The following is a 144179-nucleotide window of genomic DNA, read 5'->3' on the forward strand; positions in this document are numbered from 1 at the left end:
TTGTGAAGCACTTTGTAGGTAAATGCTGAGTATTACCAGATAATTACTTGTTTGCAGGAGTGAGCCTAATTCAGTTAAATGTAACCTCCAAGAAATGAAACTTCAAGTCTTTTATGAAAGGCAATAAAATATATTTTAAAAACTCAGTGTTTATTGTGGCGGTAGGTAACTATTCCCCCATTGAAAAAAGGAAAATCTGACACTATTAATCTTAATACATAAATATATTCCTGTAAATGAAAAGCAGATTTTTTTAGTGGTACAGCTAGTTCAACATCTCTAGCTTTACAAGTTACGAAGCAATTAATGTTCTCATTAGTTACAGTAATAAATATCTGTGGTGGAAAATATTCCTGAATATCGAATCAGGAATATTTAACAAAAGGACACAAAACTTGAGAGCATAAGAACCCTTAGGGCGCTTGTGTACTTGTTGCATAGCGCCTGTCTATGTGAAACAAAGGGGACTAAGTGTACTGTGAGGTATTACTTTATGTGGGGAAGGGGAGCACAGTCTGGCCCTTAGTTGATGGACAGCCTTTTAGTCTCAATTCCTGACCCTGTCCGTTTAAAGTATTTCTCAAATACTGATGTTCTGAATGGTCAATGCTTAAAGGCATGACAGAGTCAGGCTGGACGGCGGTAAGAGAGTGGCCCTGTTGGGTTCTGGGAAGTGGGCGGAGTAGCCTGAGGGGAGGAGCTACTGCCCCCCCCGGACTCATAAATATGGGGGATGACAGAAGAAAACACAAGTGCAGGTGTGAGGGTCAAAGGGTCAAAAGTAGGAAGGCAGGTATGTTAGCCCTAGAGTGATAAAGGTATTTTTTCCTACAAGCTGAGAAGGGGTTACCTCAGATCAATTAGGGACACCTGAGTCCAGTTAAGGGCTGCCCGAGACCTTTTAAAACTCCTTTTGTGTGTGTATGTGGGGGGGGGGGGGGAAGAGAAGGAGAGAGACAAGCGGCTGCCAGGCTTCTCCCGGGTGAGAGGCTGCTCTTCGCTCCACACGGGAAACAACTGGAACTGAGTGCCTGCTTAGGGGACACCCGGGGCCAACAACAGGACGACGTCCCCTCAGCGAGGGGGCAGGGAAAGGTATCCCCCCCCCCCGGTTTTGTGTTTGTAGATTTGTTTCTTTTGGTTGGTGGAGGAGCAACCCTCGGGCCTGCCCCAGGCCTACCTTGAAAATATGGATAAGTAAACACAGAGGAGGGGAAGACAAAGCAGTCCCGAGTGGGGCTGATTTACCTCAGGCCACCACCAGAGGGGGAAGTGCTAAGTCTGCAGAGGCAGAGGAGATGCCTTGCCACAGCGGGCACTAAACTCCTCTAGGCACGTTGAAGCGTTACTGAGGGCACCGTGTTTTCGACTGTGGGGGCAGGAATGGTTGTTTGCTGTACACTTGTATAGTGCCTAGCACAACAGCATCTCCACTTCTAGGTGCTATTCTGCAATATAAATGTTAAATCATCATAGGGGGTGAGGTTTTCAGTATTGAGCGAGACAGATTCCATGGATGCCGAATGTAATTGCTTAAGTTACACACTGATTATAGAATCATAGGACTGGAAGGGACCGTGAGAGGTGGTCTAGTCCAGCCCCCCTGCACTCATGGCAGGACTAAGTATGATCTAGACCACACCTGGCAGGCGTTTGTCTAAACTGCTCTTAAAAATCTCCAGTGATAGAGATTCCACAAAAAGAAAAGGATTACTTGTGGCATCCGATGAAGTGAGCTGTAGCTCACAAAAGCTGATGCTCAAATAGATTTGTTAGTCTCTAAGGTGCCACAAGTCCTCCTTTTCTTTTTGCGGATACAGACTAACACGGCTGCTACTCTGAAACCAGAGATTCCACAGCCTCCCTAGGCAATTTATTCCAGTGCTTAATCACCCTGACAGGAAATTTTTGCTAATGTCCAACCTAAACTTCCCTTGCTGCAATTTAAGCCCCTTGCTTCTAATGTCCTATCCTCAGAGGTGAAAGAGAACAATTTTTCTTCTTCCTCCTTGTAACAACCTTTTATGTACTTTTATTTGCTCCATTATCTTTCCAGGTACTGAAGTTAAGATGACTGGACTGTCCTTATTTCCCTTTTTATAGATGGACACTATATTTGCCCTTTCCAGTCCTCTGGAATCTCACCCGTCTTCCATGACTTTTCAAAGATAATCGCTAATGGCTCAGATATCTCCTCAGTGAGCTCCCTGAGTATTCTAGGATGCATTTCATCAGGCCCTGGTGACTTGAAAACATCTAACTTGTCTAAGTAATTTTTAATTTTTTCTTTCCCTATGTTAGCCTCTGATCCTATTTCATTTTCACTGGCATTCGTTAAGTTAGATGTCCAATTGCTACTGAACTTTTTGGTGAAAAGTGAAACAAAAAAGTCATTTAGCACTTCTGCCATTTCCACATTTTCTATTACTGTTTCCCCCATCTCATTGAGTAATGGGCCTACCCTGTCCTTGGTCTTCCCCTTGCTTCTACTGTATTTGTAGAATGTTTTCTTGTTACCCTTTATGTCTCTAGCTAATTTACTCTGGTTTTGTGCCTTGGCCTTTCTAATTTTTTCACCACATGCTTGTGGTGTTTGTGTATATTCATCCTTTGTAATTTGACCGAGTTTCCACTTTCTGTGGGACCCTTTTTTTGAGTTGCAGATCACTGAAGATCTTCCGATGATGCGTAGATTTGTTTCACACTAGTCTCTGTGTTCTGCGTGAGAAGCTTGTGTGCCAATTGATTTCACTGTTCTTCCATTATTTCCTTTATCGTGTCAGGCAATTACCAAAACTGCGTGTTGCTTCCTCAGACTGTGGGGTTCTCCCTATCAATGTAGCTATTGAGAGAGTCACTTTCCAAAAGGCTTTTCCATCCAGTTAAGCTCTTACAGTTGCAATTGTAGCATAACAATGTCGTCTGGGAGCTAATGTTATTTCACACGGTAGTCAGCTGGTGTTTTCAGGGAAATGATCATTTGAAGTAGGAGTTTGTAAACAGCAAAGACTAGAGCTGGTCAGAATTTTGGTGAACAACGGATTCTTAAAAACCAGCACAAAAAAACCCTTTAACCAGCTTCCCTGAGCCAGGCTAGTTTGGTCATTCCAAAATAAGCGCGATATGAGCATTTTTTTTACTAAACTTCACTGAAAAATGTGATCCCTACCTCCCACTCAGATGGCTCTTGGAGGAGAGCCAAGAAGATGACCACCTTTGTAAAATTAGTTGTAGGCTGTGCCTTCTGCTGCACCAGTCATTCCGCACAGCATCACAGTGATTCTCGCAACAAGTGTATTGATGTACGATGTGAAATAATACTTTACAGGTAACGGTTAAAGCTGATTATTCTGAAATTTGCTTGTTGACGTATATTGAGAGCGCAACTTTCAGTGATATTTATAAAGTACTGATAGGTCTTGCATAAGAACCACTTGATGCAAGTATTAAAGCTTGACCCTTCTGTGTCTAGTATTGAACTGGAAGGTTCATGGTTACCATAATTAGCGGTGAAAGGTTTGCTGTGTTAATAATACAAACATTAATTGGATGGTAGTGAGCGGTATACCAACAAGTTGAGCTCCTGGTTTATAATTACCTGTATGGGAAGAAGACTTGTGATCAGACTTGTGATTTAATTTAGCAGAAAAGGCATAATGAGATCCAGTAGCTGGAAGCATAGCTAGACAAATTCAGACTAAAGAGGAGATGCTAATTATGAGCAGTGAGGGTAATTAATAGTTGGAACAACTTATCTAGGGATGTGGTAGATTCTCAGCCACTTGGAGTCTTTAAATCAAGACTGGATGTCTTTTTTTGTCGCTGAACCAGAAGTTAATGCAGGAACAACTTGGTTAAATTCTATGGCCCATGCTTTGCAGGAGGTCAGACTAGATGTTCATAATGGTCCCTTCTGGCTTTAAAATCTGTGCCAAATTGATCCAACGCGTGTTAAATTGACAGGCTCACACTGCTTTTGGATCAGATTTGGCAATTAGTTTCCTATTTAAAGATTTTTATTTCAGTAAATAAAAAGCTTTGCATATAAGAATGTAAGCATTGCAGTAATATGTGGTGTACTTTGAAAAGACTGTCAGCTTAATGGAAACTAGAATCAGACCTACCGATGTGGAGTTTTTTTCTAGGAAATCTCGCTGATTCAAAGAAAACAGAAGATTTTCGTGACCTCCTCTACTTCTGAGGAAAGGTTTGCCTCAGCCTTCTTAAAAGGAATTCACCCAGGGATGATCATTATCAATAAAGGTTCCAGTATACTGATAAATAATGACTGACAGCCAAAGGGCATGAGTAAAAAAGATCTGAGAGAATTAAAGATCTTTATAATCTTAGAAGATCAGTTGAATGTGTTGAACATGTTTGTGAAGGAAGGAACTTAACTCAAGGGCACTAGAAGAAAAATCACATTGTAAGACAAGAAAGATAATAGATCTGCATTGCAGCAAGTACCAAGTTATAAGTTATGGAGCAAAACGTTTTTTAAAACCTTAAGCGAACTGCAGCTTTGAGATATTTTTAAATTTTCAATTAAGTAACTGGTTTTCTTGGCAAAAACTTAATTCCCAGCAATTTCCCCCCTTCTCCCTGTGATACAGTAATATGTAAAGAGTCTTTTAATCTTCAAACTACTTTGCAAATATAAAGTCATCTTCAAGACACCCCTGTGACGTACCATAGGTGAATATCCCAGTTTTGCAGATGGGATATAGAGGCAGAAAAATACAGTGAGTTGCCCAAGGCTGCAAAGCAATTTGTTCTTGGAAGCTGGATTAAAACCCAGGAGTTCCAGCTCCCAGCTGTCTGCTGTATGTTGCTAGTCTCAACTATATTTAGTAATAAAACATGAGTAAATAAATTTTAAAAAACCCCTTTCAAATTCTCAAACTTTGACAAAGGGTATAAATGGATAATGCCTAGATAAACCCTAGAGATTTAAGCTCTATTCATGAGTCTGCCACTGACTCACAGGTTTCTTAAGCGCCATGTGCCGCAGTTTCCCCATCTGTAAAATATAGAGAGAACTACATATCTTTGTGAAAAGCTCTGTAAAGGGAGAAGCAGTGTAGCCAGTGGAGAGGGCTCTGGACTTGGATTCTCCTCCCAGTACTGCCACTGAACTGCATGACCTTGGTCAAGACGCTTCACCTCACTGTGTCTCAGTTTCTCCATTAATAAAATGGGAATGAGGATTGCTCACTTGTAAAGTGCTTTGAGATTTATACATGGAAAATGCTATATAATAATTGACTGCATTGGCTATATGTGGATGGGCTAATGCTATATATCATTACTTGCGATCTACCTAATATAAATGCTGAGTAGTTGTAATATGGTTACCTTTGCAGTCAAATGTACTTGCAAGATTTTCCAAACAAGACAGTCCTCCTTTAAAAGATAAAATTAAGCTAATTTTATTACTAGTGGTTGGTGCTTTGTTCCAGGACTGACCATTTTAACTTGAGAGAGGAGGTGGGTGAGATAATATCTTTTATTGGATCAACCTCAGTTAGTGAGAGAGACAAGCTTTTGAGCTTCCACAGAGCTCGTCTTCAGGTTTTAACTTGAAGCACAGATGGGCGGTGGTGTCTGATCATATTGGTAAGAGAACAGCATGGGGTTTCCTTGTTCCTTAACTCCCAAACTATCTTGATGTAAAATCGGCTCAAAACTTCAGACAGACACTGCCCCTTTTACTTTTTTAAATAGAAAGCTGGTTAAAGAAAAATCTGAAGAGATAAGTATCGACAGTTGTGGAAATAGGTTGAGGAAACGCTACGAAAAAAGTCCATCACTGAAGCTTTCAGCAAAAATGATTCTGTAGCTAGGAACGGAATGCCACAGTGAACCTCAGTGAGTTTAGGTACCTATCAAAGGTACTTATCTTGCCCTCAACACACAGTATCTCTGCACTTCACAGTCTTGAATGTATTTATCCTCACAACACCCCTGTGAGTGGGGAGCGCTAGAGACACAGCAAGATAAGTGACTTGCCAAGAGTCAACAACTGAGATCAGTCACAGGTATTGTGCCTTTCACTCCATACACAGTAACCAGGCATAATGTGGAGTTAATTTGCTGATAGCCAATGGTAGGCATGACTGAGTATTGTACTGAGATGTATATTAGGTGCAATGCATGCCTTGCAATTGCAAAAGATTCAGTCAAAGATATGGAGTTGCTTGTTACGGGTAAATTAGATGGTTTGCATGTAATAAAAGATTTGAACTTGAACTGAAGCTTAAACCAAACCAGGAAACTTCATGCTCTGAAAAGCGGATGCATAATAAAATCTGGAACCTACTGGTTGGTGGGAGCATGTGACAGTGACCCTGTCTGTGCCAGATCTGCAGAGAAAATGAGTCTGTCACAGCCCCCCTCCCCCAGCTGGGGAATCTTGGCTCTTTAGCTCAAACTGTCGAGACTTTGGCCCTGTGTGCACCTAAAAATTAGATTGACCTAGCTACATTGCTCAAGGCTATGAAAAATTTCACATCCTCTGCGACACAGTTAAATTGATCTAACCCCGCTGTAGGTGCAGCTAGAGCGACAGAATAATTCTTCTGTTGACCTAGCTGTCATCTCTCGGAGAGGTGGATTACCTACATGGATGGAAAAACCCCTTCCATTGATGTAGGAAGCATCAGCACTACAGTGGCATAGCTACTGCAGACCTCCAGAGTTGAAATCATACATAGCGTGTAGACATACTTATGCTTTAAGCTCTGCAGGTCTGCAGTTCAATCTCGACTGTACTAGTCAAGATGGCAGTCATCACACCTGCTTAATGAGACTGATTGAATAATGGTTTTTAACTAGAACGATGCAAAAAACTGATTTTTAGGTCTCTGCCCCAACCCCCACAAAAAAAAAAAAGGAAAAAAAAGAAAAAAAAAAGACGAAACAATCAATCCTTTCCAGGTGACCTGAAATGAAAAGTTTGTGTTTAACTGAAAAAGTAAAAGTTAAAAAAATATATATACACCTCTACCCCGATATAACGCGACCCGATATAACACGAATTCGGATATAACGTGGTAAAGCAGCACTCTGGGGGGCGGGCGGGGCTGCTCACTCGGGTGGATCAAAGCAAGTTCGATTTTACAGTTTCTCCTATAACGCGGTAAGATTTTTGGGCTCCCAAGGACAGCGTTATATTGGGTAGAGGTGTATATGCGGGACGAAATGTTTTGTTTGACCAAACTGAAATATTTTGTTTTGTTTTTGAAGGTCTTTTACCTTTAAAAAAATAAAATTACAGTGAAATTCAAAATAAAAAGTTATTTTGAATCAAAACATTTTGTTTCGAAAACATCAGAACAAAATATTTTGGTGTTTGGGATTTTTTTGTTTTTGTTTTCAACTGAAACAATTAGGTGAATTTTACACAAATTCACAAAATGTTTCTGTCAACACACATCTGCCTTTTTTGGCAGAAAAAAAGTGGGGTCTGAAAATGTTGGCCCAGCTGAATTCTTAATTTAACCCTGACTTCTTCACTCTTTGCCTCATTGCTGAACAGCTATTCTGTATTAAAACTCATTCTACAGACAGCATTCTTTCCTTTTGCTATCACACATTCAAGGTTTACTTTGCAAGTAAAACTGGATGGGATTTTTCGGTCAAATAGTAAATTTGCTGAAAAATGCTGTGTCAGAGTGAAAGTCCTAGGTTCAAACCACGGCAACCTTTGGCGAGGATCAATACATTATGCTAGCGGAGCCGAGCCAATGCAGCTACTGAAGAGAGAGCTGGATTGCATTCTGGCTTGGGGGAACATAAGAACAGCCACACTGGGTCAGACTAATAGTCCATCTAGCCCAGTATTCTCGTGGCTGGTGTCAGATGCTTCAGAGGGAATGAATAGAACAGGGCAATTAGTGAGTGATCCATCCCCTGTCATCCAGGAGACTCAGAGCATGGGGTTGCGTCTATGACCATCTTGGCTAATGACCAAGCTAGGAATAGAACCCATGTTTCCTTAGTCCCAGTTCACTGCTCTTCCCACTAGCTCACTTTGCCTCCCACAAAAGATTTTTTCAAAAAATAAGCCGTGGGACCTATCCTCTGTTAATATAGCTAATTCCTTTTTGAACCCAGTGATACTTTTGGCCTTCACATCATCCCCTGGCAATGAGTTCCACAGGTTGGCTGTGCATTTTGTGAAGAGCTTCCTTATGTTTGTTTTAAACCTGCCGCCTATTAAAATAACTACAAAAAATAGCAGCTACGTTCTAATTGCAGGCTCTTTGTTACTGGCGATGATGCTGGAGATGGAAAGAACACAGGCTGATTTTCACAGCCCAAAAGGAGCATGCAGCACTATGAATTAAGGGGGAACCTTATTGTGCAAGTCAGGCAAGTTTGATTTGGATTCCACCAACAGAAAATTGAAAGAGAGAGGGACAAGTTAAAGTACACTTTTAAAAATTGTTTGGATGGGGGATGACTATACACCACTATACAAGGGCTTAGTTACTTTAAAACCAACTCCCCAAGCTTTCCATTAATGGTGCATTTTCAAATGACAGCAGTTGACATGTTTGAGCTATTCCCTGGTCTCTCTCTCTCTCTGCTTTTGCTGGATTTCAGTGGATAAACTGAATTCAGTTGGTAGGACGTCTTGCTGGGAGAGGTACTGTTTGTTCTCGTCATGCTGGGGGAGCAGATTACAAGCTTGAACGGTTTTCAGTCTCTGGTTTTTCTTCAGATTGCATAAATCTTTTGCCTTTTACTAAGGATTTCTGTGGAGAGGAACATTTATGAGTTTCCAGCTGGGGCCCTTAGGAGAATCAAAAAACCCTACAGCTACCTCTGTAATTTTAAGCTTCTCTAACTACTGACATCAAGAACAGAGGGATAAACTCCTCCATCTTTTCCTGATTCAGTTATCCTTACTTTCTCCTGCTGAGGTCAAAAATATCAGTTTAATACTGGTCAAATTTGTTTAACAATGTACAGTGGCTATTTCAGAGCTTCCAGGCCATTCGTATTTGCAAGAGAGGTTTCAAGGACCATACCTGGTCCTCAGTAAACAAGGAATATAGAAATACAGCAATTGCCAGACTGGATCATGTCTCTGACTGCCTGGGATAGCTTGGTAACTGTCACTGTTAATATATCCTACAAAAGAAGAAGAAACCTTACAGAAGGCATTTAAGGGAGAACGTGCCTGCAAAGACCTCCAACGCCCCCTTAGTTAGAGGTTGAATCTGAAGCCAAAGGGTTTATATACTTTCCAAGACACTAGTGATTTTTGTTTGTTTTGTTTTGAAATGTAACAAGATAAAATCAGTGTAGAGGGGAAATATAACACCAATAAAATTTAATGGTCTAGGGAAAATTCCATAGCTTACAGTGCTGTTTAGAGATGGTTTCTTCCAAATTCTCCCTTGCTGCAGACATCAGGGATTTTGGTAGATCTCCCAGACTTGTGGAGTCTTCTACTTGGCTTTTATTCTATGGGGGGTTGTCAAAAGGTGTTACAGTTCCCAAGACTCAAGTCTTCTGTTTATCCATGGGGTGGGTACGGACAGGCAAGTCTGGCAACTTTTCCCTCTGCAGCCCTACAGCTATGCCTCAAATCTGATGAGGAAGGATGACCTTAGGAGGGAAAAGTTGGCCTGATCACGTCTGCATTATATGCATATCTACACAGCATTGACAACCCTCCCAGTCTTTGTCCTCTTAAGGAAAAAGATATGTTCTTAATGTGAGTTAGCCAAAATCTTTGTGAAGATGAGGCATAAATGCATGATGATTATCCCTTCTCCGTTGTGAGGTAAGATTTTAAAACAAACCTTTAGCAACTTGTAGTTTATAAATTGCTAAAAGGTTGCCTGAAAACTTATGTGACATTAATTCACACCTTTCCCAGGATGCTGGAACAACACTTCTTAATGCACTAACCTCCTAGATAACGAGGAGTCTGGTGACACCTTAAAATAAATGGATAACAAATAACAGATTTATTTATGAAGAGCTCTCTTCATGTGCCAATATATATGTATGCCTGTTTCTGTAATTTTCACTCCATGCATATGAAGAAGTGGGTTTTTTACCCACAAAAGCTTATGCCCAAATAAATCTGTTAGTCTTTAAGGTGCCACCGGACTCCTCGTTTTTTTTGTGGATACAGACTAACACGGCTACCCCTCCGATACTTAATCTCCTAGATGCGGCAAAGGATTGAAAGCAGCAAGGGTCTTTGGCTCCATCATAAATGTTTAAAGAGATGAGGCATACAAACAGCATGCGTTATCATGGCAGGAAACCTTTGCGGAGAACTAATAGATGTCCACTTGCAATTGACTTCAGTGGAAAGACTCCATGATAAGCAAAAAGCAGCTCTGCCCCATTATGAACATGGAGTGAATTCTCCTTTGAAAACAGGAGGGGAGGATTCATTAGTGGATTTAGTATTTATGCAAATTAAACTCCTTCAAGGGCTCTGTGTGAGGCCATGTCAGTCAATTCCCTGCTTCCTCATTCCCTGTTACCTACCTGTTCTGCTTTTATAAGATTAGTTAACGTAAGATGAGGAAAAGTTTATAGAAAAATATCATTGTATTGCTTGCTCTGCTGCTAGTTCTATCTAGTTGAGTGAAAGAATCACCATTGATTCTATGCATAAAACTGCAGGTGTTAAGAAGTCAATATCTTCATTGCTATTTTATAAGAAGTCTTTGGAGTCCCATAATCCCTAAGTCCTGTTCCTAGGACTGGTCTCAAAAAGCATGAAGCAGAAGAGGAATGACTTCTAAATTACTCTAGGGCCAGATGTAGAATCCAGGCGGTGTCATTTTCAGAACTTTGGAATAACCAGAGAAGAAGGCCTGTTCCAGAGAACCCATCCTAAATCTTCCGTGAGAATTCATCAAGTTGAATTTTTGCTCACTACTTCCCAAGACTGAATTTGAGCCATCAACCTAGATGTGAAGGATTCTAGAGTCCCCTTACCTAGCTGCTGAGCCAGGTAGCCCCTCCTTAACAATTTGTTCCTCCTTTGTTTTCAGCACAAACAAATCAATATAGCCCCCCGCCACCTTACTGAGGTGTTAAATGCTACACCAAACCTGCACTTAACTGTTTCTAGGAACGTACACATGGCACATTTTCTGCATTGCCTGTAACTGGAAAATTACCCAGCCGATGGTAAAATAAAGAGAAACAGGGCAAGAGACATTCCTGTAGACACAGGAAATTAACCACTTTTTATTACCCTACTTGCAGATGCTCAATTGAAACCTCCCCATCTGAGGATTCAGGCTTTGGGGTAAACAAGGCTTTTGGTGAGCAAGAAAGTAAAAACCAAAAACAATTGGGAATAGATTCTATTAAATGGCAACATAAAATACGAAGTGCATCTTAGGTAATAAGATGCAAGGCGCTGTGATGAGAGCTAGCTAGGCAAATATACCAGGGACAATGGGTCGATCCACTGTTCCTCTGCACAGATCCATTTCAGCCTGGTTCTTTCTTGCACTTCACCTTGTGTGATCACTTATGCCACTGCAAAGTTGCGGGGGAAGATGCTACCATACTCATCAGGTGGCACTTCACCCATTTGGCACTGGTGTAAACAAATGCACTAGCTTCAGGGCGGTGGAGATTGATGCCCGCTGGTTCCCGTTCCCCTCTGCTTTGTGCCTGGGATAGTCATTCACACTTGTGCAAAGGGGGTGTGCAACTCTCCCAAATCGCAATGAGAGGGCACCAATTGTGAGCTGTACCTGAACTGATCTTGGTGTCACTTGAGTGTGGGGGAGCAAATCTGGCTATATTTACCATCTTTGAGAAACCTAGACTCTGGAGCAGACCAGAGACCAGTCCAAGCCTCAGTGTAAGAAGAGTCCCAAAGGTAGGGCTAGGTATCTTCCCCACAACACATCCTTCCAGCCAAGCTTTCGGTAACATCCCCTCCTCTCCCACCTTTTCAAATGCTTACTTATTTTTTTTTTCTTTTCTTAAAAGGTCAGCGCCAGCAGCCCAACATTCCTGAGCAACCCTACAATAACACACCTGGGAGCACAGCAGAAAGGAGAACACCCTGCTTGGTAAGGGCAGATTTTTGGTTCCCATCTATTCTGAAACGTACCTTTTCCCTCTGTCCCTGTCCATTGGAGGGTCAACTTCCTGGTCAAAGCCCAGGATGCCAGGTAGCGTAGAGGGAGTCCCTGGGTTTCCAGAGCCACCATGGGAGGCTGTTTTCCCCCCAGCGTCCATCAAGTTTGTGATCAGAACAGCAGCTCATTCCACGGGGCAGAGGTCCCACAGAACCATTTAAGGGACACTCTTGCACCATTCTCCTTCCCTCAGGCCCTTTCTGGTGGGTTCCCCCATGGGGAGGGACCAACCCGGACCACAGCGATGATACAGAATACAGCACTCAACGAGCCAGACCACGTGGGTAGGTCTACACTGCCACTTGGAGCGAGTCTGGCTATGTGGGCGGACAGACACAACTGAAGCCCTGCTTGCGTAGCGTTCTGAAAATAGCAGTGTGGCTGTTGCTGCTCGGGCGGAAACACGGGCTCTCAAGCGGAGGAGGTCAGGGGGGCTTGAGAGCCCGAGCTGCAGCATCCATGCTGTTATTTTTAGTGTGCTGGCTCGAGCAACACTCATTTCCAACCGCAGCGCCAATATAGACATACCCTGTGTCATGAAATGGCCCCTCGACACTGCTGTTGTAGTATAAAGGGGCTGCAAAAGAGAGCTCACATTCTCTATGCAGAATAGTCCCCCCAGTAGGGGCAGGTAGAGAGCCGTGCAACTTTCCCTGTCCCGGTCCCTGGCTGCAGGGCGTGACTGGGAATAGCAGGACGGGGTGTGGTCAGGGTGTGCTAGCTGAGAATTTTTCAATGTTTTCGATCAAAAAAAAAAAAGCCAATTCGTCAAAAGGGATACTTTTCTTGGGAAAGGGTGGACGCTGATGAATTTTCCATTTTGGAAAATTGTTAGAAGCCATGGAAACATCGCATTTTGACGCTTTTGAAAGGAAACGTTCTGATTTGGGTTCAAAATGGCCTTTGGTTTAGAAACGGAAGTTTCTTTATAGTAAAAAGAAATGTAAAAGGTCCAAATCAAAATGAAGCCTTTCAAAATGACGGGAATGAAATATTTTGACAGATCTGAAAAAAAGACGACAGATTTTCACTTCACAGAATTTTGGTTTGAGGGGGTGGGGGAGAGTAGGAAACATTTTTGAAACCTTGAAAATGTTTCTGGGATGGGAAAACCATTTCCTGACTGGCTCTAGGGCTGTGCTCCCGAATTGTGCCTCTCAGGCAGTCACGCAAAACCCGTGTAGCTGAGAGCTGCTCTAGGGGCTGGGTACAGAAGTAGGGAGGCACAAAGGAGGCTTAAAAGGTACCAGTTTCCCACTCTTTCCCATGGCCCACATTGCATAAAAAGAATGCACCATCTGGCCTAGTGTCCTTAAAATGCAAAAAATCTCCTCGTAAGTAGGGTTACTAGATAGCAACTGTGAAAAAACGGGACAGGGAGTCGGGGGTAATAGGCACCTATATAAGCAAAAGTTCCAAAAAACAGGACTGTCCCTTTAAAAATGGGATGGATGGTTACCCTACTTGTAAGTCAAGCTGCTCCATTCCTGAATATTCATTTTATATACACAGAATGTGTTGTGGTGTCCTCAGAGCAGTGAAATAGACAAAAGCTACTGAAAAGGATCATAAGTCAGAGGTCCTAATGTGCTGTTGTGTTTTTAAGGCTGTCAAGATTCTGTGGCTTATTTTAGAGTCTCAAAAGGTCAATCTATTGTAGTAATGCTGGGAGAGGCTGCTATTGACAAAAAAGAATGGACGCGAAGCAGGTGGAAACTATTGACATAATGGAAGGAGAGAGTCCTTTCAGAAAGACTGGATCGCAGGGCATTCCACACGCCATTAAAACCATTAAATGAAAACAGCAGGGAGGGGAAAAAATTGTTGGAAATAATCATCCTGATTTTATCGTGTTATAGACAAACAGAAAAGTATCGTCATGCTGAATGGTGGGTCTCACTTCACTCGGCCAATGATACCTCGGTTACTAGGATTAATATCTGGTGTTGAAGATGGCCAATCATCCTATCTGATGTCCATAAAAAGAGGGATTTTGAATGGAAAGGACAGTGGCTACTGAGGAAAGTTCTTCTGCTAATCTTTGTGGGGTCAGGATTGCTCCCTCTACCGATGCAAAGGATTAATGCACACATGGGAACAGACTTAATCCTGCATTGGCAGGGGGATAGAGATGATGACACCCTATGATAGCGGGGTGCTCTCTTTCCCATGTCTGTGGATGCAGAATTTAAAAATACATCACCTTTAGGTTCTTGTTTTCCATGTTGCAAAAAGTCCTAACGGAAAGCCTGTTAACTGAGATCAGTGTAGCTTTACCCAGAAAAGGAACAGGTAGATCAGTTTATACAAATGCAGTATGAAAGGGTTCCTTTCTGACGTGTTTCTGTAGTGCCTCTCACTGTGCTTTGGTAATTGTGACCTGCATCTCATAGGGGCACCTGTGATGAAATTCACACCTGTGCCAGTACAAAGCCAACGCACCACTTAGGCCCAATTTTGAGGGCTTAAGTGGAATTTCATGGGCCTTGTGCTGGCTCTTTGCACAGGAGTGAATTCAACCCGAAGAGATTCTACTGTAACACAATAGGCAGCAATCTAAGCAAGAAATGGCAGCTCTCTCACTTGTGATGAAACCTGGAAAATCAGTGAAGAGTGAAGGACTGGGTTGGCTCAGTGTAAAAATGAGCTGGCTTTTGCAGACTCTTTGCTGAATACGGAAAAGAATTCACTCTGTGAGGGGACTGGTTGGCAGTGGAGAGCTGCAGGAGCTTGCTCATACTTTGGGTTTGCAGCAGGCAAAAGCAGGCACGAGGATTTAGTAGTTCTCTTCATTCCCCGGGAGGTATAGAGGGCATTCATTACCTGTACAAGCTGGCAGGCTGCACAATGGAAAGCTGACACGACAGCTGGCAGGGGGTCAAACTCGTATTCCTTCCAGTTGTAGTTTTCCTTACACAGAGAGAGCTAACTGGAGGAGTTGTCTCGCATCTAAAATTTTAAAAGCCAGCCCTGGTTCTCCTCTCCGTTAGACGTGGGTAACTCCATTGACTTCAATGGAGTTACTACTGATTTACACAGGTGTAAGTGAGAGGAGAATCTGGCCCTGTGTTGACGCCTTAATGCCATTAGGATGTCCGTTCAGCACCCAGTTCTGAAGATCAGCAGCACCAGAACCAGGAGATGAAAATTCTATTTTGGTGTGTTCCATCCTGACAGTTAGGGAATGGACGCGAACACGGGAGCTTGAGAACGTGGGAAGGTAACCAAAAACACAATGCCATCCCCCCCCCCAAAAGAAAACCCAACCAAAACAAACCACTCCACTGCACAAGCAATTCTGAGCAAAATGAGACAGAAAGAGAATGAACCTCACAGGACAGAGGTTAGTCACGTCGCTTAACCACTACTGGAAAGTGCTCTGATATTCTGGTAGTGAGGGCAGTCCAATCACTGATGTAGAATAGCCTTAGTGGCAGGTAATAGTCCAGAACTCTGAACTTGTGGAACAAAGCCAATGGGCTTTCTTCTCCTGTAGATACTGGACCCTGGTGCTGTTTACCACACTCACTAACATCACCCCAATTCTAAATTGTGTTCGTGCTCCCAGACGACAAAACCTCCATGTGTAGCATGTTCTAAGTACAGGACTCAGATTGTGCGCGGCCTCTGCAGAGTTATAGAGCAGCAGAGGGATAAAGCAAGAACTTTCCATCCTTGCTTTAATGCCAGCTTCCCTCGCAGTGGGAACAAAACAAGCATTTTTATAGGCAAACCAAATGGAAGGTGGGGCTTGTGACTAGGTCTCCTGGTCCCAGTCCAGCACCTCAGGATTCAATTCCCAGCTCTGCAGCAGGCTTCCTTGGCCAAGTCACTGTCTCCCTGTGCCTTGGTTCCCACATCTGTACAATGGGGCTATTAATACTCCCTTTCTTACTTAACATTTAATGCCTAAAGGTCACAGCCACCATTGTAGTAGGTGCTATATGAAGAGATAGTAAATGACAATCCCTGCCCCCAGGAGTCGATACATCTTTGTCTGTCTTGCCTACACTGTAAACTGTTTGGGACAGGGACTCTCTCTCGCTACGGGTATGTCTACACTGAAATCACTTGATAAGAGCTCACTTGGGCACTGGTGGAACAGTGAAGCTGTGGCAGTGTGGGTGGGGCTAGCAACCCATATAATTACCCAGGGATGGAGGTAGGCTTGTACAGCTCGTGCTGAAGCCCAAGATGCTGTGGCTTCACTCCAGGTCAAAGCTAGCTCGGGTGTGTCTGTCCAACATCCTGTGATTGCAGCGTAGACATACCCCCATGTGTCTGTGCAATGCCTGGCACAATGGGGTTCCAAGCTCATTTGAGATCTATAATTGCTATCATAATACAGATATTATGGGTGTGCATATTGATATGGGCATCTATATGAGACAATAGGGCTTTGCGCTGAATCAGGAACAGTTAATATTTTCCGGTACAGTCGTGATTTGTAACCACTGAGGATAGCTGCTAGTGTTCTGTTTTGCTGGGGCATCTAGGGGCTACTTAATATAGATAAGAAACAGATGATTCTTCTCAAACTTTTTGTTGCTTGAAAATGGTATGAATTCAGTGCTGCAGAAGAGCGCTGGCTTGGGAGACCTGGGGACAATGTGTTTACACTGCAATAAAAGACATGTGGCTGGTCTGGATCAGCTGTCTGGGGCTTGGGCTGTGGGGCTATAAAACTGCAGTGTAGATGTTTGAGCTCAGACTGGGGTTGGTCCTGCTTTGAGCCGGGGGTTGGACTAGATGAACCTCCGGAGGTCTCTTCCAACCCCAATCTTCTATGATTCTGTGGTGTCTGGACTCTGAGACACCATGACGGGGAAGGGTCCCAGAGCCTGGGATCCAACCCAAAGTCACTGCAATTGTCTCGTCCTGCAGCTGGAGCCCTGCAAGCTAGAGTCAGCTGCCCCAGGCCAAACGCAGCGGTGTTGCAGATCTTTTTGAGCAGTGTAGATGTACCCCATGTCTTCTTTTTATCCAGACAACAGGTAGCAGAAGTGCAAACTGCTGATGTGCCTGTAACTGTAAGTAGCTAGATTTCTAAGGCTGCCAACACAAGGACCAATTCGTGACGCTCGCAGCAGTGTAGCTGTTGCTACTTGTCTGCTGGGAAGCAGCTTGAGAGAGACAGGGCCAGTTGCAGGGGTCCTGGGCAATGGATATTTTGGCATCTTCCTTGCAAAAGCATGAGGAAAAAGAAGGCTCAGCAGTGCATGCATAATAAACTCTGTCCTGCCAGCCTGAGTGTTAGATCTCTCGGGAGCACCAGTAAACAGAGTACAAATACATATGACTAACCTTAGAAGTAGTGAGTGCTCTCTTATTTTCTCTATTCCTTTCCCTCACCTTCTCCTCCCCGCCACTTCTCTCTGTTCTATTCTCTCTTCTTCTACTTTCTTTTTAACTCCCTCCTTATTTTGTTCTGTCTCTGTTCTTTTTTCCCCATCCACCTCCGTCTTCCTTTGGATCTGCTGTGTTCATGGCATACAAAACAGAGGAGATAGATTTAAAAAATACTTCTGTTGGAAGCTTGCAGTGTAACACTACTTTATTTCTTATAATTCAGAGTGATGTTTGCAGTGTTGTTGTAGCTGTGTCAGTCCCAGGATATGAGAGAGACGAGCTCTGTGGAGCTTGAAAGCTTGTCTCTTTCTCCAACAGAAACTAGTCCACTAAAAGATATCACCTCACCCATATTGTCTCAGTTCAGAACGATTACACACAACCACCCAAAACAGAGAGAAACGAAGCAGGCTGCTCCTTAAAACAGAGAGGCAAAACTTACCCCACCCTACTGTAGGCTGCCTGTCTTCTGAATGCATTCTGATCACAGGCTTCCCTCCAGAGCCTCTGCCTGCAAGCAGGACCAGGAAGAAACCTTGAGAATTGTTTTCCTTCTCTTGAGTCTGAGTCTAGGCCCACTGTGGCCATGCAGTGGGTTTTTTATTGCAGTGTAGATGTATCCTAAATGGGAGATGAGCTCGTGAAAGTCTGGCCCAAAGGAGACAGCAGGAAAAGCAGCTACCAATATGGTGTAAGAAGATGGGAGTTAAAGTAGGGCATTTCCTACTTCGACATCCACCTTCTTCTGGCCCCTTGTGGTAGCAGCTCCCCACCCTAAAGTGGCCTAATCCACCTCTCGTTTTACACCTTACCTCTGAATATATATTTACTTACTGTAAGTTCTTTGCGGGAGGGACCACCTTTTTATTCTGTGTTTGTACAGCGCCTCGCACAGTGGGGTCCTGGTCCATGACTGGGATTCCTAGCTACTACCACAATACATATAATATTTATATTCAGAATCCATACTGGATTTTTTCTCTGATTTTTTTTTTTTTTAATGATTCTTTCCTAAGTGAAAGTTCCTTGTGAAGGGGTGAGGTAGCAAAGACCGTTCCTTGACATCCATCATTTTAAATGTCCCGTACACTCTGTGTTTCACTTCCTCCTTCCATAACCCCCACCCACCACCGTAAAATTGGGGAAATTACACTGATGCACCTCTGTAAAGTGCTTTGAGATCTACCCATGAAATAGTCTACATGGCTGGTGCTGGTGTTCTCAGTCAACGGTTTATTCTCCAAACGTATAACTGACGTAGAACCCAGAGTAGCAATCGACCTAACAACAACAACAACAACAAAAGCTTCAAAGATGTGTAGACTTTTGCTTCAGGGGCCAATGCCATGTAGATTTCAAAAGCAAATTTTTCTTATTGGAAAGAAAAGGCTTTACAACATGCTAGTGAATTTTCACAGTAAGGAAAATATCTCAATACACTTAACCCACCTCAAACCAGTAATTACTATGTAGCATTGCTAGGCAGGCACACTATTGACTGTAGAGTATGCAGGCAAGTGCAATGGCAATATACACTAGAACAGTAGCTTCTGGTATAAAACAGACATCAGCCTTTCCTCCCTGCACATGATGAATGTCTGTGCTGATGCGGCAAGCTGGTCATTCCCCGTTGTTTCACAACAGCCTCACGGGCATTCAGAATTAGTCTGCTTTCATCCAGGTGGCAATGAGGAATAACTTCACTGAAGTCAATGGGGCAACATCTGTACAGCTGGTCAGGAATTTTCAGCCAAAACCTTCTTTTTGTTTGAAAATGCTGATTCGTCAAAACTGAAGCAGTGCACAGGAAAGGGTCGCTGCTGAGGAATCTCCCGTTTCAAAACATTTGTGAATTGTATTTCCCAAACGGTTGGAAAAGAGGTCAAAACAGGACTTGCCAGCCATTTTGGAAACACATTTTCTGTTCAAAAAGGCTTTTTTTTTTGTGCATGTAAAATTTTAGTTAGATTTGGTATTAATTAAATCATGAAGTATTATTCTTGTTAGTAAAAAAGATCAAGACAAAATATTTCAACAGTTCCTGAATTTTAGATTTTTTTGATTCATGAAAATTTTGGAGATTTTGACTTTTTGGGATGGGAAAAAATTTTTGAAATCTCCAAAAACACTCGTGGGCTGGAGAAACCTTTTCCTTCCCAGCTCCTCACACAGATCTGACACCAGTGTATGAGCAGCAGCAGCAGGCTCCGTGGGATGCAACATTGTTTTGTCAGCTCAGGCAGCTGATAGCAGCATGGACTCTTGAGCAAAGTCCGTGAAAGAGGCCCTGTGCACAGAGCATGCTGTCTTATCCCCATCCCCATGTCTGAGAGTCAGGCAAGAGCAGACGGTTCCTAAAACTAGGTTTCCATGGTTCATGCATTTCCAGCTTCTAATTTATGGGGGTGCGCGTCTCATCCTGTAAGGTGCAAAGCACCTTCAACACCTACTGAAGACAAGGAGACAAGGAGGCTGTTGGTTCAGCCCCAATTAACCTGATTTGTTTGGGGTTGGATGGAACCATCAGCTCAAGAGGGAAGATGAATAAAATAGCAATAATTAAAAAAGGAACATTCTACCACCCTCTCTCCCCATCCCTTTGGAAAACTGGCAGCCTTTTATCCTCTGAAACTCATCCATACCTGGTCCCATATTCCATAGATTACATTTGAGATGGAGACTTGGGCAGCTGGAAATTAGAGTGAAATATAGAAACCAATGACGAAAGAGAACACTGGAAATATTAAAGCACTCAGTGTGGCTTGTTTTCATTAAAGTGGATACTGCTCCCTAAAGCAAAGTTATTTTGATCCATGAAGCACAGTGTGTACTTGAAGTCAGCAGCAATCATGCTGACTGTCCATTGGGCAGTATCTCCTTATGGGTGGTCACCATGGGGTAGGTAATGACCGCCACTGAAAGCACTGACTCCAGCTTTGCGGATGGCACCTGCTCACAGAGTCTCAGTTCCAGGTTCTCTGCACTCAGGTGGCTGTGCAAGCTTCTGCCCTCCTTCCTGATGCCACAGTTCGAGGGTCCCATTTTGGCCCTTTCCAGCTGCTGGCTCTCCTGCTTGTCGGCTGGCTCAGGGCTCCGCAAACTGCAGAAGAGAATAGCCACGAAGCTCTTCTTGAAGTTCTCATTCATAAAAGTGTAGACCACAGGGTTATTGAAAGAGTTAAAGAACCCGACGGCCTGGACGATGGCAAAGATTATCTTTACGGTGACATCATCGTAGCTTTCCTCCAGGTTATCTGGGGAGCAAGGGAATAGATTAGAAAGAACCAACCAGAGGGTCTTACCTATTAGACCCACATCTTTCTGTTTGCTACACTATGTGCTCCCTTGCCTTACCATTCACCAGCCTCCTCTCCAGTCCTTCAACATGCTCCCACTGCAACTATGTTGAAGCTCACCCCTGAGCATGAGGCCTATGCCGCTCTTACAGACAGGACTTAAGTAGTTGCAAAGGCCTCTTCACTGGGGTGAATTTCACCTGAAGTGAGGCAACCTGCTCTGCAGCACCTGCAATCTGGAATAGCCATTCGACCTCTCTCTAGTTTGTCCCTTTTCAAATCTTACCCCCCTGTGACTACCTCTCTCCCCAATTCATAGAATCATAGCAGATTAGGGCAGGAATAGAACTCAGGAGGTCATCTAGTCCAACCCCCTGCTCAAGGCAGGACCAATCCCCAACTAAATCATCCCAGCCAGGGCTTTGTCAAGATGGGCCTTAAAAACCTCTAAGGATGGAGATTCCACCACCTCCCAAGGTAACGCATTCCAGTACTTCACCACCCTCCTAGTGAAAGAGTTTTTCCTAATATCCAACCTAGACCTCCCCCACTGCAACTTGAGAACACTGCTTCTTGTTCTGCCATCTGCCACCACTGAGAACAGCCGAGCTCCATCCTCTTTGGATCCCCTTTCAGGTAGTTGAAGGCTGCTATCAAATCCCCCCTCACTCTTCTCTTCTGCAGACTAAACAATCCCAGTTCCCTCAGCCTCTCCTCATAAGTCATGTGCCCCAGCTCCCTAATCATTTTCATTGCCCTATGCTTGACTCTTTCCAATTTGTCCACATCCCTTCTGTAGTGGGGGGGACCAAAACCGGACACAGTACTCCAGGTGTGGCCTTACCAGTGCCGAATAGAAGGGAATAATCACTTCCCTCCATCTGCTGGCAATGCTCCTACTAATGCAGCCCAATATGCTGTTAGCCTTCTAGGCAACAAGGGCACACTGCTGACTCATATCCAGCTTCTCATCCACTGTAATCCCCAGATCCTTCTCTGCAGAACTGCTGCTTAACCAGTCGGTCCCCAGCCCGTAGCGGTGCATGGGATTCTTCTGTCCCAAGTGCAGGACTCTGCACTTGTCCTTGTTGAACCTCATCCGATTTCTTTTGGCCCAATCCTCCAATTTGTCTAGTTCACTCTGGACCCTATCCTTATGCTCCAGCATATCTACCTCTCCCCTCAGCTTAGTGTCATCCATGAACTTGCTGAGGGTGCAATCCATCCCATCCTCCAGATCATTAATGAAGAAGTTGAACAAAAACAGCCCCAGGACCGACCCTTGGGGCACTCCGCTTGATACTGGCTGCCAACTAGACATCGAGCCGTTGATCAGTACCCGACGATCTAGCCAAATTTCTATCCACCTTATAGTCCATTCATCTAATCCATACTTCTTTAATTTGCTGGCAAGAATACTGTCACGAATCCTCTTCCTCTCCCACATTGCTGCTCTTATTTGTGCCTGCAGCTGTGCTATAATTTCAGCATTTTGATTTGAGCTAGTTGGTAAATATCTTCCCTGCACCAGTGGAATTTTTTTTAAATAGTTCTTTGTCAACATTTTTCACAGAAAATTGACAGGTTTTTTTTTTTTTGGTGACCAATTGAAAACTGAAATATTTCAGCTCCGAATTTGAAATGTCACTGTGGTGCCTCCTGGGAGTTGTAGTTCAGGTGGCTCATGATCCCCTTCTCCTCTAGAGGCTGGCCTACATCGCCCATGATGCACCATGGTCTCCTCTTGGTGAGGGGAGGTGGGGAACCATGGGAAATGAAATCGAGCGGGAGCGCATGGCTCACGGAGGAAAATGCGAGCAGGGGGCACTGGAGTTGGGCTTTGGGAGAGCATTCTGTTTTCTGACAAAAAGTTGCAATTGCCACGGCGGAGCAGACACTTTTCATGAAACAACTTTGTTTAGTCAGAAACCCACTTGTCTGCTGAAAACTAGGTTTGTTGCCAAACTTTTGGCCAGCCCTAACTTTCATGTAGTTTTTAGGTGAGGTGGTATACAAAACAAGGACTAGAGCCCTTACAAGTATATGTTGTCCCATTGACACGGTCTGAGCTTCTCATCTGAGTAAAGGTTTACAGGATCAGGCCCTATGTTTGTACTGTGCTGAGGTGAGGAATGCTGGTATTTGGAGAGAACTGGGAAACTGACCATAGGCCCAGCCGAATACATTGAGGGCTAAATTGGGGAAATGTTGCTGTTCCCCCCCCCCCCCCCCGATCACACTACTTGCATCACCACTGGAGTTTCCAGGGAGTGTTTATGGCAGGGCTGTTAAGAGCCGGCCTATGCCCTACTGAAGTCCCACTGAATCCCTCAAAATAGGACTGTGCTGCCTGTCTGCATAGTGTTAATTTCACCCCAAATCATCTCCATAACACCCCACGTACAATGGGAAAATGGTATCACAATATTACGGCTGGAGAAAATGAGGCAGAGAAGTTGCAGAACTCAACTAGGGCTATGCAGTTAATCGGTGACAGAGCCAGTATTAGGCTGCAGGAGACTCCCTAGCTTCCATCTCTAAGTTCAGGCCACTTTTTCAAGTAACTTTAATAGCACAGCATGCATGGGTATTGTTACAAAACCACCCATCGCTGCCTTGCCACCACAGACTGACTAATGTGCCTGAATAAATTTTTTTACATATGGAGATAGGCTGCATTTATGAATTGGAATGGCTTTTGTGTAACAGAGGCTGTCAGTTGACATTCTGATCATTCATGTGTGGAGTGAGATCTTGTTGAGTTAGCAGGATTTTGAGGAGCTGTCTACGCTCACATTGCACTAATCAGTGAATTATATACTGTACTGAGGCAAGGATGCCTCTTTTGCCGGCTATTTGAGAATCTTCTCTTTTATAATCAACATCCCCAAGGGGATGGAAGGAGGACTCAGCTGGGCATGCAGGAAGACAAATTTTGCAAATACTAGGCTAGTTCCTCCTCTCATGGCATAGCTGCACTGTCTTCAATGAAGATACACTGATTTATACCATCTGGCTCATTGTCCTGTGATTTACTGCTTTCAATTACTTGTAAACCTGGGCTAGATTCAGATCTCATTCTTGTCAGCACAAAGCCAGAATAACGCCACTGATTGCAGGGGTGTGGGGGGAGGAAATTACTTTGGATTTAGGATGGTGGATCTGAGAGCAGAAATGGTCCATCATATTCATTCATCTGCTGCATTCATTTCTTATGTTGAATTCTGCTGAGAAGCTAGTGTGTGTGGGTGTAATTGGTGTATTTAGTCCTTAGCCATAGCGTTGTTGTTGTTGTTTTTTCAAGAGAGCAAAAAAGCCACTCTGGCTGGAGACCTCCCCTATAAAATAATTGGAGTTGGACCCAAGCTGTAAAATTTGGATCTGGTTTGATCTTGGCTTCAGTGTATGGGTCCTGCCCATTATAGAAACTGAAACATTTGCAAATGGATTTAGATTTCAGCCTGCCCAAAGAGTGTAAGAATATCTGGAATTAGGTTTTTGGTTCAAGCTCATGTCTAAATACAAGGAATAATGCAGGCAACTCCAAAACAGTGGGTGCTCTTGGCTGTCCTCAAGGTCATATGCCAGGCAAAAACAAATGGGTCAGGCATTCTACCCAATTTAGATAATAGTGTTTCCCCTCTGGCCCAAGCTGTTAGCTAAAGTTCAGGACTTTGAAGGATTGTTTCCATTAGGATGAGAAATTGCTACTGCAAGTCAGGTCTACTTTTGGTGTCATCTTGTTTATTTACAAAAAATGTACACAGTCTATCTCCCCGGACACATTAGAAACAAACAACAGTAGGCAGTTTTCTTGCTCAGAAATTCCCAAATCTGCCAACTTCATGAGCTCTCTGCCCAAGAAGCTCTGTCTCTCTGCTTCCTCTCAGAGCCACATTCACAACCCCATCCCCAGGCTTTCTACTCCAACACACAGAGTCTGCTGCCCATATCCTAGCCATGTGTTTGCAGCCAGGGAAACCCCACACTCTACACAACTTAGCACTAACCTGGCATGCAGCCTAGAGCCTTGGGCAGTAGCCTCCCAGCTGTCATTACTCAATAAAGGGACTTGATTGCTCCTTCTCTTGAGCCTAAAGGGATTTTATTCCAGAATAATTACTGCTCTTTGGAAATGCAGTAATTACACTGGAATAAAGTGAGTCTAGAACACAATGTCCTTATAGGGAGTTACTCAGGAATAGTTTTTGCAGAATAGTTTCCTTGTGTACATTAGCCTTTAGCTATCATCTCCAATGCTGCAATACTGCAGTCAGTTCTGGACAATGCGGTATCGGAAAGATATGGGCAAACGGACAAGAGTTCAGAGAAGACCATTAATGAAAAAAATCAAGGGGCTTAAGCAATGCAGTTTTGATGAATGAGTAGAAGAGCTAAGTATATATTGGTGCTAATAGACTATTCTGGAATTGCAGTGGAGCTACTGTCTCAAGGGAGGTTTCAGAGTAGCAGCCGTGTTAGTCCGTATTCACAAAAAGAAAAGGAGGACTTGTGGCACCTTAGAGACTGACCAATTTATTTGAGCATAAGCTTTCATGAGCTACGGCTCACTTCATCAGATGCATCTTTTTCCACTGAATGCATCTGAATGCACTGAATGTAGCTCACGAAAGCTTATGCTCAAATTAATTTGTTAGTCTCTAATGTGCCTCAAGTCTTCCTTTTCTTTTTTCTCTCAAGGGAATGTCTCTTGTTTTATTTTTATTGGTCATTTCAGGAATTTTAGGATCTCTCTCTCTCTCTCACACACACACACACGCACACAGAGTCTTTTATCAGTTCAATTTATATCTACTCACTGTATTCAAACAACATGTGGACAACGTGAAAAGGTGCCCAGCACGCAGCGAAGAACAGCACTACAATAACCATCATCATCACGGCTCGTTTCTTCTTCCTGGCGGAAGCCATTTGAGACAGAGAGCGAGAGCTGACAAGGAGACATTTATAGCAGGAGGCAAGCAGAAATTCAGCACCTGATCATTTGTACTGAGAGAAATAGGCTAGTTGCGTTCAGATGGTAGGAGAGTGAAAAGCATTCACTGTAAAGCATTCACATTCCTGATAAAAGGACACAAGGATGGTCAATGAAATTGAAAGGTGGCAAATACCACCCCCTCACCCCGCCCCCACCAATCTGATTAAAGGAAGCACTTTTTTTCTACACAATGCAAAATTAACCAGTGGAACTCATTGCCAAAAGGCCTCTGAAGCAGCTAATACCGGCCCCTGTCAGAGTCAGAATTCTGAAGTAGATTGACCACTGGTCTACTCCTAGTATGGGAATTCTTCTGACTGCATCACAACCACTTTATGACTGTTATACCAGCTGGCTTAACATTTTTTCATTTGCCAGGAAATTGCTATATTTTCTAGAGGGGTTGGATAATGCCCGAAAGGTTTGCAGCTTTGCTTCCAGTTGGATAAGCACCCAGAAAGCTCAGGGGCCCAATTCTGCTCTCACTGACTCTGATGTAAATCTGGAGGTATCCACGGAAGTGAATGGAGTTACACTGATGCAAAACGGGTGTCGGAGGAGAATCGGGACAATGTGTTTATTTGGGCCGTAACAGGATTGCAGAATCCAAAGAGGCTTCCCAGGTTCTGGGTATTTCCTTCTTGGGACACTCCAAATTTCCTCCCTCCCTCTGACAGCTCTTTGCTTCTCCCTGTGTTTCTTCAGGGTTAGCTGAATAGGCCTCTATGGTGCATCAGTGCCCACTAGTACTGCCCACGACTATATGCTCTCCATTTGATTGTGCTGCTTTCATGCCTCTCCCTTTGAGCATCACTCTGTAGGTCTCCTGGGAAAAGGGTGGGAGTGGAAATCTGACCTCCTGAAAGAATTTCACAAGTGTGGTACAAACGGCAGCCAAAATTCTGGGGAACGTTCTTTGGGCTGAGCTTCCTAACAGCCATGGGAGTTAAGTGGCAGGCCTATGCAACGGAGAGAGAAACTGAACCATAAAGCACCCAGCACAACAGGGTCCTGGCCCAGGACTGGGGCTTCTACATACTACAGGAATGAAAGTTCTGATTCCGCACTTACTGGAGTCAATGGAAAAGTTCTCATTGACTTCAGTGTGTGTTGGAACAGCCCTATAGGACTTGCCTAAGGTTCTACAGTAAGTCAGTGGCAGAACAATTAATAGAACCCAGGAGTCCAGACGACCAGTCCTCTCTTCTAACCACCTGCCAACATTGCCTACTAGTTCTCGCACGCACGCCTAAACTGTGATGCTTCTCCTCTGGTCTAGGGCTGCCAAGTCTCCAGGATTGTCCTATAATCTCCAGGTTTTAAGGATTCATCTTTAATTAAAGATAATGCCATGTGATGAAACCTCCAAGAATTCATCCAACCGAAGGTGGCAACCCTATCTCTGTGCCATTTAAAGCCAGTCAAACAGGCGGCTACCCACCTTGTTATTTTAGCCATTTCATGGCGACTCAGGGTGTTCAATACTGAAGAGTCTCCAATCCGTTTCTTGATCCACAGCTCGTATCCTATCCGGGAGTAGAGCATCAGCATGGCCGTGAGTGGCACCAGAAACAAGGCCACCAGGATAAAGATTGCATAAGCACGGCGCAGCTCAATGCTATGCCAGGACTCCAGACAGCAGACATGATGAATATTATAGAGAAAGTCATATTTCACCTAAGGGTGGGGGGGGGAGGGGCGTGGAGTGGAGAAAGATACAAGGTCAGAGACTTACAAGAGATGATCAGTGCATCAGAGAGGGAGCGTCAGAGAAAATAATATCAGTATGAACAAGAATGACACAACACTGACAATAAATAAGAAAAGGGGAAACGAATCAAATCTAAAAGCAACAAAAAGCCAAGAAGGGAGGAGTGCCAGAGACTCTGCGTAGTCCACTAGGGACTTTGCTATTGCTAGTGATTTTACGTCGAAGATGTTCAGATACCATGGTGATGGGCAGCGGTATAAAACCCCAAGCTAGGTAGGTAGGTAGATAGACCAACACCTTGAAATTTGAACCCAAACCAGAAACACCAAGAGTTAAGATTTTTTTTTTTGCTTATATATAAATTGTCACTTTACATAAGAATTGACATACAGGGTCAGACCAATGGTCCACTTAGCCTAGTATCTTGTCTCTGGCAGTGAAACTTCAGGAGAAGTGTACAGAGCAGGGCAGTTTGGAGAGATCCATACTTGTTTTCCCCTTCTGCCTTGTGGCAATCAGAGGTTTATGGTCTCCCCAAGCATGAGGTTACATCCTTGACCATCTTGGCTCATAGCCATTGATGGACCTATCATTCGTGAACTTATCTAGGTTTTTTTTTAACCCAGTTATGCTTTTGGCCATCATAACATCCCCACAGGCAGTGAGTTCCACAGGTGTTAATTGTGTGTTGTGAAAAAGTACTTCCTATTGTTTGTATTAAAGGTGCTGCCTATTCATTTCATCGGGTGACCGTAGTTCTTGTGTTTATGTGAAGGGTTAAATAACATTTCTCTATTCACTTTCTCCATACCAGTCATAATTTTATTGACCTTTATAATCTTCTCCTCTCTTTTCTGAACTGAACAGCCCCAATCTTTTTAGTCTCTCCTCGTATGGAAGCCATTCCATACCCTTGAGCATCTTTGTTGCCCTTTTTTGAACCTTGTCCATTTGTTTCAATGGTTAATCCCATGCACTGTTAAAAATATGTGCCTTATTTCTAATTTGAATTGGTCTGCCTTTGCCTTTCAGACATTGATTCTTGTTCTATCTATGCCATTCTCCACTAGATTAAAGAGCCCTATAGTGTCGGTATTTATACTCTGTGATCAAGTCAACTCTTAAGCTTGTTCATAAACTGAACAGACGGAGCTCCTTAAGTCTTTTGCTGGAAAGTATATTTTTTCCAGCCCTTAAATCGTTTTCAGGGCCAAGTGATTTGCTCAAAGTAACAAGAAGAATCAGGAAATAGACCCAGGAACCTTGGCTTCCCTGTCTCCCCTGCTCTAGATGTCATATCCCTTGTCTCCCCTTGATGAATACAGCAATAGCTTAGTTCTGCCGGCTCCATACTTAATTTGACTACGTACTGCATCTTGGAAGCTTCTGTTACAGACTTGAGTAGCTGTTTTACAGTTCTGTCTGCTGCAGAGTTATAGTGAGATAAAACTCAGACAGACCTGGCACTTGGCATATATTGATGACAATGTAAAGTGGAAAATGATTGACATGGTTTATCAGTGAGAATGCTGCTTTACAAATTGATGTTACTGCTGAAGAAGCCCCTAATTGCTAGGACACAATGCTTATAAAAAGGCAGAGGGAACAATGCAAAATGCAGCAGAGAAACTGGCTTTGCAGAGGGAATGGGAGTTAATCACTCACTTCATGCCCACCCTTGCTGTCTGTCAGCAAATAGAGTGTCTGGAAAATGTAAATACCTTCTTTTTTAAAGGCTTCTGGCAGGAAGGTATTTAAATAAGCACTCAGATCTGTAAAGTTAATTCTCCTAGCAGAGACGAGGTGGGCAAGATATTATCTTTTATTGGACCAACTTCTGTTGGTGAAAGAGACGTGCTTTCGAGCATACACAAAGCTCTTCTCCTAGCAGGACATTTAAATTGCTATGTAATTCATTTACATTTGTAGAGTGCTTTGAGGATGAAAAGTGTGATGTCAGTGCCAGGTAATATGAAAACACTCTGGGCCCGCTCATCAGCTGCTGTAAATTGGTATTGGTCCATTGGCATAAGTATGGAACGGAGCATGCCTTCTGTGAATCTGCACAGCTGAGATATAGTTCTCTGCGTCTGCAAATGGGATCTTTTTGCCATTATGTTTTATGCATGTAACTAATGTAACAGTGTCCATCTGACCCAAAGATCTGCTCACTGGTTCATCACCTCTATGAAAACTCTCTAGTTTGACACACTTGACGTTTGCAATAATGATTTAACTGCATTTGGACAGTTTCTGATTTCAGTTAGGCTGGGGTCAACCCGCTGGAGCTGCTCCTGATTCACACTAGAAGAACAGAGCTAAGGGACTGGTGGGAGTAGATTGGTGGAGCTCCATTTAAGACAACAAAGCTATACTGATATACGACTGCAGGGGACCTGGCCCGTCGTCTAAGCTGTGTTAAATGTGGCGCAGAACGAGATTTTAAGTGCCGATATCATAAAGCATGCTGCTTATCATATAGAACAGCAATGTGCAGTGCCACTGAGCATGGCTAATACCCACTTCTACAATGACGCACCGGGAAGGAGGGGAGTCCCCAGTTGTTTTTCATTCAGACACCCCAATTAACTGTGATTAAAGTCGCTGTCAGGGACAAACTGTGGGCACTGGTGGCTTGACTGACATCCAGTAGAAGCATCATTCTTTGAAACGACCTGCTGATTTCCCCCTGGAAAATTTTACTATTCATTCTGGGCCTGATTTGCCTCTCACACCAGTATAAATCGGGAGTAACTCCACCGAGGTCACTGGGATTACTCTGGTATAAAACTGGCAGGAGAGGAGAATCAGGCCTCTCTATCTGATAACAGTACTACATATACTGTCTGCCAATCCTATTGTCATAAGCTTCTTAGTGGCAAGATTTCAGGCAAAGAATTTTGTGTGTTAAGCCATCAGACTATTGCACAAGGATTCATAGGGCCTGTCTGCACTGCACTCAGAGGTGTGACTGCACAGACATATCTGAGCTGGCTTTGATCTAGCTAGCTCGAATAATATAGCAGTGGAACGAGGGCAGGACGGACTGCATAAGCTCACTAGGATGTGGTTTCGAGCAGCTAGCCCAGGCTGCTTTGGCTTTACTGCTATTGTTAAACCAGCTAGATCAAAGCTAGCTCGGTACGTCTACAGGTGCTGCAGTGTAGACATATCCAGCCCAAGCCTGAATGTCTACATTACAATTTCATAGCCCTACAGCCCGAGCCCCGCCAGCCCAAATCAGGTGACATAGGCCAGCCCTGGATGTTTTATTGCAGGTGGACATACCCTAACAATAACACTGAGTGGCAGTTTTCAGATAAGCATTCTCTTCTATGAATGGGTGACTGGCATTTACCTCCAGAGTCTGAACGTACAGCATGGGCGACCCAACAATGACTGCAATCGTCCATACGAATCCTGTTTAAAGAGAGAAGAAAGGAAGAAATTAATTCTTTCAATTATGACCGTTACTTTTCAACATTTATCTCAAGGCATTTGTCAGTGTTTACTTTTGCCAAGTGAATTGGCTAGAATGAAAGAGCTGAGGCTCTAGATTTCTAATAACTGAGAGTTTGCCAATCAAGAAGCATCTTGTTTTTTTCACTTTGTTAATTATGCATAACTGCAGGACTCGCTTGGCCTTTCTACCTCTCTCTGCAGAGAATTCTTTGCTCATTGTCAAGGTGAATCAGTTACAGATTAAGAATCTAATATCTAATCCTTTACACTTTTCCTGGTTTAAAATGAACAGTATTTCAGTCTCCAGATCCAGCCAACTCCAGATGTTGTTCACTTGAAATCAAATTTTCAGAGTAAGGAAATTGTTCCAAACGAATAATCACACTATACTTTCATTCTGCCTCCCTTGCTCATGCTTAGTAATATCGTGCTTTGCAAATAGTTCCATTGATTTAAATGGAGCTATTCTAAAGAAAACTACTACTCAGTGTGAGTCAAGGAGACTAATAAGTCCGCAGAATAAGACTGTAGGCTGAAATTCTACTGTGGGTTATGCACCATTTAAGTGCTCAAAGTATGGTTCAAATGGGATGTAGACCTTGGGTTAGCCCTCTGCACAGGGGCAAATTTCACGTGCAATGAATTTTGGTTATGGGGAAAGTCACTGTGTTTGTAAATATGAGTTTTTCCCTGATTTATACCATTGGAGCTACTATAGATCATGGCCCAGTTTGGCCCAATATATTGGATACCTTTTTAAAAAGGTGTCTCAGTGTGCTGTTTAACTTTGTATTGTTTCATCTGTGCAATATTCCATATGCTTATATTGGGAAATAACTGTCTGGGTGTGAGGAAATGTTCAATTCAGTCAACAAAAGCCTTTTCACTGGCCTCGTTGGGCATCGGCTCAAACCTTAGGTGTAACCACTGTGGGTGGTGAAGGGGCATTCTCTTGTTAATTGCACCCGCTGTACAACTGTTCAAGAAACGTCACCCCACTTGTAGGGTTTGACATAAGATGAATGGAGCCTGTGCAGTTCACCCAGGTCTCCCTGCAGCCTTTTGTGAGGGGGTGTGTTTCTGAGATCCAAAAGATGACTTTAGTGCCAGGAAACAGGATTATGTTTTCATTTCAGAGGGATTTAAGAGCTCACAAAGTTCCCCACCTCTTGATCTCTCTGTCTTATCCTGGGTCTAGTGCTAAATACTCTTCAATCTTTCAAAAAAAATTACCTGACGCCTGCACAAAGCCAGATGCGGGATGCAAACAAAGGAAGATACCCGGCTCCCTTTTATGTCCTCTGAAATCAATGGGGTCACACTAGCATGGTGTAACTCAGGCTGAAGGATTTTCTTTTCCTTTAACAAACACACAGGTAATGCAGATTCTTTTTCTCTTGGAAGATGAATTTTTCCTTGTGCAGAGAGCCAGCATGAGGACTATGTACCCTGAAGTCCCACTTAAGCCCAGTTTTGAGGATTGACGTAATGCTCAGAATTATGTACACTGGCCCTTTATGCAGGCAGGGGAAGGAAACGGAAAACCTCGTAAGCATGCAAGAAGTCCTGAACCTACAAGCTCTTCTTTACAGTGAGCCCGACCCTGCCCTGCTGAAGGGAGCTTTGTCATTGATTTCAGAGGAGGCAGGATCAAGCATTGTATAAGCCAAGCTGCCGAACACTGTAAAGCCAAAAATCACACTAGATAACTGCAGTGCTGCCGGGCTATCTTTTGCCTGCTGCTGAATGGTTGTTTGGGGACTGGGGAGCGGGCCAGGGAAGCCCTGCTCACACCTCCACAACACACACATTCACACACACACACACAATCTTTTTCACCTGGGCAGAAGGAACCATTGCATTCCCCCAGGAGAGCACCTGCCATCTTCCCCCAGCACAGACTCATCACTAGTACGAAGCATCCCAGAGCAGGATAGAGTGATGCTGAAGGAGTCCCCTATGAACGAATGGGGCAGTTGATGCTCCCAGTAGCCCCAGGGGTATTCTGCCGGACTCTTTCCTGCGTGAGGTCTCCTTCTGCAACATATCCCCTTTTAATGTGGCATTAGCTATGGATTCCTCTCGTCTAGTCCTACTACGTAGAGATCTGTAGGAAATGGAATTTGCATCCCACAAAAAAAAATTGATTTGTTTTCATTCTCAATTGGAACAAAACCGAACATCTTTTTTTGGAAATTTTCTGCCCACCTGAATTTTTGAAAAATGTTCACTTGGGGTCAATCAAAACATCCTCTTACCAGAAAGTCGAAAAGTTTCGGTCTGATTTTGATTTTAAAAATAAATGAACATTTCAAAATGAAAAGTCATTTAGAAATGAGAAATCAAAATGGAACAATCTGAGAGTGTCAAAACGTTCCATTCTGACACCACCAAAATGCTGCGTTCCAATTCTTTTTCCTTGATGAAATTTCATCTACAGCGGATACCTTCCTGCAGAAAATGTCTGTTTCAGTGAAAGAGCATTTTCCAATGGAGAAATGCTCTGTTGGGAATGTTTTGACCAGTTCTAAAATCAAGTCATCTAGTCCATCCCATCCATGCAGGTTTATCCAGGGATTGTGTCATCCCAGTGCTTTTTGTGCAATCTGGTTTGAAATCACCCAAGGCACAGGGACCTGTTCTGCCCAGACATAAGTTATTACTAAATTTAGGACAAAGTGTCATTTATCATTGAACCTGGGATTCAAATGTGATTTAAATGTATCCAATTAAAACAAAAAACACACGTCACTGACCTGAGACTTTTTTTGAAACCGATGGTTTTTAATAGCAAAAGTAAACCAGATCCTACAGCACTGGTTTCAGTGAGGCCACTCATGTAACAAGGTGCTATTCAGGGTGAGTAAGAGGATCAGAATCAGTCCCACTGTCTTTATAGTTCTGTAGAGCTTGAAAGCAGCAATGTAAAACTTGATTCTTCCCACACTTCCATGATGGAGCAGGCGGGGGATCAGGAATAGTTCCATTGAAATCATGCTGATGTAAAGATGGTGTAAATGAGAGCAGAATCAGACTGTCACAGTGGACTCAAGAAAATAGTGAGGGATTAAATTGTGTAATGCACTGGTGTGTTTGTGTGAGAGAACTCACCTCTGTTACAGGCCTGCCCAGTGTTGTGCTTAGCCAGACACAAAAAGAAACCATGTGCTTTCAGTCTGAATGACTTGTCTTTTTCATGAAAGAGAAAAACCAGCCAACCTAGAATGGCTCAAAGCCAATGCTCATGGAAGTTCCCTTATTAGCTTCCATGGGGGTTTCCCTATGTTTGTCCAACATGGGTTGGATTTGAACGTGTCCCAGAGACAGCATTGCCAACTCTCACAATTTTGTCATGAGTCTCATGATGATGATTGTTTTCCTTAAAGCCCCAGCTCCTGGAGTCAAGTGGATATGGGATGATTTCAGCTTTCATTCTTAAAAAGAAAAAGTAAGTTTCTAGCCCTTGTGGCTATGGAGAAAGCTTCAAAAATGTGACCTCAGTGCACCCTATAGGCTCAAAAAGCCTTAAATAGAAGGCAAATTAAAAAAAAAAACTTTGAATCTATTATTTGTACATAATCTCATGATCTGAAAGCTGATCTCATGTTTTTTGGTGAGCCTGACTCATGATCTTTGAACATTTGGAGTTTGCAATACTGTAGAGGTGCAAAACTCCATGCCCCATTACCAGTTACCCTACATATATACTCAGCCATACCTAGCATTTTGTAGGTTCTCTTGTTTGTGTACTGTCTCTTCATCTTCAGTGGGTGAACTATTCCTTGGTACCTCTCTACAGCAATGCATGTCATGGTAAGGGTGCTGGCCACAACTGCCGTGGTCTGAATGAAGGGGACCATCTTGCACACAAAGGGGCCTAGAAAAGAAAGACACATTTTAGTGTGCTGGCTCTCATGGCAGAAATAAATCCTAACCCTAAGGCCTGGGAGCAAATTTCAGCTGGTGGAAGGGGGGGGGGGGGGGCTCAATTCTAACTCAGATTGTCCTCTATGCATGGACTTCTTTGTAATCTTGGGGTTGTCAAATAACCTGAGCCAGATTCCTTCCTGTACAGAGATCTACTTAGCCCAGGAGAGGAGGGGACCATCAAAGAACTGGTGATAACTAGAGTTAGGTGAAATTTTTCAGACAAAACTTATTTTTGGTGAAAAAATGGAGATTCAGCACCACGGAAACATTTCACGAATTCCTGCAGGCTTCGCCAAATTGTTTTGACCGGGGGAAAAAAATTGGAACACATCAAGTGGTTTGGATTTTTTTTTTAAAGAAAAAATGTTTAAAAACTGTCAAAATGATATTGTCAAAATAAAATATTTAGTTTGACCCAAAACTTTTTTTTCTGACTTTTGGATTTGCTAAAACATTTAAAAAAATGTCATTTTGCATTCAACCCCAAACAACACTGCCCCCTCCGCCCCTCAGGTGGTGGTGGTTGGTTGTTGGTTTTTTGTTTCTATTTGCCAGCAAAAAGAAAAATCCATTATTTGCACATCTCTAGCTGTAACTTCCTGATTCCTTCTAGCTGCCTTGGCCTGGCCCTGCTCTAAGTCAGAGCAGCCTAAAGGCTTCTCTAAAATACACTAGGTAGGGATGGTCCCCAAGAGACCAGGCATCAGCTAAGAACTGGCCAAGCTCAGGTGTGCTCTACCCCTCCGCCCCCTAGACATGCTCCTACACTAGATTGTGGGGTCAGTTGGAGTATGTAGGCATTCCTATGCTGGGAAAATCTCAGCGAGCCAGTTAGAGACTCTGGGCACCACCTGAGCATTGCAAAGTGGCAGGAAAACAGGGGAGAGAATCTAGCCACGTGTCCAGCAGGCTTCCGCTTAATTGCAGTATGAATTCAATGCTTTTCTTTCCTGCATGCCGGTGTAGGATAATGTGCAATTACGTTACTTTCGACCGCTGGATGCCTTTCAGAGCTAAAACAAACAAGCAGCGAGGGGCTGAGTGTGATGACTTCTCAACAATCCTTCCAGCCCCCTGTGAAAGAAGGGAAATTTTAGCCAGCATGTCACAAGAGCCCTTAGGATGGGGACTACAGAGCGATCCAGTGGAGTCCATGGCACAATGCAGGAAGGTGGAGTTTCTTGCAGAGCCGTGCAGCACCATGTACCATTGGATCTTGGTTTACGACTGGGGCTCATAGGTACTATGGTAACCCCCCAAACCCAATAATAATTAACAGTATCACCTTTAAAACCCGTCCCACACACGCACCGCCTTCGATTTAGACACTGCTATAGTAAGCCTCTTTCATTTCAGACCAATATTCGGAAGCAGCCAAGACCTCACCAGTGTAATGGTAATAGGGAAGTATCACTCAGACATTAAATGGACTGCACCAAGCCAGAGCATATCTTGAGCTCAAATCCAGCCCTGGGCTCTGCAGATATGGATGCCGCCAAGCTGTGGAGTCAGTATGGTTCCATGGGCAAACAGCAGCAGGATGCTGCTTGGGTGGTACACAGAGCTCAGCCCCATGGAAAAGCCCCACCAGAGCTGCCCAAAGAGGTCTGGGCAGGCATGGGTCATAGAATCATAGACTATCACGGTTGGAAGGGACCTCAGGAGGTCATCTAGTCCAACCCCCTGCTCAAAGCAGGGCCAATCCCCAACTAAATCATCCCAGCCAGGGCTTTGTCAAGCCTGACCTTAAAAACCTCTAAGGATGGAGATTCCACCACCTCCCTAGGTAACCCATTCCAGTGCTTCACCATCCTCCTAGTGAAAAAGTTTTTCCTAATATCCAACCTAGACCTCCCCCACTGTAACTTGAGACCATTGGTCCTTGTTCTGTCATCTGCCACCACTGAGAACAGCTGAGCTCCATCCTCTTTGGAACCCCCCTTCAGGTAGTTGAAGGCTGCTATCAAATCCTCCCTCACTCTTCTCTTCTGCAGACTAAATAACCACAGTCCCCTCAGCCTCTCCTCATAAGTCATGTGCTCCAGCCTCCTAATAATCCTCCTAATAATTTTTGTTGCCCTCCGCTGGACTCTTTCCAATTTTTCCACAACCTTCTTGTAGTGTGGGGCCCAAAACTGAACACAGTACTCCAGATGAGGCCTCACCAATGCCGAATAGAGGGGAATGATCACATCCCCTGACCCTATCTCCAGCCGTTGGGGTCCACAGACTGGGAAGAGCAAGGCCTGCCTTGTGCTCGGGCCAGGGGCTGGACTGATCATTTTAGCCTTATGGTCTGATTCTCATTTACACTAAACTTTCAGCTCACTGTGGCCTAGTGGATAGAACACTGAACTGGGACTCAGGAAATCTGAGCTCTGCTGCTGGGGTGACCTTGGGCAGGTCATGCTCCCTCTTTGTGCCTCAGTTTCTGTGGAATGGGGATGATGATACTGAGCACCTCTGTAAAGTGCTTTGAGATTTATGGGCAAAAAGTGCTATATAAGCAAGAGGTGGTGTGTTATTAAAGTCTCCTTCTGCATCTCTGGCAGCATGCTGTTTTCAGAAACAGTCTCCTGAAAATACCCCCTGTTGCAAATGCCTTCACAGGCACTGTAGAGCTGCCACCAGGTCTCTGTGCCCAACCTGCTCCCAAAGCGTGGTGTTGGGGCCAATCAGAACTGCTATAGGTCTTTTCTGCCTTTCAGGTCAGACAGGGGACCATGTGAAGCAGAGCATAAGGTAGAGTAGCCCCGAGGCTGCTTTTACTTGCAGCAGGGTGATAAGATATCAAAGGTGGCTTAAAAACCACCTTCCACCATGCCCCCTGACCCTTCCCAAAGGGAGGAACAGAGCAACTGGACATCAGGCACTTAGGGCGGATAATTTATGGAATATGCATCATTCATCAGGCCACTAAAGTCATCGTGCTGGGATGTTAAGCAAGCTACTCTGAAGGATTATAACACTGTTTTTAGGTTAGCGTTCCCCAGCTCCTGAATCTCGTTTTAGCGTGCCACTCCTTTGATTGAGGGCGAAGTTTTAGGATGATGATTTGGGGTCAAATTCTGCTCAGCTATGTTGGTATAAATCCAGAGTCACTCCACTTGACTTCAGATTTACATCAGTATAACAGAGCAGAATTCCCCAACACCAAAACCCTTCATTTCATAACAGTGGAATAAGAAGCTCTGAAGAGCATTAGTTCTGTCGGAGAAGAGGGGAAAGTTGGATGCTGAAGTCTGATTGTGCCAGTCAACGATGAATGGCCTTCTGAAGTTATCTGATCACATGGCCATTGTGTAAAGCAGACACAAGGATCAGTCATGCTGGCATCAGTAGATGGAGGTTTTATCTGGTTTTCTTTTGCATGAGAATCAGTTGAAATTGTGTTTTGTTCCAGATGCCAGATGCTGGGTACAATACTACCAAACTCCCAGTAGGATGCTAGAATATTGAGAGACATCTGCATCAAGTGACTACTAACTGACTCAACTTCCTGGAGGTCTTTGTGCCTTGAACATTGTTGACAAGAACGCTGTGGCTTGGCTTGCCTGGATTGCATATGCCAAATAATACAGTGAATGCCCCCCACCTCTTTGGAAAGGATGAGTTTCCATCTCAGCCCATTTGCTTTTTTAGAGCCAGGACTGGCAGCAGCGTCTGATGCTATCGCTGGGGATTTATCTGCATCTAAGACTTTCCCGGAGCACAATGAAATTGTTGGCGTTTGAACAATTTTCTGCTCATTTTACAGCCTTTTCCCCTGAGATGAAAGAGCTTCAAGGGAGCTCATCTAATCTGTTGCTCATCTGCTGGGCTCCCTAGCAACTGACGGGCACACATGAGGCTGCCTTTTCTGACCCTCGTGTCTGATTTATGTGGAAGTGTTAAGGAAATAGAGGTTTGAAGATTGTGGATGCAGATTTAAAGAACCCAACAGGTGACGTGAGGCTGAATATATGTTTTCTCAAGTAACAAACTCTCTGGAGCACAGTCCCAAAACGTGGAGGTGGAGAGATTGTTTTTAGCACAGACGCATCTGGGCTTTGAAACTGGAGTCCTTTCCTAGCCCTGGATCTGGAGATGAGTTATTCCTAAAGCTGCTGGCTAAGATAATCACAGTGAGGAGATTATCAAAGGCACCAATGGGAATTCGATATTCTTCTCTGGTTAATTGCCAAAGGGAATTGGGCACCTTTGAGAGTCTGCCCTCTAGTGGGTGTGCTAGGAGCTAATAGAGTCTACTACCTGCTGTGGCTGGAGCTGGGAAAGCCAGGGGGTTTCTATTCTATGCTGAAGAACCTTTGCATTGTGGAGGAGAGTTGACTTGACCTGGTACGTCTCCCAAGCTGCACTATAGGAGCTTATGCTCAAATAAATTGGTTAGTCTCTAAGGTGCCACAAGTCCTCCTTTTCTTTTTGCGAATACAGACTAACACGGCTGCTACTCTGAAACCTGTAGGAAGAGAGGCCATACAGTGCCCCTAAATGACCCTGGGGGAACAGAAAGGGGGCAGGCCACTGGGACATCTCTCAACACAAAAAATATAGTTCGGGCTGGAAGGAGATGGATGAAGTTCCACTGGGCTAGGACTCAGGAGAGGTGATTTTTGGTTCCCTGTTCTGCCATAGTACATGCTGTGTGAACGTGGACAAGCCACTTAGGGGCTGTCTTCCCTGCAGCATTAACGTGAGCTTTTACTTGGATGTCATCCCTAATACTCTTACCCACCTCATCCGCACACACACAAAACCCTCTGGCTCAAGTTTGGTGTTGCTTTAAAGCCAAGCTAGCTGGCCCAGCTGTGGGTAAAGGCTAGAGACCACCCTGCAGTGATTACGCAAATTAGCTCACTCCAGTCCTGCTTAGCTTGCCAGATCCAACTCCCAGACAATATGGCTGAGGCCACGATGCATTTGGGGATAGGCGGCTTGCCTTTGAGCTGTTCAGTATGGGGAGTATACACGAAGGGATAGTAACTGTTGGCCATGTGGGTGTAAGGCATTAAGTTAGCTGTTAAGTGAACAATACAGTTCTCCCCTTTCTAACACAAGAAAATTCTGCTGTCTAGAATCAAATTGATTTTTAATGAGCCTATGAAGGCTCCATTCCAAATAAATCCCTGGTGTCACTCCATCCACTTGTACAAGGTGTGCCAATGATTAATTTGCTCCAGCATTTCTAATGTAATTTAGCAATTAAAAGGCCAGGTCTTCAGCAGGTGTAAATGGACATCAGTGGAGTGATATCAGCTGAAATCTGGCCCATCATTTCTGTCTGGAATTGGGTTCCTGAGGCCCTCTTTGGCTTTTTTGTAAGTTCTGTCGGGAAGCTGAATCCCTGAGGTTCAAGAGTTGATTTGTGGTTTAAGCAATCACAGTTCCATTTCTGGCAAGGGTGGTCCCCGTCTTTCTTTGATCTAGTGCTATTCCCAGATTTTCATACCTTCCCCTTCCTGTACAAACCTGGTGTTTCCCCTTGTTCGGCAAGATTTGCCCTAATTTCAGTCATTGTTGACCAGCTACCAGCCTAGCTGCACCAGCCTGAACTGTAGCACAGAAAGCCCCTGTTTTCACCAGTGGAGACCACCCCTGCTTGACACAGAAGCCAGCTGCACCATTGCAAATTGCAGCTTGTAAGGGTTTATATTGTCTGCACCAGGGGTTGTCCCTAGTGTAGAAAAGGTCTAAGACACGATCTAGTGGTCGGAGCACAAGATCAAGAGCCCGAAACTCCTGAGTTACATTCCCAGATAATCACTGGGATATTCAGCAAGTTGCTTAACCACTCGCTTCGTGCCTCAGTTTCCCCATCTGTAAAATAGGGATAGCTACCTTACTGGGGTTTTGCAAGGGTTAACAGATGTACGTGACGACTTTTGGAAGAGAAAAATGTATTATTAAAGTTAATTGTGAAGAACCCAGATGTTTATGGATAACGCAGTCCAGTTCTTCTGCAGCGTTTCTTCTTTCTCTATTTTAATAGGATAATGCCACCCTTCCACTACTGTTATGAAGATTCGGAGGTGTGGGGGTTTGCTTTGAAGATGAAAAGGGCTATCCAAGCATTAGGCACGTGTATTGTCAGTGTAGTGATTCCCTTGACGGGGGGGGGGGGGGGGGTTGTTAGCAAAGCCAGGGAATACAGTCTGCCCATCAGGAAACAGGGATGGGAGAGGATAAGGCAAGGGGAGAAGAGAATCAAAGGAGATGGGAAGAAAAGCAGATAAGCAGCTGAGCTCGACAAAGCCCAAAGGCTAGATCCTAGGCTGGTGTAAATTGGCGCAGCTCCTTTGACTTCTCTGGAACTACGCTGATTTACGCCAGCTGGGGATCTGGCCTCACGAGCAGTCCTGGTGCTAGCCCACTGGCAGCCCTAAGCAGGAATATATTCTCCTCCCCCCCACCCCCACCCCGATACAAAAACAGGCAAATTCTTATAATAAAAAAGGAGTAAGGGGCTGCCTTGAGCTGTTTGGGGCCCTAAGCAATTGCTTAATCTTCTTAGGCCTGGCCCCAGCTCTGCCCAGGAATTATATATAATGGGCCAAATCCTCAGTGCATGACTGCAGTGGAGCAACACTGATTTACGCCAGCCCAGTGAGCTGGGCCATTAACATCACTGGATTTACTCCTGATTTACTCTGGTTCAGAATCTGAACCAAAGGGTCCGATTCTCCTCTGCACTACACCGGGTGCTGTTTACACCAGCGCAGAGTGAGTGTAAAATGCTACCACATCACACTCACGTCCATCTACCTCCACTTTGCACTGGTGTAGGCGACTCCCCAAGGTGCAAGGCAGGTATCCAGTTAGAGTATTAAGCCATCTATTGATCTGAAACTATGGGCCAGATCCTCATCAGATGTCAACAGACCTAGCTCCTTTGACTTCAGTGGAGCTCCACTGATTTACATGAGCTGAGGGTCTGGCCCCAAACTGCAGCTGGGTACATCTTTTGCTCTTTTAAATTACAGTGATCTTCTGTTTCAATCGGTCTAAAGATAAAATCCTTTAAATTTTATTTTATAAAATGGACTCAGATATATGGTAGTTAATGATATTTGTTTTTAATTACTATATTTTTTTTGCTGTTGCTTTATTTCATCTCTTGATTTTGGACTGGAAATACTCACCAGTAATTATGAATAGCTTAATATTGTATCTAGTTGTTAGAGCACTGGACTGGGGCTCAGGAAACCCTGGGTTCTATTCCTGGCTTTGCCGCTGGCCTGCTGGGTCATGTTGGATCAGTCATTTCCCTTCTCCATGCCTCTGTTTCCCCATTTGTAATGGGAAAAATGATACTGACCTCCTCTGTAATGTGCTTTGAGATCTACCGATTAAAAACACTGTATAAGAGCTAGATAATAATAAAAATATCGTAACAAATCCATGCCCACCTAAGACATCACATTTCTTAATAACCCACATTGCAGTACCACACAGTAACGGCAGCAAAAATAGACTTCCAAAAGCACTAATGCCTAAAGGAAAATCTCCATTATCTGCTGGCTGTATAGGACCTATGACACCCAGTTCAGCGGTTCTGTTTTCATCCTGGAGAGGCCAGTCAGATGCACACAAGCAAGTTAATTGTAATGTATCATAAAAAAAGAATATATTGTATTCCGTGCCCTGCTGGTTTCATACGCTCTCATCTTGAGTTTCCTCTCTTCTGTCACACAGTCTGTCTTGGGCTACAGCTTAAAGGTTGCCATTCTTCTCCCTTAATATTATTCTAACATAAGGAAGCTTTCTGAGGAGGAGACAGTGTGATTCCCTGGCCAGAGCACTGGACTGGGAGTCATGAGACCTGGCTTCCATTCTCAGTTCTGCCACTGACCTGTTGGGTGACCTTGCACAAGTTGCTTCCCTGTATAGTGCCTCAGTTTCCCCATGAGCAAAATGGTCCTGACTTTTCTTTGTAACATGTTCTGTGATCTAAGGAAGGAACATGCCTATATATCATTCGGGGATCTGTCTGTACAAACAAGAGACAAGGTGGGGGAGATAATATCTTTTATTGGATCAACTTCTGTTGGTGAAAGAGACAAGCTTCCAAGCTACACAGAGCTCTTCTTCTCTATGTGTATTCCCTGTGTCTTACCAGTCTGAAAAGCATGTCTTCCTCAGGCTGAGGACAATGGGGAGATACTTAATATTAACCATGGTGCTTTGAATGAACAATAGAACAATAAACCATGGTGCTTTGAATGAACAATAGGTGTGCTCAAGCTGGGGAAAGATATTTCCTCCTCTGATCTGAACAGATTTCAGAGTAACAGCCGTGTTAGTCTGTATTCGCAAAAAGAAAAGGAGGACTTGTGGCACCTTAGAGACTAACCAATTTATTAGAGCATAAGCTTTCGTGAGCTACAGCTCACTTCATCAGATGCATATCGTGGAAACTGCAGCAGACTTTATATATACACAGAGAATATGAACCAATACCTCCTCCCACCCCACTGTCCTGCTGGTAATAGCTTATCTAAAGTGATCATCAGGTGGGCCATTTCCAGCACAAATCCAGGTTTTCTCACCCTCCACCCGCCCACACAAATTCACTCTCCTGCTGGTGATAGCCCATCCAAAGTGACAACTCTTTACACAATGTGCATGACAATCAAGTTGGGCTATCTAAAGTGATCATCAGGTGGGCCATTTCCAGCACAAATCCAGGTTTTCTCACCCTCCACCCCCCCCCCCCCCCACAAATTCACTCTCCTGCTGGTGATAGCAGGAGAGTGATCCATAAACCTGGAAATCCTGGGCGCCCCATCATCTCAGGCATTGGCACCCTGACAGCAGGATTGTCTGGCTATGTAGACTCCCTCCTCAGGCCCTACGCTACCAGCACTCCCAGCTACCTTCGAGACACCACTGACTTCCTGAGGAAACTTCAATCCATCGGTGATCTTCCTGATAACACCATCCTGGCCACTATGGATGTAGAAGCCCTCTACACCAACATTCCACACAAAGATGGACTACAAGCCGTCAAGAACACTATCCCCGATAATGTCATGGCTAACCTGGTGGCTGAACTTTGTGACTTTGTCCTTACCCATAACTACTTCACATTTGGGGACAATGTATACCTTCAGATCAGCGGCACTGCTATGGGTACCCGCATGGCCCCACAGTATGCCAACATTTTTATGGCTGATTTAGAACAACGCTTCCTCAGCTCTCGTCCCCTAAAGCCCCTACTCTACTTGCGCTATATTGATGACATCTTCATCATCTGGACCCATGGAAAAGAAGCCCTTGAGGAATTCCACCATGATTTCAACAATTTCCATCCCACCACCAACCTCAGCCTGGTCCAGTCCACACAAGAGATCCACTTCCTGGACACTACAGTGCTAATAAACAATGATCACATAAACACCACCCTATACCGGAAACCTACTGACCGCTATTCCTACCTCCATGCCTCCAGCTTTCACCCTGACTACACCACACGATCCATCATCTACAGCCAAGCTCTGCGATACAACCGCATTTGCTCCAACCCCTCAGACAGAGACAAACACCTACAAGATCTCTGTCAAGCTTTCTTACAACTACAATACCCACCTGCAGAAGTAAAGAAACAGATTGATAGAGCCAGAAGAGTTCCCAGAAGTTACCTACTACAGGACAGGCCTAACAAAGAAAATAACAGAACGCTACTAGCCGTCACCTTCAGCCCCCAACTAAAACCCCTCCAACGCATTATTAAGGATCTACAACCTATCCTAAAGGATGACCCAACACTCTCACAAATCTTGGGAGACAGGCCAGTCCTTGCCTACAGACAGCCCCGCAACCTGAAGCAAATACTCACCAACAACCACATACCACACAACAGAACCACTAACCCAGGAACTTATCCTTGCAACAAAGCCCGTTGCCAATTGTGCCCACATATCTATTCAGGGGACACCATCACAGGGCCTAATAACATCAGCCACACTATCAGAGGCTCGTTCACCTGCACATCCACCAATGTGATATATGCCATCATGTGCCAGCAATGCCCCTCTGCCATGTACATTGGTCAAACTGGACAGTCTCTACGTAAAAGAATAAATGGACACAAATCAGATGTCAAGAATTATAACATTCATAAACCAGTCGGAGAACACTTCAATCTCTCTGGTCACGCAATCACAGACATGAAGGTCGCTATCTTAAAACAAAAAAACTTCAAATCCAGACTCCAGCGAGAAACTGCTGAATTGGAATTCATTTGCAAATTGGATACTATTAATTTAGGCTTAAATAGAGACTTGGAGTGGCTAAGTCATTATGCAGGGTAGCCTGTTTCCTCTTGTTTTTTCCTTACCCCCCCCCCCAGATGTTCTGGTTTAACTTGGATTTAAACTTGAAGAGTGGTCAGTTTGGATGAGCTATTACCAGCAGGAGAGTGAGTTTGTGTGTGTATGGGGGTGGGGGGGGATGTGAGAAAACCTGGATTTGTGCAGGAAATAGCCCAACTTGATTGTCATGCACATTGTGTAAAGAGTTGTCACTTTGGATGGGCTATCACCAGCAGGAGAGTGAATTTGTGTGGGGGGGTGGAGGGTGAGAAAACCTGGATTTGTGCTGGAAATGGCCCACCTGATGATCACTTTAGATAAGCTATTACCAGCAGGACAGTGGGGTGGGAGGAGGTATTGGTTCATATTCTCTGTGTATATATAAAGTCTGCTGCAGTTTCCACGATATGCATCTGATGAAGTGAGCTGTAGCTCACGAAAGCTTATGCTCTAATAAATTGGTTAGTCTCTAAGGTGCCACAAGTACTCCTTTTCTTGATCTGAACAGAGTGTCACAGCAGTGCAGTGAAGAAAAGAAGTACTTGTGGCACCTTAGAGACTAACCAATTTATTAGAGCAGAAGCTTTCGTGAGCTACAGCTCACTTCATTGGATGCATACAGTGGAAAATATAGTGGGGAGATTTTATATACATAGAGAACATGAAACAATGGGTGTTACCATACAGACTGTAACAAGAGTGATCAGGAAAGGTGAGCTATTACGAGCAGGAGAGCGGGGCGGGGGTGGGGAGGACACACGGACCTTTTGTAGTGATAATCAAGGTGGGCCATTTCCAGCAGTTGACAAGAACAGTAGGGGGGGAAATAAACAAGGGGAAATAGTTTTACTTTGTGTAATGACCCATCCACTCCCAGTCTATATTCAAGCCTAAGTTAATTGTATCCAGTTTGCAAATTAATTCCAGTTCAGTAGTCTCTCGTTGGAGTCTGTTTTTGAAGGTTTTTTGTTGAGGAATTGCCACTTTTAGGTCTGTAATCGAGTGACCAAAGAGCGTGCAGTGGGTAACCAGAAGGGGGACTGGATCTATGACAGGAGCTAAGTATTATTAGTTTAAATAAAGTGGGGAACTGTTTGTGAAAGAGAAATGGACTTTTTACTCTCGTGGCTAATTTCTTAACTCAAAGGCAATGGGACATTTCTTGTCTCCTGCTCAACAAGAGATAGATACATCAAATGGATTTTTACGTATCCCATCTCAACCTTTTCCATTGCATTCTTTATTCAGACGCAGTGTCTTTCCACCCCCTCATAGGCTGGGTGGATCAAATGGAATGGAAAATGATGAGTTATTTAATAATCTCATTTCCTACCAACGCGCTGAACTTAACACTTGAAACTGACCTTGCATTTGTTAAAATGCAGGTGGAAATACAGTACAATGCCATGCCTAATTCACTTAAGGTGGTGAGTTCTGATTGACCCTTCAGGCATTGAATATTTGACAAGCATCTGTCAAATCTCAAATATTAGGAGGCAGGGGGAAAAAAAAACCCTCTTAACGTTCCTTGAACATAAAAGAACTGTGAGCAATAAGCAGAATTAATTTCTAAGGTACTAATCTTGCCAGACACGTGATGATTTTCTTGATGGATTTACAAAATTAATGGGAACAGAGGAAGCAGTGGACATAATATATTTGGGGTTTAATAAAACATTTGAACAACAACTGATGTATTTTATCTTGCAAAACTATAATTAAAATTTACTTTGATAAAATAACTGAGTTTAACAATTTGGCAGGTGCAAATTAGCATAAATTCAAAGGAGCTATGCTGAATTACATCAGATGAGGATTTGGCAAATTCCCTTTTGGACAGAAAACTGGCTGCAATCCATAATAATTAGCTCTTATATAGAAATTTCTTTTATAGATTGCGAAGCACTTTACAAGGGAGGGCAAGTATCATTATCCCCATTTGTACAGATGGGGAAACTGAGGCACAGAGCGGTTAAGTGACTTGCCCAGCCCATCAGTAGCAGAGCTGCAAATTGAACATAGGTCTCCTGAATTCTAGAGCCGTGCTGTCTCCACTGGATCACACTACCCTCTTAAACAAAAGCCAGTGTATGCATCTATCTAGTGGAGAACTGCAAAGGTTTGTGGTAGGTTTGATCTTATTTAACAACTGCATTGAAGTGCTGAATGGCAGATGAATTAACAGCTATTAATGGAGGTTACTTGGAATAGGGTCAGACCCAATCTGCTTTCATACCCTGCCCCTCCTCAGTTTCCTTTTCTTGGAGTTCTCAAAAACAGCACCCTCTTACTCTGGAGTCTGGTTGTAAGCGATAACATCCCAATTCAACAACTAACTCAAACCCGAACAAAACTTTGTCCCACTCTGCAGTTCCAACAATTTTTCCCCAGACCCAGCTCCTGCTGTCCAATGTTTCCTCAGTTCTTTCCCTCTTCAAGGCTTCTGCCCCTTCCATTCACGGCAGGTAGCTCCAGCCAGGCCTTTCTAGCCGCTTAGTGTGAAAAACTCCTGACACTGCACCTCCTGCCTGTCTGCTCCCTGAAGGTCTCATTATCCTTTCTTCTGCTCAGTGGAACCGACTCCCTTTTACCTGCATCAAATCCCACTATGGGGAGGCAGCTAATTAGTCAGAGGTGAGGCTAAATTAATCTCCTTTAAAGGGCCATTCTGCCTCGTAACTAACAATACAAAAATAGGAAAAGCTGCAAACTCCAGTGAGGATGTATCATATAAAAAGGCCTAGAGAGGCTGGACACATGGGTAGGAAATTAAGAGAAGTCCAAAGCTTGCAAATTGATAGGGATTAGATTGCTGAGATATTGCATTTATGCAGCATCCACCCCCGCCCCCAAATATACAAACAAGTTACAAAGGAGTGTATGTGGTGGAGACCAGGGTTCCTCTAGGGTGGAATATTGCAACTGTTCAATAACACATTGCAAAGGTGTATCACTTCTTTATGATTAAAGAAGTGCAGTACCCTGTTGAAACTGATGTGGTAATTCATAGGAGGAAGGTTGATTTGTACTGCATGTGTCCTGTGCATGGAATCTCGTGGTGCTAGGCAAATATAGATGTTATATGATAAACGATTGGTGCATTATACTTTAGATGGGCGTCCTTTTCCCATTTATGAAACCAATGGTCAAATATGCACTGATATATACCACATTACCCAATGTCTTTACGGTTGTCTTGGAGTACTGCACAGAGAACATGTTCTTCCAGTAATGCAGGCTATCTCAATAAGTTTCAGTGACGGGAATGGAGTCCTAAATACTCCTCATTTTGTTTTCAAATGGACGATGATTGTTGTTCTAGACCTACCGTGATGCAATGATGTACATCCATGCAATCTAGAGACATGCTTGTCCTCTGTAAAACAGATTTGGGATCAGATCATGAGCTGGTGCAAAATGGCATTTTTCCACAGACTTCAAAGGAGCAACAGTTTACAAGCTTACAATCTAAGTATAAGACAAGAGACAACAGATGGGTACTGACAGACAGACGGGGCAATGTAAGGAAACAATGAGATAATATTGGTCGGCATGATAGGCAGTGGTCTCAGCTAAAGGACTTAGGCCAAGCTCCTCAAAAGTAATTAAGTGCCTAACTCCCTTTGGTGTCAGGGGATCTTCTGAACTTCTCTTTATTTCCTACCCATGTGTCCAGCCTCTCTAGAGCTTTTTATATGATACATCATCACCGGAGGCTGCAGCAGGCCAAAGTCCCTTTTCTGGGAGTGGTAACAGACCTGCCTCCTCTATAGATCAGTGTGGGACATTTGTAGGTTTGGGCTCTTTGGATTCAGATGTAACTAGATGGCTGGGTTGTGCCAATGGGATCAGACTCAAAACCACAGTCCCAGACAAGAAAGGGAGATGACATCTAAGCCAACTCCCACCATTTAATCCACGTCACCACCCAAACTTCAGTGACAAAAGGTCCTATCTGAAGAATAACACTAACGATGTTCTGAGTCTGAATTTGTTTTTAATGTACATGTTTCAAGGAGTATAAATGGTGCCAACAATACAAAGCAGCTCAGGCATATGATGAAAAAGCTAGTAGGACATCAGACGTGATTCTAATCTCACGTACGCCCGTGTAATTCCTTTGACATTATTAGAATTATTCTTGATTTACGCTGCGGTAGGTGACGTTAAAACCAGGCCTCTTACTTCTAATTCTCATATTACTAATAATTAACCAGCCTCTCTGGAAAGCCACTTTGAGCTGTTACATTTTACAATATATAATCAGTGATTCATTATAATTAGTCCTGAGCTCATTTTATTTTGCTATTGGACTTCATAAAGACCCTTATCATTTTGTAGAGTGTAAGACTTCTTTGTTTTCATTAGATGGACTCAATTACCAGCTGACTCTAAAGTGAACTTCTGCCGCTAATAACACTCTTTCTAATGGAACCTAGTAACATTGCTCCTTTCTGTAACTAATGTGGCTCTTTTGCATTAGGTAGCACTGGATTAATACAGGAAACACTGAATGATTTAATTACAGTCCACAGTTTACAGATGCACCAAAATTCCAGAAGGGCAGGGTGACCTTGCTCAAAATTTTACTGAGTTGGGAAGAAGAAGAAAACATTAAAGTAAGTTAGGGAAGAGACCACAGAACCAAGATGTGTCCACTCTAGTGTAAATACAGAATAAATCCATTGATTTGAGTAGAATTACTCCAGATTTACATCAGCGTGAGAGCAGAATTTTGGCCAGTATATCCTAAAAGTCCTAACACCTAGTATATCCTAAAAGTCTTAACACCTAGACCAGAATTAGGGTCTGATTCTCTTTTCATTATCACTGATACAACTGACCTCAGTGGAGTTTTGAGTTACTCTTGATTTACATAATTGAAATCAGTGGAGCTACCCTGGCATCAAACCAGTTTGAGGGAGAAGAGAATTGGGCCCTACAATTTAAAACCCTATTGCTTATCTTTTAGCATAAACAATTGGGAAGTTTCCTTTGTCTGAAAGTTGGATTAAAGTTCTGTAGAAGTCTGAGCATTATTGATTTGTGTTTAAATATATATCTGTATAACTCTGAGACAAACTAGGGTTCTGATTCACTTCACACATTGGTTTTATATTGGTGTAACTTTACGGACTTTGCGGGAGTTATTTTTGATTTATGCCAGTGTACCTGACACAAAAATCAGGACCTGGGTTTGTTGGATAAGTGCTTAGCGCAGGGGTGGCCAACCTGTGGCTCTGGAGCCCCATGCGGCTTTTCCAAAGTTAATATGCGGCTCCTTATAGAGGCACAGACGCCAGGGCTGGAGCTACAGGCGCCAACTTTCCAGTGTGCTGGGGGGCGCCCACTGCTCCACCCCTGGCTCTGCCACAGGCCCTGCCCCCACTCCGCCCCTTCCCGCCCCCGCCCTTGAGCCTGCCATGCCCTCGCTGCTCCCCCTCCCCCCAGACCCTCCTGCACGCCACGAAACAGCTGATCGGGAAGTGTGGGGGGTGGGATGCAGGGGGTGGGAGGCGCTGATTGGTGGGGTTGCTGGTGGGTGGGAAGTGCTGGGAGTGGTGGGGGAGCTGATGGGGGAGCTGCTGACGTATTACTGTGGCTCTTTGGCAATGTACATTGGTAAAATTCTGGCTCCTTCTCAGGCTCAGGTCGGCCACCCCTGGCTTAGTGGGAGGCAACCTTTGCTGATCCCTACAGTGACTGTTAAAAGTAAAGGCCCTAGAGATCAGTGTCTCCACAGTCTTTGAACTTGAACATGTGCCTTTTCTTTTTGTTTGGGAATTGCAGCTCAAATCCTCAGTGGGGGTATGCTGGCATAGGTCCGTTGAATTCAGGGGAGCTCCATGACATCCGTGGAGCTGAGCACCTAGCCCCGCTTGTGTTTTCTCAAGTGTTTATGCTCTTGACTCTGGACCAGCCCTTTGCAGTTTGCTTCTCTTGGGATGCTTCCCTGCAGTTTTGCTTCTTCATCTATAAGGAAGAATTTCATTATCTTCCTCATTCCCCACCTTTGCTTCTTATCACATGAGTTTTTCTTCTGGGACAATAAAGTTTATTGCTGGCCATGACAGCTTCTCAGAATGAAAATGAAACATTTGCATAATGAATACGGATACAAAACCTAATGACATTTCCATTCAGTGTCTGTCCTTACTCAAGTTTTTGCCATAAGTTGCAGTAAAATATTGGATTTAGGAGAAATGATAGAGGACTGTATTTCAAATGTCAGCTGTATTTATTGCCTGGTGGTTAGCACTCTATGGGTATGTCTACACTACCCACTGGATCAGCGGGCAGCAATCGATCTAGCAGGTATCCATTTATCGTGTCTAGTCTAGACGCGATAAATTGACCCCTGAGTACTCTCCCATCGACTCCTGTACTCCACCGCCGCAAGAGGCGCAGGCGGAGTTGACGGGGGAGCAGCAGCCGTCGACTCACCATGGAGAAGACACCACGGTAAGTCGATCTAAGTACGTCGACTTCAGCTACATTATTCACGTAGCTGAAGTTGCATAACTTAGATTGATTCCCCCCCGCCCCCAGTGTAGACCAGGGCTATATGAATTAATCATTGTCTTGTGTTGTATCACCGGAGGGGCATTGTACACTCTCTTTCTCTATGGATTGTATTACTTTCTGAAAATCTCACAAAATGTTAACTTCTACAGAAGAGACAACCATTAACTTTTCACCTGTGCTGCATCTGCTAAAATGCCTAGTTATTTAAAATCCCCCAAGCCACACATGTTGCTGTGGTGAACAGTGTATAGCTGAAAAATAGTCAAATCCTTCCCTCCTGTCTGTCTGTCTACAACAGAACCCCTATTTCATAAACTCAATGGAAGTGGAAGTGTTCATAAAATTGAACATTTCAAAACTGCAGAGAAATAGCAGCTTGCCCAAGGAGTTTGTAGTTCGGCTGGGAGTCAAACCTAGCTCTCCTATAGGTCAGGCTAATGCCTTAACCACTAAACTATCCCCCCTCTTGAATACTAGCCCCTCTTAAAAGCAAAATACTCCTCTCTTCCTTGCCTGGTTGTTTTTAGGAGTCTGTATTAACACACAGTCAAAACTCTGAGGTCAAATTCTGGGCTGATCCATATTCCATGTGATTCCAGTGAAATAAATGGGTTTGCATTAGGTGTAGGTCACTGCAGCATTTTAGACCAGCCCTGACTTCTATGGGAGTTCTGACTGAAGGAGGACTACAAGGTCACCAAGAGACTCCACTGTGATTCATGATGTGCAGTGAAAGCCAAGGGAATAATCAAGGCTTCTTTTTAGGATGAGATGCACATGGCATCTGCTTCTGGCGTGGTTCAAGGATAATGCTCTTGAACTTGGGTGCCAACTTGACTTATTATGCAGCACTGCAGAGACTGGAGGCACCATATACGAGAAATTTAGAGAGGTGACCCCTATTGCAAGAGGCTTTGGAGTGCATTGTGTAGCAACCCGTTTGTGGGGGCTGGTTTATTCTGCATAGAAAACAGTCCTGAAAGAACCAGATGGTAGCAAAGTAAATATGGAGGTGGAGAAAAGAGATATGAAGCATCCAGCTAGCCTGAGTGAGAAAAGGGGATTTGGGTCTAAAACCTCATCACCTTACTCCTGATTTTCCCCACTTATAGCGTAGGTTAAGACAAGATGCAAAAAGTGTGTGCAGCAAATAGCTTGAAGGGCTTAGACGAGCAGTTTAGCAGAATGGAAGGGAAAAAGATCTGATCTTGGAAATGTGGCAAAGGAAAAAGTGACAAGACTTGGATACAGTTAGGATGTGCAGGCTAAAAGAGAGGGCTGACTCAAAGAGGAGACCTGGGTTCAGGTTCTTTGAGCCTCGTTCTCTTCTGCCCTGAAGCTTGCATCATCATTCACACGTGTGCAAAGAGAGTGCCAAGAACTACCACCAATTCTCATGATTTTCACCCAATATTTGGTGCTTTTCCTAAGATCCAGCTCCTGGAGCCCTGTTATTGGGTGAGACCATCGCTTTTATTTTAAAATAGAGTACGTTTCTAGCCCACACTTCTGTGGGGAGAAGCTTGAAAACGTGATCGCTAAAGACGATGACAGTCGAAGACAAATAAAAAGAACCCCAATGTTATGCTTTTAAAACATCTCATGATTTTGGGGGGATCCAACTCATGAATTTTGAACAACTGGGGTTGGTGATACTGCTACCATTCTGATCTGGGAACATTTTACATGTGGCATAAGTGAGAACGATTAGACAAGGTGCAGGGCAGTGGTGAACCAGGGCTGTAACTGGACGGCTTCATTCATTCTTGTCGATTCCAGCCCCATTCACCACCTATCATTGAATATCATTAAATTTTTGAAAATGCCTCATCTGTTCAGTTTCTTGCCATTTTATGTCAAGATGAGTTTTCTGGTAAAAAAAAAGGTTGTTTCTGACGTCTGTGATGTATAGCCGCATTCTCTGTTGGGACTGAGTTTCCTGGGTGTGTTTAATTTAAACCCAAGGGAAAGGAGGGGATCAGAACACTCCTCATCGTAGAGTTTTTGACTTTTTTTTTTAACCTAGGCCTGGTCTACACTACAAAGTTGTGCGACATAACTGCGTCAGCTAGGAATGTGAAAAAATCACACCCTATAGCCAACATCTACTTCCTCAAAAAAGAAGTAGATAAGTTCATGGAGGACAGATCCATCAGTGGCTATTAATCAGGATGGGCAGGGATGGTGTCCCTAGCCCCTGTTTGCCAGAAGCTGGGAATGGGTAACGAGATGGATCACTTGATGATTCCCTGTTCTGTTCATTTCCTCTGGGGCACCTGGCGTTGGCCACTGTCAGAAGACAGGATACAGGGCTAGATGGACCTTTGGTCTGACCCTTTGGCCATTTTTATGTTCCTATGTTCAACATAACAATGCCGACAAAACCCACAGCAACTATGTCGGTGTGGATAAAACGGCCGACGCACGAGTGCTTTTGTCGGCATAGCTAATATTATTCATGGAGGTGTTACTATGCCAGCAGAAGAACTCCGCTAAGCTCTGTGGTGTGGATGTGGCCTTAGGGATGCTGAATTCCCCTGGATAGCTCTCTCTTACCTTCATCATTATATCTTTTTTCATCAGTCCATCCTAATGCCTGCTGGGATGGGATAATACAGCATGTTCTGTGCACAGTGAAAGATGTAGCAGAGTGGGGTCTATGCATCAAACTACCTGAGCGGGCATTAGCAGAGAGAAAGCAACAGTTATTACACAAAGAAGATATTAAAAGCTGATTCCTATCAGTCTGGTCCCTGCCTGAAATTCCAGCATGCGCTTAAGTGTTGCTGAGCAACAGAAGCGGAACAGAGCCTTCCTGTGTCTTATCACTCATGTTACCGTCGGAGGAACACTTAGTTCTGAAGAAAGAAAAGGAGGACTTGTGGCACCTTAGAGACTAACCAATTTATTGGAGCATAAACTTTCATGAGCTACAGCTCACTTCATCGGATCACAGAATCATAGAATATCAGGGTTGGAAGGGACCTCAGGAGGTCATCTAGTCCAACCCCCTGCTCAAAGCAGGACTGATCCCCAATTAAATCATCCCAGCCAGGGCTTTGTCAAGCCTGACCTTAAAAACTTCTAAGGAAGGAGATTCCACCACCTCCCTAGGTAATGCATTCCAGTGTTTCACCACCCTCCTAGTAAAAAAGTTTTTCCTAATATCCAACCTAAATCTCCCCCACTGCAACTTGAGACCATTACTCCTTGTTCTGTCATCTGCTACCACTGAGAACAGTCTAGAGCCATACTCTTTGGAACCCCCTTTTAGGTAGTTGAAAGCAGCTATCAAATCCCCCCTCATTCTTCTCTTCCGTAGACTAAACATCCCCAGTTCCCTCAGCCTCTCCTCATAAGTCATGTGTTCCAGTCCCCTAATAATTTTTATTGCCCTTCACTGGACTCTTTCCAATTTTTCCACATCCTTCTTGTAGTGTGGGGCCCAAAACTGGACACAGTATTCCAGATGAGGCCTCACCAATGTCGAATAGAGGGGAACGATCACGTCCCTTGATCTGCTGGCAATGCCCCTACTTATATATCCCAAAATGCCATTGGTCTTCTTGGCAACAAGGGCACACTGTTGACTCATATCCAGCTTCTTGTCCACTGTAACCCTTAGGTCCTAGGTCCTAGGATGCATCTGTCATTATGCTTAGTTCTGAAGGGATGAGTTGACTTTTCTTCACACTTACTCTATATGCTTACAGAGAGCCAATTTCTGCCTCCTCCGTCCTCTGGGAAGGAAGGAGCCCTGCCACCTTCTTGCCCATCAAAGAGCTGCTCTCTGGGGCTGGAGGAATTTCATCCACGGTAATGTAGATGGAAGAGGGGGGTAGGCACATAGGCCCAGATCCTCAAAGATATCTAGGCTCCTAACTTCCATTGTTTGCTGGAGGATTGGGGCCCTAGATGTCTGTCACGGACCCACCAGAATGGTGCTGTGCCCCAGCTTATGAACAGCCTCTTGGAGGGACTCCGCTACAATGTGCCAGACCCCAATAGATCTCACTCTTCCTTCAGGGGAGGCCATGCAGCTGGGACTTCAGCATTCCTGCTTCTCTCTGTGCTCTTTGCTCACTGAGTCCAGATGAGACAGGTAGAGATGGCTGGAAGAAACTTGTCCACTCTTCAGGGACTAATGCCTGTCAGCAAGTATTTGCAGTGACACCAGGCAGCCTTTTCAAAACAGCAGGGTTTATTAGTCAACTGGAACACAGCATTGGAAGTCCTTAGGTTAGCGTAGAGAGAGAGACATATTCCCCACTGGGTGTGCCTGTTCTTCATTCTCCAGGCAGGGCCATGCTGAGTTCACAGCCCCCCTGGCTGGAGCTTCCCTCTGTTGCGTGTCAGTTCCTGAGTCATTGGAACTTGGGTTGCCTCTCTGGACCCCTTGTTAGTCTGAGTCAGTTTCAATCAGTTCCTTAACAACTCAATTCACCCCACCCAGACAGGGAGGTGACACCCACACAGCTATATCTCTTAGTCTGCCCTGAGAGCAAACTTAAACCTTTTCCCCTAACTGGGTGAGCAATGCAAATTATAGTGGGGAAACTGAGGCACATGTAGGACTCATCAAAATATTACAGAAAATTCCCACTTTGTCACAACATTCCTACTAGATATTCAGTAGCTTGGGTTCGCTGGGCATCTCCCCAGCACCAGCCATATTGGATACAGTAGTCTGTGAGCTAGGAACCCAAATGTGGCTCTGATTTCAATGGAGCTGCCTTGATCTACAGCAGGTTAATATCTGGCCCATTCTCATGGAAGATCCAAGTGAAAGTGGAAAAGATCCTCAGCTGGTGTAAACTGGCAATGGCACTTAAGAGCAGAATGCTGAGCTGGGACCAGAAAAGGATAACATTTTTCATCTCTTTTCTTTCCATTTCTTTTTTGCAGGGGGAGGGGGAGGAATGGCCTGTTTTCTAAATCACGGCACAAAAAACTATTTTTTCCCACATTTCCAGTTTTTTATTGAAGTCGAAACATTTCCAAATGTCAGAAGTATGACTTCTTTTTGTGTGAAAGTTTAGAAGACAGGCCATTTTTTGTCTCCCCCCAAAAGTAATGACAAATTGTATCCCATTCTGGTTTCAGTCCAATCATTCTGCTCTGAAGCTAAAGAAAGCAGCACAGACTATTCATGTAGACTTCATTATTGTTTTCCAATAGGGGAACAGAACGGCAGCCAAAAAATGCATTATTTTGCTGACCTATGGGAAGAAATATTTCCGGCATAATCATTTATAGCCGAACTACTCACTTGCTAGACTCCATGGCTTTCACAGGTCCTTCAGGCCTTCGCTATACTCCCACACATCTTGTTCTGATAACTTTGTTCTTCCTTAAAGGCTAGTGCTTCATTACTTCACAATTAGCAAAAACAGCCATAATCTTCCAGGGTTCTGGGAGCAAATCATCTAACTCTTTCTTTCTATGTAGGAATAACATTTTCCAAAAAAAATTCAACCTGAGGCAGACATCTGCAATGTAAAATTTCAACCCAAATACTGTCAGTTTGGTAAAGTTATGAGTGACTAAAACTAATGGCTTCAGGCAACCTTAATAATAGGGACCGTGCACCTTGTCACTTCTCATTTATGTGACATTAAAACACTTGCAGCTAGATTCAATTTGTCTAGCTTAACTATACAAAGGTTAAGGGATGACTTGATAACAGCTTATAATTGCCTACGTGGGGAACAAAATGTGATAATGGGCTCTTCAATTTAGCAGACAAAGATATAACAAGATCCAATGACAGGAAGTTGAAGCCAGACAAATTCATATTGGAAATAAGGCAGCCATTTTTTAAAGGGAGGGTAACTAATCACTGGAGCTACTGAGACACTTTGGGGTTCACCCAGGCAGTAAGGGACTCAGTCACCACCTGCTTTTGCAACTCTGAGTGCCTAGAATGGCATGACACTGTGGCTCGCAGCCCTGAATTCAACAGCCATGGCTCTCATCTGGGCTTCCCCTAGAGTGGCCAGGTGCCCAATTTTTGACCAGAAAGTCTGGTAGAAAAGGGGACCTGACTGTGTCCGGTCAGATCTACTGACTGGACACCCAAAGTCCGGTTACTGCGAGCAGGGAAGGTGGGGAGGCGCCGGGTCATCACCCACTCCAGCCCCTACTCAGCTGGGGCCACCTCCTACCTTCGTCGGGTGGCTGCAGCTCCCAGCCCCAGTTCTGCAGGCAAGTCATAGAATCATAGAATATCAGAGTTGGAAGGGACCTCAGGAGGTCATCTAGTCCAACCCCCTGCTCAAAGCAGGACCAATCCCCAACTAAATCATCCCAGCCAGGGCTTTGTCAAGCCTGACCTTAAAAATATCTAAGGGAGGAGATTCCACCACCTCCCTAGGTAACGCATTCCAGTGTTTCACCACCCTCCTAGTGAAAATTTTTTTCCTAATATCCAACCTAAACGTCCCTCCTGACCTGGGTGGCAGAGGGTAGGAGGAGAAAAGCAGCGAGTGATGGGGGTAGGGGAGGGGAGAGGACTAGGGGAAGAGGTGGGGCAGGGGCGGGACTTTGGGGGAATAGGCCGGGCAGGAGTGGGGCCTTGGAGGGGAGGGGTGGGGAAGAGGAGGTTCCTGTCCTCCTGCTGGAGTGTCAGTTTTTAAATATTACCAAGTTGGCAACTCTAGCTTCCCTGCTCAGTTACTCTTTGCAACAGCCTCTTCCAGTGCTGAGTTCTCCTCCAGAAAACATCTTTCTGCAGGACACAGCCACTTTCACCTGTCGCATTCACCAAAGCGTATCAAGTTTGCTGTTTATTTAGGGGCAGTACATAGCAGCCTTTTAGATTAACTGGGGTTATCACACTGCCTTCCCTTCCATCACTGCATGGAGCTGGTTTATAGTGGAACAAGTTTATTCACAAAATGGCACATGTTTAAGTGATACCAGGTAGAAGTAATAGGGATAGAAATGGTTACAAGCAAACAATGAAGTGAAAATATGCTACTAAAACTAAAATCCAACTTAACAAACTAGAGATTTTTGTTCTAAGTTTTCTCCCCCTAGCCATTTTTCCTGCATTTCTAGCTAGGCCTTAGCCAAGATCCAATTCCAGAGCCCAAAATGCTTGGTTTTCTCTGTCTCCTCAGGTGAAAGATAACTTCAGGGTTCTGTCCTCCTCTCTTTATAGTCCAGGAAACCTTTGAAATGTATTCTTCTGACATGTCTCCCCAGATAAAGTTCCTTTCCCCTGCTGGCTGTAGACCCCATGTTATCGTGTAGACACTGTGCTGACTTATCCTCTACTTGTGATTTTTACAATGCAAATGATCTTCCTGCAATCTCCAGTACAACCAAATAGCCCACCATCCCTGGCCATGCCTGACTTCAGGTGTCGACACCTTTCCTTGGACTGGAAAAAACCTGTGTACCAACTCCCGCTGATGTGCCTGCTTGAAACACATTTTAGTCACATATTTCCAGCACATCTGTGTGATTATTTGTAGGTTAACTGTACGTACATCATGCAAGAGGATTAATGATTAATGAGTTATTATTTTCCAATTATATGTTATATGCCACCTTTTGGATAAATATCATGGCAACAGTGTGTGAGGTGCTCAGGCCAGCTGAGGCTCACTGCTACACACCATTTGGCCTTGGGGGGCTCTCAGGAACACAACCACTCTTCAGTGGTATCTGTTTATTGTAGTGGTGAATTTGCCCCAAAGCATATAAAATGAGAGAGCAAAGGGTGGCCTTGTGATTAAGGCACAGGAGCTGGGATTCAGGAGTCTGGTTGCAATTCCTTCCTCTGCCTCAGATTTCCTGTGTGACCTTGAGAAAGTCACACTTAGCCTTTCTGTGCCTCAGGTCACCTGTTGTAAAATGGGTTCTGTGGATAAATTGACTAATGGATGTGAGGTGCTTAGATGTGATGGTTAGGGGAGCAGCTAAGTATTCAACGTAACATATACTGTAAATAGAATAACCATCTTGGTATTGGATATGTTGTTCCAGAAGCAATCTAACAGATAAAGCACTGGAGTGGGACTCGGAAGGCCTGGGTTCTAGTCCCAGCTTGACTACTGTCCTGCTAGGTGACCCTGCACAAGTCATTTCACCTCTATGTGCCTCAGTTTCATCATCTGTGAAATGTGGATAATGGTACTGCCCACCTCTGTAAAGCACTTTAAGCTTGACTGCTGAAAAACCCTGTATAAGAGCTAGGGAATATTAATAGACAAGCAGTGTTTGGGCCTGTTTCTCTTCTCACATGCACTGATGTAAAACAGGAGTAAATCCACTGAAGTCAATGGAACTACCTTGTTGGAGAAACAGGAGATTTGAGTCAAGCCCAGGGACCTTGTGGGAAGAATTAAACCAAATGTGGGCCCTACTGAGGGCCTGATCCTGCATCAATAAAGCCTGTGAGAGTTCTGCCATCAACTTCAATGAGAGCAGGGCCTAAGAGAATAAAAGAAATTTTATTTATGAATAGGAACACTTGCTTGGTTGCCATCCTAAGGCTAAATAGCAGCTCTCTGAGATCCATGTTTTAAGGCTGGCCTACACTGGGAACTTACATCAACATAGCTACATCTCTGAGGCCTGGTCTACACTACGGAGTTAGGTTTGACACAAGGCAGCTTATGTCGACCTAACGATGGGAGGATCTATACTTAAATTTGAATCCCACTGACTTAACTTCCCCCCTACACTGACTTAATAATTCTGCCTCCACGAGCAGTGTAGAGTCAAGGTCAACACACATAGGTCGACACAGCATCAATATAGACACTGTATTGCTTAGGTTGACTGTTACTGGCTTTCAGGAGCCATCCCACGATGCCCCACGCTGACAGGACAAGTGCTGGTGAGGATGCATATCGCCGACACAAGGGGCAAAGTGTAGACATGCACAGATGATGTGACTACTCCGGCGGCTGGATGCTGATGTAAGTTAGGTTGACTCAGTTTGGCAGTGGAAACATGGCCTGAGAAGCATGAAAAATACACACCCCAGAGAGATGTAGCTATGTCGAAATAACCCCAGTTGTAGACACCACTAAGTCATCAGAAGAATTCTGTGGACATAGTACTACCTCTTGGGGAGGTGGATTAACTATGTGGATGGGAGAACCCCACCCATATTTTTGTAGGTTGTGTCTACACTGAAGCACTTAAATGGTACAGCTGTGCCACTGTAGAGTTTTCAAGGGTTCACACGCTCTCAGACATGATTTATACCTAAAATGCTGCAACAGGGTGAGCCACTGGGCATGAACTGAGCTACATAACATTCTGTCAGCTCTGATGAACGTCTGCAAAGTTTTAACCCTGGGCAGAAGATGCTATGTTAGATGTTAGTAACCCTTTGCCCGGATGTTATGCATTAGCCCCTCAAGGAATTGCTGTGACCCAGGAGCAAGCCACGGAGTATATTCAACATTTTTGCCAGCATTTCATTTAATTTTCCACTCGGAAACAATGTTCCTCTTTGTTCTGAGTGCTATATGTCTGAGCATAATAGCGTCACATGTTTGACCGGAGACGTTAAATATGTGAGAGGGCTGCACTAAGCTGTATTTCGTAAGCTCCCATTGAAAAAGACTTTACAAGTCTTTAGAAGCAATTAACCCAGAGATCGTCCATACATGGAACGGCTCTTGCTTTGGATTGAAAATCATCATGACTAGGAGTCTGTGAAATGAGGTGGAATGTCGTTGTCATTACAAGTAGGGTGATCAGATGTCCCATTTTATAGGGACAGTCGTGATTTTTGGGTCTTTTTCTTATATAGGCTCCTATTACCTCCCACCCCCTGTCCCGATTTTTCACACTTGCTGTCAGCTCACCCTAATTACAAGTGATTGAGCTCAGTTATGCCGGAGGCAAGAATGACACTCTCCACAGCTAGAATCACGGGGTGAAACTCTCTGGTCTGTGTCATGCAGGAGGCTAGACTAGAAGATGACAGTGGTCCCTTCTGACTTTAAAATCAAGAGTGCTGGGTAATTTCATGAGTCGGGGCACCATCCTGATTTACTTACTCAGGGAAATCTCCTGCTGAAGTCTCAAGGGGAGTTCTGCCCAAAGTACAGAGAGCAGCTGCAGTTGTCAAAAGCACTCAAGCTGGAGCTGTCTGTGATGAAGTGGGAAGTTTTGTAATATTTTTTACGAAGCCTCTGTGTACCTCAGGTTTCACAGTCGCAGCCGTGTTAGTCTGTATTCGCAAAAAGAAAAGGAGGACTTGTGGCACCTTAGAGACTAACAAATTTATTTGAGCATAAGCTTTCGTGAGCTACAGCTCCTATTCTTTCTGTGTACCTCAGTTTCCCCTATGTTGCATGGCTACCCAGTCGGGGTGGGGGGAAAGGACTAAATTTGCTCTCAGGGCAGATTAAGAGACAAAGGTGGGTGGTCACCTCCCTGTCTGGGAGGAATGAAGAGTCGTCAAGGAGATTAAACCAACCCAGATCAATAAGGGGGCCAGAGAGACAATGCAAGCGCCAATGACTCATGGATTTCACTGCTTCTCAGCATGGAAGCAGAGCAGAGCCCCCAGCTTGAGAACAAGGGACCAGAATATGGAGGAAGCTTAGGAGCTCTTATCTAGGCACTGACTAAGGAGGTCAGAATGAGAGATAGACAGAGCCTGACCATGGAATTCACTAAGCTTGGCTGGGGCTCTGGGCTGACCAGAATGGACTGTGCTTTAATTTGTATTTCTCTGTGCTAACCTTAAGGACGGCCTATGCTTTGCTCCAGCTAACTAATAAACCCTGTTGTTTTGGAAAAGCTCCCTGGTGAGGTGCATTCATCCCTGAAGAGTGGACAAGTCTCTGCCAAGAGTGTTTCAGCTAGACTCACTGGGCAGAGCTCACAGTGTGAAGTAGGAGAATAGAAGTCCCAGAGTTTGTCTCAGGAGGTGCTGTGGCCACATGACCTACCCTGAAGATAAGTGAGACCCCTTGGGGTCTGGCACATTGAAGGGGTTCCTCCCAGAGACTGTTCCAAAGCTGAGGGCATAGCACCGTTACTGTGGATCTGTGACACCCTCTTGTTATAAAATCGAGGGGGCTGCTGGCAGGGTGTTTTCTATGAGTGATCCATAAATCTGGAGCTAGGTCCACTCCCATTTGGCCTTGATGACCTTCCAAACATGATGCAAAAGAGCCATTTCTTTGGCAGGAGTTTGAAGGCACACTGAGGGTGTGTTCCTGGAATGATGGAGGGAGGAATTATTTTGTAACTAGTGGGCTGGTTGAGTTATTTATTCCTATTTGCATGCTTGTTTTTTAAAGCTGCTTGGGTGTATTACATTCTAGATTTAAATTAGTGGCAGGGTGCTTAGAACTCTGGTATGAGCATCTTTCTTTCTTTCAAATCTAAAGAAATAAAAATATTTTTTTCCTCTGGTTATAATGCCCCTAAATCACTTCTCATCAAAGATTCTATCCCCAGCAATTTAGAACAAAATCTGTATCACAGAACAGCACATGATTAATTTCAGAGGGGGTGGGGATGACCTAATATTTAACCCCTCCCGTTGCATCCCAAACTGGTACTGTGGGGATGACCTAATATTTAACCCCTCCCGTTGCATCCCAAACTGGTACTGTATCTTCTGGTGCATCACAGATTTGTGTCCAGTTGGAGGGTTGTGTGCCAAGCCTGTTTTCTCCCCCGCACTAGGCAGTTGCTTATTTTCCCCTAAATACTGATTTGCAGATCACAGTGCTTCTTATCTTTATCCTCCATTGGTTCTGTGCTTCCACAAAGCAGCACACCATCCGGTATATTCACTTGTAGGATTTATTCTGCCAAAGGGCCTTCTGAGCTCAAAGGTGTCAGTTGAAGAAGCAGCACCAAAAAATAAATATTTCCCTTTGCCATTTCCAAGCAAAGGCTGTGCAGAGAGAAAGCGGAGAGAAGACATGTAGTAGCCATCAGACCTTCCTGCAGGCCACATCTTTCTGCCATTGAAACCAGCAACAAAACTCCCCATTGCTTTCAGTGGAGCAGGATTAAGCCCCGCAGGTAGAACTGAGTGAAATTTTTCAATCACAACTTTAAAAAAACCCAAACCCCTAAAAATGCAGATTTGGGTCGACCAAAACAATTTGCCCAAACTGACATGAATTCACAAAATGTTTTGGTCCAAACCAGAAAGGGAAAAAAAAAATCTGAAATGTTGCAACAAATCATTCACCAGCAGTTTAGGCACTATTCACCCAGTACATCACCAGTTGAGGCACTCAGCTATGCTGGGGGAAACCCGAGTTTGAATCCCTGCTCTGGAATAGGCATTTGAAAACAGGTTTTTGTCTTTCTCCCCAACCACTATGCTATAAAGTCATTCTTCCTGCCTAGCTGGCCAGGGGCAATTGATGCATTTTATACAAAGCCAGGATTTTCTTAAAATCAGGCCCCTTTCCGGTGTCTCAAATTGGGTGCCCAAATCTGAGCATCCAAAATCGTTAATGACTTTTGAAACTCTTGGCCTTAATGTCTCTGTTCCCCTTCTGTAAAATGAGGATAATAGCTCTCTCCTACCTCCCACTGGGGTTTTGAAGATAAATGCACTGAACACTCTGTGGGGCTCAGTGGGGGGATAGGAGTTGTAGAAGTATCTGAGATACATAATCAGGGATGAATCCTCTAATTAGGTGCTCAGCACGTCAGGCCCTTGATATTTGCCTCAGTAATGTCAGCACACCCTGTGATGTAACCTATATACAACCACCCACCAGCACTGTGGCAACCTGCCTGGAACTTGGAGGTACATGAAACAAGCATGTGGGTGACATGTGTCAACACATCTATGGGCAAGACTAGATCCTCAAAGCTTACCACCGTATGAATCACTCTGAATTTCCACTGAATGCCTCCGATGAAGTGAGCTGTAGCTCACAAAAGCTTATGCTCAAATAAATTGGTTAGTCTCTAAGGTGCCACAAGTCCTCCTTTTCTTTTTGCGGACACAGACTAACACAGCTGCTACTCTGAAACCTGAATACAGTGTAAATCAGGGTAGCTCCATTGACTTCAAGAGAGCTCTGCTGATTTATAGCCGCTGAGCATCAGCCCCTGTGTATTTATGGAATGGCAGTTTGCGTTCTTTCCTATGTGCATCAGAAATAAAGCAGAAACTGAAAAGATCAGGGGTCTGAGTGAATTCTAACGTGCTCAGCTAATACTCATTAGCATGTAGACCTTCAGTAGGACAGATTGAAGAAAAGGCATGAATCTGTGCCAATCCCTCTATTAATTAGCAGCAACACATGTATTTTCCTGTTGCTGTTGCTGACCAAGGGAACTGGTGTTTCAGAGCCTGTCTCAGCCTGTGCTGTCTGAGGCAGGGGCAGCTGGCTTTGAAACCGAGAAGAGAAGGAAACGACAGTAGCTTCAAAAGAATGCAGGGTTCCGTCAGTCCTGCAAGCCAGTTCTTATGTGAGTACACGGGAGTGTTCTCAGCAATATTTTGAGTAAAGCCTTCTTGGATCAGTGAGAGCTTGCAGGATCAGGTCCCATAACTTTACTGGCTGGATTTTCAGCAGGCTGCTTTAATTACACCTGCAAAATGGGCAAGTTGATTTAGTTGGGGATTGGTCCTGCTCTGAGCAGGGGGTTGGACGAGAGGACTCCTGAGGTCCCTTCCAACCCTCATCTTCTATGAAGTGCAACATTGTTGCATGCAAAAAAAAAAAAAAAGTGGGGGGGGGGGAGAAGGGCAGGGAATATACTTCCAAATATTGAAGGCATAGGTAAGGAGGTGTGCTGAAAATTTGCCCCTAATATAAAGTGACCTATAACAGTGCCTTATCCCAAGAAAATATCCCAAATTAAAGTGAAGCCTTTAAGGCGTTGGTGGTGACTTCTGAGGACTGCCTAGCATCCATGTTTGTGGCTGAGCATGGGACGTCATTAGTCCTGCGAAAGGAAATCTCTCCCGGTTGTCCATGGTGTTTGGAATATGCCAGGTTAGGTCAGGGGTGCTTTTAGCTCACTCTGTTCAATCAACGGTACATGAAAGATGAACAGAGAGGTTTTGGTCCTGGCACTTCATGACCTGTTGGAAGGTGCTCAGATATTACAGCGATGAAGGTGGTATAATAACCTTTATTTGTATTCTAGTAACGCCTAGGAGCCCCATTCATGGACCAGGAGCCCATTGTGCCAGCCTCTGTATAAACTCAAAGATGGTCTCGCCCCAAAGAGCTTACAACTGAAGTATAAGAGAAGAGACAACAGGTAGATGCAGGCAGACAGGGGAGTATAAGGAAATAACGAGGCAATCTTGGTGAGCATGATATGCAGTCGCTTCAGCACAGCAGTGTTAACAGACTAGAATACAACAGGTGAGTGGTTTGGATGATAATTGTATTTTCAATTTGTGGGTGCAAAAGGGGAGATTAGCTTTTAAAAAATCTTGGGTGGGATTTTCAAAGCTGCCTCTGGGGAAGTTGGGCACTCATTACCCATTGAAAACTGGACGGCCACATCCCTTTGGAAGCTTTGATCAGTCTCAGCCTGGGCCGCCAATGTGTATTGCCAGTCAATGTCTGTATTCACATTTATGTGTAGGATGCAGTTAGGAGCATTTGGGTTTGTTGGTGCAGCGCAATGCAAAATTAGGCTCAAGTTTCAGTTTTCTTTATACACCAGTGCTGCACAGAGGGACTGGGTGGCTCAGGGGATTGTTGGTAACACACAGTGCTGTTCGCCTCTAGGTTGCTGGGCTGAATCAACCTGAGATTATTAGTGACAGAGAGTTACCAATGGCTATTCAGTGTCCTGTGTGAAAGGAGTTGGCAGTTTCTGTCTAGATCATAATTGGTCCCCATCTTCCCATCATCCATGTTGGCAGCCTCAACAGAGGTGCTGAGAACTGAATGAGGAATCATAGAAACGTAGGGCTGGAAGAGCCCTCAAGAGATCATCAAGTCCAGCCCCCTGTGCTGAGGCAGAACCAGGTAAATCTAGACGATTCCTGGCAGGTGTTTGTCCAGCCTGTTCTTAAAACCTCTGATGATGGGGATTCCACCACCTCCCTTGAAGCCCGTTCCAGTGTCTAACTCTCCTTACAGTTAGATATTAGGAAAAAATTTCTAACCTCAGTCATCCTTGCTGCAGATGAAGCCCACTGCTTCTTGACTGACTTTCAGTGGACATGGAAAGCAATTGATCACTGTCCTCTTTATAACAGCGGTTGACATATTTGAAGACTTTTACAAGGTTCCTGCTCAGTCAGCTCCCCTCTTGGGCATCTTTTCTCAAGCTTTTTTAACCTTTCCTCACAGATCAGGTTTTCTAAAACTTTCTTCAGTTTTGTTGCTCTTCTCTGGACTCTCTCCAATTTGTCCACATCTTTCCTAAAGTGTGGTGCCCAGAAATTGGACCCAATACTATAGTTGAAACCTCACCAGTGCCAAGCAAAATGGGACAACTCCTTCCCATGTCTTACATACAACACTCCTGTTAATACGCCCCAGAATTAGGTTTTTCACAACTGCATCACACTGTTGACTCATTCAATTTGTGATCCACTATAACCACCAGATTCTTTTCAGAAGTACTGCCACCCCACCAGTTATTCCCCATTTTATACTTTTGCATTTGATTTTTCCTTCCAAAGTGAAGTACTCTGCACTCGCCTGTCTTGGATTTCATTTTGCTGAATTCAGATGAGTTCTCCAATTTGTCAAGGTCATTTTAAATTCTAATTCTAATGAAACTGAAATGCCCTTTGCTCCTTTGTAAATGGTCCATAATTTCAGGAGAGGCTTATGCAGCATCCACTCTGGGCATAAACAGAAGTCTTTGGTCAGCAGACCTATCAGTCTGGCACCTTTTGCAGGCATTCGCATGAATTAAATTCATCCCTGTACACCAGAGCCAGCATGAGATCTATGCACCCTAGAAGCCCTAGGGCATTACACTGGAGTGAATTTCAGCAAGTTTTTGTTTGTTTGTTTTTTGTAACTAGTACTGGAGCATGTCAGATTATGCAATTCAAAAAATGAGACAAATATTACAGTGAAACTGCAAAGCTATTAATTAACGGTTGGTTTCCCCCAACAGTTTGCTTCAGCACTCAGATGACAGTAATGTTCCCCATACAATATTAATACGTAGAGATGAGCTGGGACCACAATAATTAGCAATGCTTCTTATTCAAACCAAGTGAAGTGATGTTAACAGCAGCTCTGGTTCCTAATAGGCTCAAAACAATAATGCTGCTCAGAGACAGCATGGGGGCTGGGGGGTTTGTTGGAAGCCATTCCCTTTTTAATTTAATAATCACTCAGAAACAAAACTGCGGCTGTACCAGTGGCATGAGCTGTGAACTTCATACCAGGAAAAGAACAAAGCAAAGGAAGAGCCGGTCTGGCAGATTCAACTTCTGTTCCAATGCCTTTTTCAAGCAGCTTACGGACTTTGTTATATTTTATTAGGTGGGAAATATTTTAAACAATTAGGGCCTCATTCAGGTAGGCTTAAGTAGCACATAGACCTCGCATTGCCCTTTGCATATGGATGAATTGTACCCAAGCATAGGTGCTGGCTCCGTGGGTGCTCCGGGGCTGAAGCACCCACAGGGAAAAATTGGTAGGTGCTCTGCACCCACCGGCAGCTCCCCGCCCCCCCACCCCAGCTCGCCTCCACCTTCTCCCCTGAGTGCGCCACTACGTCCTGCTTCTCCCCCCTACCTCCCAGTACTTGCGCTGCAAAACAGCTGTTTTGCACAGCAAGCGCTGGGAGGGGGGAGGAGGAGGAGGAGGAATACGGCGTGCTCAGGGAAGAGGTGGGGCCAGGGCGGGAATTTGGGGTGGGGTCCAATAGGGGAAGGGAGGGGGTGGAGTCGGGGTGGGGCCGTGGGCAGCGAGGGCGCAAGCACCCACCGGCACCAACGAAAGCTGGCACCTGTGCACCCAAGCATTACTAAAAGTTGAACAGTCTAATTCCTGATGGTTAATATTATCATTTGAAAGAAGGTAAAATTGAGACAGGCAAGGTAGGGGAGGTAACATATTTTACTGGACCAACTTCTCTTGGTGGAAGGTCCACAGTTTCGGGCTACACAGAACTCTTCTTCAGGTCTGAGGGAGGAAGCAGAACGTAGGACTAAATACTAATTGGGGCAGATTGTTGAGTAGAACAGGGAGCACACATGGCAGGTGATCACTCTGAAATGAAGTGGACAAATGGGGGCTCAGATTGTTACATATCAAGGGGCTGAAATAGACAACTCAGGTAACAGGCAGAGGGTGTGTTACAAATAGGGTGACCAGATGTCCTGATTGTTATAGGGACAGTCCCGATTTTGGGGGCTTTTTCGTATATAGGCACCTATTACCCCCGACCCCTGTCCCGATTTTTCACACTTGCTCTCTGGTCACCCTAGTTACAAATGATTGTCATGAGCTGTAAAACCACTGTCCTGTTTCCATTCCATGACCATTTTGGAAATTTCAACTTTTTGTCCTGATCTGGGATGAAAACAAATATTGCAACATTGCAATGACCTGTGGGATGAAAATTTTGAATTTTTTTGCGCAGCTCCAGCAAACACATCTTGATGACACTGACTTTTAATTATTTTTGCTGGGGTGTTTCTACTGAAGATTTTCATTACTCTGTCTTTCACGAAAATCCATTTATTCTGCATCAGTGCTCCAAAAAAACAACTCTTCTTCCCCTCCCCCCCAAAAAAACTCCCCTGATACTTTTCTTATTTCTTTTCCCCAATGCGTCAATTGAAAAATAACCACTGAAAGAAATGATTCCTCCTCGCCCCCCCCCCCCCCGCTCTCACAAATCTTGTAATTCATGTTTATAGTCCTATATGCAGGGGTAATCAATAGGCAGCCCGCAGTTCAAATCCTGACTGTCAGAGGCTTTTCAGCAGACTGCGGGATGCTCCAGGATGTGGGGCTTCCTCCCCGTGGGAGGTGCATTAGGACTGAAGACAACCCCCTCCCCATCCCCCCGAGGTGGAAGCCCCACATTCTGGTGCAAGTCTCTGTGTGGCTGAAGCCCCGTGTCCCGTTACGGCTGAAGCCCCACGGGAGGCACACCCTCTGGGCTTCATCCCTTCCGGGACTTACAGCTTCAGCCCCATCTGAGGTGCACCGGGACTCACAGCTCTGTGTGTGTGTGTGTGTGTGTGTGTGTGTGTGTGTGGTGCGGTGTGTTCTTGTCTTCAGCCCCAGCTTGTCGCGGGACTGAAGCCCCAAGGCCGGGCACATCCTGCGGTCCGCTGAAGAGCCTCTGGCGGTCCAGATTTGGACTGCAGACCACCTATTGACTACCCCTTCCCAAACCTAATGCTTTGTCCTGTAGGCCATCCCCTCCAATATGGTGCCACAGAACAGTGGTACAAATAATAAGTGTATGCCTGTGCTTTGAAAACAGTGGGCCAAAGGTCTTGTCTACACTCAAAAGTTGTACTGCTTTAACTATACCAGTATAGCTAAAACAGTATTCACCTACTTACAGGAAGTGGAATAAGCACCTTTAAACAGTGTAACTCTGTATACACTGTGGTTATACTGTTGGAACTGTTTTGGTAAAAAAAAAAAAAAAATCACCCCCCTTATCACAATAGTTATGCCAGTATAAAATTTGCTTATAGACCAGGCCAAGGACCTTGGGCTAAATGGTGTAATTCAATAAAGATGCATGTGCTTATGTAACACCAACAGCCCCCCGGGATCGAACCTGGGATCTCTGGAGCTTAGTGCATGAGCCTCTACTGTGTGAGCTAAAAGCCAACTGCCTGTTAGCTAAGGCTGTCAAGCAGACTCATTTAACTCTCTCCAAGTGGTCTTGGTGCCACTAGATGGGACGGAACACCACACCCAGGAGGTGTGTGGGTTACACTTACACCAGGTTTGAATCTGCACCACTGAAGTTTAACATTGTTCTAATCCTTTGAAAAATGTTAGATCTCTCCCATGTTGTTGTTACAAGCAGTGTCTTTTTTAAAAACAGCCTTCCTGTTCCACAGGCCTTGTTAGGCATATTTGACAGAGGAAATCAGTAATGTTGGGGAAACATTGGCAGCCTTCATATTAACCAGCGCTCATACATAAAGGGACAGCTGTTGTTAGGTGTCAAATGATAAGGTTTCTAGAGGGAACAAGAAAGCCCTTGTTCAAGCGCGACATAACCTTCAAATTACCATGCAGACCGGAGTGTACTTTGGAAAGATTAGAGCGCAGATGATGTACACATGGATAATTACATCTGGAAAGTACGGCAGTAATTTCTTGCTCTTCCTCAGAGCTTGTAAAAGATACCTGTGACAGATGTGGCAATTTCCTGCAATATTTTTGGGAGATCTGAGTGCATTAAGCTTATGTATCATTGTGGGCCAGGGACTTGTATTCAAGAGCTAAAACCAGTGGGTGGTGATTAGACAAATTCACTCAGGTTGTAACCCCTTCAAAGAAGTACCACCACCCACAAAGGCTCCCATATACTGATTCAAACTGGATTCTCCAGAGACCAGCAGACAAAGAAAGGACTTTTGGATACATAGTTTGAGTTTAAACTGATTGCCGGCTTTCTTTCTGATCCAGCAAATGAACAGGACCTTCTGTCCAAAGGCATGGCCCCAATCCTAAGCGAAAGGTTGGAGGAACTGATGCCAACCACTGCCCGTGTGCAGATGGGAGTGGGGGTGGTGATCTCTAGTCAGTTTATTAGGATGTGGGTAGGTTCTTTTTTCTCTATAATTCCTTCACCTCCGCAGTTCATGTAGACATACCTGAGCTAGCTTTAATCTAGGCTTGCAGGCAGGCTAGTCACTCAAATAATTACCCAAGGTTCCAGGCAGGCTTGCACATCAGCATGGGCTCCAGCACAGCTGTGACTTCACTGCTTCAAGACCCATCCTTGCTTTGATCTAGCTAGCTCAGAGATGTTTACACAAGGTGCAGTCACATCTGTGACTGCAGTGTAGACGTTCCCTCAGCACAATTGGGAGTCAGTCCCTTCCACTGCAGAGCAGCTCATCTCCCTGTTACCTGTTTCAGAGGAAATGCAGAGCCCTGATCCCTGGTCTTTGCAGATTAAAAAAGCCTTTCAATTGCTCTTTACATGAAGTCTAAAGCAGACTACAGAAAAGACTCTCAAAATGCTGTTTGCCGTGTTGTTGTAGTCGTATTGGTCCCAGCAGCTGTTCCAATAAAGATATTAGCTCACCCACTTTGTCTCTCTCAAGAATGAAAATATTCTGAATGCTTGCTTTGACACCCTGCGATTTAGAATCAGATACTTCGGTGCTTTGATGAAATGTCTTTTCTCCCCTCATGTCTTTGCGGAGTTAAAACCAAATTAATTGAAAAATGGCATGGAGATGGGGATGGGGTGGACTGACATGGGAGAAAACAACCACAGACATTTACCAGGCAGGAAAACACGCTGCTCTCTGGCAAGCATCAAGGCTTTGTGAGAGAGGAAAACAAACCAGGGAGTTCTAACTTTCTGTCATCTCCTCCAGCTCAGATTATGAATCCTCCAAATTCTGCGAAACGTTAGCAACAACCACCGATTGGCAGTTGTGGAATTCTAATCATTATGCTATTTGGCAATAATCCCAGAGGAGGAGAGAGATGCCGGAGGGCACATGCATGCTTTTTGGATGTTGCAATTTGCCAACTCTCTGAAATCGTTCAGTAATGTACAGAGTAAAAATAAATAAATTAACACAGGGCAGATTACAGTGATTACAGTCCTCCCAACAGAGGGGACTATTTTACCCACCGAGGTACAATGATTTTGCAGTAGAACAAATTAAAGTCCATTTGTTTATAGTACCCCCCCCCCCCGCACTGGCACACAATGCATTTCTAAAGATGGGGAACAGATTATTCCTACAGCAAAACCAAAACATACAATTTTGACCCTAAGGCTTTACTTTGCTTTCACTCCCTTGGATATCTCATTAAAGTGATTCTAGAAAAACATCAGATATTTGTTTTTCCCCTGTAAATATTTCCAAGCCTGTTTTATTGCTTATGAAAGGTGCCAGGCTTGAGCATGCAGGAGATTGAAGTCTGTACTGGGCCTAAACAGAAATGCAGGCATGATGGCAATAGCCACGTTTTTGCATATCAGCTGGAGTCCAGCAACTGCAAATCCATTCTTAGCAAAGACGATGGTTTAACAGCAACTAACGTTTAGTTTTCAGCAACTAAAGACATAACTGTGAAGTTTGCATCTGTGTTTGACTGGAATCATTGCACCTGAACATTTTGGGCCGGGATCGCTGGCAAATTTGGAAGCACTTTTGCTATAGAACGTGTGTCCTGTTATTACAATATAAATGACTCCCAGCTAATTAACATTGCTTTAAAGTCTACATGACACAGACAGCTCAGACTGTTCCTACTGCAAAGAAATAAAGAACTCACTCTTTCTCTGATTTTACATAGCACAGCAATGTAGAAATGACCAAAAGGTACATACTTGATTAATTCCATGCAGAATGCTTATTCCCTCAAGCGTGAAGTTACTAGTCATCTTTTAAGAGAACTAGCTGATAGCGCCTGGTCAGAAGAATTCTTCCATCAAACTAGCAGTGTCTATTCCGGGGATTAGACTGTGAACTGCAGCACACAGGGAGCGAAATTTTTCACAGCTCTGAGTGACATAGCTAGATCAGTCTAATTTTTAAGTGTAGACCAGTCCTGAGTGCTTTTGTACAGCAGGGAACATTTGCAAATACAGTTCCCACAGTTACCTGGACAGTGTTTTCTTGGTGGGGTAGCCCTTTCTCAGGCCAGGTCTATGCGACAAAAGTTTTGTCAGTGTAGCATTTCAATCAGGGGTGTGAAAAACCCCCTCGGTCCCTAGCTGACAGCTATGCCAGCAAAACCTCCCGTGTAGACATAGCTATGCTGACAGTAGAATGCTTCTTTTGGCACAGCTAATGTAGGGGGTCTTATTCTGAGGACAGAAAACCTGTCTATCAGCAAGAGCTGCATCTACATTAGATAACTGCATTTGTCGTGTAGACAAGGCATCACTTATTCGTCACCTGTGTGGGGGCAGAGATGGAGGGGGTTGAGGTGAAGGTGGCTTTAAGCCACCTTTGTGCTCTTGGTACTCTGTGACCATGCCCTGCCTGGATCCTGGTGCAAATTAGAGCAGCCTTATGGCTACTCTAAGTTATGCTTTGCTGCCTACCACCCCTGAGAAAGAGACTGACTGTACTGTAGTGCACTCTAGTCTCACCCCTTATGCTGGGGGCTGGGAGCAGAGCCAGTGGTAGAATCTTTACACCAGTTCTGCACAGAGTCTATTCTCGGGGGGCTATTTCTGACCACTTTCAGGTCCCCAATGCTGCTAAAGTCACTGGAGTCTAATGTTAAACTGTAGCATCCCAATAAAGAGTTAGCTGCCCAGCTTTGCACAAAACTCACTAGGGTTTGTACAGTTCAGTCACCATCACTACTACTCCCCATCTAATTGCAGTGATTTGACTGGCTCAGCATTACCAATGTCGTCAAGCCCATGGCACATTAACATAGAATTCATCCGAATGGAATCACCCAGGGGTTCATAAATAATTCCACTGCCCTGCTGCTGTATTTCCTTGGTACATTTTAGCCGTGCCATGGCTGTAATGATTGTCAGGGCAGCATGCTTTTGAGACCAACACTGCTCGGATGGATTATCTCAGTGCATTACTGCGGCAGTCGCCCTGGGATGTGGCCATACATTTATCACAGCAGCACTGCTCTGAGCATGTAATTGACCTTTTCTAAATGAACTGTATTATCCTGACTGACTCCAGTTTCGATGGCCGTTCCTGTGGTGTCATCTGTTCAATTTCCTTATTCTCTTGCCCACGAAGTACAGCTCCTGGGCTCAATCTTTTATGTAAAGTTGGACCAAAACTTTTGTAGCTGAAAATGCACACTTGAGTCGATCAAAATACTTAGTGAATTTGTATCAAATTTGTCTAATTGTTTCAGTCAGGGGGGAAAAAACCTTCAAAAAAATCTAAAAATGAACATTTTCAATTCAAGATGACTTTTTGTTTCGAAAATGTACTTCAATTTTATCTTTTTTTTAAAAAAACTAAAATGATAAAGCTTGAAAACGAAACAAAATATTTTGTTCTGGGTCAAACAAAATGTTTCATTCCACTTGAAATGCTTGGGGGGTTTGGGGCCTTTTTTTTGGTAGTGCAAACAAACTAAAATATCAGCTATTTGCACGGCTGTACTTGTGTGATCACTTATGTTTGTTCAGAGTTCTGTGAAATGCACTATGAGACAGTCAGTTACTGCAGAGAATTCTTTCCCAGGTGTTTCCCCCACATGCTCAGGGTCTAACTCAGTGATACTCAGACTGAGGCTCACAAGCTGCAAGTGGCTCTAGAATGTGTCTCCTGGAGCTCTGTGCACCACATGATATTAAAACAGAGTGTCTTTTAATTGAGGTCTGAGAATGACTGGTGTAACTGCTTCCCATATTTGGGGTCAGGAAGGAATGTCCCCCCAGGTCAGATTGGCAGAGACCCTGGAGGGTTTTTGCCTTCCTCTGCAGCATGGGACATGGGTCGCTCACTGATTCCAACTAGAGTAAATGGTGGATAGTCTGTATCTTGGGGTCTTTAAATCAAGGCTTGAGAATTCCAGTGACTCAGCCAGAGGTGATGGGCCTATTACAGGCATGGGTGGGCGAGGTGCTATGATGTGCAGGAGTTCAGACATCATGATGGTCCCTTCTGGCCTCAGTGTCCATGACTGGTAGAACACTGTACCCACATTGTGCTCTCTTTAACTAGCGTATAAATGACTTCCCACGGCACAAAGCAGTGGCTGAATCAAGCCTTATGTGTGTGGTGCTCACTATTAAATGGCAACTTCTCCCTGTCATGGGTACTGTGGCATCCATCCACCCACTCACCCTCTCTAGCACGTTAACTTTGTTTTTTCTTGATTGAATGCTGTCTTTCTTTGAATCTGGCTCCGTGCATTTACTTAAAGCACTTTGCATATGCATTTTCTTCCTTCTAAACAGTGACATGAAGTGTGAGAGAAAAGAATATATCCGTTCAATGTCAGGGCTGCACAGAAGTAGGAATGGGGCAAAACTTAAACTTTCAGTCTATCCTTTTACCCACTTCCTGCTATTTGTTGGAACCCAGATCTAAAACACTGCATTCCCATCCCCGCCAATGCCAGTGCAAAGTTATAAGACCACGTCCTAAATTGATGTGGCTCAATAGGAGCTCTGCTGATTTACACCAGCTGAGGATCTGGCCCCATAACTGGGTTAGGTTACACCTGGGCAGCCTAGTGGATAGAGCACAGGAACTAGGAGACCTGGGTTCTAGTTCAGGGTCTGGCACTGGGTAACTGCCAGGAAGTCACTTTCCTGCTCTGTGCCTCAGTTTCCCTATCTGTAAAATGGGAATAATGATACTGACCTCCTTTGTAAAGCACTCTGAGATCTTCAAATGAAAAGTGATATATAAGAGCTAGGTATTTTTCTTTGTATATACAGAAATATACACAATATTACCTATAAGAATGGCCATACTGCGTCAGACCAAAGGTCCATCTAGCCCAGTATCCTGTCTTCCAACAGTGTCCAACGCCCGGCGCCCCAGAGGGAATGCACAGAACAGGTAATCATTAAGTGATCCATCCCCTGTCGCCCATTCCCAGCTTCTGGCAAACAGAGGCTAGAGACACCATCCCTGCCCATCCTGGCTAATAGCCGTTGATGGAGCTATCCTCCATGAACCTATCTAGTTCTTTTTTGAACCCTGTTATGGTCTTGGCCTTCACAACATCCTCTGGCAAGGAGATCTACAGGTCAACTGTGCGTTGTGTGAAAAAATACTTCCTCTTGTTTGTTTTAAGCCTGATGTCTATTAATTTCATTTGGTGGCCCCAAGTTCTTGTGTTATGAGAAGGAGTAAATAACACTTCCTTATTTACTTTCTCCACACCAGTCATGAATTTATAGACCTCTATCATATCCCCTCTTAGTTGTCTTTTTTCCAAGTCCCAGTTTTATTAATCTCTCCTCATGTGGCAGCGGTTCCATACCCCTAATAATTTTTGTTGCCCTTTTCTGAACCTTTTCCAAGTCTTTTTTGAGATGGCCACATCTGCACACAGTATTCAAGATGTGGGTGTACCATGGATTTATATAGAGGCAATATGATATTTTCTGTCTTAGTATCTATTTCTTTCTTAATGATTCCGAACATTCTGTTTGCTTTTTTTGACTGCCGCTGCACACTGAGTGGATGTTTTCAGAGAACTATCCACAATGACTCCAAGACCTCTTTCTTGAGTGGTAACAGCTAATTTAGACCCCATCATTTTATATGTATAGCTGGGATTATGTTTTCCAGTGTGCATTACTTTGCATTTATCAACATTGAATTTCATCTGCCATTTTGTTGCCCAGTCACCCAGTTTTAAGAGATCCTTTTGTAGCTCTTTGCAGTCTGCCTGGGACTTAACTATCTTGAGTAATTTTGTATCATCTGCAAATTTTGCCACCTCACTGTTTACCGCCTTTTCCAGATCAGTTATGAATATGTTGAATAGGACTGGGCCCAGTACAGACCCCTGGGGGACATCACTATTTACCTCTCACCGTTCTGAAAACTGACCTTTTATCCCTACCCTTTGTTTCCTATCTTTTAAACAGTTACCAATCCATGAGAGAACCTTTCCTCTCATCCCATGACAGCTCACTTTGCTTAAGAGCCTTTGGTGAAGGACCTTGTCAAAGGCTTTCTGAAAATCTAAATATACCAAATACACTATATCCACTGGATTTTTATTTCATTTGATTCTTCGCTTTCTTTCACATATAGTGCCACTCCCACACTAGCATGACCTGTTTTGTCCTTCCAATATATTTTGTACCCTGGTATTACTGTGTTCCATTGATTACCCTCATTCCAAGTTTCTGTGATGCCTATTATATTAATATCCTCATTTAATACGAGGATCTCTAGTTCGCCCATCTTATTATTTAGACTTCTAGCATTTGTATATAGGCACTTTAAAAACGTATCACTTTTTAGCTCTCTGCCATTATGTGATGTAATTGAATGGGCCTTTTTTCTTTTGACTGTTTCTCATCAGATCTTCCTGGTATTTTATCTTCTATCCTCTCCTTCTTACCAGGACATAGAGAATCTCCATTAATAGATCCTCCCCTAAGGGATGTCTCTGCCTGAACCACGTGCTTCTCCGCACCTGTTGGCTTTCCCCCAGCCCTTAGTTTAAAAACTGCTCTACAACCTTTTAAATGTTAAATGCCATGAATTTGGTTTCATTTTGGTTCATCCTTCCTGTATAGGCTCCCCTTTTCCCAAAGTTTCCCCAGTTCCTAATACATCTAAACCCCTCCTCCCTCCACTATCGTCTTATCCACGCATTGAGATCCTGCCGTTCTGCCTGTCTAACTGGCCCTGCGCATGGAACTGAAAGCATTTCAGAGAATGCTCCCATGGGGGCCCTGGACTTCAATCTCATACCTAGAAGCCTAAATTTAGCCTCCAGGACCTGTCTCCTATCCTTCCCTCTGTCATTGGTACCTACATGTACCACGACCAACAGCTCCTCCCCAGCACTACACAGAAGTATATCTCAATGTCTCGAGAGATCTGCAACCTTCGCACCAGGCAGGCAAGTCACCATGCGGTCCTCCCGGTCATCGCAAACCTGGCGATCTATGTTTCTAATGATCGAATCCCCCATTACTAATACATGTCTCTTCCTAATAACTGGATATTTTCTTACATCACACACATATATATATATATATATTTACAAAGGAGGAGAATTCACAGTACACATCAGAAAGGTGCGACTCATCAGCATTCACAGGGCTGTGAGCTGGTAGCAGCCAGTATGAGTGGGGCATGCAGCCACAATCATGCCGACCCTACGGGCAGGAAGAGGTGATCAGAGATGACCTGACCCAAACCTGAGAGGTCTGGTTTGCTTTCAGACCAGACTGAAACCCGACACTTGTAGTTGGATCTTGTTGGGTTCAGGTCAGGTTGCAAGGCTTTAGAGTAGATCAGCCCTTTGACCGTACCTGTACTAGAAATCTGAGCCTATGCACTAAAATCCATTTAAAACTGATCTGGTTAAACAACCTGAAATGTTTAAACTAAACTGATTTTTAAATCAATTTATTGATGCTGGTGCAGTTTTCTGCTATAGACAAGGCCCTAAAAAATGCAAAGAGGTGGAAATATGTAAATGCTAGGCACTTTTGTAGCTCCTTCCCATGAAAGTTCTCCAAGCACTTTACAAGCATTTTTGAATTAAGCCACCAGTATCCCCTTCTGACTCGCCAGCCTCATTTAATACATGCCTCATGTTCTTGATTTGTACTTTAAAACTTTTCTTTACACTGGTAGCTATGTCGGCTGCATGCTGATGACTGATTTGTACTGAAGGCCCCGTAGAATGATTCTGCACAATTTGTTTTCGTATATGCAGCGATTCAGATTCTTAAACCGGCAAGGCTGCTGAATCTGCTTTGTGACTTTTTCCTGTCTCTAATAAAAATCTGTCAACTCTGATTTCTGTTTAGTATTTCAAACATCCTCCTTTATGGATCTTTGGTTTGCTTCTGCTAAAGAAAACACATCAGTGCTGATGAAGATAACTCAGTTTTCTTGTCTGGGTTATGAGCTGTCTGGTGTGGCTGAAAGATATGAAAAAGAACGGTACTTTATTGTGTTTTAGATACCAGGGAGAAAATTCATGCATCATTGAACTCCATTGACTGCAGTGGAGTTACTCTGGGTTTAGACTAGAGGAAATGTTGCCCCGTGTTGTCATTTGGAGTGCGTGCATTCTCTCTGTGCGCTGGCCCAGCTCTGTGCAGGTAGCTGGCTCAGCACACCTTGGAAAGACTACAGACAAGGTTCAGTGGTGAAGGTGCCCGGCTGGGTTTATTGTCAATGAAGCACGGTCCTAGTGCCCTATATGTGCTGCACACTGACATGTGTATGCCTGTGACAATGGACTCAGCTCAGTCAGCAGGACATTTCACTGCTCCCTCGGCTGGACAAAGGGTTAAGGCAAGGTATAAAATGGGACAAACAACTTATGTACCACCTTATGTGTTTCATGACATCTGCTTGTTACCTCTCCTTGTATCTTGCTCTAAATGTCTCAGGCAAAACTTCCCAATTCATCACTTCTGTAAACCCCTCTTATCTGTTGGTAGGTCAGGATATACCTGGGCTAATCTTTTGCTGTGTATTCACACACATACGCAGTGTCTGTTGCTTCTTAGGAGTGCCTGTGTTTTAGCAACACTAGCAGGACCTTCGCCAAGGTCATGTATCGGACAGTGAACTTGAAAGGATCTGCTTTGTGGCCTGACTTTGGTTCACAGCCTCTGGTTCAGGCTTCAGGCCTTGTACCAGACCCAATGCTCCAGGCTCCCTCTCTACTACACCCTGAGTTTCACATCAATAGCCCTGTGTTATGTGTCAGAGGAACTTCATCCTCTGTCTCTCTCTCTCTCTCTAAACTCTCCATAAGCCAAGAATGGTTCTTACAGCCCTCCACTCCCAATTATGCTTTCCAAGTCACACACTTGCAGGTAGAGAGAAGGCAACGCGCACATTAAATAGAGCAGGCACAATGTTCCATGCAAGTGGTTACTGTTACAAATAGCCATATCTACTGTTTGAAAGTAGTTAGAGATACTTTGGTATTACAATGTGTCATCAGTCTCACATTTACACCAGTGCAAATTTGCAGATGACACCAAGCTGGAAGGGGTTGCAAGGGCTTGGAGGACAGGATTAGAATTCAAAATGACCATGATGAATTGGAGAGTTGATATGAAATCAACAAGATGAAATTCCAATAAGGACAAGTGCAAAGTACTATGCTTAGGAAGGAAAAATCAAACACACAGCTACAAAATGCAGAATAACTGGCTAGGCGGAAGTACAGCTGAAAAGGATCCGGGGTAGATAGACTATGAGCCGGCAATGTGATGCAGCTGTGCAAAAGGCTAATCTCCTGGGATGTATTAACAGGAGTGTTGTATGTTGTGTTGTATGTTGCTGTCCCACTCTACTTAGTACTGGTGAGACCTCAGCTGGACTCTCTCCAATTTGTCCACCTTTCCTAAAGTGTGGAGCCCAGAATTGGATGCAGTACAACAGCTGAGGTGTCATCCGTGAATTTGCACTGTGTAAATGGGAGAATAATTGCATTCTGTAATACCAAGGGAGGTTGTGGAATTCCCATCAGTGGAGGTTTTTAAGAACAGGTTGGACAAACACCCATCAGAGATAGTCTCTGTTTACCTGGTCCTGCCTCAGCACAGGAGACTTGTTGAGGTCCCTTCCAGTCCTACATTACTGTGATTCTGGGAAATCAGGAGAACTGCCAATGAAGCCAGTAGTTGCACTCAGTACCTAGCTGCCTCAGTTTAGCAGTATTAAGTGCATTAAGCAAATGGAAAACAAGGCAATATTTATTTCAGCAACAGATGGGACAGATTCAGTTCATTCAACCGTGAGAGAGTAAGTGGAGAAGAGCAGTGCCAAGCCAGCTCTGAAAGGCTGCACATTATAGAGGTAGAGAACTGTCACGGGAAACCAAAATTTCATTACAAATTGAGGTTTAAAACTCAGGTCAGCGCCTGTCAGGCTGGAAGAGAGAATTGGAACTGCATGTAGGACAGATCACTGTGACAGCTTATTATCAAAGGAGTTGGGTGGCAAGGGTTTTAGTCGGATTACAGTTTGGAAATGTGATAAAAATAATGGTATGTATTTTTTTAAAATTTTTTAATTTTTGCCTCTAGGAGACTTGATCTTTAACTCGTTCGATGGAATGGAGACAGAAAGCATTTGCCAAGTGAGTTCTTCAGCACTTTTCTCTTACTAAGAAACCATTGGCAAGACAGGACAAGAGAAGCTTGTTAAAAATTTACAATCTGTGGTCCCACTTACTCAGGTCTAATTCCAATAGAGTCACTACACCAGAGCAGCTAGATCAGAATCAGGCCCCGTATTTGCAATTTAATGTTTGCATATCAGATTTTTAAAGTTCAACACGAAACACAAAATTATATGTGATGACAGTGCCTAGGCACCCACTGAGAACAGGTCATATTGCACTAGCTCCTGAACAAACAGAAAGAGATGCCGCAAAGAATTTATAGACCATCAGTGCCATGTGGATGCAGGGACCTTAATGGATGACTCCAGCCAGGGCAGATGTTCCCATTGCAGACCTGGGAGACAGTGTGGGGAGGCATTGTCTGTGGCTCATTTAGAATGATCTTGTCCACCTCTGTGACAACTTGAGGCTCAGAGTTGCTGATGTTACATTGCTTTGATGGCACCATGTCAGGATTTGAAGGCACGCTCTGGGAATGTTTGCCTTAATGTTAGATAGCTCAAGCTGACACCCGTTCTTGAAAGGACAGCTTGTTTCTCTTTTTGAAGATGAATTGAGTAGTGTGGGAAGGTATTTTCCCCCATTCTGTAATGGTAGGGCTCGGTAACCAGTAGTAGGAAGTAGTTGTGGTTTTCGTCACCTTTTGATGCATTTCCTGGTACCCTTTAGTAGCTCAGTGACATACTTTGCACACCTATAATGGCTTTCGTCCGAAGTCCTTGAATGAGTGACAAAAGTGGGGAAGCTCCATGGCCTGTCTTATCCAGGACTGGATGATCACAGTGCACCCTTCTGGCCCTGGAAATTGGGAATCATCCCCATTTGACAGAGAGAGAGAGAGACAGGTGCACATTGTCAGAAGTGGCTATCGATTCTGATGCCTGGTTTTTTTGGGTGTCCATCTTAAAGTCTGTGGCAGAGCCAGGAACATAAAAATGGTCATAGTGGATCAGACCAATGGTCCATCTAGCCCAGCATCCCATCCTTCAACAGTGGCCAGTGCCAGATGCTTCAGAGGGAATAAACAGAACAGTGGAATTATCAAGTGATTCATCCCACATTGTCCAGTCCCAGCTTCTGAGAGTCACATGTTTAGGGATGCTTGGAGCATGGGGTTGCATCCCTGACCATCTTCGCTTATCACCATTGATAGATCTAACCTTCATAAACTGAGCAAATTCTTTTTAAAACCCCTTTATACTTTTGACCTGGCAACGAGTTCCATAGGTTGACTGTGCATTGTGTGACCCCTGTTTTGTGTCTTTTGTGTGTTTTGTGGAGGGGTAAATGACACATCCCTATTCACTTTCTCCACACCATTCATGATGTTATAATCATTTCTGTTGACATTCACTGTGCTTTTTCCAATTCTAATGTATCTTTTTTGAGATGGGGCGACTGGAACTGCATGCGGTATTCAAGGTCTGGGTGTACCATGGGTTTGTATAGTCACATTATGATATTTTTTGTTGTATTATCTCTCTCTTTCCTAATGGTTTCTAACATTCTGTTTGCTTTTTTGACTGCTGCTGCACATTGAACAGATGTTTTCAGAGGGCTATCCAAGGTCTCTTTCTTGTATGGTAACAGCTAATTTAAACCACATCATTTTGTCTGTATTGTTAGGATTATGTTTTCTACTGTGCATGACTTTGCACCAATCGGCATGGAAATAAATAAGCAATTAAATCCATATTTCCTTAGTCCTAGTATAGTGCCTTAACTACAAGACCATCCTTCCAGTCAGCTCCCATTCCCACATCTTATGTATTTGACATAAGGCTGCTGGCTTTGATACAGTTTTCCTGAAACACAAGCAGTGGGAATCATTGCAAATACTGCAGTATGGGATCGCCTATGTTTCTACCACAGCAAAAGTATAATGCTTCTTTTTTTAATGGCAAGCAATGCACTAATGAGAAAAGGAAATGGCTGTAAACCATTTTTAAAGCCTGTGATGAAGGGGCAAGTGTATAGTATTAGAACAAGCACATTTAGAAACTGTACAGCCACTTTTTATTTTTCTCTTGGAGAGCTGCATTCTGTACATTTAAATTTAAATGAGACTGCAGCAAGGATGCCGAGAGTGGATCTGAACTCTGCTGGCTCTGAAGCCAAGCTTAATCTTCAGCCATGGGGAACTAGGTTGCCAAAGAAACAGAGAGTGACTTCTTTCTCTTTTTCTGGAAGTTATAGATTAAATGCATCCCAAACTTGCGAGACAATTCTTGCCCTGTTGTAACCTCAAGACTCACACTAAAGTCAATAGAACTATGCTGATTGACACCAGCTAAGGATCTAAACCGTGAGCAGCAGTATAGGTTCCCTGTGTAATCATACCAGTGGCAGTCACATTAGGATGTGCCAGAGAAATCTGACAGTATCAGATCAGAGTAGGTGGAGGTGGGAAAATTCTGTTAGATTTACTGAGTGCAATCCACGATCAAGAAAAGCTGTAGGGCCAGACTGACCAAGGTATTCAGGCACTTAACGATACAGAGAGATACTTAGGGGGATTTCACAAATGCCAAAGCAGGTTAGGTGCCTAGCCCCCATTGACTTGGGGGATATTTCTACTGGCCGCTTTTACGACAATGAGAGGTTGCCCCAAACCCTGGATCCAAATACCCCCAGACTTTGGAGAAAGGTCCACATTAAAATAAAACAGAGCCTTTGGAGATACAGCACCCGAGTCTCTTTGCTACCATCGTACCACTGAAGAGGATAGACTTACACTGTTGTGAGACTTATGTGAGAGAACCATCGGAACTGGGCTCGTCTAAAATTAATAACTTTGTACATTAAATTGCTAATCACTGGGCTAACAAACAGGGAGTGGGCATAGTCAGTCCTGTAGTGCCAAGCATCATCCGGCATTCCCAGGACACGCTGTCATGAATTAAGCAAGCTCTGTGCATTCTGGATCTGTAATTAGAAGTGTTTTGATACAGTCCTTTAATTGAGAGGCTTTGTTCAGTGAAAATTGTTTGGCTGCTTAACTGGTTACATGCGATTAAGTCAACATAGTTTCAGGCCACATTTGCTTTCTACTGTAAGTCAAACACTGTGTGTGTGAGTCATAGGAGCATAGCATAAAATGTGTCTAAATGGATTAATTATTTTACTTGCTACCAGAGGGCAGCAATAATTTGCTCTACAGCCTTTTATATACCTGGACCTTCCTGAGAGCTGTGGAGCTATTCAGCCAATTCACCGTGACGTCTAAACTCTTTGGAGACAGGGCTGCCTCTTATATGTTTATACAGTGCAAAGCACAATGGGACTCAGCCTGAGTGGGACCTGTAACGTAGCCACTTGCGCTCTGCTGATTCACCCTGGCAGTCAGAACAGGTATGTCCTATTAGATCCAACTTGAGTGCCTAAAACAGTTTCTCTTTCCAAAGCAGAAGGAGGAAGTGACCAGGATAGAGGAGGTCCTGCACGGGAAACTTTTGAGGAACAGTCAAGCGCTGATGAAAGCTTAGGTGTATCTTGATAGGTTAATGGAGTGTGTATGTGCTATGCTAGAAGAATGGGAACACATACTTGCTTTAGCTGTCCATGTGCTCTTTAAGCTGAGGCTTTTAAAGCTGGTGGAAGAATGTTCCAACACAAACTTTGCCAACTCCTCGACAAAATCTGGACCTGCAAAGAAATTCCACCTGACCTGAAGAAGGCCAACATTGTTATGATATTCAAGAAAGGGGACACATTTTTGTGCGGGAACTATAGAGGTATTGCTTTCCTCTCCATCGCAGGGAAGATTCTTGCCCGGATCCTAGTCAACTGCCTCCTCCCCCTTGCTGAGGAACTCTTCCCTAAATCACAATGTGGCTTCAGGCCATCTCATGGCACAACTGACATGATCTTCGTGGCACAACAGGTTCAGGAAAAGTCAGAGAGCAACACCAGGAACTGTTCATGGCATTCATTGATCTAACCAAGGCCTTTCACTCTCTATCGATCATGATGCCCTATGGAAGGTGCTGTGTAGTGTCTGTCCACAGAAATTCATTTCCATCACCAGACTACTCCATGATGGGATGACTGCCACCATTGGCTCAGAGACTGAATCACAGAATCATAGAATATCAGGGTTGGAAGGGACCTCGGGAGGTCATGTAGTCCAACGCCCTGCTCAGAGCAGGACCAATCCCCAACTAAATCATCCCACCCAGGGCTTTGTCAAGCCTGACCTTGAAAACCTCTAACGAAGGAGATTCCACCACCTCCCTAGGTAACGCACCACACCAGACACCAAGCCACAGCTCACTTTGAGGAGAACAGACATGCTCATGAGACAGAGACGCGACAAAGAAGGAAAGAAAGGGCACAACACTCCAGCCAACAACTATGTCTCCTCCAAGATTACACCTGTCACTTCTGTGGGAAAATCTGCAGGGTAAGAATTGGGCTTTTCAGCCACTTAAAAACTCACCGTGAACTCCCTTGGCAGACATCTTTGGCTTTCCCTCGATGCGAGGATGAAGCACCTTAAGGACCAACTTGTAACATTCATGAACAGCCCCTCCCTGTGGGTGGCATGAAGCTGTACTGCCCTAGGGTGATCTTCAGGAGGGATGATGCCACCAGCAAGCCGAACACCTCCTAGAGACACTTAGAGCTCTCGGAGAGCATGCCTGCTGTACCAGCTACACCTACACTATGAGCTAAGACTGGGATTCCCAGCTTGCAGAGGCAAACTCATACTAGCTCTCATGTATAATCATGTAGCTGGGGACACCAGGGGCCCAGTGTGCCCTGCTGTCTTGGCAAGTGTGTAGTGGAGGTGGGCATTGTGGTCCCACCCCTTTTTTCAGAGCAGTCCTTGTACTCAGGGGAGTTCAGAGATTGCAATAGGGCAGGTGCATGAAGGCTCCACCCCACTTTTCATGGAGGCTGGGTGCAATCTGTCCCGAGTTAAGGGTTCTTTTGGAAATGCCCCTCAATCATCTACTAGTAGGTAGAGCTGGTTGAAAATTTCCCATGGGAAAAAGCTGATTCGATGAATGTGGGAATGTGTCAATTCTACTGAAATTTCATTTAGGGGAAAAACCGTTAACATTTTCATTTTTTTCCATTTTGAAATGACTTTTTAGCATCGACTTTAATATTTATATGATCATTTATATCATTTTTATAATGCACTATAAAAAGTCTCCTTCGAAGCAAAATGTTTTGCTGATGTCGAAACAAAATGATTCAACTGACCCCAAAAGCAATCACTGGGATGACTTCACCTTGTGGGAGACACCGAATGTTGACATCTAATTCTTATTTGGAATGAAAGCAAAGGTTTAAAGTGTTGAGATTCTTGGCTTAGCACAGCTCTGCTCCTAGGACTGTTTGTTGGAGTTTAGCTGCAGCTGCTTGGGAGCTCCCTGGGGCCACGTGCACTGTACAGCTAACGTTAATAGCTGGGACAAGTACGTGGAACCGGGAGGAACAGAAGTATTACTCTGTGCATTGTTCTGAGCAGGGCAGTGGGCCAGGCACCCCAATGACACAGCCACCTACTCTTGCCCCCAAAATAACAATCAGTGTTACCAGCAGAGAATCTTGTTGGCCAAGTTGCAGCAGGTAGCAAATATCTATTGCCCCAAGCACTGTATAAATAGCATACTTTCAACCCAGTGTGTGATTCAGGGCTGGGAAGCAGCACAAGAGATAAGGTTATTAACCTCTGTGTTCTCCATAAAACTCAGAGCCCTCACTGTATACTTATGTACCTTACAGGTTCTTTTCTAAACGCAAGGGGATCATGTACAATTAGCCGAGGCTCTGAAGAAACAGGGCAAATGCTGCAGAAGCAGGGACTGGATCCTGAGCACAGTTATGCCTTTGTAAATCCAGAATCTTCCCACCGCCTCTGCAGTTGCACCCGCCCTTAATCCCTAGCCTCAAACACTTAATGAAACACCTGTTTTTCACTTTTAGTAGTAACAAGATAACCTGAGGGAGGAAGAAGAGGGGTGAATCACATATTGAATTTTCACTGAACTTCTGCAAAACACTTTAGAGCCAGATTCTCTGCTTGTGTAAATCAGTATAGCTCCAGTGAGCTCAGCTGACCTAAGCTGATTTGTACCTGCTGAGGGTCTTGCTTTTCCTGATCTCAAATAAACATCTTTATGGGAGCCACCTTCAAGTGTCGTTACACTCCACAGGTATTACCATTCCTATTAACTGTACCCTGTCTTCCCTGCCAAGTTCATGAAAAATTAACCCCAAGATCCTGGTTTTATCCTTTCCCTCCTTTCCCTTTTGTTATCCTTAGTCTCCTCTGTCCATTACATCCAGCTAAATTTGCTAAAGTGCATTCTTCGAGCAGGTTTATGAAAGGGTTTAGCATGGAAATATACATTGCAACAAAACCCACATGGCTGAGAAGCTGGATGACTTTCAACTCCTCAGTGTCAGTTTAAAACACACACTGAGAGAGTGACAGAGAGAGAGAGAGAGAATGAGACACAGAGGTGCTGTGTTGGGAGCTGCTAACACAAAGATTGTTCCAGCCAGAAAGCTGTTTAAAAAAAAAAAAAGGTTATCTGGTTTCAGACAGTTAGATCGTAAGCTCTTTGTGGCAGGGACTGTCTATGACTATGTTATCACAATGCCTAGCATCATAGGACCCAGTTTTTAGTTGGTCCCTGGGCATTATAGTAATATATTAATAATGGCTTAAAGTTGAGCACATGCAGAACGTTTGCTGGATCTGGGCCTGTATGAGTGTGTCTGCACTGCAGCTGGGCATGAACCTCCTAGCCCGGGTAAAGAGACTTGGGGTTGACAGGACTCAAGCATAGGATGGAGCATTTCCATGTCCTTGCTGCTTTCTGGGGAGTGGCAGCCAGCAGAGCGGCTAGGGGGCAAGTCAGCCCTGTTGACAGCCTGATGCTGGGCAGGGGGTATCTGGCGGGGAGTCGTTGGGGAGCAGGCCAGCCCCTATGGTTGCCTGTTGCACTCCACTCCGAATGCTGGGCCAGCGGCAGCAGGAGGCAGCTGGGGGCAGTGTGTGCAGTCTGGTGGGGATTGTGGCTTGGCTGCGAGATGAGGGAGACTGGCTGGAGCTGCAGGAGGAGGTGGCATGTTGGGGAAATAAGGGGGTTGGGTAGTGCCAGGCTGGGGGGGGGGATGCAGAGCATGCACGGGCATGGGTCTCCAAATGGCAGTGTTGAAAAAAGTTAGGGAATCTCTGCTTTAGAGCTGTCCTCGGTGTACCTCATTTGTTCTAACTGTGCACCGGAAATTTGAATTGTACTCTTGTCTTCCATCTCCTGTTCTCAGGCAGTTTTCCCTGTGTGCTGTTTATGGTTTTGCTTTTTTTGTTCCTTTTTGTATTTGAGGGGGAAAAAAATTAAAAGATGAAATAAAAACACATTGTCAGTGTACAAGGGAAAAAACCCTCTGACAGAGTGGAGAATTATGAATGCTGATAATATTGTAACTATAAATTCATAGTAACCTGTATTATAACCTGTAAATCATAATAACCTGTATTCATCATAACCTGTATGGGGCGGGAGGGATAGCTCAGTGGTTTGAGCTTTGGACTGCTAAACCCAGGGTTGTGAGTTGAATCCTTAAGGGGGCCATTTAGGGATATGGGGCAAAAATTGGGGATTGGTCCTGCGTTGAGCAGTAGGTTGGACTAGATGACCTCCTGAAGTCCCTTCCAACCCTGATATTCTATGTATATCTTTGGCACCTTTTGTTACCTATCTCTGAGAGTTTTGAAAACAATTAATGGTGTTATCATAGCATCTGGGGGCCTTAGTCATGGATCAGGACTCTGTTGCACTAGATATTGTACAAACAAAACAGAAGACCTTCCCTGATCCAAAGAGCTTACAACCTCAGTACAAGTCGAGAGACAACGGATGGGTGCAGACAAATGGGGGACCACAAGGAATCAAGACAATAGTGGCCAGCATGATAGGCAGTTAATTAAGTTTCACAACACCTCTGTGATGCAGAACTTTCCAGAGAGAGAAACTGAGGCACAGAACAATCCTTGGTCATATGGGGCCAGATTTCCAAAGATATTTAGATGCCTGAAGATGCAGAGAGGCACCTGAGCGTCAGAGCAAGTTAGGCACCTAACTCCCCATGGATGGTCCCAAGTGCTTTTGAAAATTCCACTAGGTGCCCTTCTACATCTTTAGGCACCTAAATACTTTTGAAAATCTGGCTCATGGACCCTTCCACTCTCCCCCACAATCCAGCAAAGCCTTGTAGTACATACTTAACTATAAGCATATGAGCAGAACCATTGACTTTACCGACACTACTCCTGTGCTTAATGTTATAATAATCCCTAGCTCTTAAATAGCACTTTTCATCGGTAGGGCTCCAAATGATTTATAAAGGATGTTAGTGTCATTATCCCCATTTGTCAGATGGGGAAACTGAGGTACAGAGCGGGGAAGTGACTTGACAAGGTCACTCAGCAGGCCAGTGGCCAAGCTGGGAATAGAATCCCAGGGATCTTGATGCTCACTGCTGGGTTTCAGAGACTGGACTTCCCCCCGGGCTGAAACATCTACACTGCTAATTTTAGCCCCGCAGCCCAAACCAGTTGACCCAGGCTCTGAGGCAGTGTGGGATTTTCTGTCCAGTGTAGACATATCCTTAGTGTAGGCAGGGATCCATTGCATTTAAAAATGTGTTGGCTGATTGTGGGTCTCTGGAGTTAACCACGCTGAAACGCAACTATCCTTGTTCTCACAAAAGGCAAAATCGTATTTAACCTCATTATTTCAAATGGTTTAGGTAATGCATTTTCCCACTCCAGGTAAGGCCATGTTTTAAATGGGAGCCTTGGAAACAAAAGTGGATTGATCCTTTGCCCCAAAGGTTGAGTTAAATATGCCACAGAATAGAGGGTTAGAGACCACTCGTGCTGTCTGTCCTTACTCCGATATAACAGATTACAGTCTAAGTCTCTAATACTTTCAAAGTCTTTCAAAGTCTCTAATACTCCCCCTAAATTGGATTTCATGGCCGGAAATACCTTGGCCAGCAAAGCAATTTGCTGACAATTTTTTTTTTCTTCAAATCGCAAAGCGAGTCTGGTTCAAAGAGGATCAAAACGCTGGATAAAAAAACGCTGCTCCCAGTCCAGTGTCAGTTTCCACTTTTAAAATGTCATTGAGATGCTCAGACATTTAAACCAATGTATAAAGGGCCAGATCCTACAATGTGTATCTCCCACTGACCTGAATTACAAGCAGGGGCAAGCTACCTAAAATAGACACAGGCTGTGTCCACACTACAGTGGCGCAGCTGCAGCTACACAGCCTAGACGCGTGCTTCAGCAATGCAACGTTTTCTTCCATCGCTGTAGTAAATCCACCCCCTCCAGAGGCGGTAGCTAAGCTGATGGAAGAATTCTTCCTGCAACCTAGCGCTGTCTACACTAGAGCCTAGGTCCCCTTAATTATGTCTCTTGGGGCTGAGAATTTTTTTACCCCCCTGAGCGACGTAGCTAGGTCGGTCTGAGTTTTAGGTGTATACAAGGTCACAGACTGCAAAAAGAAAAGGAGGACTTGTGGCACCTTAGAGACTAACCAATTTATTTGAGCATGAGCTTTCGTGAGCTACAGCTCACTTCATCGGATGCATACTGTGGAAACTGCAGTAGACATTATATACACACAGAGACCATGAAACAATACCCCTCCCACCCCACTGTCCTGCTGGTAATAGCTTATCTAAAGTGATCATCAAGTTGGGCCATTTCACCCTCCGCCCCCCCCCCCACACAAACTCACTCTCCTGCTGGTAATAGCCCATCCAAAGTGACCTTTGGATGGGCTATTACCAGCAGGAGAGTGAGTTTGTGTGGGGGGGGCGGAGGGTGAGAAAACCTGGATTTGTGCTGGAAATGGCCCAACTTGATGATCACTTTAGATAAGCTATTACCAGCAGGACAGTGGGGTGGGAGGAGGTATTGTTTTATGGTCTCTGTGTGTATATAATGTCTACTGCAGTTTCCACGGTATGCATCCGATGAAGTGAGCTGTAGCTCACAAAAGCTCATGCTCAAATAAATTGGTTAGTCTCTAAGGTGCCACAAGTCCTCCTTTTCTTTTTGCAAAGACAGACTAACATGGCTGTTACTCTGAAAGACTGCAAAACTACTCTCACTGTTGCATCCCTTACAATATCACCAGCCAGAGCAACACAAAGGCAAGGTGAACGCGCAAAGAGGAAATAAACTAATCCAACGTCAGCAGCAATACGTGTGACCTGATGGCCACCTAACCTGGAGCTTAGTGACCTACCCCGAAAGAGTGCATTCTGAAGGTTCAGGGCCCTCTTATGGGCAATCGTTGCAGCTCCTCTTGGTAAATTCAATTCCAGGCATTTGTGTGAAACAGATTGATTGTCAGGTGTGGGAGGTGGCTGGACGGGCTCAGGGCTCACCATTTACATGGCAGTGCTGGGCTCTGCGAATGCAAATCAGGGAAGACGCGGAGTCTGAGTTAGCTGGATGTAAAGTTGGGATAAAAGTTGGTGTTAACTTCTCCTAGCTTTGATGTGAAGAACAAAACACCCAGATTTCAGAGTAACAGCCGTGTTAGTCTGTATTCGCAAAAAGAAAAGGAGTACTTGTGGCACCTCAGAGACTAACCAATTTATTTGAGCATAAATATTTATGCTCAAATAATATTTGAAAATATTTATTTTCAAAAAATATTTATTTACTCAAATAAATTGGTTAGTCTCTAAGGTGCCACAAGTCCTCCTTTTCTTTTTGCAAAACACCCAGAGAATCTTCAGTAAAGTTGCTCGGAAAAGAGGAGGGAGGGGATTGTGATAATTTTCTCTGTTTCCCCCTTTTTATGACATTTTCCAAAATGTTGCCAGCTCATATTAAAAAAAAAAAAAAAAAAAAAAGGGTGGGGAAATCACAAAAATGTCATAGGTATTTTTTCCGATCGCAACCCCCTGCGCCACTAGTTTTGACATTGCAAAAATTTTCAAGCAGTTCTGATGTTAAGCGAGAGGATGGGGTATAAGTACTGTTAGCTCATGGAAGTACCAGGACAGGAGGGATCCTGTGAACCATGAAGCTGTGCTTTGTTGGGAATTTGTGAAGTTTTTAAGAACAGGTTAGACTGACCCTTGTCAGGGATGGTCAGTGATACCCAGACCTCAGTGGGTTCAGGAGCCAAATTAGCAATCAGCATTACCCAAAAGAACCACAGTTGTGTGAATTCATTGTTTCATTTACCTATATATATTCATTCTTGCAGCAAAATGACTGATCCAATATTTTATCAAGGACAATTGGTTAATAACATAGCAGAAGCCTCCTGATTGGTTAATAACTTTGGTTAATAATTCAATCACACAGTGTTTTAATACATGCTGCAAAGAACTGCAGGAGAGACATTAAAGAGCCACTTATGGCTCATAAGCCTCAGTCTGAGTATCACTGAGCTAGGTATACTTAATTTGGCCTCAGCATGGGGGAGGGATGGACTTGATGACTTCTTGAGGTCCTTCCAGCCCTACATGTCTATGATTCCCTCAGCCTAAGAGCTAGTCTACACTAGAAAAATTATTCCAGTATAACTATGTCAGTTAGGGGTATGATTTTTTTACAGATATAGCTAACCCAGTAAACACTCTAGTGTGGATGCATTTATGCCTGTATAAAAGTGCCTTATACCAGCATAGCTTATTCAGCTTATTCTCCTTCCTACGGAGGGATAGTTATACAGCTCTAAGGGCTTGTCTACATGGGGAGATAGCCCAAAATAGCTATTCTGCATTGCCTCTCCTTATGGACACACTATTCTGCACTGAGCGCCTTTGTTCGGTTTAGTTTAGTCCACTTTGGAATAGCTATTGTGTTTTAAATTCATACCCTAATTTATTCTGCACTACTTTCCCCATGGAGATAAGCCCTAAGACAGAGAAGAGAAATATGAAGACCCAGAAGAAAATATATCATAACTGAAAGCAGCATTGTTCCTGCATCATCATTTCCCCCCCAAAACATTTTTATAAAACATCCACTGCTGCTTTAAAAAGATATTTCCCCTTGCTCAGCTGAACCTAGACAGAATATTTCAGAGGCACTAGACATTTTAAACTAGTCTATTTGGCCAACCAACCAAAAATAGTGTGTACTTTTAATATAATACCTGGGATTTGTATAAAATTAATTTCAGAGCCTCTGGATCTCTGGCTCAGCCCAATAATTAAATAAGTCAAACTTGAACTAATATTTATTGTATTAGGGCTCTTGAGTGGCACTTAGTGCCAGAGCTGGGCTGGAGGGGATATATTGCTTGAGACACTAGCTGGAGCCAACCTGAAGAGGTCAGGAGAAATAACAATGCCTTCCAGGGATGCTGGACCAGCTGCCTTTGCTACTCTTCTGGGGCTAGATTGTTTCCCAAGGACACCTTCTCAATTCCCTCCTTGCTGAAGGGGAAATAGTAGTTTTGCAAGCAGACTTTACCAGCAACAGTTCTCTCTGTCTCTCTCACGCAGAGAAAACAAACTAATTGCACGAGTGAACCCGTGCCAAAGAAGATGGGGACAAAGTGGCTTTTTATGGGTTTTAGAAAAGATGTCACAAATTGTTCTCAGTGGGGACAAGATACGGTTTGGGAGAAGATTTACCAGTCGGGGAGAAATCAAAAGTAAGTTCTTTCATGAAAGAGTAGCTGCCATGCATGTGCTATAACTAAACGTATGGTGTTGGGGGCTGAGGCTCAAGGCACTGCAGGTGTGCATCTTCACTGGGTGCGTGATTGGGCAGGAGGGGGAAGCAGATAGGAAGGGCGGAGAGCGTATTCAGGCTGAAGAACTGATCGAGACGCTGAGCTTGGCATTCTGCGAAAGACAAGCTGAGCTACATCTCGCTGAGCTGCAGCCTTTCTTACAGCCACATCTCTTCCCTCTTTCAATGGCACTTGCCAGTGTAGTAGCCGAGTACCGTGCAAAGTTAAAGGTTCATCCTTTATTCTTAGAATATGGGACTCTCATCTTCGGTTTCTCCCAGTGAGAGAGCTGGCGATTCGTTCTTTCTCAATTGGGGCAGGGCTTTTTTCAGAATTCCTGACCGCTGGCAGCTCCCATCGAAGCCGACGTGCTTAGCAACCCTGACAAGCGAGGCCCTGGGTATTATTGCTTGGGGAAACTTTAGTTGCAACAGATGTCCCACGCCGCATATCTTCAAGGCAGTGAAAATTGGGTTTGGCCTCTTTTCCTGCCAACATTTCATGCTCTGGCTGTCACGATTGGTGTCCTTTGAACGCTGAGATCCCTTTTAAGACTCCCTTCTAATTACAACTATGCTAAGAGTTTTATAATAACTTGTATCATTGCAATAGGTATTGGAGAGAATCTAGATCAGTTAGAGAGTGGAATAGTTTCTCCAAGGGAATAATATTATTTTTGGTTTGCAGTGAGTGCTAGCACAGTGCAGGAGGGATTTGAGAGCACTTGGCAAACGTTAATTAATCTAGTCTCACAACACTGCTGTGAGAGACGGAGGTGGTATCCCATTTTACAGAGGGGAGAATTGAAGCACAAAGAGATGATGTGACTTGACCTCACAAGGGGTGTGTTTCACCCTTGCCCTGTGCCTTGTGCAGCTAAAATGCTGCCAGTCTGATTTGCTACTGTGTTACTCACTTTGCACTGGTGTGAATGACCCCCCAAAGTGCAGGGTAATAGTGGATTAGGCCCAGGAAATCTGTGGTTAGGCAAATAACAGAACTCCTAGTCCTGTGCCTTACCTACCCTTCTTCTTCTCAAGTGCTAGAAACGCCAACACTTGAGTCACTGAAAATCAGACTAGATAAATCATGGGATGGAACAGTTCTGCATGCCACAGTCTACAGCTGGGCTCCCCAGATGGCACCAGAATAAGAGTTTCTGATTGTGGGAAATATAACTGATCCTCAGTCATTCTTCTTAGTTATAAGGATCAGAGAGGATTTCCAGGACTTGCTCATTTAGAGCATTACTTGCGATGATTCAGATGAAACACCAGCTCCACAAGCACATTTACCACCCTAAAAATGCACCTGGTTGGCATGATGAAACAGGAGAGAGCTGTGTTTCCACCTATGAGCTGCATCACCTCAGGTAGTAATAAACAGAGAACAAATTGGCTAGAAGCTACTTTCTGATGATGCACTCAGAGCAATAGGGAGAAAAAACTCGAAATTTGAATCAAATTATAGAAGAGAACAAGTACAGCCTGTGGACTTTCCAGCCTCAAATTTGGGGAAGGAGAGGTCTCTGCAGCCCTAGAGCCCCCTCCATTGGAGGACAGGAGCAGAGACCCCGACGGCAGGAGAACCTCCAGCCCAGCACATGGCCATTAAAGGAGCTTTTCGAGGAGCAATCCCCCATATGCGTAGGGGGTGCCAAAACTCAGAGAATGGATTCCTAGTATCCTGCCCCAGTGGTTCAGTTGTGTTTGGGGCCTTTCTGGACTGGAGGATGAGCAGGCAGCATGTGGGATACAATGGATGTTTTAAGATGTTCTCCTGAGACATGGTTTTCTTTAGGTTGTCTCCATTTTTTCCCCACTCCTGAATTCATATGAAAAGTGTGCGTGTGTGTGTATATAATATATATAGATACAGAGATCAATAAAATGCCTAGCTACACATACACACCAGATGGTTCTCTGGGGTAAACTGGCATTATACTATTGATTTCATTGGAGTACACTGATTTACCCTACCTGGGGATCTCACCCATATACCTTTTGTAGAGAAGGCCACAAAGCCCTGATTAAAATATAAGGATTCTGTGATATTTCTATGTGCCTTAAGGGATGAAGGAACTGATAATGAAAACAAGAGAAACTGTTTTGCCAGTTGCTAAAGAACAGATCATAGCACCGAGCATTATTATAGTTGAAACTACTGCACCATTGATCAAAGATATTAAAAGCGAGAGAAAACAGCGGAGTCTTTCTTCTGCAGCAGGAAACCTCGGCAAAAAGCTTGGCGCAGGTCACTTCAGCTTAAGATCAACACAAAGAAAACGTTCAGCAGAGAACTAAGGGAAAGAGGAGAAACCATTTAAAGCTGATGGATGGGACTTCAGGAAACACCAGAGAATAAAAGCATTCTTGAGCTGGTACTGAGAATGTGGAATTCACGCCTGTGCAGAAGGCCAGCGTAAGGACTTAGGTGGTGCATAGATTTCTACGGGGCTTTGCTATAGCTTGGGTGAGAAAGTGAGGAGCTCAGTCAAGGTATTATGCCTACACTGCAGCCAGGGGTCTAAAATGGCAGCTCATGTAGAAGTCCCTGTGCTAGCTGTACTTGCTAAAAATAGAAGTGAGGCTGCAGAAGTGCGGGCAGCAGTGTGGGCTGCACAAGTGAGTACGTACCTGGAGACCCAGGTGGGCTTATACAGCCAGGGTGTGGCATCTTCACGTCTACTGTTAGTGAGTTAGCCAGAGTAGAGCTGGCCTGGGTACATCGACATGGGCTGCCATTCACACCCCCAACTGCAGTGTAGAGGTACCCTTCAAGTAGAGATGAGTGTACTGAGTTGGGCAGGCAAGTACACAGGATGGCCTAAGTGGAGTTCATAATTTTTGCAATATAGGGCAAATATAACCAGTGGACCATGTCATGGAGGTTAATCATTTTCCTTTTCGGAAAGGCAGCCATGGCAGAGAGCCACGTTAAACATGGAGCAAGGGCCTGGGGTTAGATGAGCATTTTGTTAAAGTGCGAGTGGACAGCTTCTGTCTGTCTTACTCACCCTGTGAACTGTGGGCTGAAGGACTTTTGGGGACGACTTCAATGGATGCTGCCCTAAACATTATGGCACAATTCAGCAAAACATTTCTGGGCTTAAGTCCACCCCTTTCAGCAAAGCACTAAAGCATGTGTCTTAAGTCCCACTGAAGTCAATTAAGCTAAAGGTTCAAAATGTGCTTATGCTCTTTGCTGAATGATGGACTGCTGAATTCAGGACTATGATAAGGACCCACATGTGAGAATTCCCTCTTCATGCTGATCAGCAGCCAAATTCTGTTGTCTCACCCATGTAAATAGTCCCATTAATTTAAATCCACACACCATCTTGGACTTTTCTTAATTATCTATCTTTAATCTGGTATTAAAAGAAAATATAAAAATAGAATATAGGCATATAGAAAAGTGGTACCAGTCTGTTACCATACCTACAATGCTGCAAAGCCCTGGTGGCTTATCCAAAGGAAATATTGAGGGGATATTATTTTCAGCAAAAAAACCCAGCAGTAACACCAAACAATTACATGGATCAGCAGGAAGCCTAGGGAGAAATCAAAAATCCTGACCATGTTGAAACAACTGCTAGAAATGGGGGAAGATTTGGCAAACAAGCAATGTAAATTAGTCATAGAGATCTATGCAACTCTAGGACAAGAATCTGAGACTAATTCTTGCTTGCCTTGTCATGGGTGTAAAATGTCGCCAGATCAGAATCATCCATTCATCACTCTGGTGAATGAATCAAACCCCAGAATAGAATAAAAAGATGTAGTGAGTTGCTCACATGGGCAGCAACTTAAAATGAAAGGTGAAAGTGAATGATGCGTAAACATAAAATGTGTCCTCACTTCCCATACTGCCTGGACAAAAGAAACGAATCCAGTTTTTCTCTCTGTGATACATCCCTGAAACAAAATGAGTGGAAAGATAACCAACACAGGCACTGTTTTGTGCCCAGTTCTCCCACATTTGCACTGGAGTAAATCAGAAATAGCTCAGTTATGATCAGTGGAGTTGCAGAAGTAAACTTGTGTACGTCAGGCTCTTTAAGGCAATTTACATTGTCACTATTAAGCAGAGATGAACAGGGAATGTTGTGTCAAGGCATTCCCCAGGGATGACTGGCATCTTGGCCCAAAAGTGGGGATGACCTGGGGACCATGGACATGAGTATCTACTGGAGTGGCTGGGATTTTTTTGACTGAGTGTTTTTTCCATTGGAAAATGCCAATTTGTCAAAACAAGAACATACCTCTTTCCATCAATGTTCATGATGAAGGTTTCTCACATCCGGGATGGAATTTCTGTGGGGAAGGAGAGGGACCCCAGAATAGCTAATAGCCTGGTGGTGAGGGTATTGATGCAGGTTGTGGGGAGACACAGATTCAAGTCCCTGCTCTGTCTGATTTGGAGTTGCTCTAGTCATACACATGATCTTTCTGATTTGGAGCAGGATCTTGAACCTGGGTCTCCTACATCTTGGGTGAATGCCCTAAACATCAGTCTTTAAGTCTGCCCCAATGAATAGTTCATTATTTATACAAAGTGGAACAGCTCCAATAGGAGAGACTGACTTTCTACCCCAGTGGTTAAAGCTCTCACTGGGGATGTCAAAATTCTGCTTCAAGTTCCTGCTTCAAATCAGGCAGAGCTAGGACATAAACCTGTTTCTTCCGCATCCTGGGTGAATGCCCTACCACCAGGCTATGGGCTATTCTGAGCTTGCTGGGGTCTCTTTCCCCCTCTCACATTTTTTCCCATAACTTTCAAAAGGTCTCAGTTTTGTTCTGAATCAGAATGAAAACAGATCTCAAAAGCTCAGCATTGTTCATGAAATGGAATTCTTGTTTGCCAGCCAGCCCTAGCCTCTACAGCTGTAGCCAAAGAGCCAGGCTCTGTAGCTCTGGGCTTGTAACAGCCCATATCGTCTGTGGATCAGATACAGAGGAGTACATGTATAACACACTCTGGCTAATGAGTTACAATTGCAGAAATGATAGATGACCATTTCTTAACTCAAAAAGTTGTGCAGCCAGCATGGGGGAACTCTTTATTAGATCTTGTCTTAACAGATAAAGAGAAACTGATTATAGAACTAAAAATCAACCGTAGTTTAGGTACAAATGATCATGACTTGATCACATTTATAACCTAGAGAATATGCTCTAGGAATTATTTTTAGGGAATTTCTATCCTTTGTGCTCTACAGGAGGTCAGACTCACAATGGAATATATGAGTATGTCTACACTACAAAATTAGGTCCATTTTGTTTAAGTCGACATTGAGCCTCCAATTTAAGCAAGTTGATTTTGCATGTCCCCACTATGTTCATGGTGTTGGCAGAGCACATCCTCACTAGCAGGGCTTGCATTGACTCACGGAGCGCTGCACTGTGGGTAGCTATCCCACAGTGCACGTAGCCAAATGGAACGTTGGGTTGGGCTTGCAATGCTTCATGGGACCAAAACATTTATTTGCACAGGTGGTTATGGGAACATGGCACTGGCCTCCCATGATGCACTTACTTCCCTTCCTCCCTGAACTCAGCGGCAAACAAACCAAGCCTTTTTCACGCCTTTTTTCCTCAGCCTGGGTCACCTGCGCAGATGCCATAGCATGGCATGCATGGACCCTGCTCAGCAGTACACTGTTGTTGTGAGCATTACAAACACCTCGCACCTTATCCTGCAGTATTTACTCAGCTGGAGCAGGAGCCGCTGCACAGAACAACGTGATGCCACACAAGCAGCCCTGCTGGAAGCCTGGGAGCGGAGCAATTTGCAGATGGTGGCAACAGTCGTGCATCACCTTGACATAGTGGAGTGCCGCTTCTGGGCCTGGGAAACAAGCACTGACTGGTGGGACCACCTAGTTATGCAGCTATGGAATGATGAGAAGTGGCTGCGGAACTTTCGAACGCGCAACGCCACTTTCATGGGACTGTGCGAAGAGCTTTCCCCAGCCCTGAAGTGCAGCAATACTAAAAGGCGAGCTGCTGTGACAGTTGAGAAGTGAGTGGCGATAGCTCTGTGGAAGCTTTCAATGCCGGACTGCTACCGGTCAGTGGGGAACCAATTCAGAGTGGGTAAATCTACCATGGTGTCTGCTGTGATCCAAGTTGCCAGGGCAATCAATAGACTTCTGCTAAGAAGGGTAGTGACTCTGGGCAACGTGCAGGACATAGTGAATGATTTTGCCGTGATGGGGTTCCCTAACTGTGGTGGGGCAATAGATGGAACATATATCCCTATCTTGGCACCAGAGCACCTTGCCAAAGAGTACATAAACCAAAGGGGTACTTCTCAATGGTGTTGCAAGCACTGGTGGATCACAGGGGCCACTTCACCAACATCAACGTGGGATGGTCGGAAAGGTGCATGACGCACGGATCTTTAGGAACTCCAGTCTGTTCAGAAAGTAGCAAGCAGGAACTTTCTTTCCAGACTACAGAATAACCATTGGTGATGTTGAAATGCCAATCGTGATCCTGGGAGACCCAGCCTACTCCTTGCTCCTATGGCTCATGAAGCCGTACACAGGCAGCCTGGACAGCAGCAAGGAGCGGTTCAACCATAGGCTGAGCAAGTGCAGAATGGTGGTGGAATGTGCCTTTGGATGTTTAAAAGCCCACTGGCATAGTTTGCTTATTAGGTTAGACCTCAGTGAAAGCAGTATCCCCATTCAGTGCCTTACTATCCCCACTGTTGTTGCTGCCTGCTGTGTGCTCCATAATATCTGTGAAACAAAGGGAGAAAAGTTTCCAGTGGGGTAGGGCATTAAGGTAGAGTAGCTGGCAGCCAGTTTTGAGCTGCAAGACAGCAGGGCAATAAGAAGAGCACATCGAGGTGTGCTGCATCTCTGTGAGACTTTGAAAACTAGTTTAATCAATGCCCCACAGTAATGTGACACTTATGTGTGTTGTTCCTTACCTAGCTGTTCCCTTCATTGCATTTAGTCCCCTGTAAACTACACCCCCACTAACCGTTGTGTGCTGAATTAATAAAGAGCCGTTTCTCCTCAATCCATTAATTTCTTTTATGCTCACAAACATAGAGAGATGTCAAAGAAAATTATGATAACCTAGGGCTAAGGGGCTGATAACACCGAGGTGGGAGTGGGGTAAAAGGGAGAAACAAGGACAACTTGCTTACAACTGCCCTGCAATAACAATCAAAAGTGTGGGAATGGGCGCCTTCTGGTCCTTGTACCCTCCCCTGGAGTAGAGTGCAAGGGACACTGGACTTTCCCCCCATTGCCCCCGCATCCTAGAATGTCTGGGAGGGAAGGATGTGGAACTTGGCGACAATGGCAGCAGGTTCAGCATAGGCTGCAGCAGGACGCTAGCGTCCAGCTGCCTTTCTTGAACCTCAGCCAGATGCCTCAACATGTCTGTTTGCTCCCTCATAATCTGCACCATTTCGTTCTGCGTGTCACACTCATGTTCCCTGCATGCTCTCCTGTCCTCGTGGTCGTTGTGCAGGCTGTCGGACAGTGCAGTCCTCCGTGCCTTGAGCTCCATCTTGTCACTCTCGGAGGCGCACATTAACTCCTTGAACATGTCCTCCTGAGTCTTCTTTTTCAGCCTTCTAATCAGGGAAAGTCTCTGTCCTGGTGTGGAGGATGCACCGACGGACAAGGTTTCAGCTGCAAAAAGTACAAAGCACAAGGGTAGCACTGACAGAGCATAAATTGTTTCTGGTGCAAGGCTAAATCTTTGTATAAAAAGTAACACCCCTCAATGCACTTTCCTGCAAGCCACAATGTAACCACAACCATGGGCTACTGCAACAGTCGGTTTGCTGCTCCAGCCATAGTGAGTAAGGCCATGAGGCGGGGGGAAGAGATCTTGTGCTGCAGCTTTTAATAAGACATCCTTGGGATCAGTGGTTCCAACCTCAGCACAGACCCCTTTCCCATAGCAACCAGGATGGTGCTTGAGGACAGGCACCAGCGTAAAGCCGCACAAATAGTTTCATTGTTACAAAAGCAGCCCTGGGTTGGGGTGGAAGGGAGACGAACAGGAAGTGTCACCCCCCGCCTTCTCTAAATGCTGGCTGCAATACGGGGTGATCCCTTCCAACCACAGCCAGGACAGATTCAGGAAAGCATGGTTGTGTGACCCAGAATTCACCAAACTTATCAAATTGTTTTCAGTTTAAGGGCTAGCATTTAAAACTTCCCCCTTTTCCCCTAGGTGACCATATGCAATATCACTCTCCTGAGGGTAACAGAGGCAGAAAGGGAGCCGATGCTGCAAGCATCTGGGTACAGACCTGGTCCTTATGCTGTAATGCTGTGTGCCACAATGATGCCAGAAGAGTTAATACTGGAGTGGCGCGGTAAAGTGTAGTACCGTGGTGGACGAAATAAGGCAGGCCTTCCCAGAAACCTTCTGCAAAGGATTGCAGAGTACCTCCACGAAAGCTTCCTAGAGAGCTCCATGGAGGATTCCAGGGCCATCCCCGGGCACATAAATAGTCTTTTTCGGAGCGTACCCTCGGCGTAGCTGGAGTGGCCACCGATAGCCACTATCCCATTTTTTTAAATCAGATTCAACATTAAAGATAATATGTAACCCCAACAGTTTGATTGGAAATGTGTACTCACCAGAGGTGCCTTTCCCGGCATCACACTCCACCGCCAACTGGTCCTGTGAGGGGGATGGCCTCCAGAGTTTAAAAAAAGTTCCTGGCTTTCGGGGATAATGGATCCTCCACTTGCCTGCTGAGCATTCTCCTCATCCTCCTCTTTCTCGTCAACAATGCCCTCCTTGTTGTAGCCCGAGGTCGCCCGGGGCTCCTGGGAGGTCTCCACACAGTGTTTCAGGGTAGTGGTGGGGTCGCTGCCTAGAAACACATGCAGCTCCTCATAGAAGCGTCATGTCTGTGGCTCAGAACCAGAGCAGCTGTTCACCTCCCTTGTCTTCTGGTACGCTTGCTGAAGCTCCTTTATTTTCACACGGCACTGATGTGTGTCCCTGGTGTAGCCCTTCTCCTCCATGCCCACCGCGATTTTGGCATAGATGTCAGCCTTTTTTCTGCTGGTTCGGAGCTCTGCCTGTACAGACTCTTCTCCCCACACAGCAATAAGATCCAGTGTCTCCTGTGTCCTCCATGCTGGAGTGCGTTTGCAGCCTTGAGCATCCGTGGTCAGCTGTGCTGACAAGCTCTCCATGTCGATCAAACAGGAAATGAAAATTCCAAAGTTCCCCGGGCTTCAATGGGTGGGGGTTGTTTCCTGTGTACCTGGCAGAAGTGCAGTGGAGTTGAAAGTGCTCTCTGGAGCGGTCACAGCAGAGCACTGTGGGATACCTCCTGGAGGCTAATTCCTTCGAATTACACAGCACAGTGTCTACACTATCCCCATGTTGATGCGTGGCTGTTGACTGAAGCACAATGCCTCTCACGGAAGTGGAGTACAGAAGTCAACTTTACAAGCCCTTTAGGTCGGGAGAAGGGACTCGGTAGTGTAGACACATACATTATTAACTCGACCTAACACGGCATATGTCGACCTAACTTTGTAGTGTAGAGCAGGCCTATGAATCTAAGGGGATGCACTGGAGTCTGGTTTTAGTGATGACATCCTGTAGTGATTATTCAGTTACATATCTATCTAATTTTATGACTACTATTTTGCCCCTCAGTCCAACCAGTGGGGCATTCAGATTTTAACAATCAGATTGGCCACATTTCCTCTGGTTTTCCCTCCTGCTTTCGGAGGGAAATACTTTTTGACAGTAAGCAGCAACTGAAAAGGTTATTGCTTGTGGGAATGCCACTTAGAGCCAATAGCAATGTGACTGAACTCACTCTGTTCTTGCCTAATAAAAACTTCACTTCTAGGGCCATTTGTGAAGATCCCAGTGTGATGTGTCTTGATGTATTGATTCAGTTATCATATTCTTGTCAAGGTCTAAGCGCATAGCTTGATTTCAGTGGGTATTAAACACCCTTTGACTAGTGTCCTGGTGATTTTTACTCCTCCTCTCTGAATGTCAGAGCATGCCACATTTTCTTTTGTATAACTCGGTACCACATAACACAATGGGGTTCTAATCTATAAATAGGGCTCACAGGCACACTGGTAATACAAATAAATAATAATATAACAACACCAGAGCCACATACATGCAAATTTAAATGATAAAATGTGGATATTAGCATTACCTTTCATACCCAGCATAAAGGGACACTCATAACTCATTTGTGAGCCAATAACATGTTTTCCCAGTCTAAGTGACAGGTTCTGACTTGTAACTACAAAGAGAGACTCAGAAAACAATGCAAGCTGACAAAGATAATAGAAAACGAAGAGGTGGAGATTGCAAATTGTTAGCAAAACACAAAACCATCTTGTGTGAGTGTATTGCATTTTTATTTTTTACAAGGTTATGAAGGTTCATTTTCTGCATGTGACCCTAATTTCTTTCAAAAACTGGAAATAGCCCCAATTTATTGAGCTGTTCGCAACATGACAGTGTTGTGATAGAGTTTGCAAAAGCAATTACTGGAGTACAACTCCCTCCCAAACCCAGAGGCTGATGGAATGATTTGTTAAGTGTGGAAGGATCTGAATTATTCCAACAGCTTTTAAAATGATTCCACTTACTCAGCTCAAGAGGAGGAACATCTGGTTTTGAAAGAACAAAGTATGGACATGGTCTATAACTTAGCCAGCTAGCTCGCTATAAGGCACGGGAGAGATGATTGGTTAATGGGCAGTAGCCAACCTGTAGCAGATCTCAAGCCTTGGGGAAAGAATCATAGGACTGGAAGGGACCTCAAGAGGTCATCTAGTCCAGTCCCTTGGACTCAAGGCAGGACTAAGTATTATCTAGACCATCCGTGACAAGTGTTTGTCTAACTTGCTCTTAAAAATCCCCAATGATGGAGAGTCCACAGCCTTCCTAGGCAATTTATTCCAGTGCTTAACACCCTGACAGTTTGGAAGTTTTTCCTAATGTCCAACCTAAACCTCCCTTGCTGCAATTTAAACCCATTGCTTCTTGTCCTATCCTCAGAGGTTAAGAACAATTTTTCTCCCTCCTCCTTGTAACAACCTTTTATGTACTTGAAAGAAGAAAGGGGAAGGGTGGGAGTGAGCCCACTTGGGCAGACTTACCACCTAGCCACTCTGAGGAGACGTTCTGCAGGAGAGTGAAAGGGATGCAGAAGAAAGTGACCAGCAGGTCACTGCACGCCAGGGAGCAGATGAAAATATTGGTGGCCGTTCTCATGGCTTTCCGCCGGATGATGATGTAGACCACCAGGCTGTTGCCCAGAAGAGCCAGCGCGAAGATGATGATGTAGAGCACCAGGAAGGTAACCTTGGCACTGGGAGGCAGCTCTGGGATGTAAACGAGGGGTTTGAGGCGGTAGGCGGCAATGAACTCTTCCCTGGTCATGTTGTGCTCCTCCAGGAGCCTGTTGAGCGCCTCCGGGCTCACGTTCAGCCTCCTCTCCATGGTGCTGGTCCCTGGTGGGCGCCCGGGGCATGGGGCGCTCACCCCGGAGCCTTGTCCTTGGTGCTGAACCCAGGCCCCCAGGCCCCCAGCGCGCTCTCCAGGGTGCTGGAGCCTCGGGTCGCTGCGCTCCGGCTGCGCTCCACGAGGTGCGACTCCGGGCTCTGCTCACCGCGGGGCCCGGTCTGCAGCGCGGACTCCTGGGCTGGGCTCAGCCGCCTGAGGCAGGGCCGGCGCGCTCTCCGCGGTGCTGACCTCTGGAGTGGCTCCGTGCCCCGGCCCTGGCAGCTCCGCTCGCTCGTCGCTCCCGGCTGCCGAACGGTGCGCTCCGCGCAGCCAGCGAGCCCAAGGGCAAGCGCCCTGCCTTCCGCTCCAGGGACGCAGCCTGCGCGCTGGGCTTGAAACAGCGCCTCCTGCCGCTGCCCCCTGGGGAAAAATAATGACAGGCGAAGACGAGTTCCCGAGCAGCCGCAGCTTGCTAGGGAGTTGTGCTGCCGGACCCGGCACTGTCTGGGTGCTCTGCAGCCCGCTTTGCTCTGTCTCTGTGTGTCTCCCTCTCCTTTAGTAGCCTGGCTGCTGAGATCTGAAGAGGTGAGTGATGGCTTATCACTCCGGTTCTGGCAGAGCAGTTTCTCTCTTCCTCCCAGGAGTAGGGAGACACAGGGGAAGCCGCATTCCCATCCCTAAACAGAAATTGCTGCATGACACATTCCCATGGTATTTCCATGCGCCCTGGGCTGATTGGTAAATTGGTGGCACCAGGGGTTTCCTCTGGGGCAGAGGAGATCACAGGCAAATGACAGAGTAGGCGGCTGTCAATCCTGGCTCGTTAAACTTGCAGACCGCTAGACTCTAATCAGAAAAAGAAAGCGGGGCTCGAATAATCTCTCCTTTCAATTAACCTCAAATGCAGCCACCGTGGCCGCGTGCAGCCATCAGGGGGCTTTTCTTGTGGCCACAGCTTCCTGGGCAGTGATTGGGGGGCGGGGAGATGAAGCATCAGCCCCTCCCCAGGGGTCACCAGCAGTGGTTGGGCCCCTCTGGAGACACACAAGCCAGAGGAGCAGGCAGTCAGTGAGTTCCGCACCTTGCCGGGGGCAGTGGGATTGGGCTTCAGCCCTGGGGTGGCCGGTGGCAGGCTCCAGCCACGGGGCTTTGGGCTCTGTCCCCTGGCTGTGTGGTGGTGGGCTCTAGCCTGAGCTCACCCCCCCCCCCCATCACCATTGGGTCCAGCTGCCTCCCACAGTGCCCCATCGCCCTTGGAATGGGCTTGCCGGGGCTGAGTAAGTCTGCTGCAAAAAGTGATGTTAACAATCATACAAATCTCACTTTTCACAGCAGACTTACTTATAGCTAGAATATATATATATAAACAAAAAGAAAAAAGACAAGAACATTCAAAGCACCTTATTTGTGTTTCTATTCTGTTTAGGTCCAGTAAAGAATAGAGATAACTGTACATAATTTTTATTATTGAGTCTGCAAAAAACAACCCTACATAGATCAATTAGAATGATTTAGACATGTATAGGTACATATTTATTTGTTTTTCCTAAAGTTAATTAAGTATTTAGGGAAAATTGTCAGAGCGGCCATCGGCAAGAGTTGGTGGTTGCACTCTGAGGCCATCAAAAATTTTGTTGTGAGAACCCCTGGGGGAGTCCTCACTGTTCACTGAAACCTCTAGCCCAAGCCCAGAATTAACAAAAGCCTGCACAGCTTAGTTTTAGGGCATCAAATTAAAAGTCTTTAAAGCCTCTTTAAAGTCTCCAGCCTTGAACTTCCTTTAAGAAAAAGGCAATGGGGACAATATTTTCCAAGCTGCATCATGAATAATCCCTGCATGGTCATTGATTTTGTTTGTTTTGTTTTTATCTGAAAGATTTATTAATGACTTCCCCACTAAATAATTCAGGTAATTAGCTTGCATAAAGCCAAATGTTCAAATCCATCTTTCAGTCCTCTTTATCAGCTAGTGTCAGGTGTAGCCTAAAGACACTGAATGCAAAACAGTTTGCCCAGATGCCCCGAGCATCTGGGGGAGGGGTGTCATAAAAGGCTCTGCAGAAGAGAAACAGAGGCAGGGCACTGCAGGACCACCATTTCATTCCAGACTTACATTGATGTATCTCCACTGACTTCAGTAGAGTTATACCAGTGTAAAACTGGAGTAACGCTGTAGTGAATCAAGCCCCAAGTGTTGATTATTATTTTAAAGGTTTTACAAAATAAATATTGAAAATTATATTAAAATAATATTTCAATTATTTTTCTGATTTCAGAATAAAAGATTCTGTTCTATACAGGTTCTTATGCCACCCTGGTCATTGTAGCATTTGAGCTTCTTTCAGTCATGCATAAAGCAATGTGATTAATATCTGTAACGTGTGGTTCATTCTCTCCCCAGGGGAAGGGTAGTATATGCAGTAGAGTGGTTTGTTTTGGTAGGGTTCCTTGTTGTTTTGACTGACAGCCATAGCAGAACAGGAGGTAGGCCCTAAATTAACTTCATTTACAGCAGCTGAGATTTAGCTCACAATTTCTGGCCATTATGGATCAAATTCAGATCTGGTGTAAGCCAATGACATTCTACTGAATGGAATTGAATCCTCCTATCACAGGTGTGAATTTGATCATGTCAGCTCATTAAAATTATGGACACTTAAAGGGAACACAGGCACCTTGAGCATTTAAGAATCATATGACACCACGGCAGTTTGCTTTTAAATCTCCCTTAAGCACTCTGACCTATTGATCCGGTATAGTTCGCATGTAAAAGAATCCAAGTGGGAGGAGCTCTCCCAAGATGGGCAATGTATATGCTTCCTTCTTTCTCCAAACAGGGGAGATGCTGGCAGGAGAAGGAAGCTGGAGTCAGAAGGCTGACCTCCAGGTGAAAAGGGCTGGGAGTGCTGGCTCTGTGAAGAGCAGGCTGGGACAGGAGAATATCTCTGTGTCTGGGAGGTGCCCCGGAGTTGAGTTTGAATCTTTGTGTTATGATGATGGACATTATTTGTGGGACTTTGAGAATTATTTTTGAATTGCTGCACTTACTAAACTGGCCCCAGGCAGGGGTGGATGGCGCAGCTACAAGAGATTTTATGGGTGTGTGTGTGTGTGGGGGGGTCATAAAAGGCTCTGAGGAAGAGAAACAGAGGCAGGGAATTGCAGGATCACCTCTGCCCACGCTGAGATTCTCTGGAGGGGAGTGCCCTGTTAGAATATGAATTGTTGTTGATAAAAGGTTGACTTTTCCTTCGGGAAATAAGTTTTTGGGCCAGTTTCACTAGTGCTAGCACAGGAAGGCTTGTAAACTAAACTTCCCCATGCCAATCAGGTTCCTTCATCCTTGCAGGCTGGGGTCCACTCCAAAGAGGATAAACTGATACACATCTCCAGCTTCCTTCCCAGTTTCCTATCAAGGTTCATAGGCTGGCTAGAGTTCCATTGAAAGCTCAGTAGTGGAGGCTGTTCAAAAGAGTCACTGCAGTAACTCCAGTGGTTTCAAAGGCGTGATGCTATTCTTAACCTGGAGTCACACAATGGTGGGTCAGTCCCAAGAGTCACTGAATCAGCATGCTCTCTGTTGGCCTGAACCAACCCCCTTCTTTGGCCAGTGCCGCTTGTGGGTAGCGCGGCAAGGATGCGAAGTGTTGCTGTTCTTGGAGCTCCCATGTCAGCTGCACTAGCAGACAGTGAAGCTGGCTGATTCAGCAGACCTCGATGTTGTTCGTAAAGCCCACAGGCTTGGTTTGGTGGCATAGGCGCTTGGCCAGGTTTATTGCCAGTGAACCACAGTGGTGACAGTACACTCGTGTGTGTATGCTCGTGACAATGGTACCAGCTCAATCAGCACACCAGGGTGCTGTTCCCTCGTCAAGAATGGAGATATTCCTCCTGTGACTTCTCCTTGTACATGTTGATACAAACAAGTTATGTATTATGCTCCAGATGTTGTTAATTACCATCCCTATGCTAGTTGGAACAAAATATCCTCATCCGTTATCCTGTCCTTCCCTCCTTATCTTCGGAGGGGTTAGAATCATAGAATCATAGAATATCAGGGTTAGAAGGGACCTCAGGAGGTCATCTAGTCCAACCCCCTGCTCAAAAGCAGGACCGATCCCCAATGAAATCATCCCAGCCAGGGCTTTGTCAAGCCTGACCTTAAAAACTTCTAAGGAAGAAGATTCCACCACCTCCCTAGGCAACGCATTCCAGTGTTTCACCACCCTCCTAGTGAAAAAGTTTTTCCTAATATCCAACCTAAACCTCCCCCACTGCAACTTGAGACCATTACTCCTTGTCCTGTCCTCTTCCACCACTGAGAATAGTCTAGAACTATTCTCTCTGGAACCACCTCTCAGGTAGTTGAAAGCAGCTATCAAATCCCCCCTCATTCTTCTCTTCCGCAGACTAAACAATCCCAGTTCCCTCAGCCTCTCCTCATAAGTCATGTGTTCCAGACCCCTAATCATTTTTGTTGCCCTTTGCTGGACTCTTTCCAATTTATCCACATCCTTCTTGTAGTGTGGGGCCCAAAACTGGACACAGTACTCCAGATGAGGCCTCACCCATGTCGAATAGAGGGGGACGATCACGTTCCTCGATCTGCTGGCTATGCCCCTACTTATACATCCCAAAATGCCATTGGCCTTCTTGGCAACAAGGGCACACTGCTGACTCATATCCAGCTTCTCGTCCACTGTCACCCCTAGGTCCTTTTCCGCAGAAAAGGGTTGATTTGCTCTTGTACCATCTCTTAGGAATATGTTCACATGGCTCTTTCAAATAACTATTTTTTCTCCCATCCTCTCTGGTCAGGAATGTCCTTACTTGGTTAGCTGACACCTGGTGCTGTTTTGCCAAAGCCAGGCCTATTCTGGCTCACAGCCTTTGATTCATACTGTTACTTATGCTTACAGCTCCAAAAAGGCCTACCTTGCTCATATTCTGAGATGTGTTCTCTCTGGTTTCAACGTATTCCGGTTCTTATTGTAGTCGGTAAAAACTAAGAATTTCCATTTAGTGGGAAATTCTGACATTTCCTTTTCTCTCAGTTCTGAACAAAAAGTTGAAATTTTGAAAGGTCCCTCAGAACAAACATTCCCCAACTTCATTTCAGGAACACTGAAACAACCTTATTGAAATGTTTTATTTCAATACAATTGAAGCACTTCCTTTTGACATTATCATTTTGGCATCTACTGTCATTATAATCAAAAGGAGAGTGGGAAAGAATTGCTTTGCCTTATTTTGAAATGACAGGCTTCCACTTTATCGAAATAAAATTTCAATAATCTTTCATCCAAAATGTTGACAATCTATATGTTCCATTTTGATTTTGTCAAATTGGCAGTTTCTGATGGAAAAACTGTTTCATCAGAAAATTTTCACCCTGCTGTATGAGCCCAGTCCATCACCATGGTGTCTGAGTGTCAGGTTCCTCAGTGAGAGGGAATTTGCATCTGCATTTTACCTGTGCAGCCTTCAGTGTACCTCTGCAGTGGACCCTGCCATAAATATTGGGTGAACTTAGCCTTTCAACGGCATTGTTGGAAAAAAAATATTTTTCCTTTTTTCATTCTAGTCTAAATGATATAATTAAAAATTACAGGAAATTGTAGGGCTAAAATCAGACAAAGCCAATTATTTTCAAGGATGTCTGGAAGCACTTATACTGCCAAAGAGAAGTTAGAATCTGCTACAGTCTTGTTAAACCAGTATTAGTCTATGACTGTAATTTTTCTCCTTATTATGCCTTTATCAAATAAGTTTTAAAGAGAAGACGTCTTGGAGAAAAAGGCATCTGAGCATGGCATGACTAGAGGAAGAATCCAGAAATATAAAGAGCATTCTTGAATAGTAGGCTTGAATTTCCTCTATTTCCCCATGTGGGATTCATCAGATTGGTGAAATTATTTATCATCTATGCTGAGAATGTTTAGTCCCATTAAAAATTTGATTTTGTTTTCTTTGATTGTTTTCCTCTGTCCTTGGCTGACGTGGGGCACTCAAGGTAGCTGCTACTTGGCTACCTATTGAGAGCATCTTGCTCAAGCACCTGAGTTCTGATTTTCAGTTGTATCTATCTGAGTGAGTGGGCAGCCAAAAAGATAATGAAAATCTTATTCTTGTTGGTGTGATTTTGTTTGATTGATTATTCCTGGTATTGTATTCCATGCATGATGATGAGCAATTAAAACCACCTATTAATTAAATGTATGTATAATGGAAATATACAGGCCATGGATGCTTTGAGTCACATAACTCTTATGCACAGTTTCATGGTAAACTGAGATCTTTCTGATGACTTTACACACACAAATGTCCTTTTAAGAATTCAGGTGACTGGCAGCCTAGAAAATGTCAGAAGTTTAAGGGTTAACATTTATTGTACTTTTTTTTTCTGCAATAAGTGTTTACGTATGTTTAACTATGGTGCATTTTTGAATGATCTGATCTGATCTTCCATGCTTAATTATGTTGATATGTATATTACTATGCAAATAATCTCATTGAATTTATGGAGACACTGGATGGTGCAGTGATTATGGTGCTAGCCTGGCCTGAGTTCAATTCCTTGTTCTGTGGGGAAATCACCTAGGCCAGTGGCTCTCAACCTTTCCAGACAATGGTACCCCTTTCAGGAGTCTGATTTGGCTTGCGTACCCGCAAGTTTCACCTTGCTTAAAAACTTCTTGATTACAAAATCAGACATAAAAATAAAAAAAAGTGTCACAGCACACTATTACTGAAAAATTGATGTCTTTCTCATTTTTACCATATAATAAAATAAATCAATTGGAATATAAATTTGTACTTACATTTCAGTGTATAATCTATAAAGCAGTATAAACAAGGCATTGTTCTTATGAAATTTTAGTTTGTACTGATTTCACTAGTGCTTTTTATATAGCCTGTTATAAAACTAGGCAAACATCTAGATGAGTTGATGTACCCCTGAAAGACCTCTGCATACCCTCAGGGGTATGTTTACCCCGGTTGAGAACCACTGACCTAGGCCTAGATTCACAAAGGTACTGACTTCTAGGTGCTTAGAAAGCCACAGGAACGCATTGCAATTCCCAAAGTCCGAATTAGGTACCTAGGCTCCCAAAACAATGAATGGGGAGAGAGAAAAGGAGGACTTGTGGCACCTTAGAGACTAACAAATTTATTTGAGCATAAGCTTTCGTGAGCTACAGCTCACTTCATCGGATGCATGCAGTGGAAAATACAGTGGGGAGATTTATATACACAGAGAACATGAAACAACGGGTGTTACCGTACACACTGTAACGAGAGTGATCAGGTAAGGTGAGCTATTACCAGCAGGAGAGTGGGGATGGGGTGGGGAGGAACCTTTTGTAGTGATAATCAAGGTGGGCCATTTCCAGCAGTTGACAAGAATGTCTGAGGAGCAGCGGATGGGTGAGGAATAAACAAGGGGAAATAGTTTTACTTTGTGTATGACCCATCCACTCCCAGTCTTTATTCAAGCCTAAGTTAATTGAATCCAGTTTGCAAATTAATTCCAATTCAGCAGTCTCTCGTTGGAGTCTGTTTCTGAAGTTTTTTTGTTGAAGAATTGCCACTTTTAGGTCTGTAATCGAGTGACCAAAGAGATTGAAGTGTTCTCCGCCTGGTTTTTGAATGTTATAATTTTTTGACGACTGATTTGTGTCCATTTATTCTTTTATGTAGAGACTGTCCAGTTTGGCCAATGTACATGGCAGAGGGGCATTGCTGACACATGATGGCATATATCACATTGGTAGACGTGCAGGTGAACGAGCCTCTGATAGTGCTGATGTGATTAGGCCCTATAACCCTTCCTCAGCTCTTGTCCCCTAATGCCCCTACTCTACTTGCGCTACATTGATGACATCTTCATCATCTGGACCCATGGAAAAGAAGCCCTTGAGGAATTCCACCATGATTTCAACAATTTCCGTCGCATCATCAACCTCAGCCTGGACCAGTCCGCACACGAGATCCACTTCCTGGACACTACGTTGCTAATAAGCGATGGTCACATAAACACCACCCTATACCGGAAACCTACTGACCGCTATGCCTACCTACATGCCTCCAGTTTTCATCCAGACCACACCACATGATCCATTGTCTACAGCCAATCTCTACGATACAACCACATTTGCTCCAACCCCTCAGGCAGAGACAAACACCTACAAGATCTCTATCAAGCATTCTTACAACTACAATACCCACCTGCTGAAGTGAAGAAACAGATTGACAGACCCAGAAGAGTACCCAGAAATCACCTACTACAGGACAGGCCCAACAAAGAAAATAACAGAACGCCACTAGCCATCACCTTCAGCCCCCAACTAAAACCTCTCCAACGCATCATCAAGGATCTACAACCTATCCAGAAGGACGACCGATCACTCTCACAGATCTTGGGAGACAGGCCAGTCCTTGCTTACAGACAGCCCTCCAACCTGAAGCAAATACTCACCAGCAACCACACACCACACAACAGAACCGCTAACCCAGGAACCTATCCTTGCAACAAAGCCAATTGCCAACTGTGTCCACATATCTATTCAGGGACACCATCGTAGGGCCTTATCACATCAGCCACAATATCAGAGGCTCGTTCACGTGCACATCTACCAATGTGATATATGCCATCATGTGCCAGCAATGCCCCTCTGCTATGTACATTGGCCAAACTGGACAGTCTCTATGTAAAAGAATAAATGGACACAAATCAGACGTCAAGAATTATAACATTCAAAAACCAGGCGGAGAACACTTCAATCTCTTTGGTCACTCGATTACAGACCTAAAAGTTGCCATTCTTCAACAAAAGAACTTCAAAAACAGACTCCAATGAGAGACTGCTGAATTGGAATTAATTTGCAAACTGGATTCAATTAACTTAGGCTTCAATAAAGACTGGGAGTGGATGGGTCATTACACAAAGTAAAACTATTTCCCCATGTTTATCCACCTCCCCCTCCCCCGCCCCGCTCTTCCTCAGACATTCTTGTCAACTGCTGGAAATGGCCCTCCTTGATTATCACTACAAAAGGTTCCCCCCCCCGCCTCCCCCCCCGCTCTCCTGCTGGTAATAGCTCATCTTAAGTGATCACTCTCATTACGGTGTGTATGGTAACACCTATTGTTTCATGTTCTCTGTGTATATAAATCTCCCCATTGTATTTTCCACTGCATGCATCCGATGAAGTGAGCAGTAGCTCACGAAAGCTTATGCACAAATATATTTGTTAGTCTCTAAGGTACCACAGGTACTCCTTTTCTTTCTGCGGATACAGACTAACACGGCTGCTACTCTGAAACCTGTCATTATGGGGAGAGAGAGGCACCTTTGATTGTGATTAACAATCACATGCTAGGCAACAAGCATGCTAGGCAGGAAGCTTCCTAAACTAGCCAGTGGGAAAACACAATGAGAAGGATGTGTGCTAAACCCTGCCCCTTTCATGGCAATAGGGGCCTATTTCTGCTAGTGATTCACAGCTGAGCATCCTTTTTGGAGTTAGGCACCAAAGGTGTTTTTTTGCAATAAGGAACTCCCCCATAACCTTTAGCCAGAGGTCAGGGTACTCCCATAGGGTGTTGGAGGCCCCCAGTTCCAATCCCCCTGCCACCTAATAAGGAGAAGGGACTTGAACAATGATCTGCCACCATAACCATTGGGCCGTTCTGATGTGGAGTTCCCTCACAGTCTCCTGATGTAGTGGTTCCAGTATGGATAAATAGTTAAAGAGTTATTGTTACAGAGGGGCTGGGTCCTGATAGAGTTTCAGGCCAGAAGGGGCCACCAGAGATCATCTAGTCTGATCTCTTCTGTCACCGGCCACCAACCCCATCCTGCACCCACACATAAACCCAGGGGTAGCCAAACTGCAGCTTGTGAGCTGCATGCAGCTCTTTTACAGTGAAAGTGTGGGCCACAGAGCCCCTCACATCCCTTCCCCGCATTCTCCACTTACCAGACTGTTGTGGGTGCTTGGGGCTTCTGCCTTGCAGTTGGGTGGTGGGGTTAGGAGCTTCTGCCCAGCAAGGAGGGGGGGTCACAGGGCTTCAGCCCCGCAGGAGGTGCCTACCAGGGCTCGGGGATTCAATGGGAGTGGGGCTGAAGCCCCGAACCTTGACAGACACTCACCAGCTCTCAAACTTCTGAAGATTGTCATATGCGGCTCGGCGGGTCAGTAAGTTTGGCCATCCCTGCATAAACCCAACATCCTGGGTGAGTCCTCTAACCACAGTCTATAGAGTCATTCTCTCTGGCCCACTCACTCGCTGGCCCACTCGATAGGAATGTAAAGGTGTCATTTTGGCTCCTGGAGAGTGTCCGTATAGTTCCATGAAGGGAAGGGAATTACAATGGAGATACAAAAATAAAAAAAAATATTTTAAATAAGGACGATAGTGTTTCTAAGAAAAGAGGTCCGGTTCGTGCCATAATCTCTCAGCACGCAAAATGTACTGAGAGCTAGACTTCACTAATATAGTGTGTGTGTATCTCTCTCTCTCTCTCTCTCTGTGTATGTGTGTGTATATATAAAGTGAGTTAATGCCAACACTTTCAATCTTAGGTGTTTAAAGTTAAGCACCTAAATTTGAAAGTTTTGCCCCTAGTAATTAACTGAAATTACAAGACACTATGTCACTATTGTATAACAGTTCTAACTAGTTATGGTAGGATTTTCAAAGTCCCTAAGGAAATTAGGTTCCCAAAGCCTATTGGCTTTGGGGTCCTGGGTCCCTAAAGTTCCTTTGAACATCTTAAGTTTTAGCCCTTTAGCAGAGCATAGGAACAATTTGAACTAATAACAAGGAGTTCTTAAATCCCCTCCAGAAATTATGCAGGCATTGTTATGTGCAGCTCAGTGAAACATCTGCTGAACATTCTTCTCTGGTCATAAAAGTAAACAAGTTAAACTGTATAAGGACAGAGAGAGAGAGACACTAAGGCTGAAATATTATTGTTCAGTTGTATCAGCTGGGGTTATGACATGAACTTAAATGCTGTGCTCTCTTTTGTTTATCACAGCTCAGAAAGGGTACCGTATAAATAGAAAAGGTCCAGAGAATGACACTGAAAATAATGAGAGGCATGAAAAGTCTCTGTTTTGAGGAGAGATTGCAGAGACTAGGACTGTTTTGATGAGAGAAGAGATGAATAAGAAAAAACATGATAAATGTATGTAATAGGATGTGGAGAATGACATTCACATGCTTCCATTTACCATTTTTATGGTAAAAGAATAGGGGGAATGCACAATCAGATTAAAACCCAACACATTTAAAATGTTTATTTGTAAACAATGAACCTGTGGAACTCAATGCCACAAGATATTACTGAAGCAGGCAGTTTAGCCAATGCCAATAAAAGATTAGACATTTCTATAAATACAAATATTCTCTGTGGTAATGCTAGCTAAGATTAATACTTATGACTGTTGACTCTCATGGTTCAGGGCATAACCCAATCACTAACTCTCTGTGGTTGGAAAAAAAACCTTCCCCCATGGGCATGTTATTTCACAAGTGAACGTTATTGGACTTTCACACTTTCTTCAGAAGCATCACATCCTTAATGATTTTTTTGGAGCCAGGGTACCAGGTAAAATGAAACATTGATCTGATCCATATGGCAACACTAAGATTCCCAGCACGGTTTTAGTGTTATTTTTAATGATTTCTATGACAGTAGTACCTAGGCACCCCAGGGACGGATGAGGACTCTGTTGTGCGAGGCACTGTACAAACAAAAGATGATCCTTTTTCTATTTACACTATTCTATTCTACTTAGATTCTTATATCACGCTCATCACCATAAGATCCTTGCCACTAAGAATTTGCAATCTAAGTATAAGAGAAGAGACAACAGGTGGAGATAGACAGATGGATGGAACAGAGGGTCAATATTGGTCAGCATGATAGGCTGTGGTCTCAGCACGCCAGCTGTCTAACCATTGTCAAGATTTTTATTTATTTTTTGTAGTTTTCACAGCAAAGACGAGTTTTAAGAAGGGATTTGAAGGAGAACAGCGAGGTAGCCTTGCGGGTGTTTAAGGGGAGTGCCTCCAACTGTCAGGGTTAGAATGGGAGAGTTTGGACTTTGCTTTGTTGTTTTTTCTTGGTGTGGTTTGATTTCTGGTGGAAGGCACCAGACGGCAAGCCTCTCTGCTCTTTATTCATGTCAGACAGAGCATGTAGGTAGCAGCAAGGCGAGCTTCCCTTGCACTGCCCTCCTAGTATAGCCCAAACTTGACCTGGGGTTAGAGGGAGAGTTTAGTCACCACGGCCTTTTCAGTCCTATTGACTAAGAATTGGTGCCAATTCTGCTGTTCGTTTTTTGTGCTGTGGCCACGTGTTCACTGGGAACCGGGCAGAGACCCACCAGACTCATTTCACATAGGCCACAGAACAGTCATCAAATTTCAGCCTCTCCCTACCTAGCCTGGATTTGAATTGGCAGCCTAGACCTCATTATTGCCAGTCCCCTTGGCCACCTAGCTGAAATCAATGAAGTAGTGTAACGGGAATAGCATTCTTCTTACTGCTTTTCTGAAGGCATCAAATGGCTTTTTTCCTCCCTCATTTCTCAGAACAATAGACTTTCTCAGCTGAGTGACCTTCTCCGCATCACTACATTTCTTTAATACCATATGGAGAGGGGAGATTAAGAATATAAATATATTTATCAGTCAGAAGCTGAACCTGAGAACCTCTTATGTTTGTCAGACATAAAGCACCAGCAGAACAGCAAGTGCCTGTGTGTGAGGTTTGACAAAAAGGCAGTAGAGTTAGTCTGGCATTAAAAAAACCTGAGATTGTCTGTGTCCTTACTGTGGCAAACTCAGGAGCCTTCCCCTTGTCTCCAGGATACTGCACATCCTCACTTCCACCTATCTCTGATTAGCTGTAATAGCGTCTAAAGGTGCCAATGGAGATAGGAGGGCTCATTGTGCTAGGCACTGTCCATACACATAATTAGAGACTGTCCCTGCCCCAAAGAACTTTCAGTCTGACTGAAGGTGGATGGGGAAATAGAGGAAGTGACTTGCCCAAGGCCACCCAGCAGGTCAATGTCAGAGGTAGGAATAGAACCCAGGTTTCCTGAGTCCCACTCCATTGGCCTGTATACTTGGCCATACTGCCTCTGCTTTTCAGGAGATGGGGGAGGCCTTTTAGATCCTGTCTGATGTTCATCTGTGCTCCATGACACTCCAGAAGCGGAGTGCCCAGTCTGCCTCTGTTTCCACCTTCCTTCTACACACACACACACACTGTCTATCTCTCTTTCTCTCTTCATCAGCTTGGTGCAGTGGCCTCAGCATCAGACTTGGAGTCAGGACTCCTTGGATCTTTTGCCAGCTCTGCCATTGTCTCACTAAAAGAAAAGGAGTACTTGTGGCACCTTAGAGACTAACCAATTTATTTGATCTATTTATTGAAGTGAGCTGTAGCTCATGAAAGCTTATGCTCAAATAAATTGGTTAGTATCTAAGGTGCCACAAGTCCTCCTTTTCTTTTTGCGAATACAGACTAACACGGCTGTTACTCTGAAATTGTCTCACTGTGGAACTTGGGGAGGCAGGTCACTTTATCTCTCCATGCCTCGGTTTCCTCAGCTGTAAAACAGGGATAACAATACTTCCTGTGTAAAGTGCTTTGAGATCCTCAGATAAAAATTTTACTGGTAATTGCTAAGAATTATTAATAATACTAATTAAATGCTTATTTTGGGAGCTGATTTTGATATTGACCATCAGCTTACTTAGCTATCTAATGTTTTTATTGCCCATCAACATAGTATCTGAGCACTTTCCATGTAAAATCAATAGCAGTAGTGAAGTCACTAGTACACTTCATGGAGTCCCTGGCACTGTTCCCCTGACAGGGTCAGAACTCTATCTGGGGTAGGTTTTTCTGTTTGGTTTTATTGGAGCTTGGGGGTGGGAATAAAAGGGATGTTCATATTGTGTCACTTATGGCAGAAAGGCTTTGCAACGTAGAATCATAGAACTGGAAAGGACCTCGAGAGGTCATCTAGACAAGTCCCCTGCACTCAAGGCAGGACTAAGTATTCTAGACCATCCCTGACAGGTGTTTGTCCAACCTGCCCTTAAAAATCCTCAATGATGGAAATTCCACAACCTCCCTAGGCAATTTATTCCAGTGCTTACCCACTCTGACAGTCAGAAAGTTTTTCCTAATGTCCAACCTAAATCTCCCTTGCTGCAATTTAAGCCCATTGTCTCATGTCCTATCCTCAGAAGTTAAGAAAAACAATTTTTCTCCCTCCTCCTTGTAACAACCTTTTATGTACTTGAAAACTGTTATCATGTCCCCTCTCAGTCTTCTCTTCTACAAACTAAACAAACCCAATTTTTTCAATCTTCCCTCATAGGTCATATTTTCTAGACCTTTCATCATTTTTGTTGCTCTTCTCTTGACTTTCTCCAATTTGTCCACATCTTTCCTGAAATGTGGCACCCAGAAGTGGACACAATACTCCAGCTGAGGCCTAATCAGCGTGGAGTAGAGAGGAAGAATTACTTCTCTTGTCTCACTTACAACACTCCTGCTAATACATCCCAGAATGATGCTTGTTTTTTTTGCAACAGCGTTACACTGTTGACTCATATTTAGCTTGTGATCCACTATGACCCCCAAATCCCTTTCCGCAGTACTCCTTCCTAGGCAGTCATTTCCCATTTTGTATGTGTGCAACTGATTGTTCCTTACTAAGTGGAGTACTTTGCATTTGTCCTTATTGAATTTCATCCTATTGACTTCAGACCATTTCTCCAGTTTGTACAGATCATTTTGAGTTTTAATCCTGTCCTCCAAAGCACTTGCAACCCCTCCTGGCTTGATATCGTCTGCAAACTTTATAAGTGTACTCTCTCTGCCATTATCTAAATCACTGATGATTTAGATAACATAGTCTAAAGATAGTCAGATACTAGATTTGCCTGGTCTCCTCTGGAAGACTGTTCTATATGCAGATCCCGGCCCCAAAGAAGGCTTTGTCCCCGGCTTTCACACGCTTCCTCCTGCACTCAGTGTTCTGCATTGCTGCCAGTGGAACACAGCTGTCTCAGCTGATCATAGATCAAATTTCCATCTTTGATGTAGCTGGGGGGTGGGGAGTTCATCCATTAATTGCTTTGAAAATTAGGACCGTGGCCTTAAACTGGCATGAGAAATTGCCTGGAAGCCAGTGGAAGAACTTGGGCCCAGGCCTGAAGTGGTCATGGTGGCCTGAGCAATGGAAAAGGTGAGCAGCCCCATTCTGGGCCAGCTGGATTCTGTCCTTCCTCTTTGCAATTAGCTCCAGCTAGAATGAGTTACATGAATCCAGCCTGGAAGTGACAAATGCAGGGATCCCTGTGGCCAGGCCTCTCTCCAGGAGGAAGGGAAGAAGTTTCCTAGCTATCTGGAGGTGACAGAAGGCAGTTTTGGAAACAGATGCTACCTGGTCATCCAAGTTTAATGAGTTTTAGCAGCACTTGGACAAATGGTGTCTGTGAGCCCTTGATAGAAGGGGGGAACGTAATGACTTGGCCAACACTTCAAAGTGTTTCCTTTTTCCAATTGGCATCCCGTTGATCTTTCCTAGGTTCAGCTTGAGCCACCTGCTTTTCATCCAAGAGCTGATTTCCTGCAAGTATTCTGATGGGTTAGTAGTGGTGGTGGTTGCATCAGTTGGGATTGTCATTGGCATACTGTTAGCAGCTAAGCCCCTGGTGTCTCGTGTTAACATTGAAAAGAAGAGAGGATGGTATGGATCCCTGCAGGGTGCAGAGCTTAGAGCCTTCAGAGACCAGTTACCCATCACTACTCTCCAAGTTCTGTTTGAGAGGAATGATTGGAGCCAGTTTAGTGCTGGGCCATCTACTCCTGCTATGGCATGTTGGGATTTTAGTAACCCCCAGTAGTCCATGTTACAGGTTACAGTAGCATCTTGAGACCCCAGTTGAGATCAGGGCCCCATTTTGCTGGGCAAGTCTTACACAAGGTCACCCAACAGGTTGGTGCCAGTGATGGGATTAGAACTCCAATCTCCCGAGTCCAAAATCCTGTGCACTCTCCAGTGGACAACAGAAAGGATGATACACCACTCAGCTTGACTGTCTTTCAGGCAAACTGTAATCCAAAACTCTTTACAAATGTAAAGCAAAACAGCAGGGCGGCATGCAGCATAATTAGAAGAAAATAATTCTTTTAAGAGACTGTGTGATGAATAAATAAGGCATTTAGCCATAATGAAGCCAATAACAGAAAGCAAGAGAAATTAAGACCAGGAGAGTGATGTCTTAGGTGAGAATTGAGAGGAGAGGCACATGTTGAACGGGTAGTAGGGTCAGGTTCTGCACAGTGCTGAGAGCCCTCAATTCACATCGATGCCAGTGGGACCTAAGCACCTTTCAGGACTAGACTCACAGGGAAATCCCTTTAGCATGGGACAGCACTTCCCCCAGTTTTTTTCCTCGGATGTTTCTAGGAGTTCTCTTGTGTGGGGAGTGAGGCCCAGAGATGATGTCACTCCCCATCTATTTTAGTCTCTCCGTATGGCAGGAACCCCTTTGTTTCAAGCCAAGTTCCCAGCCCAGTTTGTGGAAAAATACAGGTACCAAAATGGAGTACAGTATCATGTGGTCTGGTCACATGGCTTTGCATGCCTTGCTGAGTCCTAGCAGCCATTATCCATAGGCTTTCTGAAGTGTTCCCAGGAAGGCTTTCCAGGAGGGGGATAAGGATCTCCTAAGGCCTATTGTTTCCCTTAATGGCTCATTACCTTGAATCTGCCCTTCACAATCAGCTGTCTCACTGGAAGCATTTTGCCTAGTGGGTGTCACCCAGTTGCAACCACCTTTGACATACAGATACATAGTCAATATTTATAACTCCAGATACAAAAATGATACATGCACACAAAGAGGATAATCATATTTAGCAGATCATCACTTTTCCAATGACACTTTCCAGGGCACATTCTGTACAAGTTTCAGAGTAGCAGCCGTGTTAGTCTGTATCTGCAAAAAGAAAAGGAGGACTTGTGGCACCTTAGAGACTAACAAATTTATTTGAGCATAAGCTTTTGTGAGCTACAGCTCACTTCATCAGATGCATTCAGTGGAAAATACAGTGAGGAGATTTATATACACAGAGAACATGAAACAATGGGTGTTACCATATACACTGTAACAAGAATGATCAGGAAAGGTGAGCTATTACTAGCAGGAGAGCGGGGGGTGCGGGGGAACCTTTTGTAGTGATAATTAAGGTGGGCCATTTCCAGCAGTTGACAAGAACGTCTGAGGAACAGTGCGGGAGGGGGGAAATAAACAAGGGGAAATAGTTTTACTTTGTGTAATGACACATCCACTCCCAGTCTTTATTCAAGCCTAAGTTAAATGTATCCATTTTGCAAATTAATTCCAATTCAGCAGTCTCTCGTTGGAGTCTGTTTCTGAAGTCTTTTTGTTGAAGAATTGCCACTTCTGTAATCGAGTGAATGTACAAGGTGCATCACAGGTATGTCACAAGTACATTATAATCATGCCACTGTGATGAATATGGGGAGCAGAGTGTGTCACAACAGCTTTGAAACTTGACTGTGCGGAAGAAAAATGCTGCTTTTCACCATATTCATTTAAATGAGACAAGCACAGAAACAGTTTCCTTACACTGTCAACTCTTTTCTTTTAAACTTTCCCTTTTCGGGTTTTAGTAGTTTATGTTTAAAACTGTCCTGTCCTGTATTTTTTTTTTTTTTTTGCCTCTGCTGCTGCCTGATTGTTTATATCCGGTTCCCAATGAGGTGTGCGGTTGACTGGTCAGTTTATAACTCTGGTGTTTGTAACTCTGAGGTTCTACTGTAGTATATAACTCCATGCAGCTGAAGCATGCAGGGGGAAGGGATAGCTCAGCGGTTTGAGCATTGGCCTGCTAAACCCAGGGTTGTGCATTCAATCCTTGAGGGGGCCACTTAGGGATCTGGGGCAAAATTTGGGGATTGGTCCTGCTTTGAGCAGGGGGTTGGACTAGATGACCTCCTGAGGAGGAGTGGTAGATACGCTGGAGGGCAGGGATAGGATACAGAGGGACCTAGACAAATTGGAGGATTGGGCCAAAAGAAATCTGATGAGGTTCAATAAGGATAAGTGTAGGGTCCTGCACTTAGGACGGAAGAACCCAATGCACAGCTACAGACTAGGGACCGAATGGCTAGGCAGCAGTTCTGCGGAAAAGGACCTAGGGTTGACAGTGGACGAGAAGCTGGATATGAGTCAGCAGTGTGCCCTTGTTGCCAAGAAGGCCAATGGCATTTTGGGATGTATAAGTAGGGGCATAGCCAGCAGATCGAGGGACGTGATCGTCCCCCTCTATTCGACATTGGTGAGGCCTCATCTGGAGTACTGTGTCCAGTTTTGGGCCCCACACTACAAGAAGGATGTGGATAAATTGGAGAGAGTCCAGCGAAGGGCAACAAAAATGATTAGGGGTCTGGAACACATGACTTATGAGGAGAGGCTGAGGGAACTGGGATTGTTTAGTCTGCAGAAGAGAAGAACGAGGGGGGATTTGATAGCTGCTTTCAACTACCTGAGAGGTGGTTCCAGAGAGAATGGTTCTAGACTATTCCAAGTGGTAGAAGAGGACAGGACAAGGAGTAATGGTCTCAAGTTGCAGTGGGGGAGGTTTAGGTTGGATTTTAGGAAAAACTTTTTCACTAGGAGGGTGGTGAAACACTGGAATGCATTACCTAGGGACGTGGTAGAATCTCCTTCCTTAGAAGTTTTTAAGGTCAGGCTTGACAAAGCCCTGGCTGGGATGATTTAATTGGGGATTGGTCCTGCTTTGAGCAGGGGGTTGGACTAGATGACCTCCTGAGGTCTCTTCTGTCATAAATATAAAGGGAAGGGTAAACCCCTTTGAAATCCCTCCTGGCCAGGGGAAAGCTCCTCTCACCTGTAAAGGGTTAAGAAGCTAAAGGTAACCTCGCTGGCACCTGACCAAAATGACCAATGAGGAGACAAGATACTTTAAAAAGCTGGGAGGAGGGAGAGAAACAAAGGGTCTGTGTCTGTCTGTATGCTGGGTCTTTGCCGGGGATAGACCAGGAATGGAGTCTTAGAACTTTTAGTAAGTAATCTAGCTAGGTATGTGTTAGATTATGATTTCTTTAAATGGCTGAGAAAAGAATTGTGCTGAATAGAATAACTATTTCTGTCTGTGTATCTTTTTTGTAACTTAAGGTTTTGCCTAGAGGGGTTCTCTATGTTTTTGAATCTAATTACCCTGTAAGATATCTACCATCCTGATTTTACAGGGGGGATTTCTTTATTTCTATTTACTTCTATTTTTATTAAAAGTCTTCTTGTAAGAAAACTGAATGCTTTTTCATTGTTCTCAGATCCAAGGGTTTGGGTCTGTGGTCACCTATGCAAATTGGTGAGGCTTTTTATCCAACATTTCCCAGGAAATGGGGGGTGCAAGTGTTGGGAGGATTGTTCATTGTTCTTAAGATCCAAGGGTCTGGGTCTGTAGTCACCTAGGCAAATTGGTGAGGCTTTTTACCAAACCTTGTCCAGGAAGTGGGGTGCAAGGTTTTGGGAAGTATTTTTGGGGGAAAGACGCGTCCAAACAGCTCTTCCCCAGTAACCAGTATTAGTTTGGTGGTGGTAGCGGCCAATCCAAGGACGACGGGTGGAATATTTTGTACCTTGGGGAAGTTTTGACCTGGTAAAGATAAGCTTAGGAGGTTTTTCATGCAGGTCCCCACATCTGTACCCTAGCGTTCAGAGTGGGGGAGGAACCTTGACATCTTCCAACCCTGATATTCTATGATTCTATGAGGTCCCTTCCAACCCTGAGATTCTATGATTCTCAGTGGGTTTTTTACCCACGAAGGCTTATGCTCAGATAAATCTGTTTGTCTTTAAGGTGCCACCGGACTCCTCATTGTTTCTGTGGATACTGACTAACACAGCTACTCCTCTGCTACTTAACTACATGATAGTTATGTTCTAGAAAAATATTTGATAGTCACACTTGCTAGGTATTGAAGTAATCGTTACCATGGCCCATATTTCCCCTTCTATTGTCAAAACACACAGAAGGAAATACATTCATTCAGAATCCATGCAGGTTTTGAAGTGCAGCCGTTGGGAGACATGTTTCACTCTGGAATGGGCAGGGATGCAGACCAGCCTGGATTCATGGCTCTGAATAGCAGCTGGAGCTGGGAATCCCTGCAGCTAAGGCTGGGGTTTGGTGCAGATACCCATCCAGACATTACAGTGAATCTTTCCCTTTACACCCTTCCAAGGGTCCCTCTTGTAATGGCAACAAAACTGAGGACCTGTGGTGGCATTCTGATGACCCACCCCTCCTCCCTTCACCTTCTCAGGTGTCAATTAGAAAAGACTCCATTGAAACCCATGGAGTTATCCTGGTATGAGTGAGAGGAGAACCAGGTCTAAGGACCCCCTTGATGGCAGTGACTGGAACAGAGAGGCATTGTTTAATGCCACGTTATTTAGGGGTACGTTGTTTGGAAGAAGAAACTTGCCCTGACTTTCCTTTCTGGCCTTATGAGTCATGAGTCTTGCTAGCTGGGCAGATTTTTCGGCAGGCAGGGGGAGTGGGTAGAAAGCACCCGACTTAGCAGCCTTCCCAACACCCCACACAGCCCCATGATGGCTTTTCCTCACTGTGCAGTAGATGGGAACATTGACACCCCCAAACAAGATCATGTTTATTAGTTACACAGCATTGCTTGTGTGACTGGCTCTGCAGATATCTGGCTGCTTTCAGACATGGACACTGGAACCTTGCCAAAGATCCTATCCTCCTCTTGATAGGCAGAGCTGTGACCATGTAACTATTAATGTGGCTTGGACAGCTGGTTGCTTCTGCAGGAAGCTACTCATATCAAGCCCATTAATTTTACAGCACCCTTCCACAAGAAGCTCATCCAGTTTTTAATTTGATTTTGAGTCTCACATCTTCATGTTTATGTTTGGAAGACCTAGGGCATGCTGATCTCATGCTTTGTGTGTCTGAGGTGGGTGTGTGGGGTGGGGAGAGGCAAAGCTACCTTTACATCTCCTCTGATCTGGGGGCAGCCAGGGCTGAACTGGCTCCTGGAGCAAATTAGAGCAGCCACAGGGCTGTTGTAACCTATTCTGGCTAGAAGGGGGCCTCTAGACCAGTGCTACTCAAAGTAGTGGTCCGTGGACTGGTGCCGGTCCGCGAGCCATCAGCTGCTGGTCTGCGCGCACATTGGGGAAAAAAATTGCCGGTCCCCCACATCAGATAGCTTGAGAAGCACTGCGCTAGACAATGATCATTCCTTTGGCTGAGGAGAGCATGGTGCTTTAGCTCCACCCTCTCCTACTCCCAGCATTGCCTCCTCTTCCCCAGTAGTCCCCAATGCCCTCCTGCATCAGAGGGGCTACCATACAGATGACTATAACAAACTTTCCACATGCCAGAATTCACTTGTACCTGGGAAATCTTCAGGTGTCTCTTTTAGGACAGCTTTAAGGTCACTTTGTACTGCTCCCCAGCTGAGGAACAACAATCTGTACCTGTGCTGAGCCAGATTTTCCTCTCATTTACACCAGTTTCACACCAGTGTGTAACTGCATTAACCTCAGGGAGGTTTCTCTTGAATTACATCTGTGTAAGACAAGAATGAGGCCCATTGTACTACACAGCTATTACCATGGCTTCTCCTCTCATTTACACTAGTGAGAGTCACTTTACTGGAGTTTCACAAGGATAAAACTAGTGTAAATGAGAGGAGATTCAGGCAAGTGTTTTTATACCTCTGTTCCTTTCGTTACAGGCGGATCCATAGGCCCTGACATGCTGCATTGCTGTAATGTTATTTCTGACATACTTAGCAACACTAAAGAACTGAAAAAAGAAGGGATGGTGCCTCATTTAAGAAACAATGGGAAACGGAAGTTTGAATTAACATATGAAAAAACATTAACATCTGTCTTTCATTCAAAACACTTCCATGGAAGTTAAAAACAACAACCCCACGCTGTTCTTAAAGGCAAACAACCACACTCTGGTTTTCAGCCAAACCTCCTGTACTTTTGACAGAGCCATCTGCTTTCTCTCAATACTTCCAAAACACTTTTCGCAACTAGTTGGAAAGGGCGTGGCTTTGTCATGATGGCAGCTTTGGTATCTATAGAACAGCTAAATCAGCGTGCCCCTTTTCAATCAGACAATGGACCTGCTTGCAAGCCTGCTAGGCATGGCATGGGATCGTTGGTGTTTGCCAGACTGGGGCCTTTCTTTATGCTCCACATTCCAAAAAGGTTAATTCATCTAACTCTTTATACTGCTGACCCACGTCAAAAACCAAAAGAGGTTATTAAATTAGACACCCTCCTATAATTAATTACTATTATTTAGGACCGATCCTGTAAACACTTATTACCAGGCACCTAGGAGGGCAGCATGGGCTAGTGGGTAGAGCTCAGGACCAGTACTCTAGAAACCTGGTTTCTATTCCCAGTTCTGCCACTATGTATTCATTTGTGTGGCCATGAGCATGTCACTTCACCTCTCTGTGCCTCTGTTTTTCCCCCTTTGTTTCTCCTACCTATCTAACTTGTAAGTTCCTTGGGGCATAGATGGTTTTTCTCTGTCTGTATAGTGCATAGTCTCACTGAGATCTAGGCACTTCAAGTATTATATTATTATTTGTCTTATGGAACAGTCCACAGTCATGGTAGTAAGCTCTGCCACTGGTAGAAGTGTTTGCAGGACTGGGCCCTTATGGCCTAATCCAAAACCCATTGAAGCCAATGAAACAATACCCATTGAGCTCAATGGGCTTTCGAATCCAGCCTTTGGACTATGATCTCTTTGAGCTGTGGGCCCTGTGTCCTGTATACCTGTAAAGCAGACAGTATCATGCTGGGAGTAAGCAGATCACCAATAATAATTATCCTAGTCTAAACTGAAATGAACTGTGACCCTGATCCTGCAAACAGATTTGTGCTGAGGGACCACTGCACCCATGAGGAGCCCAATTCATTTCAACTGGCTATGGGTGGGAGTAAAGCATAGACACCAACTCCGTGGGGGGCTCCAGCTCTGGAGCCCCCATGGAAAAACAATTAGTAGGTGCTTAGTACCCACTGGCAGCCAAGCTCCCCTCCCACCTGCTGGCTGATTCAACTCCTCCCAGCACCTCCCATCCGCCATAGCTCAGCTGTTCCGTGGCATGCAGGAGGTGCTGGGAGGGAGTGGAAGGAGCGAGGATGGGGTGTGCTCAGGGGATGGGGTGGAAAGAGGTGGAGAAGAGGTAGGGCAGGGGTGGAGCAGGGGCAGGAAAAGGCGGGGTGGGTCCTTGGGGAAGGGGTGGAGGGGAGGTGGGGCCTGAGGCTGAGCAGGGGTTAAGTACCCCCAGGGAAAATTAAAAAGCTGGCATCTGTGGAATAAGGGAACTCCCTGCTAGCTCAGCTTGTGGGACTAGCACCTGCAACTTCAAGAGAACTCTAATTCTGAGATCCAAAATCTACAAAAGTTTAAAACCTACAAGATAAAGTTCCTAGGGTAGCCATTCCCCCATGTGCATATGCATTAAGATATACATCATTCAACAACTGATCACCAATTGCTAGCTGACGTGAAATACCATTTCACAAATATTTATTGTACACCCATGATGCAGAGAGAGAAACATTTCCTCTAGGAACAAAGATTGAGTCACAGTCAGTCCAGATCCAAAGCCCATGGAAGAAAATAGGTGACCTAAATGACTTGGCCAAGGGTCTCGGATAGATCTCTAATTGGTCCCAATCTAGTGCTTTGACCACAAGATGATTTTTCTTCCTTTTCCTTCTCATCACCATCAGCCCTACTAGAGACAGCATCACCTACTTGTTTCCATTTCCAGTTACAGACTTCCAGGCTCTTCTTTGAAGAATTGCTTGGAGACCTGTAGAAACAGCTCTCCACAGAGCACCAGCAACTGCTCCAAAGACCGTCACTGGTTCATGGATCACTGCCTGGGGAGCCACTGCTCTGAGATATTTGCATTTAGCCCTGAGACATTGTTACTGGCCACAGTTTTTTTGCACACACTGAACCAGATCCTCAGCTGGCACAGATCCACAAAGCTGTGCTGATTGACACCAGCTGAGGAACTGGTCCTTCAAATTGTAATTATACATCATCCCTGGTATTCCCAGTAAGACCCATCTCTGTAAAAGTCACCCTCATGATGGCCGATATTAAAGAACAGATGGAATTATGTAGTTGTAACAGATATGATGAACACAGGCCTATTTTGTCATTATTGTATTTTACACTTAAAGCATGAAGACTTTGAAGACCATTATGTTGAGATGGTATGAGCCCATGAAATATTCATATCCCTTTGTACCAATGCATGTTAATGTATTTGTGTGTCCCTAGCTCAGTGAGAGATTACCTGCAGAATCTGGAATCGTTAGGTGATGGTTAATGCAAAATCTCAAGGCTAGTTATAAAGCTTGACCTCCTGGGGAAAAAGGGACAATGACTGATTTTACCTGCTTTCAGGAAGCCGAGAGATAAAGCAAGATGGTTGGTATAAAAAGCTGAATTTTGAATGCGCTCCGGGTCTTCTTTTCTGATTCAGCCAACGGATGGCACCTTTTGTCTAAGGAGGTCCCAAACGGTGTGAATGGGTTGGAAGGATTTTGGCCTGCCAGACTCCCCCATGTGGATGTTGGGTGATTTCTGGTACATTTAGCGTGCCTTTAGTTCCTGGTTTTGTTCTCATAGATTCTAAGGCCAGGTAGCATCTTCACTGAAGCACTACGGCTGCACTGCTGCAGCATTTTAAGTGTAGACAAGCCCTAGGGGACATCGATGACTTCAGTGGAGTGACTCCTGAGTTATACTGGAGTCAGCGAGAAAGGAGACTCGAGCAGTGTTTCTATGATGGCAAAGCCTTAGAGCCCATTTCTCCTCTCTCACGTGCAGTGGTATAAATCGGAGGAACACACACTATAGGGGATGATGTGAACACAGAGTGAGAGGAAAATCAGGTCTTTGAAGTGAGAAGAGCAAGGGGCTGCAACTCTCCTTAGTGTCACTGAAGTCAATGAGCCCTGAAACTACGCTGACTTACATGGAGGATTTGACCAAGTGGAGTTACACTGGTGTAAAGCAAGTGTGACAGAAGAATCAGGCCCAAGCCTGGCCCTCTCTGATGTTAAAAATTTTCTACCCTCCATGAAGATGCTAATTTCACTTCAAGTTAAAAAAGGAGGTTTGGGAAAGAAACCTCACAATGTCAACACCTGCTCAGAGAAATAATTACTGGAATAATATTGCTATGGGGCCTACCTAAATACAACATTCCTGTTCAAATAATCGGCTGGTATGAAGATTGAATGGATTCTTGGAAGTGTCTGAGTCTTGTAACACAATAAACATAAAATAACACAAAAAACAAACATCATTCTGGGATGTATTGGCAGGAGTGTTGTAAGTGAGACAAGAGAAGTAATTCTTCTGCTCTACTCCGTGCTGATTAGGCATCAACTGGAGTATTGTGTCCAGTTCTGGGTGCCACATTGCAGGAAAGATGTGGACAAATTGGAGAAAGTCCAGAGAAGAGCAACAAAAATGATTGAAAACATGACCTATGAGGGAAGATTGAAAAAATTGGGTTTGTTTAGTCTGGAAAAGAGAAGACTGACAGGGGGCATGATAACAGTTTTCAAGTGTGTAAAAGGTTGTTACAAGAAGGAGGGAGAAAAATTGTTTTTCTTAACTTCTGAGGATAGGACATGAGGCAATGTGCTTAAATTGCAGCAAGGGAGGTTTAAGTTGGACATTAGGAAAAACTTCCTAACTGTCAGTGTGGTTAAGCACTGGAATAAATTGCCTATGGAGGTAGTGGAATCTCCATCGTTGGCGATTTTTAAGAGCAGGTTGGACAAACACCTGTCAGGGGTGGTCTAGATAATACTTAGTCCTGCCATGTGTGCAGGGGACTGGACTTGATGACCTCCCAAGGTCCCTTCCATGATTCTATGATTTACACAGAATTCATAAGCTGTTAGAAGGTGGGAACCTTTTCCAAAATTTGTAGAAAATATAGCCTTACAGAGAAGTGTGCACTTCCTATATAGAACAGAATCATAGAAATTAGAGAAGTATGGGTCGAACCCTCAGCTAGGGTAAATCAAACCACTGACTTCAGTAGAGTGGTGATGGTTTACATCAACTGAGCACTTCGTTCATTGACTTCAAAGGAGTTACACTAACTTACATCATCTGAAGATCTGGCCCACTGATGTCAATGGAGCAATGCCGCGTAACACAGGGTACCAATTTGGCTCCAATCAGTTTAAACCCACTGTATTAACACCCACTTCCCAAACGTATATGTTCTTTCTAAAAAATCTCTCTGACTGCAAAGTAACTTCCATTCATGCCCAGTTTTCTTGCCTGCCACTGAGTAAGGCAAAGATGTCTTGCTTGCGTGTTCAGGGTGAACTGGATAGAGCAATGCTCTAATTAGTCTGTTATGGGTAGTGATAGAGAGATTACTCAATCCTCTTGCTGCAAGGAAATCTTCTAAAATAACAAGACTTCCCATTAATTAATAGAGCAGGTGGACAGTCGTTACAAAGAAGCCTGGTTGCTAAGCGTCAATTCATGTGTTGCTACCGCTACAAGTTCCATCAGCAATAATTAAAATATAGATAGAGGCTTTCAAACAGCAATGAGCTCTGAAAATATTTCAGACAAAAATACACATCCGTTGTCTAGTGTGAGAGACAGCAGAGTCTGATTCTCTTCTTGCTTACACTGGTTTTGCACAAGTGTACCTCATTCTGTTCAACAAACCTTTGAAATGTAGTCTTTTGAAGGATAGCCCCAGATAAAGTTCTTCTCCCCTGCTGATTGCCATTTCCCGTTGACGTCTTATCCCCCTGGTGATGCGTATATAAATGTAACTTCCATTGTCTCTGGAATCACCTTGTTCAATTTACACTGGAGACATAAGCAAAACAATATTATTTGTCTAGACGAACTTGTTTATCAAGTCTGGCCACAGAATACATCTTAGGAACCTATTTTCAGTACACGCACAACTCTTTACACACCATCCATATGCACATCACACAATGATTTCATGATTAGCATGTCACCACTTTTTATGCTAACTCACTCAATTCACTTGTATAGTACAAGAATACTGTACACAATCAGTTGATTCAATTGCTTATTCTCTGGAGTTCAGACCCCCATTCTCCTGGAGTGTCTAGACGGGAAAACTGCCATAATAAATCAGACCAGGAGAGCATCTATCCTGTCTTGGACAGTGGCCAGCACCAGGTGTCTTAGCAGGTGTAAGAACACAGCAGAGGCAGATATGGGATACACAGCCCTCACATGGCATCTTGTCTTGGTTTCTATTAGTTGGAGACAGGCTAAAGTCCTGAAGCATGAGGTTTAAGATCTACAATATTTTACAATTTTTGTTGTTGTTAATTATAACATTTCTGGATAAACTTGATATCCATAATAATGAGATAGGGTAATGAGGTGTTAAGATATTGAACCAAAACCTCAGAGTAAATTGGTGTAATTCCATGAACTGCAATAGAACAATGCTCATGTACATCTCCTGAGGATCTGGTTCATGGTTAACGAGCATCCTGAGAAACAGGCAGCAGAAGATCTGTGCAGATTTTTGTCTCAGGCCAGAAAGAAGCAACACCACTTATCTAGTCAAGAGAGGTGCCGAGGGACCCAATTACAGAACTTGCTGACTTCAAGGGTCAAAGAAAGTGAAAGGTGAGTAGGTCCAGGAAAGCTCCCCATCCACTGTCAGGAGCTGTAGAGGCTGCCAAAAGTTAGATAGAGTGAGAGGCTTTGCGGTTTTGCTTTTGCTTTCAGACACAGAAGGGTCTCTACTCAATCTCCACACCTCACATATGAGCTCATCACGAAACTATAGCAGACTTCCCCAGGGCAAGGAGCAGTGGAACCAAGTCATAAAGCCCAGTAGACGGAACTATGTGGTGAATACATCCACAGGCTGATGGACAAAACCCAGAAAGGCTGAAATCTGGGAAAAGATGAGTAAATAAAGAGAAAGGATAAGCTGACTCTGCTGCAGGAGTAAGATAAAGAAGAACAAACAAACATGCTAACAAGACATAGAGTGAAGTATAACCATTCAAGCTGCACAAGTACCCACACGAGGCAGTGTGAATAGCAGTGACTCAAGGTCAGGTCAAAGTAATGGCCAGATCCTGAGGTCCTCACATAGTTCATTCAGGCAAATCTCCCATAGGAAGTAGCCTACTTTAACCTCGCACCTTCTTACAACCTCCTGCTATTTATTCTTCTTGCTACACTTTTCTCCCATTCCAGCCATTGGACTTACACCAGCTCAGACTCTCTTAGACTCAGGGGCCAGATAAATAGCTGATTTGTAACGGGATGGGAAATATACATTAATAGGGGACTGTAGGCTGTTCTCCTCTCACTTGCATCCTTTTTGTACTATTGGAGTTACTCCTGATTTACATCCATCCAGTGCAAGTGAGAGCAGAATCTGAACCTAGACTTTCAAGGCCAGATCCTCATCTAGGTGTAAATCAGCATAGTGCCATTTTCTCATGGCAGGTCTCCTATTGCCTATTTCTTGGGATACTTATTAGCAGTGGGCGAGGTCCTCATCTTGCACCACCATTGCCTAAAGCTGCTTCTGTGCTGATAAAGTTCTCCACTCTCCAGTTTCAACGTGGCACTTCTCGTAAGTGCAAATGGTTTGATCCAGTTCCCACTGAAATCAATAGAAAGACTCTCGTGAACTTCTGCAAGGGCTGGATCAGGCTCTGAACTCACTAGGAAAGTAGGCAGGGAAACCAGGAGTCAGGTGATGATGTTACGCTCAAACTGAGATTGTGGAAACTGACTTTTCCCCTAGACAAGGTAGGGCCAGAGTTAGAAAGGTATTTAGCTGCAGACAGGTGCCCACTGAGATTTTCCAAAAGCCCAAAGCAATTTAGAGCCTAACTTCCCATTGAAAGCCTATGGGAGTTAGAGACCTAACTCATGTCAGCGCCTAGTGAGAGATACAGAAGCAATTATGGGCATTTTTGGGTGCCTAAGTACCTTCACACATCTGGCCCTCAGAGTCTAGGACAGCAAAAATAACCTGAAGTGGCACAGTTTGTACCCTGAAGCCCATCAGCTGAATTAAAGGTAACATACTAGAGTTAGGAAACTGCAGCTCCAAATACTATCCAAACATTGCTTCATCTAATGCTCTTCATAGCTACATATTTCATACTCTGTGCCGCTGCAGAGAACAAGAGAGAGGCTCTCACTGGGCGAATTCGTTTTGCTGCAGAGACCAAGTTTCCAGTTATAGTTTTTGCAGGACTACCTGGCTGGGGACAGACTGCTACAGCAAGAGGAAAATAGGAGAATTCCTTGACAGTGTAGACTGCTGCCTGGTGAGAACAAAAAAGTTGCAAAAGGAATAATAAATGATCCTAGTGTGCAGAAAAAAAAAGTGGTAAAACTTTACTTACAGGTCCCAACATCCGGAGGCAAGAGGAAGGAGGGGTGTGTGGCTCTGACAGGGGATTGGGACTTAAGAGTTGTGGGTTCAATTCCTCTCTCTATCACAGACTGCCTGTGGGATTTTTGGGCAAGTCACCTAGGATGGGATTTTTCAAAGCACTTGGTGCTGAAATCAATGGGAGTAGAATCAGACCAACTTTCGTCGACACAAGATACATAGGTGTAAAGCTGCCACAGTTGGTCTACCACCAGGAGTGCATGTGTTGATGCTGAATGAAGTGCACCATGGGGGGGGGGGGGGAAGCTTCCGGTCTCCATGACCCCCGCGCAGTGGAGTTCACAGTTGTGACCACAGCAGTTATTGTCAGGCATTGTGGGTCAGCTACTGGAGGACTGCTAGGGTCGACACAGGTCACGCGGTGTCTACACTTGAATTGTGTCAACATCAGAAGGTCAACCATGGCCCGGCGCTGTTCAGGCAGGTGGCGTTATTGCATCGCGGTAACAAGGGGCTTATATCAACTGGGGACAAATCTGAGGGTAGAAACATGGACAAACAGTCGACTCAAGGCAGCTTACGTCGGCCTAACTTCGTTGTGTAGACCAGGCCTTAGGCAATTACTGGACTCTTTTGAAAAATCCTACCCTCAATCTCTGGGCCTCAGATCCCATCTATAAATTGGGGGTAATGACCTTTCCTTTCCTTTCCTTTCCTTTCCTTTCCTTTCCTTTCCTCCAACCTTAGTCTTGGTCAACACTACCGTCTTATTTCGGCATAACTACATCACTGAGAGACATAGTTATACAGAGCTATCCCACAGTGTAGACAGCGCAATGTCAATGGTAGGGTTTTTCCTGTCTACACAGGTACCACTCCTCGGGGAGCCGACAGGAGGAGCTCTCCACTGCAGCTCTGTAAGTGTAGACAAGCCCTGAGTGTGTTTAGTCTGTAAACTCTCTGGGACTATCTTCTGCATGTACAGCTCTTAGCTCCACAGGGTCCCACTCTCAGCTGGGGCCTCTTGGATTGTAATGCAAATAATAATAAGTGTCAGCACTCCATCCAGTGGAAGTTTTGCCTTTGATGTTAGTGGGTGCTAGGTCAGACCCTACATGGGGAAGACCACTGCACGGCCTGAGAAACTCCTCTATCTGGGCAAGTACAGATAAAGCTTTCCTGATATAACAGGGTGTGCTAAGCCTCTGTCTCCTCCACAGCCATTTTGTCAGTGTACCCGTCTTAGTGAGAGCTCCTGGGCCTCCACCGTGCTTGAGGGGCAGCATGTGACTCTGTTACTCCGAGATTGGGCCCATAACTTCAGCACCTCTGTTTCTCACGGTACCGTTATGCTGTGTGCTCGTACAGGGTACAGCTGAGACTAAAGCTACCCAGTGTTCTCTGGTGACTGTGCCCGCTGCTGATAACTAGAACCTGCTGTGGGTAACCAGCTTGGAATGTACGCTCTCCGTTGATGTTGTGTCATGAAATACACTAGAAAAGAACCATTATCTCTCAGCATCAGGTTCTTGGGTCTGGTGCCTTTGTCCCCTGAAAGATTAGCAAGTTAAACTATACTGAGAGTCACCGTCATGGGCAAAGGTGTCTGTTGTTGGTATCAATAAAGGACTGGACTTGATGTGGAACCTGGCATATCAGCCTGAGATCTCCTAGCAATGGAAATTAATTAGGATCCTCTAGTAATTAGAAATGGAAAAGATCTTTGCTTGTTATACCCATCTAACTGCCAGGGCAGGATACAAGGCTCCCGACAAAAGGTACAGCAGGTTTTACACTGATACTGCATTTTGTCTGTACAAAACTCAGCCTCACGCTGATCAAAGAACGTTCACAGGCAGCCTACATAAATGCATAGCTGATCTGCCGGGGTGCGGGGGAGTTTTACATCTGTAAATACTGTTGAGGACTATGGATGAAGTTAAGTCCTGTGTAGAAGACCAACACAAGGGCTAGGTACCACTTAAATCCTAATTTGAAGGTTTGCCTGGGGTTTAAGTGGGTGTTTGTGGCTTGTGTTGTCCCCTCTGCACAGGAGTGAATTTCACCTTCTGTGATTGCTTACTATAAGACACCAGTCTTTTAGGGGATTTCTTGTCCTGTGTGGCCCATTCCATGGAATGACACTGAGTTTCCGTAATAAAGACACTGCCTTTTGACAGGGCAGGTGAGATTTTATGGCTCTAGCACATAGGAGAATAGGATCAATTGTTGACAGAAAACAAAATTTCTTTTTTTTTCTGCAGAAAATTGACTTTTCGGCAAAAATACTCCAACCCCTATGAGGCACTGTGGGGCCAATTTGAATCAAAATACTCCAGGTTTTGATCAAAGTATTTGGTTTTCAGTTTCTCGACATAAGATTGAAATTGCCCACAGGAAGCAGATGCTTTTTGCACGAAGTTTCATTTTTGCCTCCCCCCAAAAACCCACCCCAATTTTCCCATCAAAACCCAGTTTCAGTAGAAATTTTTCAACCAGCTTTACAGTTATTCCAGGTGGGCCCTATAATCTGTCACATCTTGAGAGGATAATTTCCCCCAGAAGTGGAAACACTACCCCATTGCATTAGTTGTCAGAATCATTTTATGTGTTTGATTAATCACTTTCAGGTGAACCTTTTTGTTCGGAGAATAAACAGCTGTTTCCATCCTGACTCATCCCTGGAAAGGATTCCACCAGAACTTATTAGAAAGAATAGCAATTTGTATTGCTGTGATAGGCTAATGAGCTCAGTCAACTTCCTAATGACAAGTTTGTTTTCAGAGTTGCACAAGTTTTTCAGATTTGCCTAGCAGCAAGAGAATGTTTACCTGACTAGTGTTCTTTGGCTGGCTGCATCACAGCTGGGCGCAGAGTCCAAAGAGTCTCAGAAGATTAGGTACTCTATTTAATAAATTCTGGGTTACAGCCTCTAGACTGCATGGTAAAATTTAATGTGTTAGAAAATGCTGCTGTTTGCTTTTCTCCTGTTGTCTTGGGATATATTTAATCAATATTTTTATATTTTATATATAATATATCAACCTTAGTGGGAAGGTTAGGAGCTTGCTTGTATGACTGGAGATCCTCTAATGAAAGGTACTAGGTACATAGAAAGCTGCTATTGCTTATTTACTTATTTTTTCTTCTGATAGAACCTAGATGCTCCATCTGAGATTAGGACTCCATTGTGCTAGGTGCTGTGCAAACACATAGTAAGGCACAGTCCCTGCTCCAAGCACCAAACAGCCTAAATAATCGAGACAAACAAGAGTAGGAGGGGGAAAGTGAGAGAGAAAGTGACTTGACAAAGATCAAGCAGCAGCTTAGTGGCAGAGCCCAGAATAGAATTGATCTCTCCTGAATCCCAGACCATTGGCCTACTCATTGGACGGTGTGAGTTGTATGGTAGACCACGGTGCCTCCTAGCATGTATGCATGCATAATTCTAACCATCAACGTGATGATTCACAGTACCTTACCCCATTGTGTGTTTATCGAGGTACCTTTCTATCCATCCATCAATGTAGGGACCTTCTAGCTATCCATCTAGGCTTCTAGACATTTATCCATCCATCTGCGTAACGAGCTAGACGTGTCTCCATCCATCTGTCCAGTAAAGTAGACTTCCATCTCTCATCTGTCCATCCATATATCTAGGCAGCAAGCTAGACTTCTATCTGCCTAGCTAGCCAGAGAGATAGCCTTCTGTCTACCTACCTAATTAGCCAGTCTGCCTTTTGTCCCCCTACCTAGTCTTGTCTATCTATTTAGAGCACTCATTACTGACCTAAGCTTTTTAAAGGATAAACAATTACAGCGGTTAATTATCAGCCCATTTTACTATTAACAGCTACATCGAGAATTTTAGAATGAAGCCTTTTAGCAGAGAATTCATGTCCATTCACTTGTATCTGTGTTTTGTGACAATCACTGACATTAATGAAAATTGCAAGAACCGTGTCTCCACAGGGACTAAAAGCCAGTTGTGCTGTGCTTGCCAGTAGTGGAGCGAGCCCGGAGTGCAACGCGTTTGTTTGTATGTCGCAGCAGGAACCTCACTCAGCGTCTTCATTATTTTGCATTGGCATCTTACAGAACATACCTGATATGCGACACTCGTCCCCCTGCAAAGACTTGGCGCATGCCCCATGCCAAAGCTGTACAGAGTGGGCACAGGCAAATCAGCTGCAGAGGGAGGCTTCTGTTCTCCTGATGCACTAGAGATAGTGGGGGGGGGGGGGCTCTTCATTGGCTCTAAATATGCCAGCATGGTTGGAGGGTAAGCCAAAAGAAAGATCTCAGGAGCCGTGCTTACACATGGTCCAAAGTCAACATATAAAGGGTGCAGAAGGGCATAGGACATAACTCTAACCCATAGCTCAGAACCAGGTCTGCACTGAATTCCTACAGCCTGCTTGGGGGTGGTTAGGGAAAGATTCATTCATTGGGACTGCATGAGTATGAGAGCTGACTCTGCCTGTTTTCGATAGTATTCAAGGACTCTACACTTAATCCCATTTTCCAGTGGTGACAATATAGTTTCAGATGATCCTGAGCTTCAGCGAAAGCTGAGGCGTGCACAGTACAACTCAGGGGAAAGGGTTTGTGTCTATCTATAAAGGTGGCTTTGTACGTTGAAAGTTAATAGGAAAACAAAAGGTTTTTGTCCCTCCGTGTTGTATAAAGGGTAGAAAGAATTTGCTTTATTTAAAGTTTGTTTGCCTTTTTTGTTTACCTGAGAAATATCAGGACAAGTCTTCTCCTCCCTCTTTTAGCTGGAGGTCTCTTTGAATGACCCAGCGAAGGGGACTGGATGGTCTAGGGGTGGAATTGATGAATCATGGACACACACAGCTTTTCTTCCAGCTGCTTGTGAGGCATTCGAGTTAAAAACAAACAAGAAACAGTTTTAAACATTTTTTACTGAAAATTCTTTCTCCTCTGCATTAACTAGATTCTACCCCCTTGCTTACTGTTCCAGCAGAGCACATAAGCATGTGTTCAACTTTAAGTATGTAGTTAGTCCATTGGAGTCTTGTGATTAAACACACTTCAAGTACTTTGCTGGATCAGGGCCCGTGTTATTGAGGTTATAAACCTCCTAATTTTCCAGTCATCCACAGAGTCTTCCAGGAAAAACTGGACAGATGAGACATGAATTTATAATGTAAACAAACAAACAATTTATAAACTTTAAAACAAACCAACAAACTTTCAGGTCATCTTAATCACAAAACAGGAAAACAAAAAAAAAGGCAAAAACTTTTTTTTATTCGTCCCTAGGTCTTGATAACATTTATGAAATGTTAACGAAATTGGATGATGTTTCCACCTTTTAAAAATAAGAATTAACAAGAGGGCAAGCTTCCTATTCACTGTTTCTAACCCCAAAGGAAAACAAGCCTATTTTACTATTCATTTGCGTGGATGGTAAGTGGAAAATTTAATCTAAATTTTAAGCAGCTACAGGGAATTGGTAACCTTATGTGGCATTGTTAAAAGTGACATGGAAATGACAAATTAAATCAACGCTACTGGTGCTGAGAGGAGAGAAAAGCTTACAAATAAGAATTCCGAGGTACGAACAAAAATAGATAAGCATCCATCTGAAAAGGGAGTTTAAGGCATGCCAATGATTTCATTTCCTGTTGATTTCATTCGGAATCACCACTGGTTACTCCAGAGCTCACTTTGGACGACCATTCCAAAACAAGACAAAACCAAAAACACTTGAAAATTTCCTGTGAAATGAAATTCTGAATTTAAAAAAAAAAAAAAAAAGTTGTTTCAGGCCAATGTTTTGTTTCGACAAAACTGCAATGTTTCCTTCTGATCTGGACCTTCTAAAACTTTTTAAAGTGCTGTTTTATACGTAAAAACAATTTATTTCATTTCAAAAACGTGTATTTGAAATGAAAAATCACAGGGCTTCATTTAGTTTGCTTCTAAATGAAATTCCATCAAAACTGACGTGTTTTTCAAAGTGCGTCAATTTTGACAAGAACAGCATTTTCTATTTCAAAAAGTGTTTTGGTGGGAAAAGTTCCCATCAGCTCTTAAATGGAATCTTCCATATTTCTTCTCAGGCTCTATCTACACTGGTACCGCTGTAAGGTACACAGTATAGCCGCTCTGTGCCAGCAGGAGAGAGCTCTCCTGCCTGCAAAATAAAACCACCCGCAACGAGGGGCGGTAACTTTGGTGGCGTGAGTGCATCTCCCACTGACAAAGCACTGTCCACACTGGTACTTTTTGTTGTTAAAAGTTTTGTCGGTCAGGGGTGTGTTTTTTTTTTCACACCACTGACTGACAAAAGTTTTCATGACAAAAGTACAGTGTAGACAAAACCTAAGAAAATCTTCCAGCCAGACAAGGCTTGAAATTTGCATCCACTTACAGTCACATGATACTTATGTTTGGCTTTTAATGATCAAAGGTATTTGAGCTAGATTCTCATTGGAGCCGAAGATCTGTTTCTTTTGTGTTTAATAGCAGCTTCCTTTCTAATAATCTTCTGTTCCAATTCTATCCTGCTGTGATGCCAGACTTCTGGATTAGTGACACAACAGTCAGTTCTGTCATAAACAAAGGATTTTTGTCTTCCCTGCATGATCCATCAGCAGGTGAGGCTTAGTCGTGGAGAATGTTACTCTTCTGGCATATCTCCAGCAACAGAAAGAAAATATATATTGATCAAATGAGCTGTTTATATATAGATGTCTCTTGGTTCGAACTGTATCCTCAAAATGACAGTCATGCTTTGAAGCAAAGCATATTGTCCCTGCTTCTGATATCATCTGCACTGGTGTAAATCAGTAGTAACTCAGTTCAAACTAGTAGAGGGTTACGCCAGTGTAAAACTGATGTGAGTGAAAAGAGAATTAGGCTCCTGTATTTGGAATGAATTTGTTAGAGTTCTAAGGACCGGATCCTCCACTGGTGTAAATCAGTACAGCTTTAGTCATTTGGATTATTCACAGGCGCGCTTATTTCGTTATTTGTTCTGTGTCTTTCTGCATCCCTGCCTTATCTTTGAGACTGCAAGCTGTTTGTGACACAGACTTTGTTAAAAGAAAAGGAGGACTTGTGGCACCTTAGAGACTAACAAATTTATTTGAGTATAAGCTTTCGTGAGCTACAGCTCACTTCAGAGCCCCAACCTGGTTGGGTCCACTAAACATTAGTGGAACACAAACAATAATAAATCATATCAATGATCCACAGATTGTTGAACTCAAGTGTCTTTCTGCTGACTCCAATGGGCTTTGGATTATACCCTACAGGACTACTGGCTGCTCTGCCTTACTTACATTGTATTTGTAAGTGTATAGTGTATCTTTTATCTGCCTTTGCATACTACAGTTAGTTATACACTGCCATTTGACTATGCACATCAGCTAATTATATGAGCAATTAGCAATGTATGGGTTCAGCTGTTGCATATGCAAATGTCAGTCAACACTTTAATATTAGGGTAATAAGTACCTAGATTCAAATGAGGATTTTTGGGAGCCAGGATTTTTTGCTGGCACGATCTTTTTGGAAACTTTTGCTTCTAATTTTAAGAGTGCTTTGGGACGTATATAGTTGCTATATAATATAATAGAATATTATTAATACTATCTCCTCTTAAGTCCTCCACATCATATACTTTCCTGCTATAGCACCCTGACTAGAGATCTGTAAAGTAATCACACTGAGAAAGCTGCATAAGTGGGATTACTTCCATATTGTTCAAGTAATGGGCCTGACTCTCTTCTCACTTACAGCTGTGTGAATCAGGAGTAACTCCATGGATGCCCACCAGGAAATAGTGGTCTAAAACGGGTGTGAATGAGAGGCGAAGCAGGCCAAACAGAGTAGGTTCTGATCTGAGTCACAGCCATGTAAGACCTGGTTTACAGCCAAAGTTTGGGTCAATCTAGCTACATTGCTCAGGGCTGTGAAAAAACGTGTGCCCTATGAGATATAGTTAGGTTGATCTAAACCCCACTGTAGACGCAGCAAGTCTGACAGGAGATTTCTTCCTTTGACCTAGCTCCTGCCTTTCAGAGAGTTGGATTCCTGCCATCCATGGAAAACCCCTTCTGTCGATGTACTGCACTAGGGCACTGGAGTTGTGCCGCTGTGCTGTAGACGTGCTCTGTCACCCCAATGAAGCCCCTGAATCACTCTGGATTTACACCCATGCAATTAAGAAGCAGAGTCAGGACCCATCTCTGTTACCAGGCTGTGCAGACAACGCAAGAGATTTGGCCAGCTAGGGGGCTTCAGCTGAAATCAATGGCCAGCGCCAACTTATACCTATTGACAGTGGAAGGCTGAGAAAGGGTGTTACAGCGATTAACCTACTAGCCCGGGATGAGGGAGGCAGTAGTTCAGTTTCCTTCTTTGCCACTAATGCCCTGTGGGACCTTCAGCAAGTCTCCGAGCCTCTGTGCCTCAGTTTCCCATTTGCAGAATGGGGATAATCGTGCTGCCGTACCTCACAGGAATATTGTGAGGATAAAACCTTTATGACTGAAGAGAGAGGCACAAAGACTACATCCAGACCCAAAGTTCAGGGATGCAGGGTTTTGCTTATCTCTAATTATGCTGTGTCTGAGGGATAATGGGGTTGCTTGTCTTGATTTCTCTGAGGCTAGTGGCGTTTATATGGGTCCTCGCTGCACATGAAAATGTGTAGCATGCATCACACGGATTCCGTGTGCACTCTATG

At 44.3% G+C, this 144179-nt stretch overlaps 1 protein-coding gene and 1 pseudogene across 1 annotated transcript; one reads left to right on the forward strand and one right to left on the reverse strand.

The window, feature by feature from the left end:
- The first annotated feature begins 8705 nt into the window (after positions 1 to 8705).
- On the forward strand, positions 8706 to 8791 carry LOC140903727 (U5 spliceosomal RNA; annotated as a pseudogene).
- Positions 8792 to 19525: 10734 nt separating this feature from the next.
- Positions 19526 to 106289, reverse strand: LOC140903504 (pyroglutamylated RF-amide peptide receptor-like). Its single transcript, XM_073324861.1, has 6 exons — positions 105521 to 106289; positions 34676 to 34834; positions 30854 to 30915; positions 27226 to 27461; positions 25606 to 25703; positions 19526 to 20743 (listed from the first exon to the last, which is right to left on the reverse strand). Exons 1-6 carry the CDS (start codon positions 105861 to 105863, stop codon positions 20337 to 20339), a joined length of 1305 nt encoding a protein of 434 aa, XP_073180962.1. The 5' UTR covers positions 105864 to 106289; the 3' UTR covers positions 19526 to 20336.
- Between the last annotated feature and the right edge of the window lie 37890 nt (positions 106290 to 144179).

Source organism: Lepidochelys kempii, chromosome 26 (assembly GCF_965140265.1).
Source record: "Lepidochelys kempii isolate rLepKem1 chromosome 26, rLepKem1.hap2, whole genome shotgun sequence".
Classification (NCBI taxonomy): domain Eukaryota; kingdom Metazoa; phylum Chordata; order Testudines; family Cheloniidae; genus Lepidochelys; species Lepidochelys kempii.

Coding starts and splice junctions, on each gene's coding strand:
- LOC140903504 (XM_073324861.1), bottom strand. CDS start 105,863: ATGGAGAGGAGGCTGAACGTGAGCCCGGAGGCGCTCAACAGGCTCCTG. Junction 34,835..105,520: donor CTCCTCAGAGTGGCTAGGTG/GTAAGTCTGCCC, acceptor TTTCTTTTCTAG/GCCCCTTTGTGTGCAAGATG. Junction 30,916..34,675: donor GAGAACCTACAAAATGCTAG/GTATGGCTGAGT, acceptor CTCTTTAAACAG/GATTCGTATGGACGATTGCA.